The sequence below is a fragment of the Helianthus annuus genome, chromosome 1 (assembly GCF_002127325.2).
Source record: "Helianthus annuus cultivar XRQ/B chromosome 1, HanXRQr2.0-SUNRISE, whole genome shotgun sequence".
In the NCBI taxonomy this organism is placed as follows: domain Eukaryota; kingdom Viridiplantae; phylum Streptophyta; class Magnoliopsida; order Asterales; family Asteraceae; genus Helianthus; species Helianthus annuus.
This window is the reverse complement of record NC_035433.2, coordinates 148,312,885-148,457,063: the sequence shown is the minus strand read 5'-3', so window position 1 is coordinate 148,457,063 and position 144,179 is coordinate 148,312,885. Positions and strand designations below refer to the sequence as shown.

The 144,179-nt window shown below is 40.5% G+C and overlaps 5 protein-coding genes and 2 pseudogenes across 5 annotated transcripts; 1 reads left to right on the top strand and 6 right to left on the bottom strand.

The window, feature by feature from the left end:
- Positions 1–31,792: 31,792 nt before the first annotated feature.
- On the bottom strand, positions 31,793–34,812 carry LOC118481142. Its single transcript, XM_035976313.1, has 5 exons — positions 34,713–34,812; positions 34,032–34,538; positions 33,806–33,943; positions 33,207–33,676; positions 31,793–32,624 (listed from the first exon to the last, which is right to left on the bottom strand). The coding sequence occupies exons 1-5, from the start codon at positions 34,789–34,791 to the stop codon at positions 32,007–32,009; spliced, it is 1,812 nt and encodes a 603-aa protein (XP_035832206.1). The 5' UTR covers positions 34,792–34,812; the 3' UTR covers positions 31,793–32,006.
- Positions 34,813–36,666: 1,854 nt separating this feature from the next.
- On the bottom strand, positions 36,667–39,227 carry LOC110934194 (annotated as a pseudogene).
- A 28,412-nt stretch (positions 39,228–67,639) lies between these two features.
- LOC110934201 lies at positions 67,640–71,230 on the bottom strand. The gene has a single exon (XM_022177386.1). It carries the CDS (start codon positions 71,228–71,230, stop codon positions 67,640–67,642), a length of 3,591 nt encoding a protein of 1,196 aa, XP_022033078.1.
- Positions 71,231–72,165: 935 nt separating this feature from the next.
- Positions 72,166–75,783, bottom strand: LOC110934015 (ankyrin-2-like). Its single transcript, XM_035989790.1, has 4 exons — positions 75,688–75,783; positions 72,908–73,010; positions 72,250–72,735; positions 72,166–72,179 (listed from the first exon to the last, which is right to left on the bottom strand). The coding sequence occupies exons 1-4, from the start codon at positions 75,781–75,783 to the stop codon at positions 72,166–72,168; spliced, it is 699 nt and encodes a 232-aa protein (XP_035845683.1).
- A 294-nt stretch (positions 75,784–76,077) lies between these two features.
- Positions 76,078–82,362, bottom strand: LOC110934025 (annotated as a pseudogene).
- A 1,890-nt stretch (positions 82,363–84,252) lies between these two features.
- Positions 84,253–86,716, top strand: LOC110934032. The gene is made up of 3 exons (XM_022177229.1): positions 84,253–85,248; positions 85,452–85,706; positions 85,793–86,716. The coding sequence occupies exons 1-3, from the start codon at positions 84,253–84,255 to the stop codon at positions 86,714–86,716; spliced, it is 2,175 nt and encodes a 724-aa protein (XP_022032921.1).
- An 18,986-nt stretch (positions 86,717–105,702) lies between these two features.
- LOC110934039 lies at positions 105,703–123,295 on the bottom strand. The gene is made up of 8 exons (XM_022177236.2): positions 123,212–123,295; positions 122,627–123,109; positions 122,539–122,561; positions 119,539–119,637; positions 119,359–119,439; positions 119,050–119,218; positions 106,437–106,582; positions 105,703–106,326 (listed from the first exon to the last, which is right to left on the bottom strand). The coding sequence occupies exons 1-8, from the start codon at positions 123,285–123,287 to the stop codon at positions 105,703–105,705; spliced, it is 1,701 nt and encodes a 566-aa protein (XP_022032928.2). The 5' UTR covers positions 123,288–123,295.
- Positions 123,296–144,179: the final 20,884 nt, after the last annotated feature.

Genomic DNA, 144,179 nt, shown 5'->3' with positions numbered 1-144,179 from the left:
AGATTTGATTCCAATTAATTATTAGAAGTTTCAAAACAGCAAATAGTTCATGGCATAATCATGTACATAACATCATTTACCCTAATAAATTTTTATGCATAAAGCATCACCAATAAATATATATATATATATATATATATATATAAATCTGATCGTAGTGATACATGGTACCTTATCAACATCAATTATCATATAATTATGTACATCAGATCGGTCATGATCTCATCACAATTACCAAGTGCAGTTTATCACATACATTCTTCTAGTATAATCCTATCATGAAACAGGATGTAGTTTACATGTAGAGCAATATGCTTAATTAGTTGATACCTACCCCTAGGTTACCTACATGCCCTAACATCCAGTTTAAGAATTCACAATAACATCGAGCCCCTTGCAAAGCGTAGTACAGACACATGTAAATAGATATCGAACAAGACTTCACACGTGAGCAATATCACACAACCATGAAAATCAACAAGTACGAATTACTAACCAGGAACTCGGTTGATCAGAATGTTATTTAGAACAGGGGGGGTTTCTACTGCCCACGCACTTCCAAGGGAATAAGGTGTTTAGGGTTTGTTGTATTGTGAAATTGTGAGGCATAAGGAAGCTACGTAATATTTAGATATAGTTCTAAAAAAAAGCAAGTGGGCCGGTGATTATTACTTGGTCCAATCAACATCATCTACTTATAATTGCCATCAATTATATCTCGGCCCATTTATTACTAAAGTCAGACAATAACATGATATTGATTGAGTGACCAATGTTGTCGGTTGTGTGAATTGTTTAATAATAATGTGAGGTGTGCTTTGGATCCGGTGAACAGATGGATTGTAAAGCGGCCCATATACATTCATCAGGAGACAAAACCTGATCATATAAGAGTCTTTTGTATATAATGAGATAGTGGAATAAGAAGGTCCAATAATAAGAAGGTCCAATCTACATTCAACAACAACTAATGAAAAGAAAAGTCCAATTGATAAGTGAAAAGTTATCCGATCGGATCTTGGAAATTCGAGTTGTCACATCATCCCCAACTTGAAAGAAATTTTGTCCCGAAATTTGACAAGTAATCCCAAAATGGCAAGATGTTAACTCAGGATGACTGTGGATTTTCCGCGGGTACCACATCATCCCCAACTTGAAAGGGAATTCATCTCGAAATTCGTCAACGACATCCAAGGTTGAAACAACTGTTTGAACAATTGAGGATACTAGAGCTTCGTCCGATCATTGCGTTTCCACGTGAACTCCGGCCCACGTCACGAGTTCCAACGAACAATCACGATTGGAACAATCCTGATCTGTGTTCTCAATGGATTCCTCAACAACTGCAACTTGTCTAATAAAAGTATTACAAATGTTTCACCAGACAAACACTGCCTTAGATTCGAGACATAAATGGTATCATGCACGATACCCAAGACGTCAGGGAACTCGAGTTTGTAGGCGGCGTGACCAATTCTTTCGAGAATTCTGAATAACTCATCGTAACGTAAATTAAGCTTGCCACGGTTCCCAAGCGTACCACACCCTCCCAGGGTGAGATTTTCAACATGATACGACCGCCTACAACGAACTCCCAGTGTTTCCTAAGCTTATCATCTTTCCTGACGGTCACTCGTTGCCGCCAAACGATTTCCCATCCAAGCAATCTTCCCAAGAGTTTCGAGTACAAGTCCTAGACCTGTGATTAGGTTGTCACCCTCTCTAATCCAACAAGGAGATTAACGTTACTGCTCATGCAATGCCTCAAACAGAGCTGTCTGAATACAGGAATGGTAACTGTTGCAGTAAAACTCAACCAAAGGCAGGTGTCCTTCCAATTTTTACTAAGCCCATCACACACATGCTCGCAGCATGTCTTCGAGCGTCAAGGTGGTTCATTTACTCTGACTATTAGTCCTACGGCGATATGTAATGATCTTGTCTAGACGTCAGCCAAGGGTGTTGTGTAATGCCTGTCATAAATCAGGTATAGGTCAAAATCAGAGATAACAGGAATTGGCACCTCGTGCCTAAAAAGCCGCCTCTCTCAAAGGAATATTCACAAGCTTGTGAAGACTCGTCAGTTTCCTTGGTTACAAGAGAGTGTACTGGTTACATGAGACAAGCAACGATCACTCAAGTGATATTGTTTCCGTTTCGAGTTGTAAGTAGACCAGTGACAAAATCCATGGCAGTCGGTTCTCATTTCCATATGGGTATTTCTGATTGCTGATACTCCACCTTGCCTTTCCACAAGTCAAACATCATTCACATACTTAGCTAGGTAGGCCTTCATGCCCGATCACCAGTACAGGATTTAAAAATCCTAATATCTCTTATCCAAACACAGACGACTAGAATATCGAAGCTGGTGTGCTTTGCTCAACACAAGTTCCCTACGATTGTCGTATAGTGGGATCCATATTCGTTCCATGAAGTAGCGAATATCGTCCGAGTTGCCAAAAGTTGCTTTTCCATGCCCCCATGGGCAAATCTGATCGGGTAGGCTAGAGTCGATGGTGGGCTGCAAGCTCATACGCGTTTAGGTACCGTAGTCGAAGTCATTCAAAGGTTCCATCCAGCGATGCCATCACATGTCTAACTCTTTTCGAAACCAGGGCACACGGGAGGCTCCTGTGATCGGTCTAAATGGTGCAATTGGTACCGTCAAAGTAATGCCTCCAACTTAAATCCAAAGACCAAGGCTTCCATCGTAGGTCGTGACTCGTGCAGTTCTTCCTGTAAGTCCATTACGTAAGTCATCACTTTCTCGTGTTGCGTCAGCGTGTAAACATTGCAGAGTTGGGATTTGAAAGCTGAAAAGACGTTCTCCTGTTTTGTCCTTCATGAACACAGCACCCTACTGTGCTAAAGAGATTTAAGCTGTGCGATCTTCGAAAATCCCGTGGTGAATCTGCGATAGAGTCTAGTGTGACCAAGAAATTGCTGCATCCTCGAAGGGATCTTTGGTGCCGAACAATATCTAACAAAATGGGTCTTTAGCGAGATCCACGTGTATTCCCACCTCGTTGATCATATGACCAAAAGGTATCTCTCGAATCCATAAGTTACCTTTAACAAGACTTCGCGCGGAGCGGCTCCTCCCTCAGGAGCCCTAAAACAAGACACAAATGCCGCCCATGATGTTCCTTCCTCCTGGAAATAATCCAGAACGTCATTCATAAATACGGTCGATTCAAATGGTCCGTAAAGCTGCGGGTGTGTTGATTAACTCAATGGTCATGGTGTACAAAGTCGCAATGGCCGTATTGCGTTCGATATGCCGTTTCAGGAACATTCTCCTATTGGTCTTCCGTCAATATATGGTCGAGGCAAACCGTTCTTGATTGTCACCTTGTTGAGTTCTGGATAATCAGTACACATACGAAAAGGCTTTATCTTCCCGAATATAGCTGGGGCTCCCCAAAGCGAACAAAAACTATGTCCACTAAAACTTATGTCAAACAGTTGCTGTAGATAGTCCTTGCAACCCTCCTGGTGCAAGACGGTATGTAGCACAAGTAATCAGGGCTGCCCCCGTCGTGAGATCAAGCTGAGATTCTGCCTAACAGTAGTGGAAGTAAATCTGTAAGCTCATCGGGTGGCACACTGAGAGGAATCACGAACAACTGGTGGATCCTCGATCCTCTTTTCCTTAGCCTCAACTTCAGTAACGGTTGCTAACGTAGCGGGGTGATCCCTCCGTAGATACTTCTAAGCCTTCATAGCTGATATGGCGCTAACCTTCACACCACTTTGTTGCTTTAGAACAAATAACGATTCTCCATACAAAATTTCTCCTCACAAGGTATGTCTGCGCGATTTCTGAATAACCAGTCCACACTAACTACGGCATTGTAACCATCAGGGTAGTAGAAGGAAGGTCGATGTCGAACACATGTCCCCCAAGGTCGAGTTTGCATCCTGGAGAACATATAAGGCTTCAATTGACTTGCATCAGCCGACTCCACAACAGGTTCGGTTTCAAGAAGCATCGGGGTTAAACAGAACAGAGACGAAGCGAATAGCTACCCATCCAAGATATCGTGTTGCTATTACGCCTGGTATAGCCTATGCCATGCTAAATGTCCTTCCATGAGCTTCATTTCCAGTGTTTTTTTTCGTGGCGAGAATTTCCAGTACTGCCGTCGTTCCCTTGGTTGTCGTCACCTTCGTTTCCATACTGTAAGCTACGATCACCAGTACCTTAATGTTGCCGCGACTGATGCTTCTAATATTGTTGTTTGTAACGGTGTCGTGCGTCCTTTCACCAACAAGGTCCATCTTTTCACATTCCGTGCCACGTCCTAAGACACTACTCATGGTGCGGGCGGTTACACAGTCTGCTCTACAGTCAATCGTCATCGATTTTGTCCCTATTGGTTCGTAAGAGTCGACTCCCATGAGTCGCTGGCTGGGGTTAAGGATTCGATTGGAGTCAAATCGCTGTTATTCGTTGCCGGTAACTAGGGTCGTTCAAATGCTGAAGTCGGTAAGGTACTACGTTTACCCTCTTGTCCATCGTTCTTGAAAGTTGACTGAGTAATATACGGTATGTCGCGAGAGTGTTGCAGAAGTAATCACACTTAGGGATCTAAGGCGTCAACATGCTAAGTTCCAGCAAACAAAGATAAGTGAGGAAAGTATAGCCCAATCATTTGACGTGAGCCATCCAACTCAGGGACGTTCGTACTAGCACCTAACATTCTATACAGTTCGCTAGGCGTTCAGATGTGTGATCAGGTGATACTCGATAACATCGAGATTCGTAAGGATTAAAAAAAGGGTGAAAAGATCATGTTCGAGTAGGAGATAATCACTGCTATGACTCCTATAGACTGCTGAGTTCTAACATAACATCAATTAACAGAGCGGAAACCCCTCACACACTCGTTAAGCCCCACTAGGACTCACATGCACCCCACATTGTTATTATGTGTGCACCCATAATAATAAGGCAATTTGCATGCTTATCTCAGTGCCTCTTAACTCGCGCTAAAAGGTTCCCTGAATTCGAGCAATAAGACAGATGACACCACAACATAGATCATGAAAGTTCAAGAAGAGTCGCACACTTAAAACACGTAACATGGGTTGGTAACATAGAAGTTCATACTGCAGTGCTAAGTGTGCATTCATGTCTGATGTTATTCATAAGCAAACACTAGATATACTATGCAATAGTAAACGAGAAACGAACCTTGTAGTCTGGAGCTGAGTGTCATGGTCGATTTTGGATCTGTTCGGTTATAGTCTGGTTTTATAAAAAAACGTTTTAAAACCAAGTTCACTATAACCAGTGGCTCGGATACCAAACTGTCACACCCCCAAAATACCACCTAGGGAAAGTCCCTGTTAAGCGTGTGACGTACCAATAACGAGCCACTAATTACCTTGAACCCATACAAGTTTCAAAATAAAGTCCTTGATTATTAATGAAATACCATCTTCTAGTTTAAATGAAAACCAATATGTTCAGCGGAAGCAAATATTAAACCAAGTTAAACTGTTTCAAAACCAAAGTATAGTATTAAGAAATCAATCACATAAATCCTTCCAGTCGACGATGACCACTCCTGCTACTCCAAACAGCAAGTTCCCAAATCCAAGATACCTAACGACCTGCGAGAATGCAACAAGTGTATCAGACAACGCTGGTGAGTTCATAGTTTTAGGAAAACGTTGTTTACCAAGTATGTAGTTAATCCATTGAAGTTAATTCCAAAAGTAATGTTGATAATACCCCGAATACAAGACGTCTTCTGATTATTTTGCCCTTTCTCCAATGCTCCTATCAAAGCATTGGTCATGACTAGGTCATTAGTTCAACACCCGTCCTCCCAGGTACGGGGTGAGGTTGCCAAACCTAAGTAGCGCTACTAACTAATACCATGTTACCTCCCAGGTAACCAAACAACACGGAGGGATTTTAAAGGTGATAGGAAGAGTATATTATCCAACATTCCCGTTTTTACCCAAAAGACTTATCCCTCCCCGGGATACCCACTGACTGTCCCAACCTCTAAGACGCATGCTCAAGAGAGATGAACTCACCTTGGTTTGCTCGGTAGGATTAGTTATGTGTTCACGATTGGTCAATCAAATCCTAATATCAATTCTAGTGATAGTCAGTTGTATAGCACTTAATCATACGTTCCTTATACACATTTTACATGAAACTCACACATAATATCATACAAATCTTCACAAGAAATCACGCATTACACTATTTACAGTATTCATTGAACAATCAATTTAACCTTCACTTATCTGCTTTCATCACATATACATGTATCATATCAACACTAATCAGAACCATTCATACATTCGACAAATTGTAACACAGGCATTCACTATCTAGTATACTGAATCATTCAACCCTCATACATTAACATATTATAGCATTCCACACGGGCCATTTCTTAACAGCCTACTACACCACTCCTCATGCTGTGCGGCCCAGTTTCTGGCCCATGGCCCAATAGCTTCTTAAATTCTGATTTGTTTGTTTGCAAAGTGTAACACCCCCAAAATACCACATGCGGAAACCCCGCGAGGCGTGTTACACATCAGAGTCTGAGCCACCAATCACATTGAACCAATGATAAATATTTAAATAAAACATGTCATTAATTGCCAAGATTAAATGTCAAACATAATATCGATTCACAAAGAGTTATATAGCGGAAGCATATGATAAGTCGTTTAGCAAATGTTTCATAATAAAACTCAAAACCAATGTATCAATTATAAGTAATCCAATAGCTTCGATCCATGACCACTCCAGCACTTCCAGATAACAAGTCCATGTTCCAAGGTTAACGACCTACAAGCATGTAACAAGTGTGTCAGACTACGCTGGTGAGTTCAAGGTTTCGTTAACGTGTTGTGTTACCAGATATATGTTAATGCGATTCAATGTTGTGTTACGATGTTGCTCATGTTAGATACCCTAGGGAGTGTGCCCATGTGTATCCGGGGAGTGGGTACCCCTTAACGACCGTTTGCTATGTTGCCTTCGTTAGATACCCTAGGGAGAGTGCCCATATGTATCCGAGGAGTGTGCCTCTAACAACCATAGCCATACCCAGATAATTAGTTCACGCCCGTCCTTACGGCCCGGTGTGAGGTCTCCCACCTAATAGCGCTATCAACTAATCACCCCCATTGCCCTCCAGGCAATAACCAAAACCGATTAAGTTATTTACCCAATGTTTCCCTTCCAAATGTTTACCAGTTGTCCCAAACCACCGGGACGCATGCTTGAGAAAATGCAATGAACTCACCTGGGGTTGCTCGGTAAGACTAGATACATTACCCGTTCCCAGTTCGTCTACCAAACCCTATCGTGGTTACCAAGAGTAATCAGTTTCGTAAACATATAGATCACATCTTACACATACAATTAATTCACATACTCATGTTCACATAAGGCATACTCATTCTACATGAAACGCACACCTATAGTTCAAGTCGTGACCTTTAATCCATTCACCTAGTGCCCTCGAATAATAGCATAACTTGTAATAGCTCAATCTCACGTCACACATACATGTAATTGATATTTAGAAATCACTTTGTTCACACTGAGTCATCGAATGTTCACTTCCCTGTAGTGGTTCAAACAACTTTATACACATTCACAATTTCCTACTTATGCTTAAAGTCCACATATTTATCCATTCTACGATACCCAGTCCACTTATATGGTGCAAGTTCAATGCTTATTAAATGAGTGCGTTTCATCATACTCGGCCCATAACTAATTACGTAAATACCAATATATATTCTAGCCCAACAGTTGTATATAACCCGGCCCCCTTCCCAGCATGCAACCAGTTAGACTCGTGGCGCCGATCTAGCGGAGCGGCCCACTTTAAAGTCAATTGTGTGCGTGTCCCGACCCCAATCAAACCAGTCCAACAGTTCTACTAGCCCACTTAACAATTGCCGGTTACACATACGTAATATGAATTCATTAGTTTGTTTCAATCAGCCCACTACCTATGTCACATTTATCGATTTCATCACTCAGTTCCCATCTAACTTTCTGGCCAGGATTGTGCACGCAACCACTTAATCATATCATGCACATAAGTTGATAACATTGCATTTTATTAACTGGCTAATTCATAACACAATTTAATAAGCATGCCCTCGGCCGAATGTGTCGAACATCGACTCATAGTAACAGATATACATTATACACCAATTCAACTAATTTGCATAGGCTCATAGTAACAGATATACATCATACACCTATTTTCATCATTCGGACATTACGGGGTCGGTTTGAATGAATAATAATCCATCTCCGATTAGCTAACCAAGATTTGTTCCTTATGGCCATACTTAAGTCAATCTATATGTAATCATCACAACAGTTTCGATACTCAACATCGATGCGGGTTTAGTCGACATCTACGTATTAACATCAAGCCGCACCAATTCCTATCTAGTTCATGCATGATATTAACATAAGTTAGTCTATCTAAACAATCCGTACATACACCGATCGCACACATTGTGATTACCTTTATCCCATACATACATGTTAACTGAACTAGTCAATTCTATTACAATTTATAATGCCCATCGTACTTTTCCCAATTGATTTACCCAACCTGTTGTCTATCGAACCATTTTTAACAAAAATCACATAAATTTGCTAACCAAGATGTAGAGATTCAATGATGATACTAGCATGCGTTAATAAAAAAAATCAAGAATCATGTCAAGATATCATGCAACGCACATGGCAGCCAACTCACAAGTCAAAGCATTTGAAATCTAATCCAATCACAAGTAACATGATATAATGCAAAGCACATGGCAGCCAAATTCACAAGTCAAAGCATTTGAAATCTAGACCAATCACAAATAAGCTTACCAACCAAGATGTGGAGATTGTGGGTGTGCAGCCGCTGAATTCGAAGGAGGAGCGAGAGAGAGATTAGGTTTTTTTATTTTGTGTAGTGCTTGCTAGATAATGAATATGTGAAACATATTCTTGCGTAAATATGGGCAGGAAACTACCGGGCCATGTTGGGCTTCTTTTTGGGCCGAGAAACATAATTCAATTAATAGAAGTTTTGGCCAAGGGTGCATATCATTGCTAGTGTGGGTACATTAGGCGACTAGAGTGGACGCCCAACTAAGCTAGGCATTTAACACGTTTAAGAATTAACACACGACAACTCCCAATTATGCAGTCGTAGTGATTCGATGGCAATTAAACAAGTTTAACAAGTTTACGCAACAATGACATAGTGACGCCGTTTAGTGGAGTATGAACAGTAGTGATACGAGTCAAATGTCACAAGATTGAACAATGCTAACCTTGGTAATATGGATTGTCACATCATCCCCAACTTGAAAGAAATTTCGTCCCGAAATTTGACAAGTAAGTACGAAAGAGTGAAGTGAGGATTCAAGATTGTTGCGGATTTTGCTCAGGTGTGACATCATCCCCAACTTGAAGGAATTTTCGTCCCGAAAATTGTTCTAAAACGATGGCTTGAAGTGAGTTCCGACGAACTCGATCTATAGGTAACACCCAACGCTTGGGGGGGGGGGGTCTCACCCGGTTTCTCAACGAAGTGATAAAGTTGATTTTATTAACTAACTATTGAAATTAAACCAACATGTTTAAAAGTACTCCTCCAGGAATATTAGTTTGAAACGTGTTCCTTCCCAATCCAAGGATAGTAGTGGTTTCCAATACCCGGTAATATGTACTTTTCTAAGGACGTCGTGTAGCCTCAAGCTAGAGGTATTGTATGTATTTCCAAAACCGGGGAAAATAGTGCGTTGTCCCAGACCATGGACACACGTCTTTAGTAAAAGTTGTTAACTCATTTTAAGGTGCACGCTGTATCAAAAGTCTTGCGTGGACGACTCGAACTGGTATAGTAGGCAAACAATCACCAAAACACTCTTAATAATGGTTGCACGTCCTGAGTGGTAGTACTAGTGGATGGTTGTTTCACATAAGGTTGAGTTCCATCAGTACTGTAAATGAGGTAGGTGTTGTTTCCAATTGTGGACAAAATCGGTAGCACATGCCCGCAGCATGTCTTCAGGAGTTTGTTTGGTTCGACCATTCATTCGTTCCATGAGGTAATGGGTATCGCCCGACCGGTCACAGGTTGCCTCTCCATGCCCCGCATGGGTTCCACTTGAACATCCTCTTCCTTTAGCTCTCCAGTTTGAACAGAGCGAGTCTGATCAGGTAAGTTGATTAGGCAGTTCCTGCAACCTTCCTGGAGTAAGATAATAAGGTGTACTAGTAACAAGGGCTACTTCTGGCATGATATGGATCTTAAATCCCACCTGACGATGTGTAGATAAACTTGTCAGTTCTTCTGGTAACCCTTATGGAGAAATCACGAATGATGGGTGGATCCTCAATCCTTCTTTCCTTAGCCTTGACATCAGTATCGAGTGTTGACATTGCGGGGTAATCCTTCTGTAAACACTCCTAGCCTTTCTTGCTGAATGAAGCTAACCGCCGTGCCACTCTGGCGCGTTAGAACAGATAACAATCCTCCACGAAGGAGAGGGATACGCAGAATCGTCTCCTCACAAGGTACACCTATCAAGAATAACAGAAGAAGGTCGTTGTCGAACACTTGACCCACAAGGTCATGTTTGCATCCCAACAATCAGATGAGGTTTCCATTGTCTAGCCATCGGCCGATTTCACAACAGGTTCAAACCCTTAAGAGCATCAGGGTCAAACGAAACAGAGACGAAATAGATTGTTGCTCGTACTAGCTACCATGTCGTTAAAGTCCCGACGTCGCCCACGCCAATTCTAAGTGCCCTTCCAAGAGCATCATTTCTGGTGTTGCTGGTTTTCGTCGTAAAATTTTCCAAGTACTGTCGTTGTTCCCTTGGTCGCTGACCCCTTAACTTAACTACGGCCAATCCATGATGTAGGCACCTTTATTTCCTTACTGAAAGCTAGGGTTACAAATACCTTGTTGTCGCTGGGACTGCTGCTCCCAAAATGCCGTTCCAGTGTCGTTGCTCAAAACAAAGCCCTACGATTCTTCACCATTATATTCCATCTTTTCACATTTTGAGTCGTGTCCTAAGGTGCTACTCACTGTACTGGCAGTTACGCATACCACACTAAGGTCAATGATTACCACCTATGCCTCGATTGGTTCGTAGGTGTTGACTCCCATGAGTCGCAGACGAGGGTTAAGGATTCGATTGAAGCCAATTCACCGGTGCTCGTTGCCGGTAATCAGGGTCGTCAAAGTACTGAAGTTGGTAATGTGCTACGCTCATCCTCCTAGCCGTCTTCGTTGCAAGTGGCCCAAGTAATTCACGGCCTGTTACGAGAGTGTTGCAGAAGTGATCACACTTCGAGATTGGAGATGTCAATACATGAGTTTCAGCAAACGAGGTGGAGTAAGAAAGGTGTCGATCAATCATTCGACGCTGAGACATCCAACTCAGGGACGTTAGTATAAGCACCTATCATTCTTCACGGTTTGCAAGGTGTTCAGATGGGTGTTCAGGTAACACTCGACATCGTCGGGTTTCAAAAGAATCCAACAATAAATGAGAAGTTCACGTTTGGATTTGAGTAGGGGACAATTACTGCTATGGCCCCTATAGGTTCGTTTGTTACACATTGATCAAATAGCGAGACGGAACCCCCTTTTCACTTGTTAAGCATCACTGGGACTCGCATGCACCCCACATTATTATTATGTGTGCACCCACAATAATACTGTGATTTGCATGCTCATCTCAGCTCCTCTTAACTCATGTCAAATGGTTCCTCAACCCAAGTAGCAACAAAGAGTATCAGGAAGCGTATGTCATGAAGGTTTAGGGTTTTATCACCCTGTCAGTCACGTGACACGTGCAAGTGTACAGGAATTCATATCGTGGTGCTATACGTGCAATCATATGCAATATCGTCTGTAGGTGTTCACTAGTTATGTAGTACAATGAGTATAAGAGAGACGAACCTTGCAGTCTGGAGCTGAGTGTCATGATCGATCTTCGAAGTTGTTTGGTTATAGACTGGTTTTACAAAACGTTTTAAAACCTAGTTCACTATAACCAGTGGCTCTGATACCAAACTGTAACACCCCCAAAATACCACATGCGGAAACCCCGCGAGGCGTGTTACACATCAGAGTCTGAGCCACCAATCACATTGAACCAATGATAAATATTTAAATAAAACATGTCATTAATTGCCAAGATTAAATGTCAAACATAATATCGATTCACAAAGAGTTATATAGCGGAAGCATATGATAAGTCGTTTAGCAAATGTTTCATAATAAAACTCAAAACCAATGTATCAATTATAAGTAATCCAATAGCTTCGATCCATGACCACTCCAGCACTTCCAGATAACAAGTCCATGTTCCAAGGTTAACGACCTACAAGCATGTAACAAGTGTGTCAGACTACGCTGGTGAGTTCAAGGTTTCGTTAACGTGTTGTGTTACCAGATATATGTTAATGCGATTCAATGTTGTGTTACGATGTTGCTCATGTTAGATACCCTAGGGAGTGTGCCCATGTGTATCCGGGGAGTGGGTACCCCTTAACGACCGTTTGCTATGTTGCCTTCGTTAGATACCCTAGGGAGAGTGCCCATATGTATCCGAGGAGTGTGCCTCTAACAACCATAGCCATACCCAGATAATTAGTTCACGCCCGTCCTTACGGCCCGGTGTGAGGTCTCCCACCTAATAGCGCTATCAACTAATCACCCCCATTGCCCTCCAGGCAATAACCAAAACCGATTAAGTTATTTACCCAATGTTTCCCTTCCAAATGTTTACCAGTTGTCCCAAACCACCGGGACGCATGCTTGAGAAAATGCAATGAACTCACCTGGGGTTGCTCGGTAAGACTAGATACATTACCCGTTCCCAGTTCGTCTACCAAACCCTATCGTGGTTACCAAGAGTAATCAGTTTCGTAAACATATAGATCACATCTTACACATACAATTAATTCACATACTCATGTTCACATAAGGCATACTCATTCTACATGAAACGCACACCTATAGTTCAAGTCGTGACCTTTAATCCATTCACCTAGTGCCCTCGAATAATAGCATAACTTGTAATAGCTCAATCTCACGTCACACATAAATGTAATTGATATTTAGAAATCACTTTGTTCACACTGAGTCATCGAATGTTCACTTCCCTGTAGTGGTTCAAACAACTTTATACACATTCACAATTTCCTACTTATGCTTAAAGTCCACATATTTATCCATTCTACGATACCCAGTCCACTTATATGGTGCAAGTTCAATGCTTATTAAATGAGTGCGTTTCATCATACTCGGCCCATAACTAATTACGTAAATACCAATATATATTCTAGCCCAACAGTTGTATATAACCCGGCCCCCTTCCCAGCATGCAACCAGTTAGACTCGTGGCGCCGATCTAGCGGAGCGGCCCACTTTAAAGTCAATTGTGTGCGTGTCCCGACCCCAATCAAACCAGTCCAACAGTTCTACTAGCCCACTTAACAATTGCCGGTTACACATACGTAATATGAATTCATTAGTTTGTTTCAATCAGCCCACTACCTATGTCACATTTATCGATTTCATCACTCAGTTCCCATCTAACTTTCTGGCCAGGATTGTGCACGCAACCACTTAATCATATCATGCACATAAGTTGATAACATTGCATTTTATTAACTGGCTAATTCATAACACAATTTAATAAGCATGCCCTCGGCCGAATGTGTCGAACATCGACTCATAGTAACAGATATACATTATACACCAATTCAACTAATTTGCATAGGCTCATAGTAACAGATATACATCATACACCTATTTTCATCATTCGGACATTACGGGGTCGGTTTGAATGAATAATAATCCATCTCCGATTAGCTAACCAAGATTTGTTCCTTATGGCCATACTTAAGTCAATCTATATGTAATCATCACAACAGTTTCGATACTCAACATCGATGCGGGTTTAGTCGACATCTACGTATTAACATCAAGCCGCACCAATTCCTATCTAGTTCATGCATGATATTAACATAAGTTAGTCTATCTAAACAATCCGTACATACACCGATCGCACACATTGTGATTACCTTTATCCCATACATACATGTTAACTGAACTAGTCAATTCTATTACAATTTATAATGCCCATCGTACTTTTCCCAATTGATTTACCCAACCTGTTGTCTATCGAACCATTTTTAACAAAAATCACATAAATTTGCTAACCAAGATGTAGAGATTCAATGATGATACTAGCATGCGTTAATAAAAAAAATCAAGAATCATGTCAAGATATCATGCAACGCACATGGCAGCCAACTCACAAGTCAAAGCATTTGAAATCTAATCCAATCACAAGTAACATGATATAATGCAAAGCACATGGCAGCCAAATTCACAAGTCAAAGCATTTGAAATCTAGACCAATCACAAATAAGCTTACCAACCAAGATGTGGAGATTGTGGGTGTGCAGCCGCTGAATTCGAAGGAGGAGCGAGAGAGAGATTAGGTTTTTTTATTTTGTGTAGTGCTTGCTAGATAATGAATATGTGAAACATATTCTTGCGTAAATATGGGCAGGAAACTACCGGGCCATGTTGGGCTTCTTTTTGGGCCGAGAAACATAATTCAATTAATAGAAGTTTTGGCCAAGGGTGCATATCATTGCTAGTGTGGGTACATTAGGCGACTAGAGTGGACGCCCAACTAAGCTAGGCATTTAACACGTTTAAGAATTAACACACGACAACTCCCAATTATGCAGTCGTAGTGATTCGATGGCAATTAAACAAGTTTAACAAGTTTACGCAACAATGACATAGTGACGCCGTTTAGTGGAGTATGAACAGTAGTGATACGAGTCAAATGTCACAAGATTGAACAATGCTAACCTTGGTAATATGGATTGTCACACAAAGTGTGTCTCATTCTAATACATATATGTGACCCAATTAAAACTATAAAAAGTGCTATTTCACAATTAAAGTGGTAACAACCCACTTATGTTCGGCCCAATACAAATTCGTATATCCTAAATGATTAACATGCAAATCTACTTAACATGTGAGCCCATATATCCCTTTTTATTATTAGCAATCACTTATTAATATGAACCTACTGTTAATCCTCGACCCAAACCGTTACCCATCCCAACTCTTATTGTTTTCTTGAAGTGCCGCAAGTAACAATCATCAAATCAAGATTTGATTCCAATTAATTATTAGAAGTTTCAAAACAGCAAATAGTTCATGGCATGATCATCTACATAGCATCATTTACCCTAATCAATTTTTATGCATAAAGCATCACCAATCTATATATATATATATATATATATATATATATATATATATATATATATATATATATAGGGAGAAGATCATGCGAGAACCACCTCTTATTGTGAGAACCGCGAGAACCAATGTGAACACACCAAAAATGCCTAAAAATAGCTAAAAATCACACAATTTTTTTAATATTTTTTACATAAAAATCGCTACTTTTCGAAGCAAAAAAAAAAAAAATTAATTTTTAAAAATTTTTTTTCCACTAAAAGTAGCGATTTGAGCATAAAAAATATTTAAAAAAAAATTTAGATTCTTTTTTTTTGATTTTTTTTGATTTTTTTAGATTTTTTTAGGTTTTTTGGGGGTTTAGTTTTTAGCATTTTAGCTTGGGGGGGGGGGGGGTTAGGTTTTTGGGGGGAGGGGGAGGGGGGTTTAGGTTTTTTTTTTTTTTTTTTGGGGGGGGGGTTAGGTTCTTTTAGGTTTTTGTGGGGGTTTTAGTTTTTAGCATTTAGCTTTTTTGGGGGGGGGGGAGGGTTAGCTTGGGGGGGGGGGGTTTAGGTTTTTTGGGGAGGGGGGGGTGGGGGTTAGGTTTTTTTAGGTTTTTTTTAGCTATTTTAGGTTGTGTTCACATTGGTTCTCAAGGTTCTCACAATAAGGGTGGTTCTCGCATGAGCCCCTCCCTATATATATATATATATATATATATATATATATATATATATATATATATAGGGAAAGGATCTATAGAAAACTTATTTGTAGTTAGAAAACCTAGTAAACTCTATGATAACCATTGATCAACATGATCCAATGGTTGAAACTATTAGATACTAGTTTGATTTAAATTTAATACCATTTAAGTGGCTGGAGGGGTATTTTGGTCAAGACATATTACACAAAGTACATAAGAAATAATATTAAATAACATTCTCTTTCCACCTTTTATTTCACCAACATTCTCTCTCCACCTTTTCTCTCACCAACATTCTCTCTCTACCTTTTTCTCTCACCAACATTCTCTCTCTACTTTTTTTCTCTCACCAACATTCTCTCTCTTACTTTATCTACAACTTTATTTTTCATTTAAATTAATTTTAAATTTCATATTAAATAAATTCGTTTCGATTATGACGAGATTTTTTTTGTTCGTCGTTATACTAGTAATTGTTGCATATGTAACTAGTTGATATGTGAGACTGGTATAACAAAATAAAGGGGATGCATGGATTGTATAAAGAGAGACAAATAAGGTAGGGCGTCCAGCCACTTCTCACACCATTTTTTCGGTTTCACATCGTGGTGACTGATTTTCAGATCTGAAGCTATGGTGACAAATTTATAGATCTGGAAACGTCTCGTACCAGCAACCGACTTCTTCCAGCAACCAACAACCACTAACACAACCGTCTTCTTCCTTGTCGGCGGTAAGTAAAACAGGATTCGGCAACACCACCAACAGCCACTAACACAACCGCCTTCTTCCTTACCGACGGTAAGTGAAACCGCTATCGTTAAACGTTGTAGCCATCAATCAGTAAGTGAAACCACCTAGTGTACTTTAAACAAATCGTCTTCTTCCAACAACCACTGTCGTTAAATGTTGCAACGAACAATCGGATGTTGTGATTGTTGAAACCACATTCGATTAGTGGCTAATCGGTTATTTTGTGGGATATGATTTCAATCAGTGGCTAATCGGTTGTTTTGTGGGATATTATTTTTTGGGTCAATGTGGCAAGTGAAAAAAGGATAAGGAACACAATGATGAGAGGAATTGAATGTATTAATTGTCTAGGTGAAAAAAGGCAGGTGAAATTGATATGTTGTATACATTTTAGCATTGTATTTCATATTTTGTATTTTTCGAACGTTTAGCATATATTAGTTTGCTTGTGCAACTTAATTTGATCTCTTTTTAGTTTGTTACATGTGTTACCTGGTTTTCCAGGTAACATGTGTTACAATGCTATATCCTATGCAACTACTTTATGTAACACGTGTAACACATGCTACATCTTGTTTTCTCTATATAAAGGTTACATGTGGTAACATGTGTAACGTGGCTATACAAGTGCTAGCCTCTGGTGTAGAACATGTAACTACTCTATGTAACATGTGTAACACATGTAACATCCTCTGTTATCTAAAAATATGTTACAATCGATGTAACACGTGTTACAAATAAAAGATAACATGTGTAACCTTGCTATGCAAGTGTTGGCCTCTGGTGTAGATCACGTAACTACACTATGCAACATATGTAACTTGGTTGTACATATGTTATCCACTTTGGAGTAACACATGCAAAACATGGAAATTGATAAAAAGATATTATTCAATCAAAACCTTCATGAACATATGAGCCCATACGTAGAAATGTTTGACCTTGATTGGTACGTGGTGGTAATGACAAATCGCCATACTCATCACTCAATTGATCTATAAAAATGGTGGGAGTGATAATTATGCAGGGTAAGGCTAATTGTGACAATTTATACACATTAAAATAATTGTATCATAGAGGAACCCTTGTAGCATATACAACAAATATACTAGTTAAAAATGGTTGAATATGTTGTGACATATGTTAAACCAATATGAAGTGGGTTTTGATATGTTTAAACCTTTGTAAGATGAGGGTGGAACAAAGATCACAATATATAACCATATTGTAACAAATGTTCCAAGCAGTGTTGCATGTATTAGGAGTATAAAGTGGCGTATAATCCAACAATATTACATCATTTATGGAGTAAAAAAACATGAAGGTGTAAGAAGATCAGGATATGTAACTTGTGCCATAATCCCACCGTTTAATAATGTAACTTGTGTTACGAGTTTCAAATGTAACTTGTGTTACATTTAACTTTCTAATATAACACATAAACAGATGGAAAAGGAAAATTTATAAGGGTGCAAACACTTCAAATGTAACTTGTGTTACGTGTAGCTTCCTAATATAACACCATGAGGTTAAAAAACACATTAACACGTGTATACTCAGGTTGTAGGCCAGAGTCTCTAACATAAGGGTGTAATGTGTATATTATGAGTATACATGCGTTACCACTTATGTAAGACATGTAACTCCATGTATGTAAACGTATGTTACATATGTAATTTTACTAATATTACTTGTTTGTTTACTGATATGACATTTTGGATGATGTAATGTTGTTACATATGTAATTTTACTAAGTTTAAATTGACACCAAACGGGGTGACATATGTAACACATGTTTATAACATATGTTACACTATGGGGTAATATATGTAACACGTGTATAACCATCTTACACATGTTACATATAGGTTTTACATGTGTTACAACGTCACTGTTACACATGTTACATATAGTTGTTGCATCAAAAAAAAATTGCCTTCCCAACAACATCCGTATTCATACTAACAAGGAAAATAAAAATGAATTTTATATCAATAGTTGTAATGCTTCTAAAAATGGTCATCACAGCAACATCCATCTTTACAACACATAGCAGCTAACCAAAAAACACACCATCGTCACCACGAAAACCTGATGATGCGTTGTAATGCTTCGGCGGGCTTCGCTTCTTGATAACCATCTTCATCTTGAACTCAAAACATCTTTTCACCTATGAACAAAACAAGTACATCAATATTAATCTTCTACAGTTAAAACTTATTAATCTCCTATGTAACATGTGTAACGTGGCTATACATGTGTTACCTCTCTAGTGTAACACATGTTACAAACATGTATTACATATGTGCAACCCCCCTTTGTGTCTAAAAAAAGGGTTGGGGTAACTATAAGTAACTTGTGTAACGTTGTTACTACATATGTAGCTAATTATCCCACAAAAAACACGACTTTTTATTTGTAAAATAAATGAGATATTCCGAATAAATTATGAAGTTTATACATTTTGTATCATTTTTATATATTACCTTTTAATGATGTTATGGGTAACATTTAATGTTATATTACCCTTTTCTGACATTATAGTTTACGTGTTTCATTGAATGGTTTACAACAACATTTTTATGGTTTACTTTTAATGATGTTATGTGGTACATGTAATGTTATATTACGTTCAACAATACTCCTCTTTACGAGATGTAATACTTCTTCAGATTTTAAGAGAATCTACTTATGTTAACATATGTAACATCTTCAGTTGGTTCCTGGAAGTTGTAATGTAATACATAAGGTAACAAAAGTGGCAAAAGTGTTTTATGTGAACTTAAATATATAAAAATGATCCAAAAACTATTATAAGTTAAAATCTAGCTATGCTTTGCTTCTTTATAGCCATCTTCATTTTGAACACAAAACAACCATTCACCTATGAACAAAACAAGTACATCGGTATTAATCTCCTATATGTTATAATTCGATTAAAATAAGACAGATTTAACACATGTTACTCTAATATGTTTACCTAATAAGACAGGTTTAACACATGTTACCCTAATAAAGACAGGTTTACCTAATATGTTTTTGATAAAAATAATGCAGGTTTAATACATGTTACCTACAGGTTTAACACATGTTACCTAATCTGTTTTTCTGAGTTGAAATTGCACAGTCTCCTACATAGTTTATGGCCATTATTCTCAACATGTTTTCAAACAAAAAAGCAAACAAACCAACAGTTCATCAAACAACCTTTCATCCCCTAGAATATTAAGTCAACATCCTTAGCATATAACAAAACTCGAATTCAACATTATCTCAGCCAAGTGAACATCTCAATCCTAACTTTTATAAAACCAACTCTCTAATAAACCAATTAAGCACATAACAATTGTCATGGGATCTTACTTGAAATCTTATAAAAAATCACAACATCAGTTATGAACAAGAAGACACATATTTCTACTCTCATTCAAAACAACTAACAATTTTGTATCAGATTAAAAGTCGCAAAAACACGAGACATTCGAAGCTAAACACCTACCGATCGACGAGCGATGAGACAGATGGTTGTCTGTTTCGTCAATCATCGGAAAAAAAACCGTAATAACTACATTTCCGGCGACATTTATCGGAAAAACGGAGGAAACTTACTTGGTTCTGCACTTGCTTCTTGATTTCTTCCATTTTCGGTGACATTTACCGGATGATAACAACCGAAAATGTGGCTCTCATATCTAGGGTTTTCCTCCAAACGAAAAGCACCGTCGTTTTTTCTTGTCTCTCCGATGATCGCCGTACAATTTTGTGCTCAAATGATCGTCGGCAATGTTTGGATTTGCAGTGCTTTCTTCTTCTTCTCCGGTGGGTTTTGGGGTTTTGAATGTTGAGAGAGAAACAATTGAGGTAGAAAGAAAATGGAGGTTTAAAATGTGGGGTTGGGTTTTGACTAAAAAGGTGATGGATTGATGCCTGAAAATCAGCCATGAAAGATGTGAGAAAGCAAAGGAATTAGGGTTTTTGAAGAAGAAAGGAATGGGGGATAAAGAAGGAAGAAAGAGATGCTTCTGTATATATTGTTTGGTTTAAAAAAGTGATGAGATGATGGGTAATAAATGACTTGATGGGATGGGGAAGAGGGTGAAATGATGGCTTGAACAAATGACTAATTTGCCCTTTTAACATGTGTTTAAAGATATAATGTGGATCAATCTTGACCACACAATTTAGGTTTGCCAAGTTTTCTAGATTAAATGAGGTTTTCATAGATACTTACATTATATATATATATATATATATATATATATATATATATATATATATATATATATATATATATATATATATAACCTAAAAAAAAAACCTAAACCCCCCCACACCCCCCCACCAAAAAAAACCTTACCCCCCCAAAAAAAAAAAACCTAACCCCCCCCCCCCCCCAAGCTAAATGCTAAAAAAAACCTAACGCCACCCCTCCCCCCCCAAAAAAAACCTAAACCCCCCTCCCCCACCCCCCAAAAACCTAAACCCCCCCTCCCCCCTCAAGCTAAAATGCTAAAAACTAAACCCCCAAAAAACCTAAAAAAATCTAAAAAAAATCTAAAAAAATAAAAAAAAATCTAAATTTTTTTTTTGAATTTTTTAATATTTTTCATGTTAAAATCGCTACTTTTAGAAGCCAAAGAATTTTTTTTTTAAAAAAAAATTTAAAATTTTTTTTTATTGCTTCGAAAAGTAGCGATTTTTTTATAAAAAATATTAAAAAATTCAAAAAAAAATTTTTTGTGTGATTTTTAGCTATTTTTAGGCATTTTTGGTGTGTTCACATTGGTTCTCGCGGTTCTCACAATAATAGGTGGTTCTCGCATGATCTTCTCCCTATATATATATATATATATAGAGAAAGTACAATGTACTTCAAGGCTTAACCTACATTAACATACATGACAAAAAATATAACGTGCGTTATTATCATAGAACGTGCGTGATTATAGTCCCATGCGTGATTATGTGGTCCCATGTGTGATTATGTGGTCCCATGCGTGATTATGTGGTCCCATGCGTGATTATACCCCTAATCCAACGGTTACCATTGTCTCCTACGTGATGTATGATAAGGCTTTTTGTATGTTAACCTTACTATATATATATATATATATATATATATATATATATATATATATATATATATATATATATATATATATATATATATATCTGATCGTAGTGATACATGGTACCTTATCAACATCAATTATCATATAATTATGTACATAAGATCGGTCATCATCTCATCACAATTACCAAGTGCAGTTAATCACATGCATTCTTCTAGTATAATCCTATCATGAAACAGGATGTAGTTTACATGTAGAGCAATATGCTTAATTAGTTGATACCTACCCCTAGGTTACCTACATGCCCTAACATCAAGTTTAAGAATTCACAATAACATCGAGCCCCTTGCAAAGCATAGTACGGACACATGTAAATAGATATCGAACAAGACTTCACACATGAGCAATATCACACAACCATGAAAATCATCAAGTACGAATTACTAACCAGGAACTCGGTTGATCAGAATGTTATTTCGAACAAGGGGGGGGGGGGTTTCTACTGCCCACGCACTTCCAAGGGAATAGGGTGTTTACGGTTTGTTGTATTGTGAAATTGTGAGGCATAAGAAAGCTACGTAATATTTAGATATAGTTCAAAAAAAAAAAACACAAGTGGGCCGGTGATTATTACTTGGTCCAATCAACATCATCTACTTATAATTGCCATCAATTATATCTCGGCCCATTTATTATAAAGTCAGACAATAACATGATATTGATTGAGTGACCAATGTTGTCGGTTGTGTGAATTGTTTAATAATAATGTGAGGTGTGCTTTGGATTCGGTGAACAGAAGGATTGTAAAGCGGCCCATATACATTCATCAGGAGACAAAACCTGATCATATAAAAGTCTTTTGTATATAATGAGATAGTGGAATAAGAAGGTCCAATAATAAGAAGGTCCAATCTACATTCAACAACAATTAATGAAAAGAAAAGTCCAATTGATAAGTGAAAAAGTTATCCGATCGGATCTTGGAAATTCGAGTTGTCACACTAATGGCCTCAAGTCTTGCTACAGAAGCAAAGGTTTCATCATAATCTATGCCCTCTTCTTGTCTAAAGCCTTGAACCACAAGCCTGACTTTGTTTTTTTTACAACAATGCCCCTTTCATCTGTTTTGTTTTTGAAGACCCATTTTGTGCCAATTGGACATACATCCTTTGAAAATGGTACAAGTTCGATATACTTGTTGTCTTTTAAACTGTTGGAGCTCCTCTTGCATGGATTCTACCCAACTGTTGTCTTTCAGTGATTCTTGGTACTTGACTGGTTGGATGAGTGATAGAAAACTAGCAAAAAGACAAATGATTTGGGATTGACTTCTTGTGAGAATCCTTTCATTGATGTTGCCAATAACTTGGTTTGGTGGATGAGATTTAAGGATGATTAGATTTCCCTTGTATGGAACAATGGCATTGAGAGGTGAAGGCTGCAGATGTGTATCATCTGAGCTAACATCTAGTGGCAATTTTGAAGAGCCAACATCTGTTGGAGATGGAGGTGGAGGAATGGGGGTGAAGCTGTGTTGACTTTTATCCATAGATGATGGACTTTTGTCAACAGGGGTTTGACTTGATGAGATGACAGAGGTTTGATCAACAATTGTTGATGCAGCAGTGGCAGAGTTTTGACAGTTGTTTTGAACATCTGTTTGTCTGGTGATGGAAGTGACTTTGTATTGTGGAATCACAACGTCAAATCCATGATCATGATGGGAAGATTGTGGTGTACCTGCAGGGTTAGTCTTTATAGACACATCTTCAAATGTAAATTTATCATAGTCAAACAATTCAGCATGATTTGTTGGGATTTTTAATGAAGAAAGTTTATTAAACTTTACATTCACGGTCTCTTCCACACACCTAGTCCTTGTGTTAAACACTTTGTAGGCCTTGGCAGTAGTTAAGTATCCCAGAAAATAACCACAATCTACTTTGGCTGCAAATTTTGAAATTGAATCTTTTAAATTTAAAATGAAGCATGGGCAGCCAAAGATTTTGAAGTATGAGATCAATCTTGAACAGAGTTTCATAGGCAGTCTTTTGATGTCTTGGGCCGATTAAAGCTTTTTTCTGCACATAGCAAAGAATGTTTACAGCCTCTGCCCAAAAGGTTAAGGGTAAACCTGAATCTGCAAGCATTGTTCTGGCAGCTTCAACCAATGTTCTGTTTTTCATTTTCAGCCACCCCATTTTGTTCTGGTGTTCTTAGAATGTTGTACTGCCTTACAATCCCTTTTGACACACAGAAGTCATCCAACTCATTGTTTCTAAACTCTGTTCCATTGTCACCCCTAAAGACTTTTACTGGCAGATCAAATCATTTTTCAACTTGTTTTACGAAGTCCTGAAAAATTCCTTCAGTCTCATCTTTGGAGTGCAAAAAGTAAGTCCATGTAAAACTTGAAAAATCATCAACAATAACAAGACAATATTTTTCCTTTCTCAGACTCATGATTTTTACAGGGCCAAACAAGTCCATGTGCAACAATTGTAAACACTGGCTTGGACTCATCAATTGATTTGAATGAGCTTTTATGTTGTTTACCTTTTAAACAGGAAACACAATGTTCACTACAGGTGAAAAGTTTTGGTGGAAGGCCTCTTACAAGGCCTTGTTTTGTGAGTATGGTGATAGTTTTAAGATTTGTGTATCTAAGTCTCCTGTGCCATAGTTATGTCTCTTTGGTAGAGGCAGCTGAGAACAAACATGCATCAAACATGGGATTATCCTTCAACATATCAACCATATACACATTGCAACTCAATTGAGCAACAAGTTGTGTTTTGCTCCCAGCTATGATTTGCTCAATCTTTTTAACCACTTTTGGCCCAACAATCTTACAAATTTCCTTAGTGAAGAATGTCCCATAGCCCTTGTCACTCATTTGAGACACACTAAGAAGATTAAATTTAAGATTATCAATAAGATTGACATTTTCGAACTTAAGTTTCCCAGCCTGAACAGTCCCTGACCCCAACACCTTCCCCTTTGAATTGTTACCAAAAGATATATCACCCCTTCATGTTTTATGAAATCTTTGAGTAGGGCTCTACATCCTATCATGTGCCTAGAGCCTCCACTATCTACACACCATAAACTATCTACGCATGCAGAATCTCCCTGCACATCAAGTAACAGATTAGTTTAGGTGAGTTTCCAAATCCAAGATGGCTTTAGATGGGGTCACAGACATGTCAGCATCAAGTCCAGGAGAATGGTCAGTGGTTTGGGCAGATTTTTGAAACATCTGCTGGGGACCATTTCCTGTTAAATGATGGTAACCATAAGGATGCCTGTTCATTTTTGGTTTTTATGGCGTTTTGTAGGCCTCATAACCATGTGGGACCTTTTTGTACAGTGGTTAACCATATCCTCTTGGGAATTGGTTTGATGATGGTGCATCTGTTACTTGAATCTCTCTGGGAGCAGAGGTTGCACTCAGCTGTTTAGTAACAGATGTTTTGACAGGGACAAAGGTTTGTTGAGTTTTGGATGTTGGTTTTTGTGGACTCTCCAAGGTTTTTGACTTATACTGTTTTCTTTTGATTTCAAAAGTTTTGAGATAAACACACTCTTGAGTTTTGTGGTTCTTTCTCCCACAGATTGTGCAATGAGGTGCAGGCATAATCACACTTGTTTTGTTAATGTCATATGCTTTTAGAAGAAAATAATCTTTAGTGACATGATTCTTCTTTTCACAGAGTTCACAAATAGGTTTTTGACCTTCTCTTTATTCTTCCCTTTTTCAGCCTCCTTTTCAACAGATGTTATAACACCCGCTGGAAGGTCTTTTAAGGGAATGATTTTTTACTTTGGGTGTTTTGACACACTCAATTGTGGAAAAGTCCATTGGCTTGAAATTATCAAGAATGCTACACTCATCAGACCAAGTGGGTTTGAATTGGCACTTTTCAATTTCCTCAAAAGTTGAGGATCCCTCATATTTTTCCAAAACAGTTTTCTAACCATTAGGATCACTGACTTTTATTTCTTGACCAACCACATTTGTGGGAATGATTTCAACTAAGCCAGATTCATTTAAAGCAGTGTTTTCAGAAACTTGGTCATGTTTTCTAAAGCCTATGCCAAATTTCACATTGCTTTTGTTTGGCTTTTCAAGCATCAACTCATAACCTTTACAGGATTCAGCCCATTTTTCATAAGTGATTTGGGTAGATTCAAGCTCCTTTTTGCAACTCTGTTATTTTTCTACCATTATTTGGAGTTGATCCTTGGTTATGCTTAATTCATTTTTTAGACTGCTGATCTCATTTTCTTTTTTTTTTCAAACAATTTTGATTTTAACTCTTTAAATTTTTTCTCAAATTGTACTTCATCATTTAAGATCTTGTTTCTAAGGGTTTTATTCACCTCTTTGATGTTAGCAAAAACAATAATGCATATACCTAAACACAAGTCTTTGAGGACTTGAGGTGATACCTTAGCAACAGCCATCATGGCACAATCACATTCTCCATCACATACACTAGAATCCCATGGGTCTGATAGAGGTTCCAACAGCTCTTCACCAACCTTTTCTTCTAAAACAGATGTTTCAACAGTTATTGGTACATCATTACACACCACCTCAGATTTGGACTGCACTTCCTCAACCTCAACCCCTTCTTGTATTGTCTCTAGTGCCATAAAACAAAATTCATCAGGTTTCTTATTAGAATTAGCAACTAGAGCAAAATTTTCATCAGTTAGATCCTAAGGTAAGCTACTCCAATCAACAAAGCCTTGTGTAAAGAAGCTCAGTTGAATGGTCTCTGCTTGGGCAGATGTTTGTGCAGCTTGTGGTGCAGGTTGCACTTGAACTGAGGGACTAGGGTTGAACATGTTGGATTTGAGAAACAGTGGTTTGGATATACTAGACAGGAACAGTGTTTACAGGGTGTGCAAGGTAAGCAGTGCTTTGCATGTGTGGTGCAGGGGTATATTGGGAATAATGGACAGTCTAGGACTTGGGTGTGTAACTATAGGACCACTGGTTTGGCTTCTACATTCTCTTGCAAAATTACCTAGCCTATTACACTTGTAACACTTTATCTTTGATTTATCCAACCCAACTTTTAAATTCCCATACAACCCTGGAAATTTCCTGCCAGTTCCCTTATAAAACTTGCTAGTTCTAACACTTAGCAATGCCAACTGATGTAAAATGTTCATTTCTTCCAGATCTGTGGGGTCAAAATGTTGAAGGTCATTTAATTCAAAGGACAGGTTATTAGAAACGTGGTTTTCCCCAGTTGCTGCAAAAGCATAATTGGGTGAGTAAGAATCAGAGTTGAATGCTGCACCAGATGTTATGTCAATGAAATGATCATAACTCTGATCCTTACTACCACCAGAGGTTTTTTCTTGACCAAAAAGTGTTGTGCCACCAAATGAATACTCATCAGCCACTTTTCTTGACTCTTGTTGCTTCTTTTTCTGGTTAAGCTCTCTCTCATAAGTGAGGAGCTTACCATGAAGCTGAGTCAAACTCATCTCCTTAAAACCAACAGAGTTTCTAGTTACAAAGGCTATAGTGTCCCATTTTTTTGGTAGTGATCTAAGAAATCTACTATTCAAGGTTGAATTAGCATACTCAACATTTACCAGTTTTAACTCACTTATCAGACAACCAAACCTCTCAAATTGTTGGGTTAATGACTTTCCTTTAATATAACAAAACATTTCATACTATTGGTTCAAAACTTCTCTATTGTTTTCAATAACTCCTTAGCACTGTTACATTGTAACAAGCCAGCATAGATATCATTGGGTAGTGCCATAGCAACAATGCTAAATGCTTTGGCATCTAACTCAATTTTCTGAAAATCCTGTTCGGAGTAATTTTAAGGTTTCTTAGGTACTTGGATCTTGGGATCTTCAGCACTCGGCACCATCGGAACATGTGGTCCGAAGATAACCGATTTCTAGAAACTGATGTTTTTTTGTGCAAGTACATGACCCATCCGACGATGCCAGATATTATACCCCGATCTGACAAGCATCGGCGGTTTATACAGGGTACCAGTGTTGTACGGATCTTGTGTATTTTGAGACATTTTGATTGTTTTCACCAACGTTTTTGTTTAAAATACTTTGAACGTGAATAAACTTTTACTATGTTTTTCAATTCCTATGAACAAAAGATATCAGTAGAAGGAGCTGATCTTTTATATCAAATTGGTTGTTAAATCGAATTTGATTAACCAAGCTCTGATACCAATTGTTAGGATCTGAGTTTGAATTGTTGTGAATTATGATGAACAATGAAAGAAGATAACAAATATGGAAATAATGCAGCGGAAGAATAAACTTTAAATCACAACAATGGAAGATTTGCTTTCATCATGATACTTTATTAGAAAGATTGAAAATACAATAGTTCACGTATGCATGAATTACAAACTCCCCCCCAGCCTGATCACTTTGATTTGTTCGTACAAAATGTCAAGAAGAGGTGATAACAGAACATTACATGCATTGTTCTATTTATAATACAGTACAAACATCTGTAGTATCTTGGCTGACGTCACCTAGACAATGACATCTAACAACTTCTAATATCTGCTAATACTAAAACACTATTACATTCAAAATTCTGATATACAACATCTGTTAAGCCTTATCCTTTGTTGAGCTTCAGCAGACCTTGCTTCATCAGACGTTAGTCTTCAACAGTGAAGGGTGATCAGACGTTTGCTAATAGTAGACTTTAGTCTTTTAGCTTGGAAGCATCCCCCCGTAATCTAGTTTTACGCTTAAAACATAGTCCCTTTCTTCTGGGTAAGACGGTGGATCAGTAACAGTGGTTCACATTAGGCAGAGCTTTGTAATCAACAGAATTTGTCTTCAACGGACTTTAGCTTTACCAGACCTTGGGTTGTAGCAGATGTTGATGCCTTTGCCATTGGGAGGAGTATGGTCTTCTAAGCCCTGTTATTATTGGTCAGATGATGTAGATCATTTTGGCTTTCAATCATCTGTTCTTTTGGCAGGGTTCACATGATCCAACAAAGGATGAATGATGTCCAAAATTTAAATAACCCGTTTTTATCTATTTGCTTGATAACTTAAACATTGGGGGTTAATATGACCCCTGAATATCCTCGGCCCACTTAATTGCAAGTGGCCACGACCTAAGCGCGGGGTGTAGGCATACACCCGATAGACGCTAATGCTATTATTTGTTTTTATTGAAAATGTGGTGTGTCGGTTAATCACGTATCAGAGTTTAGTTTCGGGCCCCATATGTATTGACAATCATGTAAAACTGGTAAGAAGAAACATTACTTTGTCCCAAGTTATTTATAAAATGATACACCAAATGGTATAAAAACGATTTTGAAAAGATTTTCAAACGTGTTGGTTAATTGTATTTACCAGTGAAAACTGACGTATTTTCAAAAGACTAAGCTCAGGTTAAATAGAAAATATGGAATAGGCTGGAGTTGCTCGGTCTAGGCGTTTTGGAATTTGCGACTCCACGAAAGACCTATTAGTCTCAAGTTTCCTTTTTATTTCATTCGATTCGCCTGTGGATCTTTTTAGTACGATTTAGTCTGTATAATTATTCTCAACATTTCGGACACTTGTACTTTATAATATTTAATTTATAATCCTAGACTTCCACTATGCATTGCGAATTACTGATATCAATCGTCACACATAAACCCTAAGTCCGGACCCACCAGGAAATCAGGGTGTGACAACAAACTTATATAATTTTTTAATTGTTGTTAGAATTAAGTTCCCGTCATGTATTGTTGACTCCGTTTCAACGCGCAAGTTCCCCACTAGTACTAGTATATGGACATTCTAATGAATAATAACAACTTCTTATTTTACTCTATTCCGTCTTTTATTATAAACTTTCATTTTCACCCTTGTACTTTAATCATTTTATTTATATGCTATTTTCTTCAAATACTTTACTTTTCTACCCCTAAAGTTTAATAAAGTTATCATATAACTCCTAAGCTTTAATAAAGTTGTTGGTATAAATTCAACGTCGTCCACGTGTTAGTTCATGTGAGTCACTTGGTGTTAGTCTTTTTCCTGGTTTTCGTCATTGTTCAGTTAGCACTGTCTTACGCCCCCCCTCCACTGGTTGTATGGCTTTGCACCCTCTGCCCCGCAACGCGGTTGTTATCCTAATTGGGGGGGGGGGGTAAACAGAACAACAACAACAACACATAATATCTTGCAACTCGGTTGTTATCCTAATGCTATAAATGTATATAAAGTGTTGTTGACAATTCCGTTAACCGTGGCATCGGCAGAAAGAAGTTTCTCAAAGAAGTTGTTGAAGTCCTAATTATGTTCTACAATGTAACAAGAAATACTTAACGGATTGGCAATGATAGCTATTAAAAGTGAAATATTAGAAACTAAGGACTATAAGAGTTGGTGGAGAAGTTTGCTTCAAAAAATGCTAGGAGAGCCACACGGTTCTCTTAGTGACATTTTCCCTTTTAGGGGTAATTTTATAGAAATGTAACCAAGTTTGACAATTGTTCTAATTAAGTCACTGGAACTTTTTTTGTCTCTACAATATCACTGAAGTTCCATTTGCTGTTTTAATACTATGTAAGTATTAGGTTACCAGGTTGCCAATGCCATTGATGATGTGTAGGTTCCATTAATATTTTTAAAACTTTAATATGATGTGGAAAGTACATATATGACATGGATTTTCACTTTTAAAAATTAAAAAATCACATTTGATTTTCTAATGGCACCTACTGTATGTTATCAAATTCACCATTTTTTAATCCTCTGTTCTTTTTGTGCATCAATATGCAGATTTTCATCATTCAAACATATCACATCCAACAGCAATACATCATCCTCCTAAAACATCAATTATTCACTTGATCAAACTTTTCTTATGGAACCAGTAAACATGAAACGAAAAAATCATTAATCATCACTTCTTCTTTTCCTAGCCACTACCAACACATTAACTATCTCCGGGAACCAATAAATGTGAAACGCAAAAAGCAGTCCAAAACAGAAAACGAATAATTTAACAAATCCAGAACAAAATCGAAAAGAATAATTGATCAAAATGAAAAAAGCAATCATAAAAACACACAGGTATGAGATCACGAAGAAAGAAACCGTCTTCGGCAAAGGTTGCTGGTCATCGTCCTCGTTGAAGGTCGGTCGTCGAAGAGTCTGAAATAGAGGGTCGGTCAGGAGAGTTTGAAACAAAGGGTCGATTGGTCGTCGGCCCTATGTCGTCGGAGGTCAAGGTTGGGTCGTCGGAGGGGTTCTGAAACATCGTCATTCGTCAGGTTGTTGGTAGGGTTTAATATACATTTTTGAATTTATAAATCTACATAATCTAAATAATATCTGATTAAGCATTAAAAGAAAAAATAACAAATAAAAGAAAAAACATATAACCTGATGACCTGGTAATTGCATAGCATTAAAACACTAAATTAAAGTTTAATTAATTTAAAGGGACAAAAAAAGTTGTATTGAGTTAATTGAAACAGATAACAAACTTGGTTAGACATTTTCCCTTTTAGTTTTTATATATGTAATTGAATAATTGATGAGTTTATATTATATGTCGATTTACGGGTAGGGCCAAAATTTCGCATCTCCTCAAGGGCCAAAATTTTTATATGATTTTAAGAGACGAGGCCAAATTTATTTGATTTTAGGAGACAACTTTGAGAAGAGGTTTACGTAATACGTTGTTTTATTTTGAGTCAATAAATAGAAAAAAGCCGTTGTGAGTAGTTCCTCACACTTTTGATTGTTGCCTGCAGTTTTTTTTCTTTGTTTATCAATTGTTTCCGGAGGCGATAGTGGAAACACAATCATTAGAATGGCCACAAGGCTATGGATGTACCCATCATTTTTGATTTTGTGCCACTTCAGCGTCACATCACTACTCTACTCCATCTTTCACCTCATGAAAACAAGACATCTGAAATTAGTAGATAAATCGAAGAACCAAGATAAAAAATACAAGGAGAATCTGCATTGATAGCACGAGTACCCCAACACATACAAACTTACAAAAGAAATAAAAATAAATAATATTCGCATAAACATCAGTAAATTGGTAACAGATGACCATGAGAATTATCTTCTCATGGAACTTCAAATTCAAATCTAATCTTAACAAAAACATTTAGACCTTTAGATTTTACGGTAGAGCATATGTTTTGCCCTAAAGAGATACCTGCGACTATATATTGCCTTAATCGCGTCCGTGTAAAGAGAGAAGTACACAGGGACGTATAAACACACCAGTATGATAACACTTGGGTAGACTATGAATGGCACTGTGCTTTTATATGCGCTACGATATAGAATGAAAAAGCTGATACCAAAAGCAACGACTATGGCAAGTATAGAGGTCAAAAGTGCTAAGTGACCAATCACCCATTTTTGAAGCATTAATTCGGTGTTCCGTTGGTGACGAGAAAGGACGATGGATAGGAATGTGAGGATCGAACTTGTAGACAAGATAAAGGATATGGCATCCATTACTATAAAAGCAATGAAATGTCTGTCTTGGAGGAGTATAGGTAATCCGTTGTTTTGATCATATCCACCAGGAATTGAAAAAACTACTGTAAATCCTATGGTGCATACAAGCGCAGCTACCACCATGGATTGATTAATTGTTTCATTTATCCACTGCATACCACGGATAACTAGATCCTTGTGGCTCTCTTTGAATAGTTCTTCGGGTGTTTTTCCTTCTGCATTCCTTACTTCTCTACAAGGAGGAGGGACTATTTCCTCTACTTCCTGCAATTAAGACACATAAATAAACGCATATGATTAATGACTATATGAATTTGCAAGCTTCAAGGAATACAAGTACAATCGATAAACAAGAAAACACAATTATTCATTCACTAATTCATCACATGAGCGTCTCAAAGACGATCGCCACAACTGCGCAGATAAACCCCTCTTTCATGGACGCACCATCTTTCCGTCCTTCTATCACAGTAGTTGCCATCTGTGGGCACTCGTCTCCACGGATTTCTTCCTCCCTTTCTCCTCCACATCGGCCGCAACATATACCACCGGTTAAAACCACCGGAGATGCTCTTATACTTTTGCACAAATACGTAAGTACAGAGTATTCAGGGAAGCTCAGTTAGAAAATAATGAAAGGAAACATACAAAAAAAATAAAGAAAAAATATACTATGGAACAATATGGCTAACACTAGCAAACTCTGGTCTAGCGGTATCAAGGTGTATACAAAGTGATGTGGGTTCAAATCCCAACCGCGACTACGAAAAACCAATTACGAGTTTTCCATTAAAAAATTAACATATCAAACAACCTAAGAAGAAAGCTTTGAAAGCTGGTGTATACCTTGTACCATAAGAATTCACTTTGAATCTGAAAAGGAGCAGCCACCCAGTCCTCATAAGCATTTTTCTCCGGATTCTGTCCAACTAAATGAAGGATATTATTGCCTTGATGGTCCGTAATAGGAGTTATCAGATCCTTAATTGAACCAATATCATATAACAGACTGTAGATATTGTGATGGCGATGAGAAACAGAAATATGAAAGATTGTTTGTCCATCATCATTTCTCTTCCATATAAGATCAGGATACTCACGAATCAGCTCAACCAAAAATTTAGTGTTGTTTATTTCTGCAGCAATAAATAGAATTTGAGATGGGTATGTTTCCTTATTATTTTCCACAACCATGGGGCCTCTGAGTATTTCATCAATAACCTTCTTAGACCTTTCCATTATCCTTCCCCAAAGTAATTTCAGTAATGTTGTGGCTTTACTTTCCGGTCTGGTCACCAAACCAATCAACGCCAAAGCTACAAGTAACAATCAAATAAGAAACCAAGTAGATGAACCAAAATCCAATTTACACATAATTACATAATTTTATATATAACAAAAAGTAATCACTAAAAGGAGTTGAATGTTCTTTGAAGGATGCTTACTTGATGTGATCTGACGGATAATAGGCCAACTTCTAACATGAAACGCTGCAGGATTTCGAGCCAATACCTGTAGCACATTCCATGCATGCTTATCTTGAGGAAGTTCTTTATTCTTCTCTAGTATTCTTAGGGCAACATCTAACAGTTCATGAAGAAGAAACTAAAATCAAGAATAGACGTACTTGTGACCCTCTTAATTAACATAAATTTAATAAAGATTGCATACCAAAGATGCCAGCCTGGACACATTTCAACAAAACGTTATCCATGTCATCATTTGTCCAATCCAAGGTACCCATCTGTCTATTGGATATAAAAAGACCATAGAGATAATTCACCATATCATGGTTTCCATGAAAAGCAGCCAGATAGAGTGGTTTCATTTTGTCACTACCACAAATTAAGCGCAGTTCCAGCTTCTTCTTCTCAATCATAATTTTAGCCATGCTAACATTTCCTGAGATAGCTGCTAAACAAAAGGCTGTATTTCCATCTCTGTTCTGCAGTTTAAAGTCATCCACGTCATTCATCATGTTCACAAGATTTCCCACAAACTTGGTGCTATGGCCCGCTGCTGCTGCAACGTGAAGTGGCGTTTCATTATTTTCAGTAATTCTATACTTTACCAATTCTCCATCGCCCTGAAGGATGTCTTTTGCAACTTCCCAGTTTCCTTCTATTGATGCTCTATACAGTGGAACAATGGTATCAAGGTAGCCTTCTCTTCTTCCTCCTACGCAATTCCAGTATTATTCATGTCAATGTTCTATACTTCAAAAGTTAGTTAAGTGCGAAAATCAATCATTCTAAAGTTCTAAAATCTAAGCATTGATAAATGTTATGCAGTAATTATGGAAAATTTAAGGAAAAGAAAGGCATGCATGACTCCTTGTACGACTGCACTTACTATATAATAGATTTACACATGGATGATTGTCTGTTGACGCTTGTGGCAGTTGCACGGTAACGGTTGTGTGGGTTGCCATCTCCTCAGACGTAAGCTTGTTTACCTGCACATTCATATCAATAATAACTATAAAGTACTGTGTAGCATGACAGCACAAGGAGACTTTTGAACATACCTGAAATTGTATGACTAGCTAGTTCTCTAAGTTGAATGTCTTCGTGGGAAATAAATCTTTCTTTCTCACTTTTATATTGTGCCTCATGAATGTGGAGCTAGACGTGAACTTATATAGAGTTGGATTTTTAACCCAATATAATCCACTTGCTTTTTTTTCTACAATATATTAACATAGACTTATAAAGCTAAAAATAGGACAACTATATCTGTTTGGTATGGGGTAATGGAATAGAAGAGGAAATGGAATGGACAAGATAATGGAATGGACGAGGGAATGCAATGGATCATTACCATTCCATTTCTAGTTTGGTTACCATGTGTAAATGGAATGAATTATTATTGTATTTTGTAATGTTTTGTACGTGGCAAGAAAAACGAAGGAATAAAATTAGCGGTGAGTGGTGGTGGTGATCGGTGGTAGTGATTGTGGGTGGTTATAGGTGGCGGTGGCGACGATGGTTGTTGGTGGTGGCGGCGAGTGGTGGTGCGGCGGCGGCGGCCGTTGGTGGTGGGTGGCGGCGGAGGTGGCGGCGGAGGTGGCGGCGGAGGTGGCGGCGGAGGTGGCGGCAGCGGCGGTGGAATCGACAATGGTGGTGGGTGGCGGCAGCGAATGGCATTGGCGGTTAGTGGTAACGGTGGCGGGTGTGTGGCGGCGGCTATCGGGGTGGCGGGTTGCGGGTGGCAGCGATGGCATCGGTGGTGGTGGTTGGTTGTGGCGACGGTGGTGGGTTGTGGTGTTGATGATGAATGGTGCAAAAGGGGATGAAATGAAAAAAAAACATGAGGGTGGACGAAATGATTTTGAGGGAATGGAATGCGTTTTGGAATTGGTGATTCCATTCCATTGACCAACCAAACTCCCTTTTCTCCATTCTCTTGCAATCATCCATTTCATTCCGTCTCTCATTCCTGCGTGCGTGAAGTCCGGGGTGTCGGGCGAACTTGGATATAATGTTGACTCCCCTACTCTGCATTTTCGCAAAAGAACTGGTTAGAGTAGGGAAAACATGTTACATAAATAGAAACACTTGTGAAGGTATTGGATGGTAAGTAAGGCTTGGTTATTTTACAATATGTACATTAACGGAGGATAAGGTTTTGCTAAAATGTTTATACAAAAAAAAAAAAAAAAAAAAGTCCATCCGAATTTCATTGAAGGTGCTCTGACTTTCGATTTTAATATTGCAAAAAAGTAAAATAAAAAATAGCTAGAATTAGTAAAAGCTTTTCTATTAGAATTCCATTGAAGATGCTCTCACCTTCAATTTTTATATCATACTATTTTTATCGAACTGCATCCCCATCTTCTATTGTCTTTCACCTAACAAACGCGTTTAGCAAGTCAAGCTGGCATGCCATTTATAAACAACAAAATGTAAACAATTAATATTTTATTACAAAGGAAACCGTACACGAATTGAATGGATCCAAGTTAACGACTGAATCATATAACATCATCCACTAGTTTATTAGATAGGGCTTTGATTTGATTTTTCAAGTAAAAGATTAAGCGAATGGCTCTCAGTAATGTAACTCACAAAATTTTATATATTCAGACTCTAAGATATTAATTTGACAATAGATATGTAAAAAATATTACTACAAACCATTGAATCGGTAGTCACTCTCTAATCAACCATCTACCTCAGCTCAGAACCATCATCACATAAATATCATATATATTAATAAAATGGCCTTAAACATCATTAGAAGTTGAAAAACCATCATAAAAATAATATGTTTAAAACAACTAGAAGCAGAGTTTTAAATTTGCCATTCATACTGTTGTTGTTGGTGTTGTTTCTGTGTCTGCAACACCACTCAATGAACTCTCCTGCACAACAGCTTTCTTCCATGGATTTGCTGCAGAGGAAGAAGCCCATGCATTACCAGACGATGATAATGATAATGATGTTGTGCCAGTGTTTACAACAGTGGCTCCATAGTAGACAGACCCATGAGCCAACTGCCTCATAGCAGTTGCAGCTCTAGCTGGATCACTGAACACCGCCAATGCGTTTTTTTCATTCAACCACACGAGTTCGCATTCCCCGCCAAACCTCAATACCAAAGCATTTACATCTGCATCACTTGGCTGATCAAACAAAGCCACTACTAGCTTCGGATCCATGTCTACCAAAGGATCAAAACTCAGTGTTAGCGTATGTAACCCTTTCGCACTAATAACCTGACCGGGTGCCTTAGATTTTGGAGTAACATGAACAACAATGAACCCTTTCGGCTCCCTTCCAGCAGCGCTTATAGACAGATTCCATCTCTCGGCAATTACCCTCACTGCGTCTCTCTTCTCTTTCCACATTGGACAGAACACATGCACCTTCACACCACCTCTACCCCTACCAACCACCAACGTCTTGCATCTCTCTTCCACTGCCCAAACCCACTTTGGATCGCGTCTGAACAAGTCCCCCAACACATCAGGATTCTCCGCAAAATTTAAGTTAATCACACCAAAAGCGTCTGCAAGAACTTTTTTACGCTCAGTTTTTACACATTCATCATCACACATACATGAGCTTCCTCTGTCCAAGTGGGATCTTTGTGCCTTTTTCTTCAACTCGTTGAAGTGGCAATTTCAAGATTGCATATACGTCAAGAACATAGTCAGCATCGTAACCGCTAGTGTTGCCGCCAGCATCACAAGGAACAGTTGTAGTTATTCTACCACAACCACATGTTATTTTGACAGGAAACTGACACGTTACATCTGGACATGTGCCATCAGGGTGACAAGGCGATGTACATGTGTGCCTACAGTCTCTACGTGGTGCACGACATGTTTGACCACATGAAGCCTTAACAGCACCGATGGTAGAATCACATGGAGCCGAGTGGCAAGTCCTCAAACAAGCATGCATTCCACACTTTCTTGTTTTTCCACATGGTTTATTACATGTGATATCCTTACATCTGATATCTTTTGAAAAGCACGGTATGTTTCTGAGAACACCATGTCCCCCGATGCATTCCTTTGGTATAGGAGCCAAACAAGGCGGACAATCCCCAAAATGACAGCTGTGAGATGACACATGACCACATGGTTTAGGAATTGAGCAAGGGTGTTGACAAGAAGGAGGCGGCGTACCACAAGCTAGTGGTGGGGGAAGTGAAGATCTTCCACAAGCACATGTCAGGTCAGTGAAAATTATCTCGGGGCAAGGGGGACAGTGGCCGCTGTGACACAATAATCTACAGTCATGCTGCCCACATCTTAGCTTCTTCTCACAAGGTTTGGAACAGAAGTGTGGGTGAGCAGCAGCATTGTTTGAATCTGAAAAAGAGCAGCACTTTTCACTGCAACGATGTCTACCACAGTTCTTCTTGTGCCCACAAAGTTTGTCACATGTGAACGTGTCTATTTCCATGGTCGTATTGAAACATTCCACAGAGCGAGAGGTTGAACCACAACGACATTTTTGAGTAACCAGTACCTGGCATGGTGGACATGGCCCTGGATGACATGTCACTTTACAACCATGTAACCCACACCGGAGGGGTTTGTCACAAATCTGCGGACAGGTCGGTATTGGATCCAAACAACTGCGCCGTTCCTCCTGTAAGGACGAGGTTTTACCACAAGAGCATGTTTTAACCCTTGCTGGCAACAAATCACATTCCCAACAAACACCAGGATGACATGCTTCTTTACAGACATGGTTTCCACAAGCAAGGGGCTTTCCACAGGGCAAATTGCATGAAAAGATACCGTCTTCCCCTATATTTACTTCTCCTTTCACCATCATCTCACCACAAACAACAGCCGTCTCTGTGTTTTTCTTACAGAAACATGACGCATCACTGAGGAGGACCTCGCAAGAATCACAAGTACCCACATGACATATCTTGTCACAATAATGGCGTAGACACTCAAGAGGTTTACCACAACGCTGCCCACAAGAAACAGAATTCTGATCAGAGCATCTTAAAGTGAGGACCTTTTTGCCGCAGGGACATACTCTTGGTGGAGCAAACGCTTTACAAGGTGGGCAAGGTCCAGGGTGGCATTGAAGAACACAACGATGAGGACAACTAGAACTAGAATCAATCTCCTTCTCACAAGGTTCCCCACAAGAATGTGGCGTGAGATACGGATCCCGAGGAGGATCCGGCCTCTTTCCACAAAAACAAAGATAACGGATATCCTTAGAGGACATAAGCTGCTCCGATCGACACCCAGGGCATCCCCAGTTACACCCTTCAGCAGATAGTGCCCCAGCCCACTTTCTAATACAATGCAGATGAAAAATCGAAAAGCAGCAGGAGCATGACCAAATCCGGGCTGATTGCTTCACCATGTCATAGCATATCATACACTCAACCGTCCCCTTAATAAGTTTCTCTTTAATTTCTACAACACGCTGAGGTAAACAACCTGTATTGCTTAAAGTATTTGAATTTCCTATAACACCATTGTCTGAATAACCCGATCCTTGAGGAACGTGAGAGCTCATGTCCACCTACAGAAATACAACTTGCTACGATTAAAACCCGATCCTTGGTAAACAAATGAATGAAGAAATCAACTGAAAACAAAATAACTACCGTATCCCGACTGAAAACACTAGTTTCAACATACAAGAAAAACTGAAATAAGATGATATGTACCACTTGGATTGAGATAAACAGAATGATGATTCCAGTAGACCAAAATAATTAGAGAACGAGATCAAGACAATGTTTCATAGACAATTTATAACTAAAACAAGAACATACCCTTTTATATGTCGCATTACCTGTCACCAAAATAGTAAACCCAATACTCACAAATTACCCACTACTGAAATTAACGTAAGACTAACATAGTGAACCAAGTGCTAAATTAATGAAAATAAACAATACAACATGCATGATGGCCATGAAACGTCGTACCATTAGAAGATGACGTTTACCTGATGTGAATAATAAATGATGAATCAGAAATCGAGGGAAGTGGAATGAGGGTGTTGTTTGGAAAGAAAGAAGGTGAAACCGTTGGGAAGGAAAACTTAGGCACAAACTAGAATACAGATACGGAAACATATCTTTTATTTATGGAATAAATAATGTATACATTAATACCAGCGATCCTATTGATTTGCGTTTATTCACGGAAACAAATCTTTTGATTATGATCAGAGTATTTTATTATTTCTACTTCTTTTTTCGGTTTCAGTAAGTTTACTCATCCGTAGTAGAGACTGGCATATCGGCTTTTTTTTTTTTTTTTTTTTTTTTTTTTTTTAAATACCCGGAAGCGGTTCCTAATCGTATCCGGTTCTTGTATGAGTGTTGGTAGTTCCTACCCGGTTTTAGACCATAATTACTGGAACCGATACTAACCGTTAGTATATCACGAGCCATGGTGGCTAGAATCGGGAATTCCGATTCTTTGACTTCCACCATGACAAAATATCAAACTTTTTATATTCCTCGGCGGTCATAGTACGCGAATAATTTGTTTCTTTATATCTACCGAGTTCACTTGATGGGGCGTTATCCCTCTGTTGTTTAGTCGTTTCATCCCTAACGACATTCAACATTGTTATGATTGGGTCTCCAATCGTAGTCGTACTACTAGAGGCGGACGACCGAGACTCAAACAAATTAGTAGTATGTTTTCCCCATTTTTTTTTCGTTTTGTCCCTACCTTTTCAAAATAGCAAGGTTGCTCCCTGTGGTTTAACAAATTGTTACTCGGGTAGTCTTCTCAATCATGGTTGCAAAAGTCGCTAGGCGCTCCCTAGTCGGTCGACCGGGTAGTTGAGAGTACTCGGCATAGGCGGAGAGTACTCGGGGAGTACTCGGACATGTTAAATTACAAAAAAATAATTTTTGGAAATTAAATATATGTCTAATAACATAAATTTACTACTATTTATAATAAAATAAGTGAAAATGATATTCATTATTTAATATGATAGTCATATAAATTATGTTTGATTATTTTTAAGTCAAACTCGGTCCGAATTGACCTACTCGATCCAATTTTGGCCGAGTTTGATCGTGTTTGATCAATTCCGAGTAATTAGGCGGAGTTAGAGAAAGTCGCCTCGGCAGCCTACCTTGTAGCGATTACTCGGGGAGTACTCGGTCTTGGAAACCTTGTTTTACAACCATGCTCTCAATGGATGAAGGTTAGTTTTCCAGTTAAGTTTATGTGAAATGACTTAACTACCCTCATTTTTATTATTAATAAAGAAAACAAATAAAAACTAATAGGTCATTAAAAAGCAAGTGGGCCCCACAATTGTTCTTCACCATCAACCATCAGTCCCTTTTCTCTTTCTCCTACCTCCTCTACCCTTTCCGGCCATCGGAGGTCGGACAATATTGCCGGAATTGAATAACATATCATCGACAATTATCGCAGACGTGCTATCAACCACCATACACCCCTTGAAACTACCTATATCCAACTGAAACCACTTTAATCTCCGTCTGTCGACACCCCAAATCACCAGAAAGCCACCGTTGATCAGCCTGAAATCATCATCATCTAACGCCACTGTAGGTCACTTACATCCGGAACCTTTGAAAAGTCATCACTAGTACTGTATCATGGGGAAAACCTTTGAAAAGTTTAGATAATGTTGATTCAAATGTAAGGAAGTTGACTTCAGATGGTGAGGATAAAAGGTTTCAACCCAAAAAAAAAAGGTAGAAACAAACCGTCTTTTGGCTCAAAGGAAGGTGATGCCCAAAAATTAGACATGACTACGACTATTGAAACGTGAAAGGAACACGCAAAGTGAAAAGATTAAAAGCAATGAGTGATTTTGATGAGGTCTATACACAACTATTGCAAGATAACATGTTGTTGTCAAAAGAAGAAAAGATTGCTAATTGGAGGGTTCCTGTGGAGGCTGCAAAAATAATCAAACATATGCTGAGGTGGATGGAACCTGGAAAGAGTTTAGGTCACATATGTGGTGTATAGATTGGCGGTAAGTTCAAATTCAGGTCACAACTTAAGATGATCGGTCTTCACTACCAACTTTAGTCTGGTATTGATTATACCAATATAGAAGGAAAGAATTTGCCTATAAGCGTAGTTGACTCTCATCGTTACTCAAATGAAAACAGATCTAGTGATATGCTAATATATAGTGGTCACGGTTGGCGTGGATTCAGTGGTGGTTTGGAGGTAGAGATGGATGGTGGTTGTGATGGTTTGGGGGTGGTAAATGGATGGTTGTAGTCATTTGGTGGTGGTGGTAAATGAGTGAAGAAGATGGGTTGGGGTGTGGTGGGGTGGGGGTAGGAAATGGGTTAAATATTATATTTAAATAAAAAGGTTGGTGTCACACCCCAACCGATGGCGGAATCATCGGGGCATGGCACTGAGCGAAACAGATTGTTCAAAGAAATTCCATAACAACTATTATTACCGAATAGTTTAAATATCACGTCCCATACCGTGACCCATAATTTAGTTATTACAGACATAGATATCCACCAAACAAAACATGTTTCGACAACTCAGATTTAAATACATAAATATAAATTGTCTTGGTTTCTAGACTCTTTCCTAGCCTCGATTTCACAGCAGGAAGAGCAAGTAAGCATTCTAAACACCTGTCACATACGTTAAAATAAAGTCAATACATAAAATGTAAAGGTGAGCATACAAGTTTGATATAGCATATAGAGTTTCAATAGTTTACGCGTAACCAGCACGTACACAGAGGAAAACGAAGCATGTTAATTATCGACATGGACCTATCGATACCAATGACTACGGGTTGAGCGTCCGAGACGGTTCGCAATACATGATTATCACCGTAATTCATGCAAGTAATTGTCCTTAACAACCCCCGTGTGAACGGGTGCTGAGTCCAAACTATAGTACTACGTCGTTAAGGCAGGTAGACAGCATTCCACGTGTAAACACAATCAACAAGCATTCATTAAGTCACGTAATACATGCATATTGGTTAGCGTTCAAATAGTTTGAGTAGTGTGATCGTTTGTGTTTTGATATAAGCAACGTATGTAACACCCAAAAGTGCTAAAAGCAAAAAGGGATCGAGTATACTCACAGTGATTGATTATGGATTGAAGGGAGCGCTGAGAGTAGGGTTAGCCTGAATAGTTCGATAGCACAACAATGAGTAACGTGGAAATGTAAACAAATGTGGATGGATCGAATAGACTGGTCGATCGAACGGCGGGTTCAATCGGACGGGCTGTTCGATCGGCTGGTAGGTCCGTTGAATAGTCCTGGTCGATCGGCCGGTAGGCTCGATCGGCTGGGCCATTCGAGTGGATTGTTTCTTCCTCTGATGTGTTTGTGTATGATGGTTTGAACTTTTGAAGTTTTCGTTGTAGTATATGAGAAAACTAAAATGTCCTTACCTTTCAGGTCGATCGACCGAACGGTCCGTTCGATCGGCCGGCTTAACCGATCGGCTGGGAACTTTAGAAGTGAGTCTCAACAGGATGTCGCTCGATCAAACAGACTGTTCGATCGGCTGGCATTCCCTACTACGAACGAGTTGTAAAATCAATTGAGTGTTGAAGCATAGTATCTCATGATTCGAAGAGTAATGTTTACCAATCGAGTAGCATACACGATCGAACATCACTTCGTCAATAGCATACTTCGTAAAGTTTGAAAAGTGTGAGACCATGTGCTAGCCGATCGGCTGGCCCGGTCGATCGGCTGGTATGTCCGATCGGCTGGGCTGTTTGGAACAGCCTAGCCGTTCGGCCAGCATTTCTGACCTGGTCGGCCTTTCGTCTAACACTTGGCTGTTTGATTATTCGGCGTGCTTTTAAGGTAACTTGAAGGCGAGTTAAACTGTAGAACATGGGTTCTTACTTGTTGCACCGATTCGGACAGGAATCACCCAAATCCGGCCGGTGAACTGCTCGGAACGGTAAATCGACGTTTAACCCGAAATCGGCGAACCTTGTATATAGAATCCGAATCTTGAACCTCTTAACTGTTAGGATGATTAGTTAGCCGGTTCAAGCTCTGTTTCTACCGGTTTTAAGGTTTTGAGTGTAAAAGGTTGAAGAAAATTGGAAATTATTCATAAAAATGTTAAGATTCTTACAAATCTTAGTTTATTTATGTGGAAACCGGTCAGATCTAAACTATTCATGGTTGAATGAGGCCAAAGTTTGGTGTTCTTCAAGAACACCATGATGACATCACCCAAGAACACTTAGATCTTGGTGATTTCATGGTTAGAAATCAAGTTTTGAAAGATAGAAAGGTGTAGAATCATGCAATGATCAAAATCGTACAAGAATTAGAGTGAAAACTTACCGGAGTTGAGAGAAATCTGAGAAAAGGTGAAGAAGAAGGCTGGTTCGGTCAGAGCTTTCCAAAAATAGAAAGTGTGACAATGACAGCCCTATTTATAGGCTCCAAAAGAGGAAAGTGGCAGCCGATCGGCCAGGAGCTCCGATCGAATGGGCTGCTCGATCGGCTAGGAAGATGCTAGCCGGTCGGCTGGCCTGTTCGATCAGGATGCCTCCTGTTCGATCCGCGACCCACTTTGAGTATTTCGTGACGATTTTCGATGTTTCGATTTCGATGGGCGATGATACGAATACGATAGAGTTCCTAGTCAAATTACTTTCAGTCCCAATCACTATATCTACATACAAGCATCTACATTTCACGTTTCCATGTCGGTTTCGATTGAGTTCGATTGCTTTTCGAGTTTCGATTCGATTTTTGATTGATTCGCTTGAATTCCACACCAAACATATAAGTAAACACGCACAAGTAACACATAAGGCACACACACACGTATAATAACACCAGAGTTCGCATAATTCGAGTCTCGAGTTTGATTGATGAATCGATTAACTTGATTATTGATTGATTAACTTTATCGCGTTGTTACTTCCTACTATTCACAGTCGTAAATCGGTCGCATTGATTAAACATTCGATCATTTCATTTAGACAACACTTACTCCACATAATACAAAAAGTAAAAAGAAACATTAACAGTCAAAGAAGTCAATGTTGACTTGGACTTTGACTTTAACTTTGACATTCGAAAACACGGGGTGTTACAGCCTCCCCTTGTTTAGGGAATTTCGTCCTGAAATTAGGCTCGAAGCTGCACATCACCGTGAGTCGTTTACCAATTTGACGTTTCAGATCTTTATTCAAACAGTCGTGGGTACTTGGCCTTCATGTCGCTTTCGAGTTCCGAAGTGAACTCTGCGCCTCGTTTCCCTTCCCATCGGACCTTCACGATAGGGATGCGTGAGCGCCTGAGTTGCTTGGTTTGGCGATCCATGATTTCGACAGGCTTTTCCACGAAGTGTAAGGTTTCGTTGACCTGAAGATCGTCGAGTGGTACGATTAGGTCATGATCAGCAAGGCATTTTCGGAGGTTAGAGATGTGGAAAGTCGGGTGGACGTTACTGAGTTCCTCCGGTAGTTTGAGTCTGTAGGCGACTTTTCCGATCCTTTCCAGAATCCTAAAAGGTCCAACATATCGAGGCGCCAGTTTCCCTTTCTTGCCGAATCTGACTACACCCTTCCAAGGGGATACCTTTAGGAGTACGTAGTCGCCAACGTCAAATTCAAGGGGCTTGCGTCTCCTATCGGCGTAACTTTTCTGTCTGTTCCGAGCTTTCACCAAGTTGTCTCGAATCTGGTGGATTTTGTCAGTCGTTTCTTGTAGAATCTCGGGACCGGTTAGTTGCGAGTGACCGATCTCGTGCCACACAATAGGCGATCGACATCTTCTACCATACAAAGCCTCGAAAGGTGCCATTTGGATACTGGCATGATAGCTGTTATTGTACGAGAATTCCACCAATGGCAGGTGTTTGTTCCAACCACCACCAAAATCTATGACACACGCTCGGAGCATGTCTTCAAGAGTATGGATCATTCTTTCAGTCTGTCCGTCGGTTTGAGGATGGAATGCAGTACTTAGATTAAGTGACGTACCAAGGGCCGCTTGAAACGTTTCCCACAATCGCGAAGTGAACCGAGCGTCACGGTCTGAAATGATGTCACGAGGCGTACCATGATTACAAATGATCTCGTCGGTGTAGATTTGGGCTATTCGCTCCACATTGTAGTCTTCTCGTATCGGCAAAAAGTGGGCTTATTTCGTTAGACGATCGACTATAACCCAAATACTGTCGTGACCTGATGGCGTGGGCGGGAGTTTTGTTATGAAATCCATAGCTATACTCTCCCACTTCCATATAGGTATCGGCGGTTGTTCGAGTAAGCCTGAAGGTCTTTGATGTTCAGCCTTGACTCTTGCGCAAGTTAGACAACTTCCAACGTAGAGGGCAATATCTCGTTTCATGCCCGGCCACCAGTACTTATAGCGAAGGTCCTGGTACATCTTATCTGCACCGGGATGAATAGAATACCGGGTTTTGTGGGCTTCATTCATGATAATCTTTCGCAATTCGGTCCGCTTAGGGATCCAAATTCGGTCCAGATAATAGAATATCCCATCGGATTTGCTTACCAACTGAGCTCCATCGTGATAGATCCTCTCTTTCTTCAATGTATGCTCGTTAAAGCAAGCATGTTGAGCTTCACGGATAAGGGTTTCGAGATTGTGCTCGGCTTGGATGTTTCGGGTACTGAGCACATAACTCTTTCTGCTGAGCGCGTCGACAACCACATTCGCCTTGCCTGGGTGATAACGAATCTCACAGTTGTAATCGTTGAGGAGTTCTACCCATCGGCGTTGACGCATATTAAGCTCTCTCTGATTAAAGATGTGTTGTAAACTCCTGTGATCAGTGTAGATTGTACACCTAGTGCCATACAGGTAGTGTCGCCAAATCTTCAATGCAAAGACAACCGCGCCTAGCTCGAGGTCATGGGTTGTATAGTTCTTCTCGTGGATCTTGAGCTGACGAGATGCGTAGGCTATAACCTTGTCTCGCTGCATGAGGACACAGCCGAGACCAAGGTTAGAAGCATCACAGTAGACAATGAAATTGTCGCTTCCGTCGGCCAGCGTAAGAATCGGAGCGTTGCACAGCATGTGCTTGAGGGTTTGAAAAGCGGTCTCTTGTGCGTTTCCCCACACAAAAGGCTTGTCTTTATGAGTAAGAGCGGTAAGTGGCACAGCGATCTTGGAGAATCCTTCAATGAATCGTTGATAATAGCCCGCTAGTCCAAGAAAAGAACTTACTTCTGACGGGTTCTTAGGCGTAATCCAGCTTTTGACAGCTTCAATCTTCGCGGGATCGACATGGATACCCTGACTATTCACGATATGACCCAGAAACTGAACCTCTTCTAACCAGAATTCACACTTGGAGAACTTGGCATATAGTTGGTTCCCCTGGAGTAACTCGAGAACCAAACGTAGATGTTGCGCGTGTTCGGCTTTCGTTTTGGAATAAATCAAGACATCGTCGATGAACACGATGACGAAACGGTCAAGATAAGGCTTACACACGCGATTCATTAGGTCCATAAAAACCGCGGGTGCGTTGGTTAGAACAAAGGGCATAACAACAAATTCGTAATGGCCATAACGGGTTCGAAAAGTGGTTTTGGGGATGTCTTCCTCTTGAATCCGCAATTGATGGTAGCCTGAACGTAAGTCGATCTTCGAGAAACATGATGCGCCTTGTAGCTGATCAAACAAATCGTCGATTCGGGGCAAGGGGTATCAGTTCTTGATGGTTAGCTTATTCAATTCCCGATAGTCGATGCACATCCGGAACGATCCGTCCTTCTTTTTGACGAAAAGGACTGGCGCGCCCCAAGGAGAGGTGCTTGGGCGAATAAAGCCTTTTTCGAGTAATTCCTGGAGTTGGTTCGAGAGTTCCCTCATTTCGGATGGTGCGAGTCGGTAAGGGGCTTTGGCAACGGGGTTAGCTCCAGGAATGAGGTCGATGCGGAAGTCGATATCACGACTTGGTGGTAATCCGGGAAGATCGTCAGGGAACACCTGAGGAAATTCACGAACCACTGGAACGTCTTTGACTTCAACTTTCTTTTTCTTTTCCTTCTCCGCTACTACAATGGTAGCCAAGAAAGCTCCGTATTTCTTGCGGAGATACTTGTTAGCTTGGACGCATGACATAAGCTTGAGACCTTTCGACGCTGTTTCACCGTACACACACATTAGATCACCATTCGCGAGCGAGAATCGAATCATCTTTTCGAAGCACACAACTTCAGCATGGTTTTCGCGAAGAAAGTCCATGCCTATTATGACATCAAAGCTTCCGAGTTGCATTGGAATAAGGTCAATTGGAAAGATGTGATTGTTGAGTTCGAGAGTACAATCACGGACTACAGAATTAACGACAATAGTCCTTCCCGTAGCGACCTCGACTTTGAATGACGAGGACAGATAAGAGCGCTTACGACTAAGGAGCTTCTCGAATTCAAACGACACAAAGTAGTTATCGGCTCCAGTATCAAACAAACATGATGCATAAATACCATTCACAAGGAACGTACCATTAACCACGTTGTTATCCGCCTGAGCCTGACGGGCATTGATGTTGAAGGTTCGGGCATGGGCTGCTTGCTCCTGTTGCTGAGGCTGCTGTTGGTGCTGCTGGGGCTCTTGCTTGACCACCTTGTTCGGGTACCTATTTGCAAAGTGGTTAGGGTCACCACATGCAAAGCAGACTCGAGCATTGGCTGCTGGTGCTTGAGCTGCTGAGGGGCAGGGAGTAGGGCTTGGTTGACAGTGGCTTGAACTGGGGCTTGACGGGGACCATAACGACAGTTCGCAGTGAAATGACCGTAAAGGTTGCAGTGAGCGCAAAAGCGACAGGCTAGACCCACCGGGTGATGATACGAACACGTTGGGTAGAGTGGGTGAGGGCCTGTGTATGCACGCTTCGCTGGCGGTGCATTGACCACTGGAGCTGAGCGGTGTTGTTGCTGCTGTTGAGCTGGTACAGCTTGTAGAGGAGCAGCAGCGGTTGTCACAGCACAGTTCTTGTTGCTGGAGTTGTTGTTGTTGTGCTTCTTCTTTCTTCTCGATGACTTGGAGGATTGAGCAGATGAGTCGGTGGGTGTTGCGGTGGCTTGGTGCAGAGACTTGGTTTGCTTATCCCAAAAACCAGACTTTACTCGCTTGTCATTGATCTCAGCGGCGAGTAGTTAGGTTTCTTCGATCGTTGCTGGCTTGGCGGCGTGAACAAAGTCGGCTACACAGTCGGGCAGGGCTCGAATGTACTTCTTGATAGCTTGATCTGAGGTCTTGACTTGATCGGGACATATGATACTAAGCTGCTTGAAGCGAGCAGTGAGAGAAGCGTTGTCTCCATCCTTCTGCTTGATGGTCCAAAACTCGTCCTCCAGCTTTTGGCGCTCATGAGGAGGGCAGAATTCATCGATCTTAATTGCCTTCAACTCCTCCCATGTTAGCTCGTAAGCTGCATCATTTCCGCGCTTGTTTCGTTCGGCCGTCCACCAGTCTAGAGCACGGGACTGGAAGACGCCTGTAGCATTGAGAGTGCGGAGATATTTAGGACATCCGCTCTGGCGCAGAGTGACTTCGACTGAGTCGAACCAGTGAAACATGGCTGTAGGACCATCTTCGCCAGTAAACTCTTTTGGTCCACATGCTTTGAACTGCTTGAAGCTGAAAGCAGCCTTGCTTGAATCCTTAGGGTTTTCAGCTCGGGATTCTTCAGACGTTTTGCTGGCATTTTCATACACCTCACTCATGGCTTTCGCCACTTGCGTGGAGATGATAGCAGCGAGGCGTCGGTCTCTCTTTTCTTGGCGAGTCAGACGGTGTCGGGATCCAGACGACGACATGGTCTGCATTAGACATCGTCACGAGACTCAACACAACAAAATCGAATCTCACCTCACACGTCTATTACTATCCAAAGCTTAGAATCACGTCGAATTACGTACATATAAGCACAGGATCACAGATACGCATAATCATGGAGCACAGAAGCACCTAGAGCACATAGGTCACAAAAGCACACAAGCACGTAGAGCACAAAACACAGAAGCACATAAGTACCTAGGTATTTAATCACGGAAGCAGTCAGAAAACAGAAACCTATCCTTCAAAGCTCGTGTGTCGTTCGGATAGTATATCGTATAGCATAGCCTAACTTAATCGTATAGCATAACGTAGTGTGGTATCGTCTAGGTTTGCGATAACTGGATGTCGATTTGAGATAGAACAGTAAATACGGGTCGTGTGTGTTGATCGAAATGACAGCAAAATCGAATAATGCCCCAAATATAAACACGTAAACAGACAAAGCACACAAAAACACATAAAATCAACGAGTCATCAGAGTACGCGGCTGCGGTTCTCAGAATCGAAACACATAAAAAAATCGAGAGGTAGATTGTCTGCGGCTACTAGACATCGACTACCCAAAGCGATTCGACTATTCGCAACGGACTTGTTGTCACTTTCAACGTTCGGGCTTGTGTCCTTGCCTCGATTCTTGGGCATTGAACATGTATTCCCTAGGTCATACTTTGTGAGTTCAGGTCGTTGGAGTCCATCGAGGCCTTGGTGAGATAAATAAAGTCCAGAACAAACTGCCAAGGTTAGGGTTTCACCCCTTGGCTTAGCAATTTCTTCCTTGTTTTAAGAAAACCTAAGGAGGATTTTCATCAAAATGGGGATTTCACTCCTGATTTGGTATAATTCTCCTCGTATGTTATTGAAGTGTCAGGATAAGCATGAGTAAATGGATAAAATCATCATAAGTCAGTCAATTTAGTCAGGATTTTGCGGTTTTCACACCTATTCCTGACTGAATCGCCTGACTTTAATTGAAAATTCGAGTGCAGTGATAGTGAAGAATTGCAGAATAAGGCACAAGAACTGGGTCTGTTGGTTCCTAACTATAGTCTAGGTCTCTAAGACAGCGACCCAGACTAGGTCGTGTCTAACCTAATTCCCTATAGTTATGGCTCTGATACCAACCTGTCATACCCCAACCGATGGCGGAATCATCGGGGCACGGCACTGAGCGAAACAGATTGTTCAAAGAAATTTCATAACAACTATTATTACCGAATAGTTTAAATATCACGTCCCATACCGTGACCCATAAGATAAATTTAGTTATTACAGACATAGATATCCTCCAAACAAAACATGTTTCGACAACTCAGATTTAAATACATAAATACAAATTGTCTTGGTTTCTAGACTCTTTCCTAGCCTCGATTTCACAGCAGGAAGAGCAAGTAAGCATTCTAAACACCTGTCACATACGTTAAAATAAAGTCAATACATAAAATGTAAAGGTGAGCATACAAGTTTGATATAGCATATAGAGTTTGAATAGTTTATGCGTAACCAACACGTACACAGAGGAAAACGAAGCATGTTAATTATCGACATGGACCTATCGATACCAATGACTGCGGGTTGACCGTCTGAGACGGTTCGCAATACATGATTATCACCGTAATTCATGCAAGTAATTGTCCTTAACAACCCCCGTGTGAACGGGTGCTGAGTCCAAACTATAGTACTACGTCGTTAAGGCAGGTAGACAGCATTCCACGTGTAAACACAATCAACAAGCATTCATTAAGTCACGTAATACATGCATATTGGTTAGCGTTCAAATAGTATGAGTAGTGTGATCGTTTGTGTTTTGATATAAGCAACGTATGTAACACCCAAAAGTGCTAAAAGCAAAAAGGGATCGAGTATACTCACAGTGATTGATTATGGATTGAAGGGAGCGCTGAGAGTAGGGTTAGCCTGAATAGTTCGATAGCACAACAATGAATAACGTGGAAATGTAAACAAATGTGGATGGATCGAATAGACTGGTCGATCGAACGGCAGGTTCGATCGGACGGGCTGTTCGATCGGCTGGTAGGTCCGTTGAACAGTCATGTTCGATCGGCCGGTAGGCTCGATCGGCTGGGCCATTCGAGTGGATTTTTTCTTCCTCTGATGTGTTTGTGTATGATGGTTTGAACTTTTGAAGTTTTTGTTCTAGTATGTGAGAACACTAAAATGTCCTTACCTTTCAGGTCGATCGATCGAACGGTCTGTTCGATCGGCCGGCTTAACCAATTTGGCTGGGAACTTTAGAAGTGATTCTCAACAGGATGTCGCTCGATCGAACAGACTGTTCGATCGGCTGGCATTCCCTACTACGAACGAGTTGTAAAATCAATTGAGTGTTGAAGCATAGTATCTCATGATCCGAAGAGTAATATTTACCAATCGAGTAGCATACTCAATCGAACATCACTTCGTCAATAGCATACTTCGTAAAGTTTGAAAAGTGTGAGACCATGTGCTAGCCGATCGACTGGCCCGGTCGATCGGATGGTATGTCTGATCGGCTGGGCTGTTTGGAACAGCCTAGCCGTTCGGCCAGCATTTCTGACCTGGTCGGCCTTTCGTCTAACACTTGGCTGTTTGATTATTCGGCGTGCTTTTAAGGTAACTTGACGGCGAGTTAAACTGTAGAACATGGGTTCTTACTTGTTGCACCGGTTCGGACAGGAATCACCCAAATCCGGCCGGTGAACTGCTCGGAACGGTAAGTCGACGTTTAACCCGAAATCGGCGAACCTTGTATATAGAATCCGAATCTTGAACCTCTTAACTGTTAGGATGATTAGTTAGCCGGTTCAAGCTCCGTTTCTACCGGTTTTAAGGTTTTGAGTGTAAAAGGTTGAAGAAAATTGGAAATTATTCATAAAAATGTTAAGATTCTTACAAATCTTAGTTTGTTTACGTGGAAACCAGTCAGGTCTAAACTATTCATGGTTGAATGAGGCCAAAGTTTGGTGTTCTTCAAGAACACCATGATGACATCACCCAAGAACACTTAGATCTTGGTGATTTCATGGTTAGAAATCAAGTTTTGAAAGATAGAAAGGTGTAGAATCATGCAATGATCAAAATCGTACAAGAATTAGAGTGAAAACTTACCGGAGTTGAGAGAAATCTAAGAAAAGGTGAAGAAGAAGGCTGGTTCGGTCAGAGCTTTCCAAAAATAGAAAGTGTGACAATGACAGCCCTATTTATAGGCTCCAAAAGAGGAAAGTGGCAGCCGATCGGCCAGGAGCTCCGATCGAATGGGCTGCTCGATCGGCTAGGAAGATGCTAGCCGGTCGGCTGGCCTGTTCGATCAGGATGCCTCCTGTTCGATCCGCGACCAAAATTGAGTATTTCACGACGATTTTCGATGTTTCGATTTCGATGGGTGATGATACGAATACGATAGAGTTCCTAGTCAAATTACTTTCAGTCCCAATCACTATATCTACATACAAGCATCTACATTTCACGTTTCGATGTCGGTTTCGATTGAGTTCGATTGCTTTTCGAGTTTCGATTCGATTTTTGATTGATTCGCTTGAATTCCACACCAAACATATAAGTAAACACGCACAAGTAACACATAAGGCACACACACACGTATAATAACACCAGAGTTCGCATAATTCGAGTCTCGAGTTTGATTGATGAATCGATTAACTTGATTATTGATTGATTAACTTTATCGCATTGTTACTTCCTATTATTCACAGTCATAAATCGGTCGCATTGATTAAACATTCGATCATTTCATTTAGACAACACTTACTCCACATAATACAAAAAGTAAAAAGAAACATTAACAGTCAAAGAAGTCAAAGTTGACTTGTACTTTGACTTTGACATTCGAAAACACGGGGTGTTACAGCTGGGGCCTACTTAATATATATTTCTTTTTATTTAATGTTTAATTATAGTTTGATTAAGGTAAGGGTATTTTTGTCATTTTACACACACTTAACTGAATAATTTAATGGCCATCCAGTGTAGGGACCATCCGAGTAACAATTTGTTAAACCACAGGGAGCAAACATGCTATTTTGAAAAGGTGGGGACTAAACGTGAAAAAAGTGGCAAACCACAGGGACCATCCGAGCAATTAACTCTTTAAATAATGATCATAAACTTTAGATAAACAAGTGTTGAATTTTTTTTATTTTATCTTTTAATCTTGGATTCTCCTCATGGATATCCAACTTATCATATATTTTCTCAATTAGAACTTCAAAACCCGGGATATTTAAAATTGGATTTAAAGCGGCGACACATAGAAAAACGGGTGGTAAATCCAAAAAATATTGAACCGGGTTTTCTGAAATTAAAACTTCAAAAACCCGGGACATTTTATAAAATGTGGAACCGCATAAGAACCTAAGGGTTTTCTGAACCCGGGACCAGTTCTTCAATAAAGCGGGTAGGAACTTGAGCTGGTTCCAAGTCGGGTCTACCGGGTCGGGTTTGGAACCGGTTATTATGCTTATCTCTAATCTATTGGCATCCTCATTCTAATTTGGGTGTAACGCCAACAACTCAACCCAACCCAACCATCTATATTGTTAAAAATAATATATAATTGTTTTCAGCGGATATAGAGCTGTCTCCGAAAATAACAAAAAAAATTTGGCCCTGTTCGAGATAAAAAATTTGGGCCGGCCCTATTCACAAATCTTCATATAATATATACTCATCAATCATTCAATCGAATATATATATATACTAAAAACCCATAATACTACGATAATTGTTATGAAATAGATAAAACAAATTAACAAAAATAGTGTAGTAAAAATGATCAAAGTATCGAACATACTTGTGTATTCGGTTTTGTTTTACTTCGTCCGCCTTTCTTTTCTCTTCCTCTAGTTTCCTCTTCTTACGTTTTTGATGGCCGTATAGGTGTTTGTATTTAGGAACGGGTGGCATAATTTCTAAAAATTAATCAAAAACATTCATTTAGAAATTCATCAATCAGAATCACACAGAAATCAAACATCAAACAAAGTTTTATAGTATATGATTCATCAATCAGAATCACACAGAAATCAAGCAGAAATTCAGAATCACTATAGCATATTATACTTTGATGTTTACTCAATCAGAATCACACAATAAAACATATGAAATCAGAATCACATTCATATGAAATCAATCAGAAATTCAGAAATTCAGTTATTCAGAACCATACAATGCCTGTAACCTACTGTTCTGCTACGAGTTGCGACGATGATGATGTTGATCCCCTGCTATTCTGCTGCAACGAACATATGAAATCAGAATCACATTCAAATGAAATCAATCAGAAATTCAGTTATTCAGAATCACACAATACATGTAACCTGCTGTTCTGTTGTAAGTTGCGACGATGATGATGGTAATCCCCTACTGGTCTGCTGCGTTAACGATGATTGATGTCTTGATGAATCCCCAAATCATCTGATGTCTGATGATGTGAGACTTGAGATGATGATGAACGAACCGAACGTCGAAGGCTCAGTCACATTTTGTAGAGGTTGAGCCACCATAGCATTGTTTGTCGAAGGTGTAAGATTTTCAGAACCACTTGGACGAGCACTTGAGTTTGAAGTAGTTGACGCATTTTTGTGAGGTCTTGAATTGTTTCCTTGAGAGTTGCTTTCTCTGTCAGATCTTTCCATCTTCGGCTTCCGACAATCACGTGCGAAATGCCCGTAGATGCCGCAGTTGTAACATTTCACCTTTGACATGTCGACTCCCATTCGAGTCTTTGTCTGACCTCCTATGAATTTCCTACCCGTTCTCAACAGAAATTTCTTCGCTCTACGGACTAAGAGTGCCATATTGAGTTGTAGATCAAGTTCTTCCATTTCGTCTTGGTCTATCTGGTCAAAGTCCTCATCGAGACTTGACGGTTCAACGAGCTTTCCAAGACAGAAGTTCTCGTAGGCAGTCATGAAGGACGCCAAAAGGCTCATGTTTTCTTCTATCAACTTTAAGCAGCTTGCATCTAACTTTGGAATGTTCAAGTTTGTTGCTTGAGATTTCTGAGCTCCACTAGAAGAGTACATTCCTTGATTGGAATTTGTTGTTCCACTTGAACTGACATTGTTGCTTATAAAGGCGTGTTCACTTGCCGGAACTTCATTCTCTGAATATAGGGAAACATCGGTTACTCCATTACTACCCTTATCCGTCGGTTTTGAAGCTTTATATAACTAAGGATCTTGGATCTTCTCGAAATCTGATGCTTGATCTTCCATATTCCAAGCATAACCCTTTAGTTTTTGTACAGCTTCTTCCAATGAGAGCTCCTCGTAGAGAACACCTTCTCTAATCAATGCGATGTACATATTCCATTCTCTAGGAAGGCAATTTAGAAACTTCTCAACTTTCTCAAATTCAGTGTAGATACCCTCTTGACTACGATCAAGTTCGCTCACCAGATGATAAAATCAGTTCACTGTGTCATCGAATGATTCATTCCTTAAAGCTTTAAACACAACGAATTGAGTCTTCAATCGTTCGAGACGTCGTTTCTTGTACATTGCATTTCCCTCATAGCGCTCGATCATGCTATCCCACAACTCCTTCGAGTTACTTCTCTTACGGAAAGTATGAAGTATAGATTGCGTCATAGCCATCGTAATCATTGACATGGCTTTCTCTTCACAATCATAAAACTTTCTTTGGTCATCGGTGAGTGCCAAATAAGTATCAATCATTAACGTTCTTACTGGAGTAGCTCCACATCCTTTAACGATGCACAACCAGATCTTGATGTCTTTTGCTCTTACATACTGTTCGAAACGCTCCTTCCACTCAGGAAAATCAAGCTCGTTTATCAACAAAGGAGGTTTGTCGTTACTCCCTACCTCAGCATTGTGCTTGAGGTTCTGCACCATTGCAGTCAGATTGTTGTTTGCCATTTCGAAATAGTTGTGAAAGAAACAGTGAGTTTAAACAGAAAGTTAACAGTAGGTTTCCAAGCAAAAATAGTCACTGGGAGAGTTTTCTAAGTCCAAAACCCGGAGAGAAAACACGGAGTGCAATGTCTGAGAAATTATCAGACCCGAATCACCACCTGAAATGGAACACAAACAAAAAAAACTCGGACACTACACTTTTAGGAATTAAGCTTGGACTCTCTTTAAAGAAAAACAAAACTGGGACTAAGAACTTTAAACTGGGACCTATTAAAAACAAATACTAAACTCGGCAAGTATACTGAAGATTTAAAACTCGGACTAAATAAAGTATTGGTAAAACTTGGACTTAAACCTTGGAAGTTAAACCTTGGACTTAAACCTTGGAAGTTAAACCTTGGACTTAAACCTTGGAACTTAAACCTTGGACTTAAACCTTGGAACTTAAACCTTGGACTTAAACCTTGGAACTTAAACCTTGGAACTTAAACCTTGGACTTAAACCTTGGAAACCTTTATAAGAAACTCGGACTAAAGCTATAGAGGTAAACTAGGACCAATTATACCAAAAAAGGAAAATATGGACCAAGTTTGAAACTCGGACATGCTTAGAACCAGCTTCCGGATTATCTCCCTGGTGTGACTTCACACTAGTTCGCCAATACCCCGGAAACACAAACACAGAATTAAAACACGGACAAGATTTTTGAAGATCAAACAAGGAATCTTTCAAAAATCTCCAAAACACACAGTATGAATGCTATGAAAACTCTGTAAAAGACCCAGATGAAGATCAACACTAAAATCACTAAACTACTCAAAATCCATCACCAAATCACTAGAAATGACTAAGGAATCAAGAATAAAACACAAAAACTCAATAAACACTCACTAAACCTTATCAAAGTTTGAACTTTTCTCACAAAAACCTTCAAACTAAGAAACACCTACAGTAGTATGAGCACACCGCTCTGATACCACTTGTAAGGCCTCCTAATCCAAGATCTCACTCAGCTAATGCAACCAACAGGTGTGCGGAATCCACCTGATGATCAACCACTGTAGATGAAACACTAGAATGCAAAGATCTGTGAGAAAAATCAAGAATACACAGAGTATTCTTGATGAGGAAGATGAATGACGTCACACAGAGTAGCTGCCAGACAAAACACACACACAATAATTAGGGTTAGAAAGGTGCACAGAATTTCACAAAGAATCCCCGTCTTGTCAATTCCACATAAAGGTATATATACAAGACAAACTCCGGACAACACATTGTCCGGAGACAAGGGCCCAAAGCCCATACAAGACAAACCACGGACTCCATGACACACTAGAAGTCCGGACAAAACAAACTATCAAAAACCCTGACTTTTGCCTAAACACAAACCCCTGACAAAAGTCTAGACAAAAACTTGGACAAATTGTCCAAGGATAAACCTTGGACTAAGTTTCAAGACATGTACAATAAAGTCCCTAACAATTGGAAGGCATGCACTTATCACCCAAAGTGCATTAACATCATCCTTTAAACATATCACATCCAACAGCAATACATCATCCTCCTAAAACATCAATTATTCACTTGATCAAACTTTTCTTATGGAACCAGTAAACATGAAAAGAAAAAATCATTAATCATCACTTCTTCTTTTCCTAGCCACCACCAACACATTAACTATCTCCGGGAACCGATAAACGCGAAACGGAAAAAAGCAGTCCAAAACAGAAAACGAATAAATTAACAAATCCAGAACCAAAACGAAAAGAACAATTGATCAAAATGAAAAAAGCAATCATAAAAACACACATGTATGAGATCACGAAGAAAGAAACCCTCTTCGGCAAAGGTTGCTGGTCATCGTCCTCGTTGAAGGTCGGTTGTCGAAGAGTCTGAAATAGAGGGTCGGTCAGGAGAGTTTGAAACAAAGGGTCGATTGGTCGTCGGCCCTATGTCGTCAGAGGTCAAGGTTGGGTCGTCGGAGGGGTTCTGAAACATCGCCAGGTTGTTGGTAGGGTATACATTTTTGAATTTATAAATCTACATAATCTAAATAATATTTGATTAAGCATTAAAAGAAAAAAATAACAAATAAAAGAAAAAAAATGTAACCTGATAACCTGGTAATTACATAGCATTAAAACACTAAATTAAAATTTAATTATTTTAAAGGGACAAAAAAAGTTGCAGTGAGTTAATTGAAACAGATAACAAACTTGGTTAGACATTTTCCCTTTTAGTTTTTATATATGTAATTGAATAATTGATGAGTTTATATTATGTGTCGATTTGCGGGTAGGGCCAAAATTCGCATCTCCTCAAGGGCCAAAAATTTTTATATGATTTTAGGAGACGAGGCCAAATTTGTTTGATTTTAGGAGACAACCTTGAGAAGAGGTTTATGTAACACATATGTTTTATTTTGAGTCTATAAATAGAAAAAAGCCGTCGTGAGTAGTTCCTCACACTTTTGATTGTTGCCTGTAGTTTTTTTCTTTGTTTATCAATTGTTTCCGGAGGCAATAGTGGAAACACAATCATTAGAATGGCCACAAGGCTACGGATGTACTCATCATTTATGATTTTGTGCCATTTCAGCATCACATCACTACTCTACTCCATCTTTCACCTCATGAAAACAAGACACCTGAAATTAGTAGATAAATCGAAGAACCAAGATAAAAAAGGCAACGAGAATCTGCATTGATAGCACGAGTACCCTAACACATACAAACTTACAAAAGAAATAAAAATATATAATATTCGCATAAACATCAGTAAATTGGTAACAGATGACCATGAGAATTATCTTCTCATGGAACTCCAGATTCAAATCTAATCTTAACAAAAACATTTAGACCTTTAGATTTTACAGTAGAGCATATGTTTTGCCCTAAAGAGATACCTGCGACTATATATTGCCTTAATCGCGTCCGTGTAAAGAGAGAAGTACACAGGGACGTATAAACACACCAGTATGATAACACTTGGGTAGACTATGAATGGCACCGTGCTTTTATATGCGCTACGATATAGAATGAAAAAGCTGATACCAAAAGCAACGACTATGGCAAGTATAGAGGTCAAAAGTGCTAAGTGACCAATCACCCATTTTTGAAGCATTAATTCGGTGTTCCTTTGGTGACGAGAAAGGATGATGGATAGGAATGTGAGGATCGAACTTGTAGACAAGATAAAGGATATGGCATCCATTACTATAAAAGCAATGAAATGTCTGTCTTGGAGGAGTATAGGTAATCCGTTGTTTTGATCATATCCACCAGGAAACCCTATGGTGCATACAAGCGCAGCTACCACCATGGATTGATTAATTGTTTCACTTATCCACTGCATACCACGGATAACTAGATCCTTGTGGCTCTCTTTGAATAGTTCTTCGGGTGTTTTTCCTTCTGCATTCCTTACTTCTCTACAAGGAGGAGGGACTATTTCTTCTAGTTCCTGCAATTAAGACACATAAATAAAAGCATATGATTAATGACTATATGAATTTGCAAGCTTCAAGGAATACAAGTACGATCGATAAACAAGAAAACACAATTATTCATTCACTAATTCATCACATGAGCATCTCAAAGAGGATCGCCACAACTGCGCAGATAAACCCCTCTCTCATGGACGCACCATCTTTTCCGTCCTTCTAGTAGTTGCCATCTGTGGGCACTCGTCTCCACGGATTTCTTCCTCCCTTTCTCCTCCACATCGGCCGCAACATATACCACGGGTTAAAACCACTGGAGATGCTCTTATACTTAATGGTGTAAATGCACAAATACGTAAGTACACAGTATTCAGGGAAGCTCAGTTAGAAAATAATGAAAGGAAACATACAAACAAAATAAAGAAAAAATATACTATGGAACAATATGGCTAACACTAGCAAACTCTGGTCTAGCGGTATCAAGGTGTATACAAAGTGATGTGGGTTCAAATCCCAACCGCAACTACGAAAAACCAATTACGAGTTTTCCATTGAAAAATTAACATATCAAACAACCTTTGAAGAAAGCTTTGAAAGCTGGTGTATACCTTGTACCATAAGAATTCACTTTGAATCTGAAAAGGAGCAGCCACCCAGTCCTCATAAGCATTTTTCTCCGGATTCTGTCCAACTAAATGAAGGATATTATTGCCTTGATGGTCCGTAATAGGAGTTATCAGATCCTTAATTGTACCAATCTCATATAACAGACTGTAGATATTGTGATGGCGATGAGAAACAGAAATATGAAAGATTGTTTGTCCATCATCATTTCTCTTCCATATAAGATCAGGATACTCACGAATCAGCTCAACCAAAAATCTAGTGTTGTTTATTTCTGCAGCAATAAATAGAATTTGAGATGGGTATGTGAAGAAACACTGACCTTAACAACACCAACAGCTTCAATGATTAGTGACTTGAACGAGTGGCTGCAAAACAGAAACACCGTTAGGACTCGTTACAGGAATGGGGTTATTCCTGTAGCCACCCTCCGGCGTGAGAATAAGTATTTGTTCTTGGGAGAAGTATGTGGGAAGAAGATGTAGGGGAATTAGATAATCATACCTTACGCATTTGTCTCTATTTATAGGTTTTCCATTAGGGTTTCCTTTATTTCGGGATACGTTCCGATAAACTGGAGATTTACACGATCTTCCCAAAAAGTGGGAGATTTAGTTGTGCACCTTCCATGTAGATATGGAAGATTCTAGAATAAATCTTTGTATTTATATTAATGTAAAAGGTTGTAACCGGGTCGGGTAACCGATGCGGGTCACACCTCGTCATGTCCCCCCAGTCCGAGCTCATGGAGGGAGTCCATTAGGTCGGACTAAGAGAGAAAGAAAAAGGTGAACTCATGATGATTGTTACAACGACCTTTGGAAAATACGGCGAAAATACAGGATGTGACAGTTGGGTCACCATGTTAGTGACAGCTGTCTTTTCCCTTGGTTGACACGTGTGTCGGTTCGTACACATTTTTGAATTTGAAAAGTTTCCGTAGCTTATAAAGGACAATACCTTATGTGGGGGTTCAAGAAATCTTCCCCAAATCACTCCATCGTCATCCTCTCTATTCCATGGCTTCGAAAACGAACGAATCGTCTTCCGCTACTGCCGCCTCTACGGACGTACTACTTTGCAAGTGGGGTGTAACATCCTTCAACAATCTTGTTCATGATTACGGTATTAGGGCTGAGTGGAATCCTGTGTTGCCGTCGAAAACCGATACTGCCTTCCCCCTGAAGGTGGGTAAAATCATTTATTCAGTGATTTTTTCAAATTTTGCAATTTCCGACTACCCATCACCAAATTTTTGAAATTGGTGCTTGATTTCTACCGTATCCACATTTCTCAAGTGCATCCCCTTGGCCTTGTAAAACTTCGACAATTCGAGTATGCCTGCGTAGCTCTGGGCCATATCCCGGAACTAGTTGTTTTTAGGGCTTTTTTCGTACTTGTGTGGAAATCCCCTTTCTTTACGTTTGATCGGAGGGATACAGATGTATCATGCCTAAGGGAGATTCCCACTAGTTCTAGGGACAAAGATTGGAAGAAAAAGTTCTTCTATCTGGACGCCGTTGCCATCCCTGGGGAGATGCATTGGCAAGAGAAAGGACCGAAGGATAAAGTGAAGGATGATGCTCCTCCTGAGGATTTGTACACGTCGAACGCGCTATATGTGAAGTTATGTGGCCGCCCCTTCGAGTGCACCATCATTCCAGAAGGTGCACTGGTGATGGCCGGCATGAGTCTGTTATGGCCGGATATAAAGCGTTATCCCTCATTTCAACGGGAAGATGGAGGTATGCTGTCATCATCGTGTCTGGTTAACTTTTATGGTGTGTTTTTTGCGTATTCATTATTATTATTTTTAATCACCTATTTCGCGCAGGGGAGTGGGGGATGTTTGACTTTATCGATCCACCACGTCATCTCGCGTTGAAATCCGCCGATCGGATGCTGAACGAAGGGGAGCCTGATGTGCTGAAAGTGCATTTGGAGCAATTTCTTCTACCCGCTGTGCCAGCGGACCCCTTGGCGTATATTGCTCCCCTATCGGGCATGGCGATCGCTGTCGTGGCGTCGTCAGAGAAAAAACCTGCCCGAATAAAATCGTCTGGCAAAAAACACATAGCAACTCACGGGAGTGTGCCCACAATGGAGGAAACGCCCAATACGGGGCGTGATGTTCCCTTGGTCTCCGACCTGACCAGTCCTGGTCGTGTCTCGAAGAAAAGGAAAATCTTCGTAGCACCTACTCTGAGCGCGTTTCAAGCGGTGCAAGCCACGTGTGCTTTTTCACCAGGTATCTATTGCTAATTATCCTTATGGCGTATTGGCGCTCATATTGATAACGTCCTTCTGGGCTTATGGTGCAGGTACCTTCGTGGAAGTGTCATCCGGAGTTGTGACATCCACTATTGTGTCGACCATAGCGGCGTCATGCCCTGGTAGTAATGTCAGCATGTCTATGGGCCCACAATCTTTATCTTCCGTTGGTCCCGCTGTGAGCTGTGTCATGCCACTCCCTGGTCCTGCGGCGTCGGTGGCTGTATCTGTTGAGCCGCTTCGATCGGGCGGTCTTGACACAGTCTTACTTGACTCGCCCAAAGACATTTTTGCCGGTGTTGAGACTAGTGCTGCTGCCACGCTGACCGCGCATGAGGCGACTAGCATGGGTGGAGGTGACAATCGCGCGTCAAGCAGCGGTATTGCTGACGATGGTGCTCGTTTGATTGACGACCTGTTTATACCCACCGTTTGCTGGGATCCTCATGCTCAGGATAAACGTTACCAGCCTCAATGGAAAATTGCTGAATCCTCCCGACTGATCTTTCCTCTAGTGGTTCAACATTGGATCGAGGGGGCGTATCCACCTGCCGAAGCGGCGTATGTGGAGGGGTTAAATAATGAAGATTTGATGAATTCGTCCATATCAGACTCTGTGACCCTACCTCGCAGGTTGGTAGAAATTCGGCGCCGGTGGGTGCGTGATAACGCCCAACTTCATGAGGCCCGGGCGACTATCCAAGAACTGAGGGATGACAAGCATCGCCTCGAAAGTCAACTGCAAACTGCGGGTATGAAAGAGGCCCGGTTTTTGTCAGAGAAAAATAAGGCCGAAGAAGATTTGCGAAGGGTGACCAATCATCTTGCTGAGGAAAGGATCTTATGGGCCCGTGATATGGCGGAAAAAGATCGGGTTTTGGCTCAGGCGAAAAATGTGCAAGAGGAGTTAGAACGTAAGGCTGTAGCGGAGGCTCAGAAGGTGAGACACGAGTTATCAGCCCAATTGGAAAAATTTCGTGTTGACACTGACTTTGTGTCCCAGGTTCAGGAGCGATACCAGGATTTGACAGCTGAAGTAGAGGCTTGCCATACCAAGGTCCGACTGATGCAAGGAGAGCTGGAGGAGCGTGAAGCAAAATTCAAGGAGATGCAGGATCATTGTGACTCCCTTGTCACCCAGAACAACAAGCTTGCTGCATCGTCGTCTTCAAAGTTAAAGGAGGTGGAGAACGCGCTGGTACAATCCCATGCAGAGATCGATGATTTGACCAGCCAGCTAGCGGCTATGCGGGGAGACAGGAATTGGTTGATAACTAATGGGCTAGTGGGGGCGTTCGAATATCTGCGTGAGTCGTCCCATTTTACTAGCCTGATTGACCGTCTTTCCACCGCTGCCTACCAATCCGGGCATCATGACGGTGTACTTAAAGGTTACATGGATTGCCAGCAAGTGGAAAGAGTGCCGCCGGATTTCCAAACTATCAAGAATAAGTTACAGGCTGATATGGCGAGTGCTCTTGAAGCGGCGTATACCGAGCCTTTACCGTGTTATGGCGATCTGATGGATAAAGTTAATGAGGATGGAATAGAATCTCTGCGTCTGATGCTGGACCCCGCGGACGAATCTGAAGAAGACTAACTACTCCGTTATGCATTTTGTTGCTTGTGGTGTACTCTTGTTGACACTGTTTGAATTGGGTTTAGTGCCCATTTTCTGTTTTGATTTGACAGTTAAATTAATGCAGATGTCATGATTTCTGACACCGCCGGCTTGTAAAATATGGCTCTGTGACTTGTGATGATTACTTTTAATTAATATATCTGATGTCACCACTGTCAAAACTTTTTAACTATTGCTATAAATTTACCCTTCGTTTCCATTTTTGGTTATGTTTGTGCAATGGAAAGAAAGCGATACAGGCAAAGACTTTCCGAAATCTTTCGGGTGCTTGATGCTGCTGATGGCCTGTTGATGTTACAGCATCCGGTAACAAGATCGATGCTTAGGGGCAGGCGACCCATTCCAAATGCTGCTCCGGTTCGTGCCAACCGAGCTTGTCAAAGCCTTGTTATTTTGGATCCTCAACCGGAGGATCCCGGAGTGCAGCTATCGGCTGATGTGCTGACTGGTTTAATTCCGGTGGACCCTGAATGGCGATATCGTCTGACATACCAACGTCAGTCCGGTGGTCGGACGAGGAGGCAGCAGATGGATGGCTCTGGCTCGGTATCCCAAATGGTTGGTGGCTCAGCTGGTCATTTGGCCGTCAACTCTGTGGTGGGGGTGGAGGAAGACGATGGTGATGAGGTGGGGGTGCCTACCCCTGCAGTGGTGATGGCACCCAGCCTTCCTCAATAGGTGTTTATGAACATGTTCTGTATTTTGGTTCCCTTATGTTTGGTTTTTTAAAAACAGGGACAAGTACTTGGTTTTTAATTTTTTGAGATAGGTTATGTATATGTGACGATGCCTATCTATTTTTGGGGCGGTTTATGTATCTATTACCAAGATACCCGCCGTAAGCGCTTGTTGTGGTTACCCTATGACTTATAATGAAAGATATTTCGTGTTTAAGGGTTTTATTTTTACCGGTTAATGCATTCATTGTGCGATGGTAACTTTTGTAGTAGATGAATTTAAATCTTTATTAAACTTGCATTAAGCAAAAAAGGAAAACAGAGAAAAGTCCCGTCACGGGTTACAAGTGTAAGCTGGAGGAGGTGATTAACTCTTGCTGTTAGGAGCAAGGCATTACAAATAGCATTTCTTCAACTGGGCGATGTTCCAACTGCGCGGGACCGGCGTGCCATCTAGTCGGGACAGGCGATAGGCCCCTTTGCCCAGGTCTTCTTGTATGACATAGGGGCCTTCCCAGTTAGGGCCCAGTTTTCCCGCCGGTTCCATTCGACTTGCTTCATTATCGCGCATGACGTAATCGCCTACCTTGAAACTTAGTTTGGCCACCCGTTTGTTGTAATATTTTTCCAGAGCTTTTTTGTATCGCGCCTCGCTGATAGCGGCCGCCTCGCGCCTCTCTTCCAACAAATCCAGGCTCTCTCTCATCGATTGATCATTGTTGTTGTTTACCTTGAGGCGGCGTAACGACGGCAACCCTACTTCAGCAGGTATCATCGCCTCCATTCCATAGGTAAGGCTGAATGGGGTTTCGTTGTTGCTAGTCTTGGGCATTGTTCGATGCGCCCAAAGGACATGTGGCAACTCCTCCACCCACGAGCTTCCCTCGTGTCCTAGCCGCATTTTGATACCCTCTAGCAAGCTCCTGTTCGTCCGCTCCACCTGCCCGTTACCCTGTGGGTGTGCTACCGACGTGAAGATCTGCTGAATGTGGAGGTCGGCGCACCATTCCTGGAAAATTCTATCCGTGAACTGCGTCCCATTGTCACTCACCAGGTAGAGTGGTAAGCCAAACCTGCATACAATGTGTTCCCAGAGAAACTTTTTGGCGTTTTCCGCCGTTATCTTAGCCAAAGGTTTCGCTTCCACCCATTTGGTGAAGTAATCAACCGCCACGATTAAATATCTTAATTTCCCGGGAGCTGGTGGGAAAGGTCCCACGATATCTACAGCCCATTTCTGAAAGGGCCATGCTGATGTCACTGGTACCAGACTATTTTTGGGCCGAATTGTTTGAGGGGCGAACTTCTGACAGCTGAGGCATCGTCGCAATTCTCTGACAGCGTCTTCGTGCATCCCGGGCCAGTAGTACCCCGCACTATGAATTTTGGCGACCACTGCTCGAGGCCCGGCGTGTATACCGCATATACCCTCATGTATTTCGCTGACGAGGTATTTCGCTTCTACCGGGGAAACACATCGCAGCAGCGGACCCAAGTAAGATTTTCGATACAGGACACCATCGTTGACTTCATATTGCAGCGCTTTCGTTTGTACCTTTCGTGCTTCGCCCTTGGCGGGGGGTAGCTCGCCTGTTTTAAGAAAAAGTAGGATCGGGGTATACCAACAGGGTTCTTCTATTGTGACAGCGGAAACGCTCCGTGGTTCGATTGAGGGTGTCTGTAATGTTTCAACTTTGACTTCCCTCTCCATGCCGGAGGTGGCGAGTTTGCTTAAGGCGTCCGCTATCTGATTCTTCCCTCTGTGCACGTGGTTAAGTGTGACTTTGTCGAAAGAATTCATGAGCTCTTTGGTTTTTGCCAGGTATTTTGCCATTGCCTCGTCTTTTGCTTCATATGTTTCGTTGACTTGATTGTTGACCAGCAGCGAGTCGACGTACGCGTCTACCCTAGCTGCCCCCATGGATTTTGCCATTCGCAACCCTGCTAGTAACGCCTCGTACTCCGCCTCGTTGTTAGAGCACTCGAAGTCAAAACGTAAGGCGTACATTAGCCTGATTTGGTCCGGACTTATCAGCATCAGACCTGCCCCGGATCCCTTTCCACTGGATGATCCATCTGTGTACAACTTCCAAGTCTGCCTCGCTGTGCTGGTCTCTGGTATATCTTGGATGACCGGGTCCGTAACTATCTCTCCTTCCGGTATTTCGGCTAAGAAATCAGCAATTACTTGCCCCTTAACCGCCGTTCGTTTCTAATATTCGATATCTAGGGCTCCCAGCTCGATAGCCCACTTGGCCAACCTACCCGAGACCTCCGGTTTGTGCAGGACCTGCTGTAGCGGATAGTTAGTTAAGATCTGTACACGGTGTGCCTGAAAGTACCTTCTTAATCGCCTCGTGGCGTGTACCAATGCTAAAACCAGCTTTTCCAGCGTAGGGTAGCGCGTTTCAGGCCCTGCTAATACCCGGCTTATGTAGTATATTGGCGTTTGTTTTCCTTCCCGTTCAACCATGAGCACGCGCTTACTGCTGTGTGGGCCGCCGCTAGATACATTTTTAGCACTTCACCGTGTCTAGGTGCGGTTAGCGTGGGTAGCCTTTCTATGAAGCGTTTCATCTCTTGCAGGGCTCGCTCCGCTTCGCCGGTCCATTTGAAATTCTTTTTGTCGAGGCAATCTTTTAGCGTTTTTATGAATGGCAATGATTTTTCAGCATGCCTTGCTAGGAACCTGTTGATTGCTACCAGTCGTCCATTTAGGGCTTGAGCTTCCTTCAGCGTTCGGGGGGAAGGCATTCGCGATATGGCGGTTATTTTTTCTGGGTTAGCTTTAAAGCCGTCGCGGGTGACTACTACCCCCAGAAATTTCCCCTCTTCCACCCCAAAAGAACACTTTTTTGGGTTCAACTTTATGTTGTATTCTCTGAGCCGCTGGAAAGTTTCCTCTATATCTGCCAACATTTGTTTTTCTTCACTGCTCTTTATTACCAAGTCGTCTACATAGACTTCCAAGTTTCGCCCGATCTGTGTTTCGAACACTTTGTCCATGAGCCTCTGGTAGGTAGCTCCTGCATTCCGTAGCCCAAAAGGCATTTTGGTGTAACAAAAGATGCCAACGTCAGTGTGGAAGGCTGTTTTCTCTTCATCTTCTTTGGACATTTTGATCTGGTGGTACCCTTTATACGCATCCAAAAAACACTTGTATCGATACGGCACCAGGGAGTCAACCTTTAAATCAATCTCGGGCAACGGGTATGCGTCTTTTGGACACGCCTTGTTTAGATCTTTGAAGTCGATACACATCCGCCATGTGCCGTCGGGTTTCTTAACCATGACCGGGTTAGACACCCAAGTATGGTACTGTGTTTCCCTGAGGATTCCAGCTTCCACTAACTTGCGTACTTCCTTAACGACCGCTGCCCGGCGATCCGGGGCCATGCTGCGTTTACCCTGGGCGACTGGCTTAATGCCTGGGAGCGTGGCGAGTTTATGTTCCGCTTTATCGCGAGGGACTCCCGTCATATCAGCGTGCTCGAAAGCGAAGATGTCTGCGTTTCTTTTTAGCAATTGTTTCAAATCGCTTTTTACTTCTGGGGACAGAGTGTCGCCGATGGTGACCATTTGGTCCGGGTGGCGTGTGCTCAATACCCACCTTTCTGGTCCTGTGGCCCCCGCGGGCCCTTGGCGACATCGTTTGGTATCCAATATTTCTCCAATTCTGTCGCGGAATACGGTAGCAATACCTTGCGGTGTTGGAAACTTCATAAAACCTCTCGCCGTGGAGACTATGGCATCTAACTTTCCCAAGGTGAACCTTCCGATAATCACATTTTGGTATGACTCGGCGCGGACCACGAGGAAAGTTAGTAGTATTGTTCTTTCTTTGGGTGCTTGCCCGAAAGTTACCGGGAAGGTGATTTGACCAATAGGATCCACCTTTTCTCCTGTGAAACCCTTGATAGGAGCATGTACTGATTCGAGCAGCTTTTTATCCTCTGGTTGCATTCTATCGAAGCAATGCTCGTAGATGATATCTTCCGAGCTTCCGGTGTCGACCAGGATTCGCCTCATACGGTAATCTCCTACCGCCGTAGAAATGATCAGGGCGTCCGTGGTGAGATGTAAATCTTCCATTCGCGGTTCGATAGTCATTGTTGCCAACATCCAAGGTTCGAGCGTGGAGAAACTCCGCTTCGCCCCTCTTCTTATACCGGCATGAACCATGTTCAACTCGCGCGGCCTTTTTCCTGCCGCCTTATCATTCTCCTCCTTGACCACGGGCGGGCCCTGCTTGATATCTCGCACTAGGTGTGCTAATTTTCCTGACTTCACGAAATATTCGATCTGTTTCTTAAGCTGGAAACAATCGTTAGTGTCGTGTCCGCTCCCCTTGTGATATTCGCAGTATTTGCTCGTATCTTTGTTCGGGTTGTCTTTTAGTGGTTTTGGTGGATTGAGCCTGAGGTTTTCTGAGGCAAGAATTTCTGTCGGGGTCTTACTTAAATTGGGATATTCAGACCGAGGTTTTGACGTCTCATTCCTTGAGTAGGAGCTCCGGTGTCTATCATACCGCGCGTCTTTGTCGTTTCGCTGATATCGGTCTCCCCTGTGCTTACTCTTGGTCCCCCGGTTATCTTTTTCCTCCTGGTTCTTCAGGGCTTCTTTCTTTCTGTTAGCCGCGTGGCTGGCCGCTACCGCTTTTTCCTGTATAACGTATACTTTGGCTATCCGCAGTATCTCGTCTATGGTCGGGGGTACCCCGTCCCTTCCGTGCAACGTTCTCAGTAACTCGTCATCATTAACCCCTTGGAGGAAAGCTTCACATGCCAAATCGTTGGTGACGCCTGGTATCGCCAGGCTTTCTTTGTTGAATCTGATGATGAAATTTTCCACCGTCTCATTGTCTCGACGACGGATATGGAGTAGTTCGTTCCTATCTTTTGTGTGTCGGCGCTGTTGACTGAACTGTAGGATGAACTTTGATTCCAAATCTTCAAAACTATCTATTTCACCCGTGGGAAGGCTGTCCCACCATACTCGCGCCGCTCCCACTAAAGTTTGTACGAACATCTTGCACCATAGGGGCATGGGCCAGCAAGCCACTTCCCCCGCGCTCTTAAATAAATTAAGATGATCGTCCGGGTCAGTGAGGCCATCGTACTTGCCGACTGTTTGGGGCATCTTCGGTTTTTCTTTGATAGGGGCTTCAGCGATCCTACGCGTGAATTTGGATCGGAATGTTGCATCTACTGGTTTGTACGGCTTGGTTAACTCGTCATCTTCTACATTCACTGGCTGTGTAGGCGGGATGTTCACACCCGGGGCGGGACCTGTTCCTAGACCGGAGTTTTCCAAAGGAGTCAACCGGGGTCTGACCGCATTTTCTCTGTTGTGCACAGGTTCAGTTGGCGCTTGGGTATACATTGGCTGTGGCGTCGGAAAGTTCCACCACGGCGGCATGTAGGCCGCGTATGGCGATTGAGAGCTTCCTTGCGCTGTTCCCTGAGGCGGATAAGCTGTTCCCCCGTATGAGGGTAGATACCCAAAAGGGGGCGCGTAGCAATACCCCGGGAAATACATTTGGTTTCCTGGTGTAACAGGGGCATTCATTACTCCGGTTGGCATGATGACCGGCTGATGAGGTGGGGTAGATAACGCCGCCGTAAGTGCGGCTGAATACAGCGGTGGCATTGGATTGGAGACCAACGGTTGGTAGTATTGGGGAGTATTGGTTTCAGATACTAAGATACTGGGACTCGCCGAGGTGATGACTGGAGTGGAGTAAGTGCGCGAAGTCTGTGAGAAGACAGCAGTCCCTGGGGCAGAGGTGCTACCGCCTGTCCCTTCCATCCTCCCAGGTGGTGTTTGTGAGGGAATATAGAGGAAAGGGTTTGTAACCACGGCCTGGGAAGAGACGGTGGTGATATTATCAAACCCCGGTGGCGGCCCTTCTGCCTCGAACTCTGGATCTAACGATCTGGTAACGGCCGGGGACGATAGTGGGGTGGTTCCGCTTCCCGCCCCCAGCGCCAAGTTATTATTTGTCAACCTTTGACCAGCCATGTTCTGATCACTTGCCATAAAGTTCTTTGTTGCTCTTATGGTCCCACGGATGGCGCCAATGAAGAAACACTGACCTTAACAACACCAACAGCTTCAATGATTAGTGACTTGAACGAGTGGCTGCAAAACAGAAACACCGTTAGGACTCGTTACAGGAATGGGGTTATTCCTGTAGCCACCCTCCGGCGTGAGAATAAGTATTTGTTCTTGGGAGAAGTATGTGGGAAGAAGATGTAGGGGAATTAGATAATCATACCTTACGCATTTGTCTCTATTTATAGGTTTTCCATTAGGGTTTCCTTTATTTCGGGATACGTTCCGATAAACTGGAGATTTACACGATCTTCCCAAAAAGTGGGAGATTTAGTTGTGCACCTTCCATGTAGATATGGAAGATTCTAGAATAAATCTTTGTATTTATATTAATGTAAAAGGTTGTAACCGGGTCGGGTAACCGATGCGGGTCACACCTCGTCAGTATGTTTCCTTATTATTTTCCACAACCATGGGGCCTCCGAGTATTTTATCAATAACATATTTAGGCCTTTCCATTATCCTTCCCCAAAGTAATTTCAGTAATGTTGTGGCTTTACTTTCCGGTCTGGTCACCAAACCAATCAACGCCAAAGCTACAAGTAACAATCAAATAAGAAACCAAGTAGATGAACCAAAATCCAATTTACACATAATTACATAATTTTATATATAACAAAAAGTAATCACTAAAAGGAGTTGAATGTTCTTTGAAGGATGCTTACTTGATGTGATCTGACGGATAATAGGCCAACTTCTAACATGAAACGCCGCAGGATTTCGAGCCAATACCTGTAGCACATTCCATGCATGCTTATCTTGAGGAAGTCCATCATTCTCCTCTAGTATTCTTATGGCAACATCTACAAAGGTTTGGCAAATGCTAGAGTGAGTTGAACAGTTCATGAAGAAGAAACTAAAATTAAGAATAGACGTAATTGTGACCCTCTTAATTAACATAAATTTAATAAAGAACCCTTGCATACCAAAGATGCCAGCCTGGACACATTTCAACAAAAGGTTATCCATGTCATCATTTGTCCAACCCATCTGTCTATTGGATATAAAAAGACCATAGAGATAATTCACCATATCATGGTTTCCATGAAAAGCAGCCAGATAGAGTGGTTTCATTTTGTCACTACCACAAATTGAGGGCAGTGCCAGCTTCTTATCCTCAATCATAATTTTAGCCATGCTAACATTTCCTGAGATAGCTGCTAAACAAAAGGCTGTATTTCCATCTCTGTTCTGCAGTTTAAAGTCATCCATGTCATTCATCATGTTCACAAGATTTCCCACAAACTTGGTGCTATGGCCCGCTGCTGCTGCAACGTGAAGTGGCGTTTCATTATTTTCAGTAATTCTATACTTTACTAATTCTCCATCGCCCTGAAGGATGTCTTTTGCAACTTCCCAGTTTCCTTCTATTGATGCTCTATACAGTCGAACAATGGTATCTCTTCTTCCTCCTACGCAATTCCAGTATTATTCATGTCAATGTTCTATACTTCAAAAGGTAGTTAAGTGCTAAAATCAATCATTCTAAAGTTCTAAAATCTAAGCACTGATAAATGTTATGCAGTTATTATGGAAAATTTAAGGAAAAGAAAGGCATGCATGACCTTGTACGACCGCACTTACCATATAATTGATCTACACAAGGATTATTGCCTGTTGACGCTTGTGGCTGTTGCACGGTAACGGTTGTGTGGGTTGCCATCTCCTCAGACGTAAGCTTGTTTACCTGCACATTCATATCAATAATAACTACAAAGTACTGTGTAGCATGACAGCACAAGGAGACTTTTGAACATACCTGAAATTGTATGACTAGCTAGTTCTCTAAGTTGAATGTCTTCGTTTCACCAAGAAATAATTCTTTCTTTCTCACTTATATATTGTGCCTCATGAATGTGGAGGTAGACGTGAACTTATATAGAGTTGGATTTTTAACCCAATATAATCCACATGCTTTTTTTTTCTAGAATAAATTAACATAGACTTATAAAGGTAAAATAGGACAACTATATCTGTTTGGTATGGGGTAATGGAATAGACGAGAAAATGGAATGGACGAGGTCATGGAATGGACGAGGGAATGCAATGGATCATTACCATTCCATTTATAGCTTGGTTACCATGTGCGAATGGAATTAATTATTATCGTATATTGTTTTGTGGCAAGAAAAACGAAGGAATAAAATTAGCGGTGAGTGGTGGTGGGGGTCGGTGGTAGTGATTGTGGGTGGTTATAGGTGGCGGTGGTGGGTGGCGGCGGCGATGGGTGGTGGTGGTGGCGGCGATGACGAGTGGCAGTGGGTGGCAGCAGCGGCGGTGGTTGGTGGCGGCAGCGGTGGCATTGACAATGGTGGTGGGTAGCGGTAGCGAATGGCATTGGCGGTTGGTGGTAACGGTGGCGGTTGAGTGGCGGCGGATATCGGGTGGCGGGTTGCGGGTGGCAGCGATGGCGTCGGTGGTGGTGGTTGGTTGTGGCGAAGGTGGTGGGTTGTTGTGTTGATGATGAAGTGCAAGAGGGGATGGAATGAAAAAAAAACATGGGGGTGGACGGAATGATTTTGAGGGAATGGAATGCGTTTTGGAATAGGTGATTCCATTCCATTGACCAACCAAACTCCTTTTTCTTCATTCTCTTGTAATCATCAATTTCATTCCGTCTCTCATTCCTGCGTGCGTGAAGTCCGGGGTGTCGGGCGAACTTGGATATAACGTAGACTCCCTTACCCTGCATTTTCGCAAAAGAACTGGTTAGAGTAAACATGTTACATAAATAGAAACACTTGTGAAGGTATTGGATGGTAAGTAATGCTTGGTTATTTTACAATATGTAGATTAACGGAGGATAAGGTTTTGCTAAACTGTTTATACAAAAAAAAAAAAAAAAAATCCATCCGAATTTCATTGAAGGTGCTCTGACTTCGATTTTAATATTGCAAAAAAATAAAATAAAAAATAGCTAGAATTCTATTAGAATTCCATTGAAGATGCTCTGACCTTCAATTTTTATATCATACTATTTTTATCGAACTGCATCCCCATCTTCTATTGTCTTTCACCTAACAAACGCGTTTAGTAAGTAAAGCTGGCATGCCATTTATAGACAACAAAATGTAAACAATTAATATTTTATTAAAAAGGAATATTACCGTACACGAATTAAATGGATCCAAGTTAACGACTGATTCATATAACATCATCCACTAGTGTATTAGATACGGCTTTTAGCTATTAAAAGCAGTCTTGTTCAGATTACGCCAAAGAACCAATAACACGGTATCGATTACCACATCATTTTTGCGTGTTTTCTTAAAGTAAATTGAGTTGTATTTAACTGAACACTCAAAGATGAGCAACAGCAATGTGAAAGATAGTTCGCCCATCATCATATCTCATTATCTCGTACATATATATAGTATCAGACTATCAGGATATTCATGAATCAGCTTAACCCGAAACCTGTGTGTTCATTTTTGCAGCAATAAATAGAACTTGAGAAGAAGGGTATGTTTGCATATTATAGACTGGAGCACTCTCAGCATCTTATCATTTATCAATAACATCCGTAGGCTTTTTGACGTGGGCCCAAGTGTGGAGGAGCGGGCCATCTTATATTTGGATGCACAAGATCGCGTAACAAAAGGGGGCTTCACTAAAATGGCTCTAACTTGGGCTACGGGGGTCCGTTTTGGGCGTGTGACTAGGCGAAACGAACGTGAGAACGAGCTCCATCTTGCTGCAAACCGCCTACGGTCATCGTCTGGGCAAAAAACGCTTATTTCTATTAGTTATTTTCATTTTTATGTTTTTTGAGGTATTTTAGGCGTTTTGTTTTTGGGCTTGTGTTTGGCCCGTTATCTTTTTTAGGCCCATTTTGAATTTCTGTTCTTATTTATATGTCCCTCTAGTCATTTGAACAATCAGACTTGAATTTTGAAACTACTGAATTTTTCACTTCAAATTCCATGCCCTTTGGGTTGGATTTTGGGTTGGGAAAAGACCTACATCACTTTGTTATCGCTTCACGCACTACATCACTTTTCCATTATCAAATCCTACAGTCCCTCCAGTTTGCTAATTAAATTTACCATGTGTACAAAATACATAGAAATTACCATACATCTCCCTAGGGCCGGCAAACATAACCCGAAACATCATTTACGGGTAGGTTTGGGTCATTTTTTTCAACATCCGGGTTCCTTTGTGTTTGGCAAAAGTAAAAGACGGGTCAAGGTGGATATCTAACAAATTCTTAATCTAGATGAGTGGGTCAGAATGGGTTGGGGCATCTAACATAATGGGTTAGAACGGGTCAAGCAACTAACACAACGGGTTCTTCATTATTCATATTGAAGATTAAAGAGAAACATGTTGTAGCTAGTGTACATTAAGCCTCCTTCAGCTACCGCCTTGGTCGTCAGCCCACCGTCTTCGTCTACCGCCGTTGGCCACCGCCTTCGTCTACCGCCGTCGGCCACAGCCTTCGTCCCGTCGTCGGCCATCGCCCTCTCCCACGTCCACCGCCTTCGTCTTGAGAGTCAATACAGTCACAAAATCGATTCTCACATATTTTGAAACAATCGCCAACAAAAATTTACACAACTCTTTTTGTTCTTCACAATTTGTACGTGTGAGAGAGAAAGAGAGAGGGGTGAGAAGACTAAATAGAAAAGTGTTAAGTGTAAGATTATGGGGAAATCTCGAAACTAGCCAAGAATTGGTCAACTTTTCGAAACTAGCCAAAGGAAACGTCTTGTAGAGACGCTACCACGTTGCTGAAACGTCTTGACAATGGACTAATCACTGGTTGCCACGTGTCCGACAACGCTGAAACGTCTCAGAAGTCTTAGCTGAGACGTCTTAACATGGCTTGAGACGTTTCCACACGGATTCATATGGCTTGAGACGTTTCCACATGGCTTAAGACTTTTCCACATGGCTTCAGACGTTTCCACATGGCTTAAGACTTTTCCACATGGCTTGAGACCTTTCCACATGGCTTGAGACCTTTCCAAATGACTTGAGACCTTTCCACATGACTTGAGACCTTTCGACATGGCTTGAGCCATTTCCACATGGCTTGGGCCCTAAAATGACATTTAACTCTTTTTAAAATTAACCTTAAGTTACGTTAAATATATATAAAATTAAATAAAATAGTTGGTTGTTAGGTTTTTTCATATTTTTTTAAAGTTTTTACTTTTTCTTAAGTTTTAAAGTCTTTTAGAGTTCTTATACACACATACATACACACCATGTTGTAATACATATGAGAATTTCAAAAGAATAATTTTTCACAATCTTATAAGTTTTAGTAATTAAAAGTTTTGTAACATAATACGATTATTTAAAACATATTTTCAATTTTTAAACTAATCTTCTTCACGATTTTTAAACATATTTTATGGTGTAATTTTTAAGCAAAAAAGAAACGTAAACGTAGAAAAAAGATATAAGAGTTTAAAAATCGTGAGGAAGATTAGTTTAAAAATTGAAAATATGTTTTAAGTAATCGTATTATGTTACAAAACTTTTAATTACTAAAACTTTTAAGATTATGAAAAATTATTCTTTGGAAATTCTCATATGTGTTACAACATGGTGTGTATGTATGTGTGTATAAGAACTCTAAAAGACTTTAAAACTTAAGAAAAGTAAAAAAACTTTAAAAATATGAAAAATCCTAACAACCAACTATTTTATTTAATTTTATATATATTTAACGTAATTTAAGGTTAATTTTTTAAAGAGTTAAATGTCATTTTATGGCTCAAGCCATGTGGAAAAGTCTCAAGCCATGAAGCCTTGTGGAAACATGTCAAGCCATGTTAAGACGTCTTAGCTAAGACTTCTGAGACGTTTCAGCGTTGTCGGACACGTGGTGGCCAGTGATTGGTCTATTGTCAAGACGTTTCAGCAACGTGGTAGCGTCTCTACAAGACGTTTCCTTTGGCTAGTTTCGAAATGTTGACCACTTCTTGGCTAGTTTCGAGATTTCCCGTAAAAATATACTGTGGGTACAATACATTGGGACCATACAATTTGCTTATTTTTATCAATTTTTTATTCAATATGTTTTTGCAGCTTTTTGACTTTTATGTTGAATAATCAAACATTATACAAACAGAGTTACAACTCACACACATGTATATTAATTTTCTTACCTTTCAGAAAAAATACATGTATATTAATTTTCTTACCTTTCAGAAAAAAAACATGTATATTAATTTTCTAAAAAAAAACAATTTTTTAACCAACCTGACCTGACCTGACTCGAAACCCGTTCTGACCCGAACCCGTTCCGACCAGAACCCGTTTCAACCCGAACTCGTTTTGACCCGAACCCGTTTCGACCCGAACCAAAACAACCCTTTTTTTAATTGACCCGTTTTGACACGAACCCGTTTCGACCCGGACCGGTTTTGACCCATGACCCGACCCGTTTGCCAGGTCTACATCTCCCTTGAATCATTCATCTTTGTTTATTAACTTCAAAGGTGAATCATCTTTGATCTGCATTATTCATATATGTCAAATGACCAACCCGTCAACAATCATTCACCCCCCATATTTATGCATTATACGGAATTATTTATTGATTTGATTTTTCAAGTTAAAAGATTGAGCGAATGGCTCTCAGTAATGTAACTCACAAAATTTTATATATTCAGACTCTAAGATATTAATTTGACAATAAATATGTAAAAACCATTACTACAAACCATTGAATCGGTAGTCACCCTCTAATCAACCATCCACCTCAGAACCATCACCACATAAATATCATATATATTAATAAAATGGCCTTACACATCATTAGAAGTTGAAAATCATCATAAAGATAATAAGTTTAAAACAACTAGAAGCAGAGTTTTAAATCATCATAAATATCATATATATTAATAAAATGGCCTTAAACAGCTTTCTTCCATGGATTTGCTGCAGAGGAAGCCCATGCATTACCAGATGATGATGATAATAATGGTGTTATGCCACTGTTTACAACAGTGGCTCCATAGTAGACAGACCCATGAGCCAACTGCCTCATAGCAGTTGCAGCTCTAGCCGGATCACTGAACACCGCCAATGCGTTTTTATCATTCAACCACACGAGTTCGCATTCCCCGCCAAACCTCAATACCAAAGCATTTACATCTGCATCACTTGGCTGATCAAACAAAGCCACAACTAGCCTCGGATCCATGTCTACCAAAGGATCAAAGCTCAGTGTTAGCGTATGTAACCCTTTCGCACTAATCACCCGACTGGGTGCCTTAGATTTTGGAGTAACATGAACAACAACGAACCCTTTCGGCTCCCTTCCAGCAGCGCTTATAGACAGATTCCATCTCTCGGCAATTACCCTCACTGCGTCTCTCTTCTCTTTCCACGTTGGACAGAACACATGCACCTTCACACCACCTCTACCCCTACCAACCACCAACGTCTTGCATCTCTCTTCCACTGCCCAAACCCACTTTGGATCGCGTCTGAACAAGTCCCCTAACACATCAGGATTCTCCCCAAAATTTAAGTTAACCTCACCAAAAGCATCTGCAAGAACTTTTTACGCTCAATTTTTACACATTCATCATCACACATGAGCTTCCTCTGTCCAAGTGGGATCTTCTTGCCTTTTTCTTCAACTCGTTGAAGTGGCAATTTCAAGATTGCATATACGTCAAGAACATAGTCAGCATTGTAACCACTAGTGTCGCCGCCAGCATCACAAGGAACAGTTGTAGTTATTCTACCACAACCACATGTTATTTTGACAGGAAACTCACACGTTACATCTGGACATGTGCCTTCAGGGTGACAAAGCGATGTACATGTGTGCCTACAGTCTCTACGTGGTGCACGACATGTTTGACCACATGAAGCCTTAACAGCACCGGTTGTAGAATCACATGGAGCCGGGTGGCAAGTCCTCAAACAAGCATGCATTCCACACTTTCTTGTTTTTCCACATGGTTTATTACATGTGATATCCTTACATCGGATATCTTTTGAAAAACACGGTATGTTTCTGAGAACACCATGTCCCCCGATGCATTCCTTTGGTATAGGAGCCAAACAAGGCGGACAATCCCCAAAATGACAGCTGTGAGATGACACGTGACCACATGGTTTAGGAATTGAGCAAGGGTGTTGACAAGAAGGAGGCGGCGTACCACAAGCTAGTGGTGGTGGGATGGAAGATCTTCCACAAGCACATGTCAGGTCAGTGAAAATTATCTCGGGGCAAGGGGGGCAGTGCCCGCTGTGACACAGTAATCCACAGTCATGCTGCCCACATCTTAGCTTCTTCTCACAAGGTTTGGAACACAAGTGTGGGTGAGTAGCAGCATTGTTTGAATCTGAAAAAGAGCAGCACTTATCACTGCAACGATGTCTACCACAGTTCTTCTTGTGCCCACAAGGTTTGTCACATTTGAACGTGTCTATTTCCATGGTCGTATTGAAACATTCCACAGAGCGAGAGGTTGAACCACAACGACATTTTTGGGTAACCATCACCTGGCATGGTGGACACGGTCCTGGATGACATGTGACTTTACAACCATGTAACCCACACGGGAGGGGTTTGTCACAAATCTGTGGACAGGTCGGTATTGGATCCAAACAACTGCGCCGTTCCTCCTGTAAAGACGAGGTTTTACCACAAGAGCATGTGTTAACCCTTGCTGGCAACAAATCACATTCCCTACAAACACCAGGATGACATGATTCTTTGCAGACATGGTTTCCACAAGCAAGGGGCTTTCCACAGGGCAAACTGCATGAAAAGACACCATTTTCCTCTATATTTACTTCTCCTTTCACCATCATCTCACCACAAACAACAGCCGTCTCTGTGTTTTTCTTACAGAAACATGACGCATCACTGAGGAGGATCTCACAAGAATCACAAGGACACTCATGGCATATCTTGTCACAAAAATGACGCAGACATTCAAGAGGTTTACCGCAACCCTGCCCACAAGAAACAGAATTCTGATCAGAGCATCTTAAAGTGAGGACCTTTTTGCCGCAGGGACATACTCTTGGTGGAGCAAAAGCTTTACAAGGTGGGCAAGGTCCAGGGTGGCATTGAAGAACACAACGATGAGGACAGCTAGAACCAGAATCTATCTCCTTCTCACAAGGTTCCCCACACGAATGTGGCGTGAGATACGGATCCCAAGGAGGATCCGGCCTCTTTCCACAAAAACAAAGATAACGGATATCCTTAGAGGACATAAGCTGCTCCGATCGACACCCAGGGCATCCCCAATTACACCCTTCAGCAGATAGTGCCCCAGCCCACTTTCTAATACAATGCAGATGAAAAACCGAAAAGCAGCAAGAGCATGACCAAATCCGGGCTGATTGCTTCACCATATCATAGCATATCATACACTCAACCGTCCCCTTGATAAGTTTCTCTTTAATTTCTTCAACACGCTGAGGTAAACAACCTGTATTGCTTAAAGTATTTGAATTTCCTATAACACCATTGTCTGAATAACCCGATCCTTGAGGAACGTGAGAGCTCATGTCCACCTACAGAAATACAACTCCTTGGTAAACAAATGAATGAAGAAATCAACTGCAAACAAAATAACTACCGTATCCCGACTGAAAACACTAGTTTCAACATGCAAGAGAAACTGAAATAAGATGATATGTACCACTTGGATTGAGATAAACAGAATGATGATTCCAGTAGACCAAAATAATTAGAGAATGTGATCAAGACAATGTTTCATAGACAATTTATAACTAAGACAAGAACATACCCTTTATATGTTGCGTTACCTGTCACCAAAATAGTAAACCCAATACTCACAAATTACCCGCTAGTGAAATTAACCGTAAGACTAACATAGTGAACCAAGTGCTAAATTAATGGAAATAAACAAGACAACATGCATGATGGCCATGAAACATCGTATCATTAGAAGATGATGTTTACCTGATGTGAATGATAAATGATGAATCAGAAATCGAGGGAAGTGGAATGGGGGTGTTGTTTGGACAGAAAGAAGGTGAAACCGTTGGGAAGGAAAACTTAGGCACAAACTAGAATACAGATACGGAAACGTATCTTTTATTTATGGAATTAATAATGTATACATTAATACCGGTGATCCTATTGATTTGTGTTTCTTCACGGAAACAAATCTTTTGATTATTATCAGAGTATTTTATTATTTCTACTTCTTTTTTCGGTTTCATTAAGTTTAGTCATCCGTAGTAGAGATTGGCATATCGGGTTTTTTTTATACCCGGAAGCGGTTTCTAATCATATCCGGTTCTTGTATAAGTGTTGGTGGAACTGGATATGAACCGCTTTACCCGGTTTTAGACCATAATTACTGGAACCGATCCGGTTCCGGGTAGGGTTGTAATCGGTTCCTCGGAAGAACCGGTTTCATCGGGTAATTCAATAAAAACGCTGCAAACAGTTACTGTAAGAATCGGTTATTAAAAAAAACTTAAATTGATCAAAACTTAATATAATAAAAAAAATACAATCACTAATACTTTGAATAAAAAATTACATATTAAAAAAAAAAATACAAACATATTGCATTGTAACCGGTTTATTTCATCGACCATTTACGTGTTGAGGGTGCGGCCCTTTGACTTGCGGCTCGCTTTGGTGGGGCCACTTCGGTACAATCGTCTTCGGCATTAGTCCCTACTTCGTCTTCCTCCTCTTCATCAACAATCTTGTTCTCTAATTCCACTTCGTCCTACGGTCCACGACATCCAATTGATCCTTTACGCAAATTGCCATCTCTAATGATTTTGGTGTTCTTGTTCTTCGTATGGACAATACCCTGCCACTAAGAGAAAACACACTTTCCGAAGCTACGTTAAAAGCTTGGACCATTAGTATATCACGAGCCATGGTGGCTAGAATCGGGAATTCCGATTCTTTGACTTCCACCCCATCACAAAATATCAAACTTTTTATATTCCTCGGCGATCATAGTACGCGAATAATTTGTTTCTTTATATCCACCGAGTTCACTTGATGGGGCGTCACCCCTCTGTTGTTTAGCCATTTCATCTCTAACGACATTCAACATTGTTATGATTGGGTCTCCAATCGTAGTCGTAGCACTAGAGGCCGACGACCGAGACTCAAACAAACTAGTAGTATGTTTTTCCCCATGACATGTACATATATTTTAGGTTCATCCCTCATTTCCATACCTCCATCCTCTTTGCCCATCCTCACACCCGATCTACGTGGCGCCTACGTGACGGACCATCCTTCAAGAGAGGACCATCACCACACCGTGTATCCTAACTGATAAAATACCAGTTCAGCTTGGTTTGGGACTGATGCGGGCCCAAGTGTGGAGGAGCGGGTCATCTTGTATTTGGATGCCCAAGATCGCGTAACAAAAGGGGCTTCACTAAAATCGCTCTAACTTGGGCTACGGGGGTCCGTTTTGGGCGTGCGACCAGGCGAAACGAACGTGAGAAGAAGCTCCATCTTGCTGCAAACCGCCTTGGGTCATCGTCCGAGCCAAAAAAACGCTTATTTCCATTAGTTATTTGCATTTTTATGTTTTTTTTAAGTATTTTGGGCATTTTGTTTTTTGGCTTGTGTTTGGCCCGTTATCTTTTTTAGGCCCATTTCGAGTTGCTGTTCTTATTTATATGTCCCTCTAGTCATTTAAACAATCAGAATTGAATTTTGAAACTACTGAATTTTCATTTCAAATTCCATGGCCTTTGGGTTGCAATTTGGGGGTTGGGGAAGAACTACACGGGTATACGTAGAATCAACGTGCGGGGGGGGGGGGTTATTGCACGGACCTCCCGGCCGCTGGAGTGATCCCACTCCACAAGCTAGTACCGTCCCAATACTGCCTGGCGGTGAATACCCTTGGCCCTGAGTTGATTCCGTTTCCTCTGGGAAGAGGTGTGTGGCTTGTGACCATCACTGGAGTCGAACCCGGGTCTCTTGGAAGAGAAAGGGTGGGACTGGCCAACTGGACTACCCCAGTTGGTTTACGTAGAATCAACGTGTTGATCTTCATTTTCCGTAACACGCGCTACATCAGGGACTTTTTTGGATCGGGTTTCAGTCATACACGGTCCCACCAGTGATCTCCACACCCCTACTTGTAAAATGTCGCCATTCACTACATGGTGTTGATCCAGCTACTCGTGATATATGATGCCATAAATGCAAGTTGGCTAATTAATATTTAATGTAGTCAACTAAAAAGAATAAAAAATGATAGCTTAGCTCATACAAGGCACCCGATGAAAAAAACAAGAGAAAATTACCATTTTAGCCAAGAAAATAGTCAACTTACCATTTCAGCCAAGTCATGAGTCTTTGGAAAGACCATCTCTATTCCCAATGCGGCTGATGCCTCTTTTTCTTGCTTTTTTCTGTCAGCCAATCATCTATCGACACGTGTAACAGTAATGATTACTTCCAGAGTGACTCAGCCAGACTCATCCAAAGCCTCTAACTAGAGGCAAGCCGGATGGCTTGCGTCTGGCTCAAGAGGTAACACATTATTTTATGCGTCCGTCCCAGACCCGTCGGATGAGTTTGTAACGCAACAAAAAGTCAGGTCCGAGACGCATCACTTGAGTCGGCCGACGCAAGGCAGGCGTTTGGGTCAGAGCAATCACATCAGTCACATCACAGTCGCTGTCAAAAATGTTGTGGAGGATCTTGAGTGATTTGCGACGCTTGCCATGCGTCGCAAACGCATCAGCTTAACTACTTGCGACGGACTCATACCTCCTCACATCCTGTCGCTGTCATACAATCATTAAGTATTTGCGACGCTTACTGTGTCGCTAACGCATATCACATCAGTTTATTAAATACAGGTTTTATTAAATACCGGTTCATTAAATACCGGTTTATCTTAAAGTTTTACTCATCTTAAAGTTTTACTACTGAGTGAATTTTACTCTACTTTGAACTGTTACTTTCGTGTATTATGGCGGTTAGATTTGTGGTTTACACCGGTGGCAAGTGGGAATTCGTTGACGGTAGGCGTGAGTACGTAATGCAAGCTGATTCTCTTATACGTGGGTTTGAAACTAATTTTGCCAAAATTTCGTATGATAACTTTTTTAAAAATGTGTGCGACTTTTGTGGTTTTCGAAATATCACACGGTTATCCTACAAGATGTCTGATTATTCTGAACCTATAGATATTATAGATGATTCAGATCTTTTATTTTTTTTCAAACTGTGGGAAAATAATCCTACAGAACTTTTTAAACTATACGTGGTGCAAGAAGTTGGTGTGGGTTCTTCTTCTTGTTCTCCTACGTTTGAATATAAATGCCCCGATTTAAATGATTGTGTTTTTTCAAAGGATGATTTTAAGGCCAACGATAAACTAGAATTTATTGATAATAAAGATAAATGTCGATTTTATGAAGGCTACACCTTTCGTAACAAGCAGGAAATGAAAATCGAACTAGGAAAGATGTGCTTATCCGAATCTTTTTCTTATAAAGTAGACAGGTCATCAAAGACTCGTTATGAAGTATCATGTGTTGTTGAAAATTGTGAGTGGAGTTTCAAATCCGCTAGTCGGCAATCTTGTGATGTTTTCTACGTTAAATCTTTTAACAACAAACATACGTGTTCTAAGACGCAGACACATCCACACATGCGTCAGGCTAACCCAATGGTTGTTGGTAGCATGTTAAAAGAACAATTTCAAAATTCTGGTCGAATTTACCGTTGCCCAGAAATAGTCAAAGATCTTAGAATTAAAGAAGGAGTCAATATAACTTATATGCAAGCGTGGCGAGGAAAAAACAATGCATTACAACTTTTGCATGGAAATTCAGCAAGTTCTTTTGCTGAACTTCCAATTTACTGCTACAATTTGGAGAAGGCTAATCCAGGAACAGTGACGCACATATTGACTGATTCGGAGGATCGTTTTGAAATGGTATTTGTCGCCCTAGGTGCCGCGGTAAGTGACGCCTTAAATTTTCTAGTAATAACCGAACTAAAATGTTAATTTATTCTATGTTACAAAACTGTTAACGTTAATAAAATGTTAATTTTCATCTATCTAACAATTTGTTAATGTTAATATTTATTCATGTTTATTTTCATCTATCTAAAAAAACGTTAATTTTTATCTATCTAACAAATTGTTAATGTTAATGTTAGATTCGTGCCTTTGTAAGAACCTTAAGACCGGTCATTATCATAGACGCGGCCCATTTGAAAGGCGAGTTTAAAGGAACATTGTTTTTGGCTGTGGGCATGGACGGAAACAATCAGATTTTGCCTGTTGGTTACGGGATTGGTAAATCTGAAGACGGTAATTCGTGGACTTGGTTCCTTTCAAAACTTAAAGATTGTATTGGCGATCATCCAGAGTTGGCAATCATTTCTGACCGAGCACCTTCTATACAATTAGCCGTAAGGGCCGTGTTTCCACAAGCGTTTCACGGGTTGTGTTGTCGTCATTTAATGGTTAACCTTAAATTACCCAAAAAAAAAAAAAGGAAAACGAGTCTCTATGGTGGCAGACTTGCAAATCTTACCGGCTTTCCGATTTTGAGGAATCTTTCAACGCGTTATGTGCCGCAGTTCCGAGACTAAGGAACACTCTTACGACAATTGGGTTTGAGAAGTGGTCAAGAGCACATTGTCCTGTTAAAAGATACCATTATATGACTTCTAATAGTGCCGAGTCGATGAACGCTCTATCAAAACATTCCCGAAAATTGCCGGTGACGCAACTTATTGAATTTTTCCGGCAATCTGTTCAAAAATGGTTTTATGATCGTCGCAACCAGGGAATCCATGGTGAACACTTACTAACAGAGTGGGCTGTAAATAAGATCCAACACAAAATTGAAAACTCTAGGACTTGGACGGTCACCGGCGTTCGTGTTAACAGTTTTGAAGTTGAAGATGGTAAAAAAAGAGGGTTCGTTGATTTAGCTAACGGCACATGCACTTGTCGGGTATGGCAATTATCTGGTTTGCCATGTGGTCACGTTATTGCTGTATCAAGATTTTTAGGTGAAAGCGACTGTGGTCATTATTCTATGTCATGTTACAGTAACGAAGTTTATAAAGCAACGTATGCAGAAGAGATAAATCCTATCCCGCATAAATCTGAGTGGGAAAAACCGGACGGTTTATTAAATCTGCAACCACCGAATATTACCAAACGTCAATCCGGTCGGCCAAAGGAAAACAAGCGAATCCTGTCACGAGGGGAGGAACCCACTCCCATATTCTGTGGCCGGTGCCGAAGTCACGGCCATCACCGGGAAAGTTGTAGACACCCCACATATTCCCAGAGTACCTCCCGGGGCATCTCAACGACGCATGTACGAAGCGTAGAAGTCGAACCAGAGGATTTCAGGGATTACGTATCGCAACATACAATCCCCACGTACAATTTAGGAGAGGATTAAAACCCCGTAAATGTTATAGCCTATCAGGTTATTAGTTTTAGGGAGTTTTATGTGAAACCGTCTTTATGTGAAATGCACTATTACTGTTATCGTTTTATATTTTTATGTGAAATGCGTTTTATATTTTTATGTCCATATTATTAACAAAAACAAATTAAACATTTAAAGGATGCATTTAGTTTCTAAAACTAAATTAAACAGTTAAAGTATATTTTTAAAGGATGCATATTTTATCAATTCTATTACTGTTTAAAAAAAAAGGCATAACAATCTAATTTTAAAGATACTAAATTACAAGGACTAACAGTTAAAAGATACTAGTTCCATCCGATCAGAGATTAACCAAGCATGGTAGTAAAAAAAAAGGCCTAACAATCTACTTCCAATGAGCATCATCACAAGACCATTCTGAGTCGGAAGAATGCTCCCCCGGGTAGAAATCATGGCACACATCATCACAAGACCAATCTGGTTGATGGAGGTCATTCCAAAAAGATTCCAACACCTCTGGGTCGTAGTCCAACTCTGGATCTGGAAGAGACGCCTCAAACTCTTGTTTCAACACTTCAATCACCGCGTCATGGTCATCAAACCAATCCTGCACCAGATACCGCACTATGTCTAACTCATTGTCTGCCACTTCCTCAACAAATTGGTTTTTCTACACATCGGACATCATGAAAGATTAATATAAACTAGAGATAGCTTCTTCAAAGTAAAATTTAATTTAAAATTAAAATTCATTATCAAATTTTATTTAAAAATACATATAAACTACAACAATCATCAACCAACTAAACAATAAACACATCTTTAAAAACATTGCCTCCTTAGCTTTCTTAATCGCGAAATCATCCTTGCTTTCCATGCTTCTTAGAAGTACCGGTATTACCTTGTCACAACCGTTGCACGAGGACGAAGGTGCAGATGAAGAGGAAGGTGTATCGGCCCACCTAATAAAACCACATTCTTGCTTCTGTTAAAAAAAAAGAGCCATTATGAAATACCCATAAAATCCGGCATAAGAACATATAAAATCCGGCATAAGAGCCATTACAAAAGTAACTTACACAGCATAAGAACTTTCGATTTGGATTAGCCTCCGTCCTTGAAAGCTTGTAGCAGGTTGCCGCTCCACACGAACATATGAAATTAGAAGGTTCCACGAACTGAGTAGATTTGTTGGATGAGGAAGAAGCTGATTTTTGAGACATTTATTCGGTTGGTTTAAACAGTTTTGGGAAAGAAGCTCGGTTGGTGGTAGCAGGTTTTGGGAGGAATGCATACATATATAGGTGATGACAAAATACATGACCTGTTTCACAAAACAAGGTACCGGCCCACAAACAAGGTACCGGCCCACAAACAAAGTACCTGTTTCATTAAAACAAAATACCTGTTTCATTAAAACATGGTACCGGCCCACAAACAAAATACATGACCGGCCCACCATCAAAATACTTGACCAGCCCACAAACAAATACATTAACCGGCCCACCAACAAAATTCTAAAAAAAAAAAACAAAGTAGCATACATATTCCACAAATACATTAACCGGCCCTTTCTACCTTTAACATGACCTGTTCCATAACCCAAAAAATCATCAACATTAACCCTCATGATCCGAGTCGTTTTGCATTTTGTTGCTAGTGGACACGATATCAAAATTTTCTGGTAAGAGACTTTCGTAGAATAACACCGTTAGCCTTTGCCTCATTTGCTTCGCAACCACAGCCGTGTCTTCGTCTTCTTGAAATATTGGTTGTTTCTTGATTAACCTTTCTTGGAAAATGCAAACCCAAATCCCGCAATCTCCGAGACCGCCTGATTGTTGGGGCACTTTGTCTGGGTAGATCGTTTTGAACGGGAGAGACATCTTCAATGGCTTGTCCGCGTAGTAGCCGTTGATGCGTAGCCATACGTCGAAGGCAACATTCATTTTACAGACAACCTCTGTTCTTCTCATGGCCATACTTGCACACTCCGAAAGACTGCACAAGTTACAATTTTTTTATAGAATTATAAAGCCTGTTGAACTATTGCACAAGTACAAATAAGAGAACTGCTTATTCAAAAACATGTCCAATTACCTGTCATATATCGTAAAGGTTTCATCTCGAAGGTTGAATACCCCTAAAAACCAATGCAATCTTGGAATATTCAACGGTACATAAACCTGTTTCATTCACAAACATAGCGAGACATAAAACATAGCATTAATACGCTTGGATGATTACAATAACAACATAACACTTACCTCGTCGACATCGGCGATTGGAGGCACAGGCTCCAAGGAGCCATCGAAGTAACACCTCGCCTTCCGTTTCGACTCACATTCAAATAAGGTCATTTGAAAGTAAGGCGGTAGAATGCTCCACCGGTCGGTTGGTTTCCTCGTCTCATACATCGTAATCATCCAAGCGTATAAATGCTGTTTTTTATGATGATTAAATACTAAGTTTTTTTTTTTAAACATAAATAACATAAGAAACAAAACATTATCATTCTTACATCATCGGATAACCAACCGTTTCCTTTGTCGCCCATCAAAGACATCCAAAAATCAGGACCAACTTCACCGCCCATCAACGTCCCAAGCCGCCGCAATCTTAAATCTGTTTTGCAAACTTTAGCAAATTCACTTTCATACCAACTCTTGATTTTTTCAAGAGTACTTTCGTTTGCATCTCTTTCGTTTGCATCGGCACTATCTTCCGTTTCCATCTCTTTCTTCGTTTTCTTTTTTTTCTTTGACACCCTCTTCATAACAACATAAGGTGATAGCGTACATGCAGACGGTTTCCATAACCTTTCCGACCGCCGCAATAATGCAATCTCGACGGCATCATCCTAACAAAATAAATTTTTTAAAAAAAATCACATTCCGTTGGCTTCATCAGCCCAACTTTACCAAAACAATAACATCTTGCTAATTAACAAACAAGTTGGCTTACAGGAGGATTAGACGGTTGCATTTTGTCTGTTGGCACATGATAAACAGGAGCATCGTTGTCGTTTTCGAACAGGTCGTCTTCCACCTGAATACATAAACTGTAATTAACTATATGATAATTAGCATTAAACCACAACATTACCTTTTCATCGGCATGACCAGAACGGTTTTCACCCTTCATGCTAGTGAGCTGTATAAGATGAAATTCATTATTGACATATATAAACATCAAAAAAACATAAAACAGTTGTAATTGAACCCCTACCAATGATTAATGAACAAATGGGTATCATAACTAGGATTAAACCACAACATTACCTTTTCATCGTCATCACCAGAACGGTTTTCACCCTTCTGGCTAGTGAGCTGTATAAGATGAAAGTCCTTATTGACATATATAAACATCAAAAAAACATAAAACAGTTGTAATTGAACCCCTACCAATGATTAATGAACAAATGGGTATCATAACTAGCAGTAAACCACAACATTACCTTTTCATCGTCATCACCAGTACGGTTTTCACCCTTCTGACTAGTGAGCTGCATAAGATGAAAGTCATTATTGACATATATAAACATCAAAAAAAACATAAAACAGTTGTAATTGAACACCTACATCGGACTTTATTAGCTGACTAAGCCTCGGGTTATTTGCATGAAGCCGATTGTCCAGAATTGATTTAAATTCTTCCACCAAGAATGTCTGTATTTCATCAGGAATTGAATATTGTAATCCCGAAATAGTCACAGATCTTCTTTTCTTTGATTCTTTGGCATCTTTCATGTTGAAAGACGATCCAAAACACTGAAACCCATCACCAAAACAATCTTTTGGTTTTTGATTACCAATAGTGTGTATTGTCTGGAAACTGGGCTGCCTGGTAATCACCGGTTGATTCAATATGCCAACAGCACGTAAATACTGTTCACTATCTCTGTACCATTCACACTGCCTTTCATCGCTAGTGGCGCTTACATCTAGTATTGGACGGTATAAATCATTCTGCAAGTATAAATCAGATAGTATTAATCAAAAGAATATACACCTCAAAAATAGTACAAATATATCGTAATACCGTCTTTGCTGTTTCCAAAATTCGCTCGACAGTTGTAATCGTAAGCCGTGTCCCCGGGCCCCAACTTAGAAATCTAGGAATTCTGGGTGATTTATAAAATTTTTCCATCTGTTTAAATTCTGGGAAAATTTCTAAAATCCACATCTGCACATATAAACGATAATCATTAACCAGTAAGAAAGATAGGATTGTTTATCCAACACAGAAATCATTACCTTGAATGGCCAAACGCATCCAGGCAAATTGAAACCTGCGTTACCGGGTACGTGACGTCGAGTCATATCGTAGACATGTGAATAGGTGCTCTCCCAAAGATAACTGCCCCATGGGAAATGGTTCCATGCTTCTAAGTCATCAACAAGATTCATCAACTTCATATCTATGGTTTCGTGACTTTGAGTGCCTTTAAAAGCTAACCCTACTATCATCAAAAGGCAGATACGGAGACAATCATCCTCCGAAAAGTTTGACCAGTCTGAAGTGAAAATCTCGTTCAAGTCGCGTTGTTTAACCACCCTTTTCCCTGGAAATATCCTAGATTTGAAAGAATTGGCTGACTCGTTGAATATGACATTTGGGTACTCCCCAAATCTTAACCCGGTGATAACACAAAACTGTAAGGGGGTAAACAAGACTGAATCATTGCCGAACATGTAACATATTCCATGACTAGGGTTTTCAGTGAAAGCCTGATGTCGGGCAACACAGAACAACAATGGGCTTTCACAAATCACAGACTCAATATCCAAATAGTGCCCGAAGACACTATCCCTCAACCTAAGTTGTATCCTTGCAGTGACTGTTTTCTTGATCCTATCGATGATTGTCCAAACAGCTCTAACTCTAATTCTAGGATTCTTAACCTAAACAATCATAATGAAATGCAGAAAAAACATAAAGGCAAGATTATAACCAAAATAATAATAAATCTATAAGAACACATGGTTTGCTTACCGGTTTGGCGGAAGGAGCGGCATTGTCCACGAATGCAGTGGCAGAATGCATGAGGTCATCTGCATTGTTGATGGGTGGTAAAGGGAAATCATCCCAACAATTCCAGTCCATTGTGGTCCCCGAGAGAGAAACGATGGCGGTTTGACGGGTCGGGTCGGATCGTCTTCAACAAACTTACATCGGTTCGGGTCACACCTCTTCGGGTCAGAATCCCTAATCGTGTAGATGAGCACTAAATGGAACCAGGGTATGACGGATCAGAGTAAGAAAGGTGGGATCTTCTTCAAAAGAATGACTGATCTGAATATGAACGGCCGGATCTCCGACACACCACCGCCGGATAGAACTTGAAGGGTCGGATCTCCGTCAAGAGGTGGGAACCAGTAACCCGATTGTGATGCGTCCACGTGAGCACTGAACGTTGACTTTGAATATTTAAGAGTTTGCACGTGTTTTGATGAGTTTGGGACGCATCGAATGAGTTTGCACATGGTTTGATGAGTTTGAAACCTATCTAATGAGTTTGGAACCTATCTAATGAGTTTGCCACAAGTTGTCGTTCCCAAGCTTACAAAAATTGCGGTATATCTAGGAGCAGTATTGGTTGACATGCAATACTGGAAAAAATCAGGAAAACAGGAAAAAATAATGTCATTTGAGATGAATGACGACTACGTCGTGTCTCGCAGCTCCCTGTTTGGTAACGAAGCAGTTTATCTATGTATGATAATGGAACATCTGCTCACGGATAAACCGATCAGTCTCACTAGTGATATGAAGGAAAAATTTATGACATATAGAAGGTTTATGGCAGATAAATTGTATTTTTGGCGTTGCTTACCGCGTCCAAATATTGTTTAATGTGAAATTTGTTTCGACGAACGTTTGTTTAACTATAAATCTAAGTACTTTTTAATGTTGTTTTGTTTTATTTCGCCGAACGTTTATTATCAACGTTTATTATCAACGTTTATTATCAACGTTTATTATCAAGGTGACCGTTCAAAGTAAAGTTAGTAAAACTTTAAGATAAACCGGCATATTTAAAAAAAAAAAATTAACTTGCATTCGTTAGCGACGGATGGATAGTCGCAAAAAAATTAACTTGCATTCAAGATCTTATATTTGTGACAGCAAAGCTGATGCGTTTGCGACGCATGGCAAGCGTCGCAAATCACTAAAGATCCTCCACGAAATTTTTGACAGCGACTGTGATGTGACTGATGTGATTGCTCTGACCCAAACGCCTGCCTTGCGTCGGCCGACTCAAGTGATGCGTCTCGGAACCTGACTTTTTGTTGCGTTACAAACTCATCCGACGGGTCTGGAACGGACGCATAAAATAATGTGTTACCTCTTGAGCCAGACGCAAGCCATCCGGCTTGCCTCTAGTTAGAGGCTTTGGATGAGTCTGGCTGAGTCACTCTGGAAGTAATCATTACTGTTACACGTGTCGATGGATGATTGGCTGACAGAAAAAAGCAAGAAAAAGAGGCATCAGCCGCATTGGGAATAGAGATGGTCTTTCCAAAGACTCATGACTTGGCTGAAATGGTAAATTGACTATTTTCTTGGCTAAAATGGTAATTTTCTCAAAAAACAATGCATGTAGACTTTGTTTTATGGATGATGATGATCAATGGCTAATTTAAAATTTTTAGATGTATCGTTTTTTCTTTTTATTTTAATAAGAATCAACTATTTTATTTATTCCGGCCTTTTTACTTTAATAAGAATCAACTATTTTATTTATTCCTGTCTGCGTTTAAAGTTTGTTTATAGATATTTTGCAGCACAGGAAAACAAGGAGTAAACTTTCCATTTTTTTGTTTTTCTTATTTTTTTCGTATCATCTATATATGAACACGATCCCACATGCGCTAGTCATATCTACGGGTCACCCAACACCAGAACCGGCCCGCTTGTTGAAAAGCCTATTTGAAAAACAACTCTAAAATCCCCCTCTTTGCAGCCCAACCCAACAAAGCTCAATGAAGTTAATGATAATCACTAACGAGCAAGGATGTAAGTCGTGTGCGCTTGATAGTTGCGTAAAAAAATCAACAGAAAATTGTTCCTTGTTCGCGGTCTATTTCGGGACATGCTTTTTGATCATTATTTGCGAATATGAATAACATCTAATGACTTAGTTACAACTTAAAATTACCATCAACCAGATATTTTAGTTATGAAACCGTCCACAACATCAGATGTCTATGATGGGCCATCGCACGTGAGGATATCTTGCCCTAGTTTATTGCAAAAATATATAAAGCTGAATTCCTTTTTAATCCTCGTTAAGAGTATAAGCAGTGGAATCAGACCCCCTGTTGGTGCACTTGTGTCTGTACTTTGTCTGTATTCGGTCTGATATAAACGATGTCCTGATTTGTGTTGTAAGTTGACCAAGTCAACCATCCTCCGGTTTGACTTGGACAACAGTTGAAAGAGGTTCTGATCGAAGGATAGCCTCGAAGGATACACCTGATCCTTCGAGGTGATCGAAAGATATGGTTCGACCATGGTTCGACCATTAGACCTCGAAGGATGATCCTTCGAGGTCCATGCTGATCTTTCGTGTAACATGTGGTCGACAGATGATCCTTCGGACCATCTGTCGAATCCTTCGAGCAGACCTGCTGAGCTGGGTATATATACCCATGCATGTGTTGAGTGTGAGTTAGTTCTGCCATTTGCACCGAGAGATAGAGAGTTTCTTTGAGAGCATTCTGTCGGAACTCACACACACACACTTGAGAGTTTACATGTTAGATTTGTAAACATTGAGCTTGTAACCGAACCCTCATTGCATCAATACAAGTTGTGTTAATCGGTGAACTTGTGTGTTTGTTTCTCTACTTGCTACTAACTCGGTTTGCTTGCTAGCTTGGATTCCGCACTCGCTAGTAGGTTTGTATAACAAGGTTTAGGTTCGTTATCCTCCGCGGAAAGGGACCTACAAGTGGTATCAGAGCTTGGCTCTTAACCTTGTTTAAAACCGGGTTTGTTCAAGTGTTTGGTGTGCTTGAACACTTGGTTTAGCACCCGTTTTTGGTGGTTTTCTTGCTTGTTTAAACTGAAAAACGTTTTCTAAACCTTCGGGAGTGTTCAAGGTTGGGTTGGGTAACTTGAAAAATTGTTTTTAAGTAACTTGATATTTCCGGTCAAGTTCCGATCAAGGTTTCCGGTGACTAGTGTGAAGATAAGGTTTTCCTTTTTGGGCAATCTTTTCAAAGTTGGTGGGAAAGTACGTCTGACCATACCTTTTGCCGAAAGTTGACCTTACCAACCTGTCACCTTTTCACCAACCTTTCACATCAGATCAGATTGTGTCAGAGCTCTCGAAAGATATCTTTCGACATCGAAAGATCATCCTTCGATATCTTTCGATCAAGGAGGGCTCGAAAGATTAATATCCTTCGACCCATCCTTCGAAGTCTGAAACATATCCTTCGAGAAAGGAATCATTTCGAAAGATTAGTGTCCGAAAGATTAGGATCCTTCGTATTGGTGAATCTTTCGAGATCTGTTATTCGAAAGATAAAGAGTTAACTCGAAAGATAAGGATCTTTCAAAAGGGAATCCTTCGAGCTCTTGAATCTTTCGAAATCATTGTTCGAGAGTCAACAGTAATCTTTCGAATACTGTTGATCCTTCGAACAATAAATCGATCTTTCGACTGTGGTCAGTTTATTGCTAACAAGTTTCTGTGATTTCAGATCTTTCGACCAGGATCTTTCGGTTGTGTTATCTTTCGGATCATTCCTACTTAGCATTTATTTTGCTTATCTATCATGAATCCGAGTTGGTGGGGAAGTCCGGCTCCAGACAGTGGAAAATACATGAATACTAGTCAATCTCCATCATGGGCCGAATCTCCGGTATCTACATCCTCACAAACAAATGCCACTCCAGCTGGTCAATGGGCGTTTGTTTCAAATCAAACTCCGAGTATTCAAAGTCTTCTACTAAGCGAAAGTGAAACCGGAAGTTTGAACAGGCCTCCAAAGTTGATGCATCTTCATGAATATCCAGGATGGGTTGATCGTTTTCATACATACATTCTTGGTCAAAATACAGAGTTGTGGTTGCGGTTCATTACGGAATTCGATCAAACAATCGAGGTTGCTGCTTCTTCGACAGCTACATTTGCCGATCTTCCTGATGATCAAAAGAAGACGTATGACTTAGAAAAGAAAGCATACGCTATTCTCACTCAAGCACTGAGCAAGGATATTTATCATCAGTTCGTCAGTTTCAAGACTACGAAGAAGCTGTGGGATGCATTGAAGACGAGAGGAGTAGGTAATGAAGCCACACGTCAACTACGACGAGATCTACTGAAGAAAGAATTCGATGGCTTCACATGTATGGATAAGGAGTCCTTGGGAGATATGACAAGCCGTTTCTATCATCTACTTACTGAGCTGACGAACTTTGAAGTCACAACGACTCCAACAGAGGTGGTAAAGAAGTTTGCCGATGCATTGCCTCCTCAATGGAATAACTTCCTGGAGATCTTGAAGTACAACGGAACGTTGAGAACTACAAATATCAACGATTTCGTGCAGCTTCTGGAGAACAAGGATCAGGAAGAAACTTTGAAGGCAAAGAGAGTTGCAGTGCCACAGAATCCAGAGATGTATTATGGCACCTCCACTACTTCATCTGCAAAAGGCGGTTCACATGCTCCACTTCAAACGGCGTTTGTCACAAGCACGGATATGTATGGCAATCCAGTGCAAGTTCCTGTAAAGTCGCCTCCAACCACAGATCTGTATGGAAATCCAATACAACCACCTCCTCCTCCTCCTGCTCAACAACCACAATATGCGTGTTATGGAGGAACATCATCTGCTGCAGGTCAACAATCAAAGTCAAGTACAGTACAGCTCGACACGTCAAGCTTTTCTAAAATCAGTGTAGAAGTAGCTAAGGAACACATGGAGCTGCTTAACACTGTAGTGAGCGCTTACTGTGGGTTGATAGAAGGTCAGATTGGAAACATTAATCTGACACAAGAAGATTACAGGCAGATTGATAAGGAAGAGATGGACTTGATGGACATCAAGTGGGCCTTTGCGAGTGCTGTGAGAAGAGCAAAGGATTGGATGGAAAGTACTGGCAGAACCAGCTTGGAAAGTAAGCGAGACACCAAGTATGGGTTTGATAAGCAAGCTGTTAAGTGCTTCAACTGTGGTGAACGGGGCCACTTTAAACGGGAATGCACTAAGCCAGCCCAGCACGGGAATCAAAACCCCTTCAGAAACCAAGGCAACCAGCAGAACAGAAACAATGATCGTACATTGGTGCCTGTCAACAACCAAACCAACCGAGCACTTGCAGTTCAGGTGGATGAAGGTTGTGACTGGTCAATCCAGTTGGGTGGTGATGCTCCTGATGGAACAGCATGTTTTGCTCAGATTGTGAAGGAGCTAGTTCACACCAATGGTGGAGAATCTTCTGCCAGTGGTGATGAATCGTCTGAAGATGAAGACTCCTCTGGATACAGTAGGAGCGTTGATGAAGAATCATCCAATTCTAGTGATGATCATGTGGGTGAGACATCTAATGTTTCGGATGATATCGACATTGATGAACTCTTGGGGGAAGCTGTAGCAGAAACTCAACGAAGATCTATTCTGGTGGATCAGGCTGCTTACTCTTCGTCTTCTCTCCATTCAGCTTTTATGGCTAATGTCGACGGTTCATCAAGTCAGGTACGTGTCGATGAACCCACTGCTATTAACTGTGATGAATGTGATAGATTGCATGCTAGGTGTGCTGATTTGGAAGGAAACATGTCTGAGTTGCAAGCCAAACATGATGCTTTACAAGCTAGTTTGTTTGACTTGCAAGACAAACATAGTTCCTTGAGTGCTGATTGGTGTGACTTGCAAAGCAAGCATGAAGCTTTGCAAGAGAAATATGATGTGACATTCATCCACAATCAGAAGTTGACTGTGGACCTCTCTAAATGCACAGAAGCCAACATGTTTTATGAAAACCATGAAAAAGAATTTAAGTCAGTAATTGAAACATTAAAGAAGGATAAAACAGAACTGACTAAAATGGTTTCAAGAAAACAAACTGATATTAATTTGTATATATCTCGCCTTGAGAGTATGCAAAAAGAGATGGCTTGTGTGAAAACCGAAAGTGATGCGATCAAACTCAAGCTAGACAGTTATTTGAGTTCTAGCTATGTGTTAGATCACATCATTGACGTTCAGAAGGAAAAGAGAGATGTCACATGCATAGGCTATAAGAAGTGTCCACCACCAGTGAGACATAATTATGATGCCATGCCTGATGAAGAGGACAGGGTTTTCTTTGAACCTTCTGTGCCTCTAGATGTTAAGGAGTTTGCTGCAGGACTCGGATACCAAAAGGAAGTATCCTCAGATTCAGATGTGTCAGCAGATACATTTGTGAGTGCTGAACAGAATCAAGATCCTCCAGTTGTAATTGAGGATGCTGATTCGTCTGATGATGAATCTGATGATATTGTCCCAGCAAAGTCTGATGCGGTAGTCAAAAATGAGGACATACCTCTTGAGAATCACATTCTATGTGATCCCCCTGTACAACCCGCTAAGACTATTGCAACTGAGTCCTCATCTGCAGGAGAGTCGGAGAGTGTGAATTTGCTGTACACTCTAGTTGGTGATGATAAAATTTACTCAGACAAAGATTTTCCCATTAAGAATGTTAATCAATCCTTAATCTGCAAAGTCTTTGAGAATTCGACAAGTAAGTTCTTGGGAAAGGCAGGACCTAAAGTTACAGTTACACAGTGTCCTCCTATTCCAAAGGCTGAAATTCGAAAACAATTTGGCAACAAGAAATTACCAACAGTGCCAACACAGCAAAATCACACCAAACCCAAAGGTAAAGCACCGGCTCAAACTAACAAGAAGCCGAACCAAAAGAAGAAGAAAAATGTTAACTTTGTGAAATCGACGGGAACAGACAAAATTGAAAAGTTTGAAAATCAATCTAACTTAGATTTTGTCAAGAAAGCTATTGTCGAGAAAAGAAATGAACCAAGCAGTTCAAAACCTAGTACCTCGGGTTCACAAAGTTCAACATCATCGGCTAGACGATCACATGATTCTTCGGGGTTTGTAGAACGAAGATCATGTTTTGAGTGTGGAACCATTGGGCACATTATTAGAAACTGCCCATATCTTCATAAACAAAAGGAAAAGGTTGATGATCCCCGTGGCAAAGCTGACCGTAAGCAAACTGTTTCCACAAAACAAGATCCCCGCCTTGTAAAAGAAAGGGAAAAGAAACAGAAACGCCAACAGGTCAAAAAGATAGAAAAAGCGATTAAAACCGATACGGTTCAAAAACAATCTGTTGTTGTAAAACCAGAAAATTCTAAAACTTCAAATCATCAAGAAGTTAAAATTTTAAAGAAAAACACTGGTGAAACCAAACAGACTTGGAAACCAAAAACGGTTACTGAATCAGGGGGACCATCACAATTCACCAACCATCAAAGACAAGAAGTTATTGTCATTGATGAAAATGGAAGACCCAAGACCACAATGGCTTGGGTCCCCATCTCCAACTAATTTATTTGAGTTCATGTGCAGGGTGCTTCAGGAGGAACTATCAGTAGTCATTGGATTGTTGATAGTGGGGCATCCAGGCACATGACGGGCGACATGAAGCTTCTCTACGACGTTAAATCTATTAGAGGAGGTTATGTTGCCTTTGCTGGAGATAAAGGTGGATACATTACAGGTGAAGGAATGATATCTAACGGGATTGTCAGCTTTGACAAGATCAATTTTGTGCAACAACTTGATCACAATCTTCTTAGTGTTTCTCAAATTTGTGACAAGAAATTTTCAGTACACTTTGATGCTAATGGATGTTATGTGCTGAAACCCGGCTTCAAAATTCCAAAAGAATGGATTCTCTTGTCGGCTCCAAGGATAAATGATCTGTACGTCCTTGACATGAGCCAGGCTATTACTACGTCTGCACAAGCAACTTGTTTCGTTTCAAAAGCCACAGAAAAAGACACTATCTCTTGGCACAGACGAATGGGTCACATTCACTTACGCAAAATGAATCATTTGGTTTCAAATGAATTGGTGAATGGTGTTCCCCTCAAAAATTTCCATCTTCAAGACATCTGTGTTTCGTGCCAGAAAGGAAAGCAAACAAAGAAAAAGCACCCTACAAAGAAGATCAACACAGTGGCAATTCCTCTTGAACGTTTGCACATGGATTTGTTCGGTCCTGTCAAGCACAAGAGTATTCGGGGTGATCAATACTGCCTCGTGGTTACTGATGATTATTCAAGATTTTCTTGGGTTGCGTTCATGGCACACAAGAGTGAAACCTTTGGCATCATCAAAAACTTGATCATTCAGATTGAGAATTTGTATAAGTTGAAGGTTAGGCGGATACGTAGCGACAATGGTACTGAATTTAAAAATCATTCCATGACGGAGTTCTGCACTTCAAAGGGTATTCTTCATGAGTTTAGTGCAGCTTATACTCCTCAACAGAATGGTGTCGCTGAACGTAAGAACCGCACATTGATCGAGACTGCTAGGACAATGTTGGTAGAGTCGCAGCTACCCATTCCATTCTGGACTGAAGCTGTGGCCTCTGCATGTTACACATTGAACAGAGTCCTTACAGTCAAAAGACACAACAAGACCTGCTTCGAGCTTCTTCAAAAACGGAAACCAGATTTGTCTTATCTAGAACCGTTTGGAGCTCCATGCACAATCATCGATCCTAATGGAAAGTTTGGGGCAAGAGCCATTGATGGATACTTTCTTGGGTATGCCACCCCTAACTTACGAGTCTGGAATCTAGAGACTAAAAGGGTCGAGGAATGGTCTGAGGTCAGAGTACAAAGGCATACCTTGCCAGTCAAAAATCCGGGTCAACCTTGGATGTTTGAGTATGATGACTTCTTCAATTCGATCAATGTTGAAGCCGCTGAAGAAAATGCTGCGGCTAGGATGTTTTTCGAGAGTGTCAATGCAACAGTTTCACCGGTGGTTCGTCCGATTCTTGTGAATCAAGAACCATCTTCTTCGGTGAACAATAATACTCTCAACAATGAGGATTTTCATGATGCAAACGAATTGAATGAATCTTCAGAGGATGATGAATTTCTAGATGCAGATCAAGAAGCTCCTACAACAGCAGTTCATGGTACTTCAGAGGGTACTCCTCCAGTGGATACACATAGAACAGCTGAGACTACTGCATCATCCTCTTCGTCAATTCCGGGTCTTGAATTGGTTGTTGATCTTAATCTTAACAACCTGGGTATAAATGTTCCAGTTCCAGATAATCCAGAAACAAGGATTCATAATACCCATCCTCAACAAAACATCATTGGAAATGTGCAAAGTGGCGTACAAACAAGAAACATGTTGCGGAACAACAACAATGCAGGCTTGTATGCAGCTATTCGAGAATCCGGGCAACAAAACGACTGGTCCTTCGCGTGTTATGTCTCACAAGAAGAACCAAGAACGTGGAAAGAAGCCTTGAAAGATAATGCTTGGGTTGAAGCAATGCAGGAAGAACTGCAACAATTCCAGAAGCTGGGTGTCTGGAAACTCGTAGAGAAACCTGCTGGATACAAGAAGATTGGTACCCGTTGGGTTTTCAAATGCAAAAAGGATGACCGCGGAGTTGTTATCCGAAACAAAGCACGTTTAGTCGTTCAGGGTTTTCGTCAGATTGAAGGGATCGACTACAACGAAGTCTATGCACCAGTGGCACGTCTCGAAGCAATTCGAATCTTTCTAGCCTATGCGTCCTTCAAAGGATTCAAGGTCTATCAGATGGACGTGAAAAGTGCATTTTTACATGGTGTGGTTGAAGAAGAGGTGTACGTCGAACAGCCTCCAGGTTTTGAAGATCCTATCCATCCCGATCGGGTTTGGTTGCTCAACAAAGCTCTTTATGGTCTTCATCAAGCACCGCGAGCTTGGTATGCAACCTTATCTCACTATCTGCTGGAGAACGGTTTTCGTAGAGGTCTTATCGACTGTACTCTTTTCATCAAAGAACAAGATGGAGATCTTCTTCTGGTACAGGTATACGTTGATGATATTATTTTTGGTTCTACTAATGATGTCTTGTGTAGGGAATTCGAGCGCATTATGCAGGATAAATTCGAGATGAGTGCTATGGGGGAAATGACTTTCTTCTTGGGCCTACAAGTACAACAAACGGAGTCTGGGATATTCATCCATCAGACTAAATATGTTGGTGACATCTTGAGCCGGTTCCAGATGTCTGATGCAACGCCCATTGGTACCCCATTGCCAACTAATCACGGAATTACTCCAGACTTAAAGGGAGAAGTTGTTAGCCCTTCAATCTATCGCGCTATGATCGGATCTCTTATGTACCTCACAGCATCAAGGCCAGACATAATGTACCCGACGTGCCTGCTTGCCAGATATCAAGTTAACCCGAAGGCCTCACATCTTGGTGCTGTTAAAAGGATTTTTCGTTATTTGAAGGCGTACCCTGACACCGGTCTGTGGTACCCTAGGGATAATAACTTTGAATTGGTAGCTTTCAGTGATTCTGATTTTGGCGGATGCAAAATCGACGGCAAATCCACAACGGCTGGATGTCAGTTTTTAGGAAATCGCCTAGTCACATGGCAGTGCAAGAAGCAGACGTGTGTAGCTACATCAACATGCGAAGCTGAATACATTGCTGCCTCAAGTTGTTGCTCCCAAGTTCTTTGGATTCAACAACAAATGCGGGACTACGGTTTTGAATTCCTAACTACTCCTATTTACGTTGATAATTCTGCTGCTTTAGATATCACTAGAAATCCTGTGCAGCATTCAAAGACCAAACACATCGAAATCAAATATCACTTCATACGTGATTGCTTTGAGAAAAGGCTAATCGATGTTGTTAAGGTCCACACCGATGACCAACGTGCCGACTTATTTACCAAAGCTTTTGACAAATCAAGATTTGACTTTTTATTACTGGTAAACGGCATTAAGGTCAAGCAAGAGTAAAACCAGCATCGGAAAATCATTTTTGTAAATATCTTTGTGTGTTTTTAAATTTATCTTAGTTTATTGATTTTAGGGGGAGTAAATCCAAAAATCTGAAAATCCAAAAACATCGAAAAATTTCAAAAACACAAAAACAATAGAAAAACAAAAATGAGTTTCCTGGAGAGCAAAAGAGAAAATGATAGTACATCAGTGGTCTATCCAAACCTCTTTAAACCTTTAATGAAAAACGATAAGCAGCTCTATATAAGATGTATCGGTAGGCTCACAATCATTTTAAAGTGTGCAGGGTGATATAAATCTTAATCGACTGAAGATCAGGTGGGAACCATTCATTGGCATATGGTCTTAGTACCGAAATTTCGTTTGATAGATTGCCGAGGTTCTGAGATATTCGGTCTTTATGCTGCTTATCATCTGGGTATCATGGTTGTATCTTTTACCGAAAAATAACGGGGACGCAAGTCTAGATCTTCCATGATACTATACATACGTGTACATATTGCATACTACATTCGACCTCAATAAGTGATAAACAATCACATGTCCAAAACAAATAAGTGATAAAATATCAAATTCTTCCGGGTGTCAAGTTCGTCTCTCTGCTGTACGGAAGTACTGACCTGTTCACGGACTTGCACCTGTGCCCTCATGCATACGAAAATCAAGTTCCTCATCAATAAGTGATTATATCACATAGGGCTTGTTTTCAATTCAAAATAAGTGAGTATCTCACAATTTATACGGTCAAACAGATGATAATCGGTATACTCACCGGTAAGATGAACTCTCGTGCATACCTTGATACGGGAATGTGTCGTGATGTGGATGAACACCGGTCGGTAAGTATAAATCATACATTAACGTATCCTCTAAACATGATTACATCTGATAAGTTGAGCTTAAGTGGACAACAATACCGATAATTGTTATAGGATGCTTATCTTAATGTTAACTAACTGAACAACAAGAGTGTTTTGGCATGACCGTACACTGATATGATTCTCTTACCCTCGAAACTCGCAAAAAGAATGTCTGTATATATTTATTTACTGCTTAACTTTTATTATTTCTTTTAAACAGTTTCGTCGTTTGGTGCATATCAGCACGACATTAGCGGTGATGTCGTTTGATAACACTCAAAGGATTTTAAATTGTTGTATTTTAATTTCAAAAATACCAAAAAGATTTTAGGCTTGTTTTAATATAAACTTTATAAAAGCCAAAAAGATTTTATTTCTGCCTTATTTTCGATCGTACGATGTTGGAGCTCAAGTCTTCGTTGCCTGAAACCTGAACGAAAACCGAATTGACTAAATCTTCATAAACGGTCAAAAATTTGCATGTTTGAAAGTTAAAACTAAAATTGACAAATTTAAACTTTCAAACTGTCGGACGGTGTTTGATTATGACATGGTCATTCGTGTGTCATGTGTTTATGTTAACTATATTCCAAGCAGTTGTTCTCATTATGCGTTTAGATTTCTTGCATGTGCAGATTCTAAAGGCTGGGAGAACATGGTTGATGACGAGCTTTGGAATGAAGACACGACGAGAAGGCGCTCAATGAATGAAGATGATCGAGTTGCCGTTGGCCATCATCAACACCACAAGGATCTTACTCCATAAAGTTAAAGTATTTCACGAGCATAACTCAAGGAGGAGCTTATGTTAAGGGGGAGTTTGTCAACACACTTCCTACATGATACGGGTAGTTTGTTGATACACTCTCTGCTTTCAAGACGTGAAGACTTTGAAGATCCTCCGACTTTGAAGACCTGGAAGGACATCAGAGTTTTGAGAACTCGAAGACCAAAGACCGTCGAAGTTCAAGACGAGTCTACATTTATTGGAAGACAAAGACAAAGCTACAGCCAAGGGGGAGTTTGTTGGTGCACTTGTGTCTGTACTTTGTCTGTATTCGGTCTGATATAAACGATGTCCTGATTTGTGTTGTAAGTTGACCAAGTCAACCATCCTCCGGTTTGACTTGGACAACAGTTGAAAGAGGTTCTGATCGAAGGATAGCCTCGAAGGATACACCTGATCCTTCGAGGTGATCGAAAGATATGGTTCGACCATGGTTCGACCATTAGACCTCGAAGGATGATCCTTCGAGGTCCATGCTGATCTTTCGTGTAACATGTGGTCGACAGATGATCCTTCGGACCATCTGTCGAATCCTTCGAGCAGACCTGCTGAGCTGGGTATATATACCCATGCATGTGTTGAGTGTGAGTTAGTTCTGCCATTTGCACCGAGAGATAGAGAGTTTCTTTGAGAGCATTCTGTCGGAACTCACACACACACACTTGAGAGTTTACATGTTAGATTTGTAAACATTGAGCTTGTAACCGAACCCTCATTGCATCAATACAAGTTGTGTTAATCGGTGAACTTGTGTGTTTGTTTCTCTACTTGCTACTAACTCGGTTTGCTTGCTAGCTTGGATTCCGCACTCGCTAGTAGGTTTGTATAACAAGGTTTAGGTTCGTTATCCTCCGCGGAAAGGGACCTACACCCCCACTCCACATGAGGTGGTTCCGTTGGCCGCTGTTGCACGGGTTTGCCTGTCCCCTTAACGCCCCTAGGGGTGATGTGGTCAAGGGCTATGACTATTGATCTAACCCTGTGCCCATTTTAATTTTGAATGAACATATGTATTTATATAACGGCTATGACTATTGATCTTGATTTTTAAATGGTGGTAATCAACCACCCAAAACACCTAACGATAAATCGCCATACTCCAAAACATAAAACTCATCCCTATAGACAACTCAATAAGCTACAACTATAAGTACTTATGTCAAACTCTTTTATGCTCATCTAACAAATTAATGAATTATACCCATAAGCTTCAAAAGTAAAATAACACATAATCCTTCACATAGACAACATGGATGTTTTAGTGATATTAATCAAATGCAAATTCATATTCAATACATACCATAACAACTTCTAAAACCTTGGGTTCTGATAGTGAAGCACATGCCTCAAATTTGGATGAAAGTGATGCCATGGTTTGTACAAGCGAGACACTTTTGCGGCTACATGATATTGTTGCTTAGAGAGCAACATGGCTGGTATAGTAGCTAGTAAGGCAATAACAATTGACAAACTACTATGGTACAGAACAAAAAAGCTTGCAATAAAAGCTATCATAGTCGTAAATATCGAGAGAATAAGTGTTGCTTGACCCAATAATAAATTTTGTGGTAGTGTTTCCACAAAATCATTTTGACCATAACTAGTAACCATGATGGTTAAGAACGTGATGATTGAAAATGAAGATAAGAGAAAAGAAATGGCATCCAGTATGATAAATAGCGTGAAGACTTTGTTTTGGAGGAATATAGGAAAACCGTTGTTTTGGTTATATCCACCTGGAATTGTAAAAACAACTGAAAATCCAATCGTGGATATAAGTGTAGCAGCCACCATGGATTGGCCAATTGTACCTTTTATCAGTGCCTCACCTTCTAAAGCTAGAGCTTTGTGGTTATTAGTGAACAGTTCTGATGGTGTGAGGCCCTGTGCATTCTTCATTTCTTTGGATTGAGGTGGAACCATTAAAGATACTTCCTGCACAAAACATATGAGATTGTTAAGTATCGGCTATTACAAAATTTCATAATTACTACCACCAGAAGACCACTTTTGGTGCCATCTTTAGCCTTGGAAGAAATATGTACCTTAAACCATAGTAATTCATGCCGCATTTGATATGCAGCTCCCCACGCGTTATCCTGTGGGTTTTTCCCTGAATTCATTGCAACTGAATGCAATATATTATTACCCTCTTTGTCTCTGATTTGAGTTACGGTATCCTTCATTGATCCTATCTCATATAATAAACTGTAGATACTTTCATGGTGTAGGTCCCTTTTCGCGGAGGATTACGAACCTAAACCTTGTTATACAAACCTACTAGCGAGTGCGGAATCCAAGCTAGCAAGCAAACCGAGTTAGTAGCAAGTAGAGAAACAAACACACAAGTTCACCGATTAACACAACTTGTATTAATGCAATGAGGGTTCGGTTACAAGCTCAATGTTTACAGAAATGTTCTATAAACTCTCAAAGTGTGTGTGTGAGTTCTGGACAGAATGCTCTCAAATCTTTCTATCTCTCGGATGTGCAAATGGCAGAACTAACTCACACATACACTGCATGGGTATATATATACCCAGCCCATGATGCCAGATCGAAGGATCCGATAGATGGTCCGAAGGATCATCTATCGATCACAACATGTTCGAAAGATGAGCATTGACCTCGAAGGATCATCCTTCGAGGTCTAATCAGTCGAACCATATCTTTTGTGCACCTCGAAGGATTAACACCATCCTTCGAGGAGCTATCCTTCGATCAGAACATCTTTCAACATACAATCTGTTGTCCAAGTCAAACCGGAGGATGGTTGACTTGGTCAACTTACAACACAAATCAGGACATCGTTACATACAGACCGAATACAGACAAAGTACAGACACAAGTGCACCAACAAACTCCCCCTTGGCTGTAGCTTTGTCTTTATCTGCTATGGTTGTAGACTCGTCTCGAACTTCGACGGTCTTGGGTCTTCGAGTTCTCAAAACTCTGATGTCCTTTCAAGTCTTCAATGTCGGAGGATCTTCAAAGTCTTCACGTCTTGAAAGCAGAGAGTGTATCAACAAACTACCCGTATCATGTAGGAAGTGTGTTGACAAACTCCCCCTTAACATAAGCTCCCCCTAGAGTTATGCTCGTGAAAAGACTTTATCTTTATGAAGTGAGATCCTTGTGGTGTTGACGATGGCCAGCGGCAACTCGATCATCTTCATCACTTGAGCGCCTTCTCGTCGTGTCTTCATTCCAATGCTTGTCATCGACCATGTTCTCCTAGCCTTTAGAATCTGCACATGCAAGAAATCTAAACGCATAATGAGAACAACTGCTTGGAATATAGTATAAACAAATGACACACGAATGACCATGTCACAATCAAACACCGTCCGACAGTCTGAAAGTTTAAAATTTGTCAATTTTAGTTTTTAACTTTCAAACATGCAAATTTTTGACCGTTTATGAAGATTTAGTCAGTTCGGTTTTCAGTCAGGTTTCAGGTAACGAAGACTTGAGCTCCAACATCGTACGATCGAAAATAAAGCAGAAATAAAATCTTTTTGGCTTTTATAAAGTTTATATTAAAACACTCTTAAAATCTTTTTGGTATTTTTGAAAGTAAAAGACAACAATTTAAAATCCTTTGAGTGTTATCAAACGACATCACCGCTAATGTCGTGCTGATATGCACCAAACGACGAAACTGTTTAAAAGAAATAATAAAAGTTAAGCAGTAAATAAATAAATATATACAAACATTCTTTTTGCGAGTTTCGAGGGTAAGAGAATCATATCAGTGTACGGTCATGCCAAAACACTCTTGTTGTTCAGTTAGTTAACATTAAGATAAGCATCCTATAACAATTATCGGTATTGTTGTCCACTTAAGCTCAACTTATCAGATGTAATCATGTTTAGAGGATACGTTAAGGTATGATTTATACTTACCAACCGGTGTTCATCCACATCATGACACATTCCCGTATCAAGGTATGCACGAGAGTTCATCTTACCGGTGAGTATACCGATTATCATCTGTTTGACCGTATAAATTGTGAGATACTCACTTATTTTGATTTGAAAACAAGCCCTATGTGATATAATCACTTATTGATGAGGAACTTGATTTTCGTATGCATGAGGGCACAGGTGCAAGTCCGTGAACAGGTCAGTACTTCCGTACAGCAGAGAGACGGACTTGACACCCGGATAAATGTGATATTTTATCACTTATTTGATTGGACATGTGATTGTTTATCACTTATTGAGGTCGAATGCAGTATGTATATATGTACACGTATGTATAGTATCATGGAAGATCTAGACTTGCGTCCCCGTTATTTTTCGGTAAAAGATACAACCATGATACCCAGATGATAAGCAGCATAAAGACCGAATATCTCAGAACCTCGGCAATCTATCAAACGAAATTTCGGTACTAAGACCATATGCCAATGAATGGTTCCCACCTGGTCTTCAGTCGATTAAGATTTATATCACCCTGCACACTTTAAAATGATTGTGAGCCTACCGATACATCTTATATAGAGCTGCTTATCGTTTTTCATTTAAGGTTTAAAGAGGTTTGGATAGACCACTGATGTACTATCATTTTCTCTTTTGCTCGCCAGGAAACTCATTTTTGTTTTTCTATTGTTTTTGTGTTTTTGAAATTTTTCGATGTTTTTGGATTTTCAGATTTTTGGATTTACTCCCCCTAAAATCAATAAACTAAGATAAATTTAAAAACACACAAAGATATTTACAAAAATGATTTTCCGATGTTGGTTTTACTCTTGCTTGACCTTAATGCCGTTTACCAATAATAAAAAGTCAAATCTTGATTTGTCAAAAGCTTTGGTAAATAAGTCGGCACGTTGGTCATCGGTGTGGACCTTAACAACATCGATTAGCCTTTTCTCAAAGCAATCACGTATGAAGTGATATTTGATTTCGATGTGTTTGGTCTTTGAATGCTGCACAGGATTTCTACTGATATCTAAAGCAGCAGAATTATCAACGTAAATAGGAGTAGTTAGGAATTCAAAACCGTAGTCCCGCATCTGTTGTTGGATCCAAAGAACTTGGGAGCAACAACTTGAGGCAGCAATGTATTCAGCTTCGCATGTTGATGTAGCTACACACGTCTGCTTCTTGCACTGCCATGTGACTAGGCGATTTCCTAAGAACTGACATCCAGCCGTTGTGGATTTGCCGTCGATTTTGCATCCGCCAAAATCAGAATCACTGAAAGCTACCAATTCAAAGTTATTATCCCTAGGGTACCACAGACCGGTGTCAGGGTACGCCTTCAAATAACGAAAAATCCTTTTAACAGCAGCAAGATGTGAGGCCTTCGGATTAACTTGATATCTAGCAAGCAGGCACGTTGGGTACATTATGTCTGGCCTTGATGCTGTGAGGTACATAAGAGATCCAATCATTGCGCGATAGATTGAAGGGCTAACAGCTTCTCCCTTCAAGTCTGGAGTAATTCCGTGATTAGTTGGCAATGGGGTACCAATGGGCGTTGCATCAGACATCTGGAACCGGCTCAAGATGTCACCAACATATTTAGTCTGATGGATGAATATCCCAGACTCCGTTTGTTGTACTTGTAGGCCCAAGAAGAAGGTCATTTCCCCCATAGCACTCATCTCGAATTTATCCTGCATGATGCGCTCGAATTCCCTACACAAGACATCATTAGTAGAACCAAAAATAATATCATCAACGTATACCTGTACCAGAAGAAGATCTCCATCTTGTTCTTTGATGAAAAGAGTACAGTCGATAAGACCTCTGCGAAAACCGTTCTCCAGCAGATAGTGAGATAAGGTTGCATACCAAGCTCGTGGTGCTTGATGAAGACCATAAAGAGCTTTGTTGAGCAACCAAACCCGATCGGGATGGATAGGATCTTCAAAACCTGGAGGCTGCTCGACGTACACCTCTTCTTCAACCACACCGTGTAAAAATGCACTTTTCACGTCCATCTGATAGACCTTGAATCCTTTGAAGGACGCATAGGCTAGAAAGATTCGAATTGCTTCGAGACGTGCCACTGGTGCATAGACTTCGTTGTAGTCGATCCCTTCAATCTGACGAAAACCTTGAACGACTAAACGAGCTTTGTTTCGGATAACAACTCCGCGGTCATCCTTTTTGCATTTGAAAACCCAACGGGTACCAATCTTCTTGTATCCAGCAGGTTTCTCTACTAGTTTCCAGACACCCAGCTTCTGGAATTGTTGCAGTTCTTCCTGCATTGCTTCAACCCAAGCATTATCTTTCAAGGCTTCTTTCCACGTTCTTGGTTCTTCTTGTGAGACATAACACGCGAAGGACCAGTCGTTTTGTTGCCCGGATTCTCGAATAGCTGCATACAAGCCTGCATTGTTGTTGTTTCGCAACATGTTTCTTGTTTGTACGCCACTTTGCACATTTCCAATGATGTTTTGTTGAGGATGGGTATTATGAATCCTTGTTTCTGGATTATCTGGAACTGGAACATTTATACCCAGATTGTTGAGGTTAAGATCAACAACCAATTCAAGGCCCGGAATTGACGAAGAGGATGATGCAGTAGTCTCAGCTGTTCTATGTGTATCCACTGGAGGAGTACCCTCTGAAGTACCATGAACTGCTGTTGTAGGAGCTTCTTGATCTGCATCTAGAAATTCATCATCCTCTGAAGATTCGTTCAATTCGTTTGCATCATGAAAATCCTCATTGTTGAGAGTATTGTTGTTCACCGAAGAAGATGGTTCTTGATTAACAAGAATTGGACGAACCACCGGTGAAACTGTTGCATTGTCACTCTCGAAAAACATCCTAGCCGCAGCATTTTCTTCAACGGCTTCAACATTGATCGAATTGAAAAAAGTCATCGTACTCAAACATCCAAGGTTGACCCGGATTTTTGACTGGCAAGGTGTGCCTTTGTACTCTGACCTCAGACCATTCCTCAACCCTTTTAGTCTCTAGATTCCAGACTCGTAAGTTAGGGGTGGCATACCCAAGAAAGTATCCATCAATTGCTCTTGCCCCAAACTTTCCATTAGGATCGATGATCGTGCATGGAGCTCCAAACGGTTCTAGATAAGACAAATCTGGTTTCCGTTTTTGAAGAAGCTCAAAGCAGGTCTTGTTGTGTCTTTTGACTGTAAGGACTCTGTTCAATGTGTAACATGCAGAGGCCACAGCTTCAGTCCAGAATGGAATGGGCAACTGTGACTCTACCAACATTGTCCTAGCAGTCTCGATCAATGTGCGGTTCTTACGTTCAGCGACACCATTCTGTTGAGGAGTATAAGCTGCACTAAACTCATGAAGAATACCCTTTGAAGTGCAGAACTCCGCCATGGAATGATTCTTAAATTCAGTACCATTGTCGCTACGTATCCGCCTAACCTTCAACTTATACAAATTCTCAATCTGAATGATCAAGTTTTTGATAATACCAAAGGTTTCACTCTTGTGTGCCATGAACGCAACCCAAGAAAATCTTGAATAATCATCAGTAACCACGAGGCAGTATTGGTCACCCCGAATACTCTTGTGCTTGACAGGACCGAACAAATCCATGTGCAAGCGTTCAAGAGGAACTGCCACCGTGTTGATCTTCTTTGTAGGGTGCTTCTTCTTTGTTTGTTTTCCTTTCTGGCACGAAACACAGACGTCTTGAAGATGGAATTTTTTGAGGGGAACACCATTCACCAATTCATTTGAAACCAAATGATTCATTTTGCGTAAGTGAATGTGACCCATTCGTCTGTGCCAAGAGATAGTGTCTTTTTCTGTGGCTTTAGAAACGAAACAAGTTGCTTGTGCAGACGTTGTAATAGCTTGGCTCATGTCAAGGACGTACAGATCATTTATCCTTGGAGCCGACAAGAGAATCCATTCTTTTGGAATTTTGAAGCCGGGTTTCAGCACATAACATCCATTAGCATCAAAGTGTACTGAAAATTTCTTGTCACAAATTTGAGAAACACTAAGAAGATTGTGATCAAGTTGTTGCACAAAATTGATCTTGTCAAAGCTGACAATCCCGTTAGATATCATTCCTTCACCTGTAATGTATCCACCTTTATCTCCAGCAAAAGCAACATAACCTCCTCTAATAGATTTAACGTCGTAGAGAAGCTTCATGTCGCCCGTCATGTGCCTGGATGCCCCACTATCAACAATCCAATGACTACTGATAGTTCCTCCTGAAGCACCCTGCACATGAACTCAAATGAATTAGTTGGAGATGGGGACCCAAGCCATTGTGGTCTTGGGTCTTCCATTTTCATCAATGACAATAACTTCTTGTCTTTGATGGTTGGTGAATTGTGATGGTCCCCCTGATTCAGTAACCGATTTAGGTTTCCAAGTCTGTTTGGTTTCACCAGTGTTTTTCTTTAAAATTTTAACTTCTTGATGATTTGAAGTTTTAGAATTTTCTGGTTTTACAACAACAGATTGTTTTTGAACCACATCAGTTTTAATTGCTTTTTCAATTTTCTTGACCTGTTGCCTTTTCTGTTTCTTTTCCCTTTCTTTTACAAGTCGGGGATCTTGTTTTGTGGAAACTGTTGGCTTACGGTCAGTTTTGCCACGGGGATCATCAACCTTTCCTTTTTGTTTATGAAGATATGGGCAGTTTCTAATAATATGCCCAATGGTTCCACACTCAAAACATGATCTTCGTTCTACAAACCCCGAAGAATCATGTGATCGTCTAGCCGATGATGTTGAACTTTGTGAACCCGAGGTACTAGGTTTTGAACTACTTGGTTCATTTCTTTTCTCGACAATAGCTTTCTTGACAAAATCTAAGTTAGATTGATTTTCAAACTTTTCAATTTTGTCCGTTCCCGTCGATTTCACAAAGTTAACCTTTTTCTTCTTCTTTTGGTTCGGCTTCTTGTTAGCTTGAGCCGGTGTTTTACCTTTGGGTTTGGTGTGATTCTGCTGTGTTGGCACTGTTGGTAATTTCTTGTTACCAAATTGTTTTCGAATTTCAGCTTTTGGAATAGCAGGACACTGTGTAACTGTAACTTTAGGTCCTGCCTTTCCCAAGAACTTACTCGTCGAATTCTCAAAGACTTTGCAGATTAAGGATTGATTAACATTCTTAATGGGAAAATCTTTGTCTGAGTAAATTTTATCATCACCAACTAGAGTGTACAGCAAATTCACACTCTCCGGCTCTTCTGCAGACGAGGACTCAGTTGCAACAGTCTTAGCGGGTTTGACAGGGGGATCACATAGAATGTGATTCTCAAGAGGTATGTCCTCATTTTTGACTACCGCATCAGACTTTGCTGGGACAGTATCGTCAGATTCATCATCAGACGAATCAGCATCCTCAATCACAACTGGAGGATCTTGATTCTGTTCAGCACTCACAAATGTATCTGCTGACACATCTGAATCTGAGGATACTTCCTTTTGGTATCCGAGTCCTGCAGCAAACTCCTTAACATCTAGAGGCACAGAAGGTTCAAAGAAAACTCTGTCCTCTTCATCAGGCATGGCGTCATAATTATGTCTCACTGGTGGTGGACACTTCTTGTAGCCTATGCATGTGACATCTCTCTTTTCCTTCTGAACGTCAATGATGTGATCTAACACATAGCTAGAACTCAAATAACTGTCTAGCTTGAGTTGGATCGCATCACTTTCGGTTTTCACACAAGCCATCTCTTTTTGCATACTCTCAAGGCGAGATATATACAAATTAATATCAGTTTGTTTTCTTGAAACCATTTTAGTCAGTTCAGTTTTATCTTTCTTTAATGTTTCAATTACTGACTTAAATTCCTTTTCATGGTTTTCATAAAACATGTTGGCTTCTGTGCATTTAGAGAGATCCACAGTCAACTTCTGATTGTGGATGAATGTCACATCATATTTCTCTTGCAAAGCCTCATGCTTGCTTTGCAAGTCACACCAATCAGCACTCAAGGAACTATGTTTGTCTTGCAAGTCAAACAAACTAGCTTGTAAAGCATCATGTTTGGCTTGCAACTCAGACATGTTTCCTTCCAAATCAGCACACCTAGCATGCAATCTATCACATTCATCACAGTTAATAGCAGTGGGTTCATCGACACATACCTGACTTGATGAACCGTCGACATTAGCCATAAAGGCTGAATGGAGAGAAGACGAAGAGTAAGCAGCCTGATCCACCAGAATAGATCTTCTTTGAGTTTCTGCTACAGCTTCCCCCAAGAGTTCATCAATGTCAATATCATCCGAAACATTAGATGTCTCACCCACATGATCATCACCAGAATTGGATGATTCTTCATCAACGCTCCTACTGTATCCAGAGGAGTCTTCATCTTCAGACGATTCATCACCACTGGCAGAAGATTCTCCACCACTGGTGTGAACTAGCTCTTTCACAATCTGAGCAAAACATGCTGTTCCATCAGGAGCATCACCACCCAACTGGATTGACCAGTCACAACCTTCATCCACCTGAACTGCAAGTGCTCGGTTGGTTTGGTTATTTGCAGGCACCAATGAACGCTCAGTGTTTCTGTTCTGATTCTGCTGGTTGCCTCGGTTTCTGAAGGGATTTTGATTCCCGTGCTGTGCTGGCTTTGTACATTCCCTTTTAAAGTGACCCCGTTCACCACAGTTGAAGCACTTAACAGCTTGCTTATCGAACCCATACTTGGTGTCTCGCTTGCTTTCCAAGCTGGTTCTGCCAGTACTTTCCATCCAATCCTTTGCTCTTCTCACTGCACTCGCAAAGGCCCACTTGATGTCCATCAAGTCCATCTCTTCCTTATCAATCTGCCTGTAATCTTCTTGTGTCAGATTAATGTTTCCAATCTGACCTTCTATCAACCCACAGTACGCGCTCACTACAGTGTTGAGCAGCTCCATGTGTTCCTTAGCTACTTCTACACTGATTTTAGAGAAGCTTGACGTGTCGAGCTGTACTGTACTTGACTTTGATTGTTGACCTGCAGCAGATGATGTTCCTCCATAACACGCATATTGTGGTTGTTGAGCAGGAGGAGGAGGAGGTGGTTGTATTGGATTTCCATACAGATCTGTGGTTGGAGGCGGCTTTACAGGAACTTGCACTGGATTGCCATACATATCCGTGCTTGTGACAAACGCCGTTTGAAGTGGAGCATGTGAACCGGCTTTTGCAGATGAAGAAATGGAGGTGCCATAATACATCTCTGGATTCTGTGGCACTGCAACTCTCTTTGCCTTCAACGTTTCTTCCTGATCCTTGTTCTCCAGAAGCTGCACGAAATCGTTGATATTTGTGGTTTTCAACGTTCCGTTGTACTTCAAGATTTCCAGGAAGTTATTCCATTGAGGAGGCAATGCATCGGCAAACTTCTTTACCACCTCTGTTGGAGTCGTTGTGACTTCAAAGTTGGTCAGCTCAGTAAGTAGATGATAGAAGCGGCTTGTCATATCTCCCAAGGACTCCTTATCCATACATGTGAAGCCATCGAATTCTTTCTTCAGTAGATCTCGTCGTAGTTGACGTGTGGCTTCATTACCTACTCCTCTTGTCTTCAATGCATCCCACAGCTTCTTCGTAGTCTTGAAACTAACGAACTGATGATAAATATCCTTGCTCAGTGCTTGAGTGAGAATAGCGTAGGCTTTCATTTCTAAGTCATACGTCTTCTTTTGATCATCAGGAAGATCAGCAAATGTAGCTGTAGAAGAAGCAGCAACCTCGATAGTTTGATCGAATTCCGTAGTGAACCGCAACCACAACTCTGTATTTTGACCAAGAATGTATGTATGGAAACGATCTACCCATCCCGGATATTCATTAAGATGCATCAACTTTGGAGGCCTGTTCAAACTTCCGGTTTCACTTTCGCTTAGTAGAAGACTTTGAATACTCGGAGTTTGATTTGAAACAAACGCCCATTGACCAGCTGGAGTGGCATTTGTTTGTGAGGATGTAGATACCGGAGATTCTGCCCATGATGGAGATTGACTGGTATTTATGTATTTTCCACTGTCTGGAGCCGGATTTCCCCACCAACTCGGATTCATCTTTAACAAGAAAAATAAATTCTATGTCCAAGTCTCGAAGGATGATGAGCACCCGAAAGATCACTCCCAGTCGAAGGACCCTGGTCGAAGGATCCGAAATCACAGAAACTTGTTAACAACAAACAGACCACAATCGAAAGATATAACCTTGTTCGAAGGATCAACAGTATTCGAAAGATTACTGTTGACTCTCGAACAATGATTTCGAAAGATTCAAGAACTCGAAGGATTCTCCTTTGAAAGATCCTTATCTTTCGAGTTAAATATCCTTATCTTTCGTATAGCTCACTTTCGAAAAATCACACTTGTTCGAATGATCAACAGTGTTCGAAGGACCACTGTTGACTTTCGAGCACTGGCTTCGAAAGATTCAAAATCTCGAAAGATTCACACTTGAAAGATCCTTATCTTTCGAGATAAATCCCTATCTTTCGGACACTTATCTTTCGAAAAGATTCCTTTCTCGAAGGATATGATTCAGACTTCGAAGGATGGGTCGAAGGATAGCAATCTTTCGAGCCTTCCTTGATCGACAGATGTCGAAGGATAGTCTTTCGATGTCGAAAGATATCTTTCGAGACCTCTGACACAGACTGATCTGATGTGAAAGGTTGGTGAAAAGGTGATTGGTTGGTAAGTCAACTTTCGGCAAAAGGGTATGGCAGGCTGACAACAATCTTACCAACCAAGATTTGAAATAAACTATGCCAAAAATGGATAACCTTATCTTCAAACCAGTCACCGGAAGTTTAACCGGAGCTTTCGCCGGAAAACACAAAGTTACTCAAAAACAAGTTTTCAAGTTACCCAACCCTACTTTAAACACTCCCGGTTAGTTTAGACACGTTTTTACTCAAAGAAAATGCAAGAAACTAAGTAAAAACAGGTGCAAAACCAAGTGTTTCAACACACCAAAACTTGTAAAAACCCGGTTTTAAACAAGGTAAAGAGCGAGGCTCTGATACCACTTGTAGGTCCCTTTTCGCGGAGGATTACGAACCTAAACCTTGTTATACAAACCTACTAGCGAGTGCGGAATCCAAGCTAGCAAGCAAACCGAGTTAGTAGCAAGTAGAGAAACAAACACACAAGTTCACCGATTAACACAACTTGTATTAATGCAATGAGGGTTCGGTTACAAGCTCAATGTTTACAGAAATGTTCTATAAACTCTCAAAGTGTGTGTGTGAGTTCTGGACAGAATGCTCTCAAATCTTTCTATCTCTCGGATGTGCAAATGGCAGAACTAACTCACACATACACTGCATGGGTATATATATACCCAGCCCATGATGCCAGATCGAAGGATCCGATAGATGGTCCGAAGGATCATCTATCGATCACAACATGTTCGAAAGATGAGCATTGACCTCGAAGGATCATCCTTCGAGGTCTAATCAGTCGAACCATATCTTTTGTGCACCTCGAAGGATTAACACCATCCTTCGAGGAGCTATCCTTCGATCAGAACATCTTTCAACATACAATCTGTTGTCCAAGTCAAACCGGAGGATGGTTGACTTGGTCAACTTACAACACAAATCAGGACATCGTTACATACAGACCGAATACAGACAAAGTACAGACACAAGTGCACCAACACATGGCGATGAAAAGCAGCAATATGAAAGATAGTTTGTCCATCATCGTTTCTCTTCCATATAAGATCAGGATATTCATCAATCAACTGAACTAAGAATTTAGTGTTGCCCATTTCTGCAGCAACAAAAAGTATTTGAGAAGGATGCCGATCAGTTTCAGCTATTTTAAACACGGGCCCTTGGAGTATTACATCAATTTCATCCTTAGGCTTTAACACTACTTTTTCCAAAGTTTTCTTAGTAAATGTGAGGCATCACGTTCCTTCGCAGAAAAAGGCTCCTCCTTGGAATGAAAGACTTCAAAAACTGAAAGAACAATCGGATAAGAAACCAATAATACAAGCGTACGCCATTTAGTGATAGCTGGGAAATGTATTAGTAGTGACACGCAAATAGCTGTCGTCTAGGTCACTTTTTAAAAGAATACACATATTTATTAACATGTATACTTAGGAGATATAAATTATATCTCCTAATATTTAAGTTTTCTTTATATGATAAAACTTAAGGTCAATTTATTACCTATACTGTAATTTTTGTGTTACTATAGGATTTTACTTACGGGAGTACTTTTTACTAGATTCTTTTATGTGTATGGGGACTGGGGGCGGTGCCATTTTCTCCGTGATGGGGCAATAATCACGTGTGGATGTTTGAAGTTTTCCAGCGCCACCAACATATTCAACGAGTGATGGAAGGTTTGGCGTGATAAAATCAACGAGTGATGAGCTGTGAGTGATAAATGGATGTGAAGGGGTGTGAGGATTTATTGTTGGGTGTTGTGAGTGATGACCATTGCAACTAAAAAAGGTTGTGAGTGATGGAATAATGGTTGATGACATGGCGGAACTTGATTGGATGTTGTGAGCGATGGAATTTTTGCAAGTGATGACCACCCCCTCCCCCTAAGTAGAAGCATCTTGACACATTTAGTATTTTTGACTTGTATGCATTTCTCTTGGAGTTATTTGTATATGTTGAAAGATAATTTATAACACGCTATTAACATAATTAAAAGTACTCGTGTGATGAATGTGCAATATTGAAGGACACTTACTTGAATTGATGACTCTGTGGACAACAGGTTGTGTTATTTCATAAAATGCATATGGCTTTCTAGCCAATACGTACAACACGTTCCATATACTCTCTTCATGAAGGAGGACTATTTCCTCATGGTCGGCCAATATACGTAGTGCAACATCTACAAAAGATTTTATAATCCGCTGATGAGGATTAGTTTCAAGAGAAAGCAAAAAATATAAATAAGACTCTTTAATCACTTATCAAAAACCTTTTACAAATAATACATTAGGACAATCCATGCATTCATTTTTTTTTTTCATACAGGTCACTTATAAGTAACATTAGATCCAAGATTCAATGTAAGAAAACTAGCTGGCGTTTGTGTAATCTTATAATATCCGGGTGTGTTGTTTGTTCGGATCTGGTAAAAACAAAACCACAAAAATACCTAGATGATCTTTAATTTAAATGTAAATATATGCGTGATTGGGTGATTAACTTGATGGAAACTGTTGATTACTTGACTAATCTCCACATTCATATAATCAATATCAAGATCATTTATAAACGAAATTGATGGCCCATACTTTTCAATTATAGCTAACTTGGCGACTAAGTCCTGATTAGCAATTGTAAAAAAGGAAGAACAAATTGAAAGGAAAAGAAAAATGTGTTGATGCAGATTTTGTGTCCGATGCTTGTCGAATAGATTAGTTTTATTTTATGCTGAATTTGTAATAGTTAGTGAAACGGTCAAACGAACGTGTATAGACCCGCTCGTTTGAAGTGGTCAAACGAGAGGGTTGTTGGTTTGACTGTGTGTGTGTGTTGCTAGACAAAGTTGCTGTGTTGTTATTGGTGTCGAAGGATAAGGCATCGAAGGATTATGAATATCCTTCGATGAGCTCGAAAGATACCCATCGAAGGATGGACCTCGAAGGATATCATTCGAGGTATGTGTGTATCTTTCGAAGACTGTCTGATCGAAGGATGATGTTTCGACCAGTCAGTCTGATCCTTCGACCTGCAGCCTGTGTTTTGGTATAAATACCAACACTTTGTCATTTGCAACACAAGAGTGAGAGCACAAGTGTGTGCTAGAGAGTGAATGGAGGTCTGAGACCTCACCGGGAGAAATCACCACTTGGTTTCTCCCCGGATGTATACTTCTTTGGTATTAGTTCGGTTGTCATGTAACCGGGCCGACTTGTAATGTTTACTACCGGATTAATACAAAGTTTGTTTGTTATCATCTCTCTTATCTCTTCCATCTTTGAACATAAACATAAAATCACAGTTTCGGTCCCGAAACTTGGACCTACAATTGGTATCAGAGCCATGGTGCCCGATTTAGTAAAACTAACCGTTTACTAAGTCACATGTGCTCTAGATCTGTGATTTTTGTGGGTTTTTGTTCAAGATGTAAAAAGGTGAAAATGAGAAAAACCCAGATCTGGACCCGGAAATCCAGATCTGTGCTAAACCGGGTGTTGGGTTTTATGTTTTTCTCCTAAATCTTCAAGTTTCCATCATCAAAAACTGTATACAAAGTGTTTTCGTCAGATCTGCAGATGAACAGTCCTCCGTGTTCTTGATGTTCTTGACAGCTTCAAATTTCGAAAGATGCTGTTTGTCCATCGAAAGATTGAGCAGCTTTCGAAGGATCAAACAAAATTCAAATTTCAAATTTTCATGCTTCGAAATTTGCGAAAGTTGGTCACCTACCACATCAACTTTTCAACAACCTGTCGTACTTTCTGTCCTTGTGTCAGAACCATCGAAAGATAACTTTCGATCTCGAAAGATCATCCTTCGATCAAGTAGATTCGAAAGATGAACAGGAGTGCTCGAAAGATCATCAGTTCTTCGAAGGATCAAAAAGACTTCGAAGGATCAACTCTGAAGTGTACGAAGGATCAGCCATGTCCAACTTCGAAAGGTGTTCGAAAGATCTGTGACATGTGCTCGAAAGATGCTCGAAAGATCTGTGACATGTGCTCGAAAGATGCTCGAAAGATATGTGACATGCGATCGAAAGACTTACGAAAGATCATCTTTCGAAGCTGTCTTGGTCTTTATCTTTCATTTGATGCAGATGTTTCGAAGGATCCAGATGTTGTGGAATTTTATGAGCTCAGACAGTGTGTTGGGGTTAATCATTTAATTCACTTGGAGTCGGGTCGGGTGTTCGCAAGGATTATTCAAACCGGGCTTCAAAGTTTCAACATCAAAATTCGTACGGGCTTTGGGAACACGCGGGGTGATGCAGCATGATGAACACAAGAGATGATGAAAACTTGATGTTTGAAAAATTGTGGGGTAGTCACGGTTACCAATGCAATGGGAAAAATGGTAACGTGACTATTATGGGCCAAACACAACAGTTCCGCTTGGTGGAGGGAATTGGTGAATATTTGACGACAGTTTCTTTGAAGTGGAAAGAATCTGTTAAGGTTTAGAGATTTTGCCAAAGAAATGGGGGGATAAAAATTTTCATTTGTTGAATTTCTTCGGTAAAATTCTAAACGCAATCACAGGTGGTAGAGTTTGTGTTTTTCTGGTGTTACAAACGGTTCTGCGTGGAATGTTTTGCACAGACGCTTGAAGATCAAGACTTGATGCAGTTGTTTATGAATGGAACCTTTATCATATGCCGGTTGGAGTATTGGAAGATCAGCGGAAGATCGGTCAATTGATCCTTTTGAGGAAATTGCACAACACTCAACACGGATACGCGTACTTTGAGGGGGAAATCTTATACAATGAGCATCAGGATACTACTTACCTGGATCATCGGTCAAGGGGGAATTTGTCTACACAGAGAAGATGAATACTTGGCTGAAGATTGATTGCAATTGCATTTTCAGCATTCGACAGCAACGGACAAGGGGGAATTTGTTGATGCAGATTTTGTGTCCGATGCTTGTCGAATAGATTAGTTTTATTTTATGCTGAATTTGTAATAGTTAGTGAAACGGTCAAACGAACGTGTATAGACCCGCTCGTTTGAAGTGGTCAAACGAGAGGGTTGTTGGTTTGACTGTGTGTGTGTGTTGCTAGACAAAGTTGCTGTGTTGTTATTGGTGTCGAAGGATAAGGCATCGAAGGATTATGAATATCCTTCGATGAGCTCGAAAGATACCCATCGAAGGATGGACCTCGAAGGATATTATTCGAGGTATGTGTGTATCTTTCGAAGACTGTCTGATCGAAGGATGATGTTTCGACCAGTCAGTCTGATCCTTCGACCTGCAGCCTGTGTTTTGGTATAAATACCAACACTTTGTCATTTGCAACACAAGAGTAAGAGCACAAGTGTGTGCTAGAGAGTGAATGGAGGTCTGAGACCTCACCGGGAGAAATCACCACTTGGTTTCTCCCCGGATGTATACTTCTTTGGTATTAGTTCGGTTGTCATGTAACCGGGCCGACTTGTAATGTTTACTACCGGATTAATACAAAGTTTGTTTGTTATCATCTCTCTTATCTCTTCCATCTTTGAACATAAACATAAAATCACAGCTTCGGTCCCGAAACCTGGACCTACAAAATGAACATATATATGATGAAACAATAAACATGTAACATCATTCTATTGAAGCACATACCAAAAAGTTCACACTCGGCGCATTTTAAGAAAACCTTGTTCCAATCATCATCTGTCAAGCCATCAGTTGCCATTGGTTCACAGTAGAGATATTTCACCATTTCATGGCAATTATTAGAAGCAGCAAGATAGAGTGGCATCATGTTCCCAGTACCACGGATCGTGAGCACTTCCGGATTCTTCTCAACCATGATCTTAGCTATTCTAACGTCTCCAGCTGTGGCCGCCAAACAGAAAGCAGTGTTCCCATCTTCATTCTGCAGTTTCAAGTCTTCTGTTTCCATCATGTCCAAAAGATTTCTAACAAAGACATGGCTTCTGGCCCTTGCAGCAAGGTGAAGTGGTGTTTCCTTAATTTCAGTGATACTAAACCGTACCAGATTTTCACATCCCTTAATGATGATGCTTGCAGCCTCCCAATCTCCTTTGATGGATGCTTTATATAGAGGAACACAAATACCAATGTACTCTCTTCTTCTTTCCCCTACATATTTCCAAAATTAGTTAACATATATTCATCCCACAATAAGTACTAGCAAGATTCTTTTAAGTAAAAAAAAAAAAACAAAAAAAACATTGAACTTACGTTCAAGTAGATCTCCACAAGGATAATTGTATGTTGCTGCTTGTGGCTGTTGCTGGGGGAGGATTGTTGAGATCATCTCTTCAGCCGGTTGTCAAAATGGGAGTCGATTAATAACTAAAAGTCATAACATGCCACCGTCAGGAGACATTTGAGAATACATGAGTGCAAGTAATATGTATATCATGAAAAAGGGACTAGACAAAAACCTGTATAGACTTTGATTCTTAACAAGATTTAAATTTACTATGTGTGTGTGTATATATTTGTACTGTTGTACTAAAACGAGTTAAACCATGAGAGATAAATGCGTGGAACTAAAAACAGGAAAAAAAAAAAATCATCCTGCAAGGCAGACGCTAGACGCACCATGTAAATGGATCATGATACACTGTTTTGCACACCGCTAATCAGCATTCTAAAGAAGTATTTGTAATGAAAAAAAGAAAAGAAATATAGCAATACTATATATATACTTGAGTTAAAATAGCTTTTCTATAAAAATATAAGTTAGATCTAATCGTACACCTAATGCTTTGTGACAAACCAAGTCAGCTCTCTATTTAGCCACTACCGTTAAGGTTTGTTATAAGTAAGAATATTAGCATGTTCTAAACATAAAAATAAAATAGTCTTTTGTGTTTCTTCTGCAGGCTGCAGCGCTTTAGTTTCCAGAGTTTATATGCTATTCAATTCGTCTAGCTGTCTATTTTTCTTTCATACAAGTTTTAAATGATGTAACAGAATCCAACTCACCCAGCACAAGTGCATATATATTATTAAGTATATATGAAGGCTGGTTGCTTTGTTTTTCGGTTGATATTCCTTTATATTAATGTATTCTTTAATGTCAACTAGGTTAGAACCCCGTGTATTACACGGGTTGAATAAATATAATTTTATATACTAAGTAATAAAATAGTTACATCTTTTAAAAACTCGTGTATTGCACAATTTGAATAAACACATGTCTTACACGAATAATGTAATCGTTAACACATTTAGTCATCAAGATGTGTTTTCTAACGAAATGAACTTTGAGGTACTATTTACTTATTGTAACATCTCACTTTATTTTTTATTAGGTTAGAGAGTTGTGTATTACATGGTTTATAACATCTTACTTTGTTTTTTTATTTATTATTAGGTTAGAAACTTACGTATTACCTAAAGTTGGATAATTAGCAGAGAAAAAAATAAAAGAAATATTTTAGCAAAAAATATTAAATATACAAGTGATGATAAAGCTGGATATTAGGATTTAATATTATTATTTCATTGGAGTGTAAAACATGATAATGAGATCCTTTATTAGAAGTATGATTCTAAATATACCACATGTATAAAAAATATATATGTTCTAGATGTATTGAACAAATCCTTTTAACGAAACAGTTGATTAAAATAAAGATTTTCATTTTAATATGTGATTATCAGTTATCCTTGTTCTTATCATCAAAATATAAAAATAATTACAACTACCAAGAGTAAATTGTCATTTTAGTCCCTGAGGTTTGTTTCAAATTGCCATTTTAGTCCAAATAGTTTTTTTTCTCCTCCGGGTCCCTGACTTTTCCATTTTCTTGCCATTTTGATCGCATTGTCTAACTCAGTCTAAAAATCTGGTTATAACCAGGGGTATTTTTGGCATAACTGTTGTGTAGTGATAACCAGGGGTAGTTTACAACATAATTTATAAACCTCATAATAGTTTAATGTCAAAAATACCCTTGATTATAACCTGATTTCTAGACTAAGTTAGACAATGTGATCAAAATGACCAAAAAAAAAGGAAAAGTCAGGGACCCAGAGGAGAAAAAAAACTATTTGGATTAAAATGACAATTTATACAAAAACTCAGGGACTAAAATGACAATTTACTCAAACTACCAATTAAATAAAATCTTTATCTTTATAAATAATTAAAACACTATTATATTTTTTAGATTTTAATAACTAATATATGATTATAATAATGAATATATTATTATCAGTTATCTTTGTTTTTATCATTAAAATCTCTTCTATAAATTTTAAATTTAATATTATCAATAATTGAATTTCCATAATAAATATTTAGAACAATAATTAAGAACGCCTCATAGAGCGCCATGTGTCCCAAATATGGTTTCTTTTATTATATAGTATAGATTAATGATTACTATACTTTTTATTGTTGTAAATATATTATTTTTGTTTTTTTTTTCGATTAAAACAACTCTATTGTCCTTAAAGAAATATTAACCTTTTAAATTATTAAATAAGAAATGACTAAACAAACCTTATGACATATGAATCTAATTATTATTATTATTATGCATTATAATATTTATGTAAATATGAAATATAAATATATATTATTAGTGATTTGAAAAGAAAATGTCATGTGGCATTAATAGAATTTTTGAATGAGAAAATGCCATGTGCCATTAATATGAGTCTTTTTTATTATTATTATAAATATATATTATTAGTGAATTGAATAAAAAAATGACATGTGGCATTAATAGAATTTTTTGAATGAGAAAATGCCATGTGGCATTAATATGAGTCTTTTATTAGAATTAGATTTGTGTTATTTTTATTCACATAGGATACTGTAATTACCTAAAACTTGCATGTTCAAATTTCATAAACATTGATTGGTTCGGCTGCTCGTGATATATGATGCCATAAAAGCTAGTTCGCTAAGTGTTGGTGCACTTGTGTCTGTACTTTGTCTGTATTCGGTCTGTATGTAAACGATGTCCTAAGTTAGTCTGTAAGTTGACCAAGTCAACTATCCTCCTAGTTTGACTTGGCCAATAAGTTGTAATATGTTTGTCTGCATCGAAGGATAGCCTCGAAGGATACTGTTGATCCTTCGAGGTGATCGAAAGATAGGCTTCGAACGATAGACCTCGAAAGGTGATCTTTCGAGGTCCTTGCTGATCCTTCGAAAGCATCATATCCGAAAGATGATCCTTCGGACCATCTATCGGATCCTTCGACCAGACATCATGGGCTGGGTATATATATACCCATGCAGTGTAGTGTGAAAGATAGATGCACACAGCCAGAAAGTTAGAGAGTTGAGAGCATTCTGTCCGAAACTCACACACACACGCTTTGAGAGTTTGCAAACTGTTTGTAAACATTGTGCTTGTAACCGGAACCTTCATACGTATTAATACAGTGGTGTTAATCGGTGAACTCTTGTGTGTTTGTTTCTCTACTTGCTTCATCCCGGTTTGCTCGCTAGCTTGGATTCCGCACTCGCTAGTGGGTTTGTATAACAAGGTTTAGGTTTGTTCTCGATCCTCCGCGAAAAGGGACCTACAAGTGGTATCAGAGCTTTGGCTCTTTACCTTGTTTAAAACCGGGTTTTGTTCAAGTTCTTGGTGTGTTTGGACACTAGGTTTAGCACCCGTTTTGGTGGTTTTTCTCACATCTTAAAACTGAAAAACGAGCTCTAAACCATCGGGAGTGTTCAAGGTTGGGTTGGGTAACTTGAAAACTTGTTTTTAAGTGACTTTGATTTTTCCGGTCATATTCCGATTATCATTCCGGTGAACTGGTTGAGGATAAGGTTGCCTATTTTTAGTAAACTTTTTGAAAGTCAAAAAGTTTGGTGAAAAGTTGTTGGCAGACCATATCCTTTCTGCCGAAAGTTGGTACACCAACCTGTCACTTTTCTCACCAACCCATCAGTACCTTTGTCAGTGTGTCAGACCGTCGAAAGATAACTTTCGAGCTCGAAGGATCATCCTTCGATCAAGGAGATTCGAAAGATAACCATCCTTCGAACATCTTTCGAAGTCAGTGTGTTATTCTTCGAGTCAAGGAATCTTTTCGATAGATACATCCTTCGAGTTACTGTTCATTACGAAAGATAAGGATCCTTCGTGTTGGGTGAATCTTTCAAGGTTATCTTTCGAAGTTATTGTTCGAGCCATCAACAGTGATCCTTCGAACACTGTTGATTCTTCGAACAAGTGTCATCTTTCGAGACCTGTGTTCGAAACATAAGGAGAATCTTTCGAAATCATCTTTCGAAAGATAAGGATCCTTCGTATAGTCAATCTTTCGAAGTCAATCCTTCGAAGTCTTTGTTCGAAACTCAACAAGGATCTTTCGAACCTTGTTGATCATTCGAACAAATATTGATCTTTCGAACAGGTTGCATCTTTCGATTCATATCTGTTTTTGCACTTAATAGTTTGTGGTGTGTAGGTTTGGTACTTATATTTGATCAAAATGAGTTGTACTAGTCCGTGGGATTGGAGTTTGGACTCACGATCCAATCAAGAGCTAGTCACTGCTGCAGATTGGGCAAAGAGTATGTTACCGCCTACAACAATCAGTCCAAGTCAATGGGCTTTGGTATCCAATCAAAGTCAAAGTCTTCAGAACCTTCTGATTAGTGAAAGTGAAACTGGCAGCAACAATCGTCCACCTAAGTTGAACCATATGAACGATTTTCCATCATGGAAAAACCGTTTTCACACATATGTTCAAGGGCAAAGCACTGATCTTTGGACGTGTTTCATCAATGCGTTCAATACTAATCTTGAAACTGCTGCGTCAACTTCAGAGGGTTATGCCAATATGCTTGAAAATGACAAGAAGGCTTATGAATTGGAGAAAAAGGCCTTTGCCACACTTACTCAAGCACTCAACAAAGACATCTACCATCAGTTCTCATATTGCAAGACCACGAAAGCATTGTGGGATGCCTTAGTTGCTAGAGGAGAAGGCAATGCAGCTGCTCGAAAATCTCGGCATGATTTGTTGAAGAAAGAGTTTGAATCCTTTCAGTTTTTGGAAAACGAGACTCTGAATGATATGATCACACGTTTCTATCATTTGATTAGTGAGATGTGTGCTTATGGAGTTGTCTCTACTCAACAAGACATGGTGAGTAGATTTGCTGACGCCTTACCTCCAAAGTGGAGTTCTTTCATTGAACTGTTGAAGCATACTGGAACTCTAGATCAAGTCAACATCTATGAGTTCATTCAAAAGCTGGAACATAAAAATGATGAAGAAATTAGGAAAGCAAGGCGTGCTCCAGCTCCTCAGAATACAGAAATGTATCTTCCAGGATTCGATGCTTTGGCAAGATCCGCTGCAGCTCAGCAACAGCAACCTAAGCTGCAGACTGCATTTGTGTCCAATACAAGTTCAAGTTCCTTTCCATTTCCTCAATCAACAGCTGCTCCACCACAACCTCAATTCGATCCGAGGTCTTACATTCCTGTTCCAACACAGCCACAACCACAACCTCAACAACAACAACAACATCAAGCTCACTATACAAGCAATCCTCAACCTCAACCCCAAAGTCATCACACAATCCGAGTCGACAACTCAAATCTTTCACACCTTAGCATTGAAGTTGCTAAGGAACATATGGAGATTATCAACACCATGGTCAGTGCATACTGTGGTTTGGTAGCAGGTCAGCTTGGAAACATCAACATGACCAATGAAGATTATGATCAGATCGACAAGGAAGAAATGGAGTTGATGGATATTAAATGGGCTTTTGCTAGTGCGGTTAGAAGGGCAAAAGATTTCATGGCACGAACTGGAAGAACTTCGTTGGAAGGAAAGAAAAACACGAAGTATGGGTTTGATATTAATGCCGTCACGTGCTTTAACTGTGGCGAGAAAGGGCACTTTAAACGTGAGTGCACTCGACCAACAAAACACGGCAATCACAACCCTTTCAGAAACCAGACGAATGTGAATGCCCAACAAGAAAACCGTGAACGGAGAATGGTGGCAGTGAACAACAATCAGGGACAGCCTGGAACTGCAAATCACAATCGGGCTTTGGCTGTTCAAGCTGATGAAGGATGTGACTGGTCAGTTCAGTTTGGTGAAGGTGATCAAGGAAGTGGAACTGCTCTGTAAGCTAAGGTCATCGAGCATGTTCATAAAGAAGAATCTTCTGGAAGTGATGACAGTTCTGGTTATTCTGGAAGTTCGGATGAAGAAGGCTCTGTTTCTGGGGATAATCACTCAGAGCCTGATGAGAAGGAGGAAGAAGGTGAAGATATTCAGGATCTTCTGAATGAAGCTGATGAGCTTAAATGTCAGAAATCAATTCTGATTAGAAAGGCGGATACTGCATCAAAGGAAATGGAAAAGCTATTCTCTGAAGATGGAGCTTTTTCTTTTCAAACTGCCTTTATGGCAAACGGCTCAGCCTCTACTAGTCAGGTAACTTCTGAACCTCCTGCTCCTAGTATTTGTAAATCATGTGCAGAGATGAAGCTTGAATCAGAAAAGCTTCATAGTCATAACCAGAATTTGGTTATTGAACTGTCGAAATGCAAAGAGGCAAACATGGCTTTAACCCGGAATGAAAAAGAATTTAAATCTGTAATAGAAACTTTAAAGAAAAATGTGTCCGAGGTTAACAAAGTAGTTTACCACAAGCAAGTGAGTATAAATGAATATATTAACATTGTGGAAGAAACTAAAAAGCAATTAGCCATTGCCCAATGCGAACATGATGCGATCAAACAGAAATTGGATAGTTATTCTAACTCCCAATTTGTGCTTGATCACATCATCGATGTTCAACAACTAAAGGGAAATCAGAAAGGCATAGGGTATAATAAATGTTCGCCCCCCTTGATGAACAATTATACCAAGATGCCTGATGAGGAAGAAATGCCTCGGTATGAACCCAGTGTGCCTCTTGATGTTGAGGAGTTTGCTACTGGCCTTGGGTTCAAACCGGACAATTCTTCAAACACAGCCTCTAAGGAACAAGAAACTTCATCATCCATGAAGCAAAGTCCTCCAATTATCGAGGACTATGAGACATCGGATGATGAATCAGAAGTGGCTGTAAGAGATCAGGATAAATCACTTAGCAAGATGAAAGGAGTAGAGATTCCACGAGAGAATCACATCCTTTGTGATCCTGATACTCCTGAGGTTCCATCTGACAAGAGGCAAGTGATTGATCCTGTCAAAGTTGATAAGACAGGTGTGTCTACTGTTAAAAGCAGTAATGTGTTGTACACTTTGGTTGGAGATAATAAAATCTACTCAGATCATGTTTTTCCAATTAAAAATGTAAATAAATCTTTGATTGACAAAGTCTTTGAAGACAATACAAACAAATTTTTGGGAAAAACACTTCCGGGAATTGTGGTAACACAATGTGATCCAATTCCTAAGGCTGAGATTAGAAAACAGTTTGGTAATCAAAAATCTCCAACCACTCAACAACCGACTGCTTCTAAGGGTAAACAACAACAACGAGCTCCAAAGCCAAAGGCTAAGGTTGAATCAAAAGGAGCTCGTTACATGAAGAAAGGAAAAGATGTTAAATTTGTAGCATCAAAAGGTACGGATAAAATTGAGACTTTTGAAAACAAATCAAACACTGATTTTGTACAACAAGTCAAGATTTTGAAACGTAACAGTGATAACAATTACACCCAACACACAAACGGGTGTGATGAAAGAGCAAGTACCTCAGGTTCTACAGGTTCAACATCTGGAAGTCGATCAAGTTCTCCTAAGTATGTTGAAAGGAGAACTTGTTTCAAATGTGGAGAAATTGGGCACATTATCAGAAACTGCCCAAATGTTCCAAAGAAGAAATTGGTTGAAAAAGCTCCACCTGAAACAGTTCACCCTCAACGTCGGTCAGTTTCACCTAAACATGATAAACGAACAATGAAAGAACAAGAAACTAAACAACGACGTAAGAACATAAAAACTGTTGAAAAGGCTTTAAAACCTGAAGTTCAAACAGTTAAAAGGAAACCAAGTGTATCACAACCTGTAAAACCAGAAACTTCAAAAATTGTTTATAAAAATAAATCTGGCAGGCCGAATCAAACTTGGTTACCTAAGTCGGGTGACAATTCAGGGGGAGCAGTTGTTCTTGAAAATCATCAAGAGATCGAGCTCACGTTTCATGATGCTAAGGGACGACCCAAGACCACTAAGGCTTGGGTCCCCATTCTCAACTGATGTTTTTATGACATGTGCAGGATGTTCTAGGAGGAACTATTAATAGTCATTGGATTGTTGATAGTGGGGCATCCAGGCACATGACTGGCGACTTACGGCTCCTATACGACGTGAGAAATATTAGAGGAGGGTATGTTGCTTTTGCGGGTGATAAAGGTGGGTACATCACTGGAGAAGGAAGTATCTCCAATGGTATCGTGTGCTTTGATAAGATCAATTATGTGAAGCAAATTGATCACAATCTTCTGAGTGTGTCGCAAATCTGCGATAAAAAGTTCTCAGTGATTTTTGATGACGCTGGCTGCTATGTGCTGAAACCTGGATTCAAAATTCCACAAGAATGGATTCTCTTATCGGCTCCGAGAGTTAATGATCTTTATATTCTCGATATGAGCCAGGCGATTACTACATCTGCACAAGTCACTTGCTTTGTCTCAAAAGCCACAGAAAAGGAGTCTATATCTTGGCACAGAAGAATGGGACACATTCACTTGAGAAAGATGAACCATTTGGTGAAAAATAATCTTGTGAATGGTGTGCCTGTAAGAAGTTTTCATTTGCAAGATATCTGTGTCTCGTGCCAAAAGGGGAAGCAAACAAAGAAGTCTCACCCTTTGAAGAAAATCAACACTGTCAGCATGCCTCTCGAACGTCTTCATATGGACCTTTTTGGACCTATGAAGCACAAGACAACGTTTGGTGATGCTTATTGTTTAGTAGTTACTGATGACTACTCTAGATTTTCTTGGGTATCTTTTATGGCACACAAGAGTGAGACTCCTGGCATCCTCAAGGATCTTCTTACAATGTTAGAGAATCTCTATTCGTTGAAAGTAAAAAGGATCCGAAGCGACAATGGAACAGAATTCAAGAATCAAGTTATGGATGAGTTTTGTACTTCTAAAGGCATTCTTCATGAGTACAGTTCTCGTTATACTCCACAACAAAATGGTGTCGCTGAGAGGAAGAATCGGACGATTATAGAAACTGCAAGAACAATGTTAGTAGAGTCGGAACTCCCTATTCAATTCTGGGGAGAGGCTGTATCGGCTGCTTGCTACACGTTGAACAGAGTTCTTACAGTTAAGAGACATGGCAAGACTTGCTTCGAACTCCTTCAGAAAAGGAAACCGGATCTTTCTTACCTTGAACCGTTTGGTGCTCCTTGTACTATGATTGAGCCGGATGGAAAGTTTGGTGCAAGAGCTATCGAGGGTTTCTTCCTTGGATATGCTACTCCGAATTTTCGTGTTTGGAATCTAGCTACCAAAAAGATAGAGCTATGGAGTGAAGTTAGGGTTCAAAGGTACACGAGTCCTGTTAGGGCTCCGGGTGATCCGTGGATGTTCGATTATGATGGGCTATTTGACTCCTTCAATCTGCCAACCTTTGACGAAGAATCAGCAGCAGCTAGAATGTTGTTGGAAAGTGACAACGCTGCTGTCTCGCCTTTGGTTAGACCTATTGTTGTTGATCCTCAAGCTTCTTCGTCTGTCAACAATATGGTTCAAAATGAGGTTTATGAAGATGCTGCTGATTATAATGACTCTTCTGAAGATGATGAATATCATGATGCAGCCGAAGGATCTTCAGCTCCAGCTGCTCCTGTTCAAGGTGCCTCTGGTGATACACCTCATACGCAGAATATAGATACTGCTGAAGGGAATGCATCCACCTCTACCCACATTCCTGGTGTGGAGTTGGTTGTTGATCTTAATCTTACCAACTTGGGTATCAATGCTCGTGTGCCAGATAATCCTGAAATGAGGATTCACGATACCCATCCCCAGCAGAATATCATAGGAGATGTCCATCGCGGTGTGCAGACGCGTAATCAGCTGAGAAACAACCGGAATGCTGGTTTGTATTCAGCTATAAGAGAATCTGGTCAACAAAATGACTGGTCCTTCGCGTGTTACGTGTCACAAGAAGAACCAAAGTCGTGGAAAGAAGCATTAAAAGACAGTGCTTGGGTTGAAGCCATGCAGGAAGAATTACAGCAATTTCACAAGCTTGGTGTTTGGAAGCTTGTTGAAAAGCCTGAGAACTACAAGAAGATTGGCACTCGATGGGTCTTCAAATGCAAGAAAGACGACCGTGGAGTGGTTATTCGGAACAAAGCTCGTTTAGTCGTTCAAGGTTTTCGACAGATAGAAGGGATCGACTACAACGAAGTCTATGCACCTGTTGCACGTCTGGAAGCTATTCGGATCTTTCTGGCTTATGCCTCATTCAAAGGATTCAAGGTTTACCAGATGGACGTCAAAAGTGCATTTCTACATGGTGTGGTTGAAGAAGAGGTATATGTCGAACAGCCTCCAGGTTTTGAAGATCCTGTCCATCCCGATCGGGTTTGGTTGCTCAACAAAGCTCTCTATGGTCTTCATCAAGCGCCACGAGCTTGGTATGCAACCTTATCTACATATCTGCTGGAGAACGGTTTTCGAAGAGGTCTTATCGATTGTACTCTCTTCATCAAAGAACAAGATGGAGATCTTCTTCTGGTACAGGTATATGTTGATGATATTATTTTTGGTTCTACTAATGATGTTTTGTGTAGGAATTTCGAGCGCATCATGCAGGATAAGTTCGAGATGAGTGCTATGGGGGAAATGAATTTCTTCTTGGGCCTACAAGTGCAACAAACGGAGTCTGGGATATTCATCCATCAGACTAAATATGTTGGTGACATCTTGAGCCGGTTCCAGATGTCCGATGCAACGCCCATTGGTACCCCATTGCCAACTAATCACGGAATAACTCCTGACTTGAAGGGTGAACCTGTTAGCCCTTCATACTATCGCGCGATGATCGGATCCCTTATGTACCTCACAGCATCAAGGCCAGATATAATGTACCCAACGTGCCTGCTTGCCAGATATCAAGTCAACCCGAAGGCCTCACATCTTGCAGCTGTCAAAAGGATTTTTCGTTATTTGAAGGCTTACCCCGACACCGGTCTGTGGTATCCTAGGGATAATAACTTTGACTTGGTCGCATTCAGTGATTCTGATTTTGGCGGATGTAAAATCGACGGCAAATCCACAACGGCTGGATGTCAGTTTTTAGGAAATCGCCTAAAAACTGACATCCAGCCGTTGTGGATTTGCCGTCGATTTTACATCCGCCAAAATCAGAATCACTGAATGCGACCAAGTCAAAGTTATTATCCCTAGGATACCACAGACCGGTGTCGGGGTAAGCCTTCAAATAACGAAAAATCCTTTTGACAGATATCAAGTCAACCCTACATATCTTCAGCTCCAGCTGCTCCTGTTCAAGGTGCCTCTGGTGATACACCTCATACGCAGAATATAGATACTGCTGAAGGGAATGCATCCACCTCTACCCACATTCCTGGTGTGGAGTTGGTTGTTGATCTTAATCTTACCAACTTGGGTATCAATGCTCGTGTGCCAGATAATCCTGAAATGAGGATTCACGATACCCATCCCCAGCAGAATATCATAGGAGATGTCCATCGCGGTGTGCAGACGCGTAATCAGCTGAGAAACAACCGGAATGCTGGTTTGTATTCAGCTATAAGAGAATCTGGTCAACAAAATGACTGGTCCTTCGCGTGTTACGTGTCACAAGAAGAACCAAAGTCGTGGAAAGAAGCATTGAAAGACAGTGCTTGGGTTGAAGCCATGCAGGAAGAATTACAGCAATTTCACAAGCTTGGTGTTTGGAAGCTTGTTGAAAAGCCTGAGAACTACAAGAAGATTGGCACTCGATGGGTCTTCAAATGCAAGAAAGACGACCGTGGAGTGGTTATTCGGAACAAAGCTCGTTTAGTCGTTCAAGGTTTTCGACAGATAGAAGGGATCGACTACAACGAAGTCTATGCACCTGTTGCACGTCTGGAAGCTATTCGGATCTTTCTGGCTTATGCCTCATTCAAAGGATTCAAGGTTTACCAGATGGACGTCAAAAGTGCATTTCTACATGGTGTGGTTGAAGAAGAGGTATATGTCGAACAGCCTCCAGGTTTTGAAGATCCTGTCCATCCCGATCGGGTTTGGTTGCTCAACAAAGCTCTCTATGGTCTTCATCAAGCGCCACGAGCTTGGTATGCAACCTTATCTACATATCTGCTGGAGAACGGTTTTCGAAGAGGTCTTATCGATTGTACTCTCTTCATCAAAGAACAAGATGGAGATCTTCTTCTGGTACAGGTATATGTTGATGATATTATTTTTGGTTCTACTAATGATGTTTTGTGTAGGAATTTCGAGCGCATCATGCAGGATAAGTTCGAGATGAGTGCTATGGGGGAAATGAATTTCTTCTTGGGCCTACAAGTGCAACAAACGGAGTCTGGGATATTCATCCATCAGACTAAATATGTTGGTGACATCTTGAGCCGGTTCCAGATGTCCGATGCAACGCCCATTGGTACCCCATTGCCAACTAATCACGGAATAACTCCTGACTTGAAGGGTGAACCTGTTAGCCCTTCATACTATCGCGCGATGATCGGATCCCTTATGTACCTCACAGCATCAAGGCCAGATATAATGTACCCAACGTGCCTGCTTGCCAGATATCAAGTCAACCCGAAGGCCTCACATCTTGCAGCTGTCAAAAGGATTTTTCGTTATTTGAAGGCTTACCCCGACACCGGTCTGTGTTATCCTAGGGATAATAACTTTGACTTGGTCGCATTCAGTGATTCTGATTTTGGCGGATGTAAAATCGACGGCAAATCCACAACGGCTGGATGTCAGTTTTTAGGAAATCGCCTAGTCACATGGCAGTGCAAGAAGCAGACGTGTGTCGCTACATCAACATGCGAAGCTGAATACATTGCTGCCTCAAGTTGTGGCTCACAAGTTCTTTGGATCCAACAACAATTGCGGGACTACGGTTTTGAATTCCTAACTACTCCTATTTACGTTGATAATTCTGCTGCTTTAGATATCACTAAAAATCCTGTGCAGCATTCAAAGACCAAACACATCGAAATCAAATATCACTTCATACGTGATTGCTTTGAGAAAAGGCTAATCGATGTTGTTAAGGTCCACACCGATGACCAACGTGCCGACTTATTTACCAAAGCTTTTGACAAATCTAGATTTGACTTCTTATTATTGGTAAATGGCATTAAGGTCAAGCAAGAGTAAACCAACATCGGAAAATCATTTTTGTAAATATCTTTGTGTGTTTTTAAATTTATCTTAGTTTATTGATTTTAGGGGGAGTAAATCCAAAAATCTGAAAATCCAAAAACATCGAAAAATTTCAAAAACACAAAAACAATAGAAAATCAAAAATGAGTTTCCTGGAGAGCAAAAGAGAAAATGATAGTACATCAGTGGTCTATCCAAACCTCTTTAAACCTTAAATGAAAAACGATAAGCAGCTCTATATAAGATGTATCGGTAGGCTCACAATCATTTTAAAGTGTGTAGGGTGATATAAATCTTAATCGACTGAAGACCAGGTGGGAACCATTCATTGGCATATGGTCTTAGTACCGAAATTTCGTTTGATAGATTGCCGAGGTTCTGAGATATTCGGTCTTTATGCTGCTTATCATCTGGGTATCATGGTTGTATCTTTTACCGAAAAATAACGGGGACGCAAGTCTAGATCTTCCATGATACTATACATACGTGTACATTTTACATACTGCATTCGACCTCAATAAGTGATAAACAATCACATGTCCAAAACAAATAAGTGATAAAAATATCACATTTATCCGGGTGTCAAGTTCGTCTCTCTGCTGTACGGAAGTACTGACCTGTTCACGGACTTGCACCTGTGCCCTCATGCATATGAAAATCAAGTTCCTCATCAATAAGTGATTATATCACATAGGGCTTGTTTTCAAATCAAAATAAGTGAGTATCTCACAATTTATACGGTCAAACAGATGATAATCGGTATACTCACCGGTAAGATGAACTCTCGTGCATACCTTGATACGGGAATGTGTCGTGATGTGGATGAACACCGGTCGGTAAGTATAAATCATACCTTAACGTATCCCCTCGCCATGATTACATCTGATAAGTTGAGCTTAAGTGGACAACAATACCGATAATTGTTATAGGATGCTTATCTTAATGTTAAATAACTGAACAACAAGAGTGTTTTGGCATGACCGTACACTGATATGATTCTCTTACCCTCGAAACTCGCAAAAAGAATGTTTGTATATATTTATTTACTGATTAACTTTTATTGTTTTCTTTTAAACAGTTTCGTCGTTTGGTGCATATCAGCACGACATTAGCGGTGATGTCGTTTGATAACACGCAAAGGATTTTAAATTGTTGTCTATTAAATTCAAAAATACCAAAAAGATTTTAGGCGTGTTTTAATATAAACTTTTTAAAAGCCAAAAATATTTTCTTTCTACTTTATTTTCGATCGTACGATGTTGGAGCTCGAGTCTTCGTTGCCTGAAACCTGACCGAAAACCGAATTGACTAAATCTTCATAAACGGTCAAAATTTGCATGTATGAAAGTTAAAGACTAAAACTTGACAAATTTATTAAACTTTCAAACTGTCGGACGGTGTTTGATTGTGACATGGTCATTCGTGTGTCATTTGTTTATACTATATTCCAAGCAGTTGTTCTCATTATGCGTTTAGATTTCTTGCATGTGCAGATTCTAAAGGCTAGGAGAACATGGTCGATGACAAGCTTCGGGATGAAGACACAACGTGAAGGCACTCAACTGATGAAGATGATCGAGTTGCCGCTGGCCATCATCAACACCACCAGGATCTCACTTCATAAAGTTAAAGTATTTCACGGGCACAGCTCAAGGGGGAGCTTATGTTAAGGGGGAGTTTGTCAACACACTTCCTACATGATACGGGTAGTTTGTTGATACACTCTCTGCTTTCAAGACGTGAAGACTTTGAAGATCCTCCGACAATGAAGACTTGAAAGGACATCAGAGTTTTGGTAACTCAAAGACCAAAGACCGTCGAAGTTCGAGACGAGTCTACAACTTTAGAAGATAAAGACAAAGCTACAGCCAAGGGGGAGTTTGTTGGTGCACTTGTGTCTGTACTTTGTCTGTATTCGGTCTGTATGTAAACGATGTCCTAAGTTAGTCTGTAAGTTGACCAAGTCAACTATCCTCCTAGTTTGACTTGGCCAATAAGTTGTAATATGTTTGTCTGCATCGAAGGATAGCCTCGAAGGATACTGTTGATCCTTCGAGGTGATCGAAAGATAGGCTTCGAACGATAGACCTCGAAAGGTGATCTTTCGAGGTCCTTGCTGATCCTTCGAAAGCATCATATCCGAAAGATGATCCTTCGGACCATCTATCGGATCCTTCGACCAGACATCATGGGCTGGGTATATATATACCCATGCAGTGTAGTGTGAAAGATAGATGCACACAGACAGAAAGTTAGAGAGTTGAGAGCATTCTGTCCGAAACTCACACACACACGCTTTGAGAGTTTGCAAACTGTTTGTAAACATTGTGCTTGTAACCGGAACCTTCATACGTATTAATACAGTGGTGTTAATCGGTGAACTCTTGTGTGTTTGTTTCTCTACTTGCTTCATCCCGGTTTGCTCGCTAGCTTGGATTCCGCACTCGCTAGTGGGTTTGTATAACAAGGTTTAGGTTTGTTCTCGATCCTCCGCGAAAAGGGACCTACACTAAGAGGTCTTTAATAAAATTAACACTAAATAAGAAAATTAACAATGACAAGGTTGAGTCTTCGCCCGACGGTTTGTAAATTCAACAACTTGTGTTAGCATGACTAACCCCCTTCCCTGAAGGAAGGGTTATCCAATTGGTGCTCAAGTTCAAAGCAACAACGGAGTCGTGATGGTCACCTAGGATGTAAATTAGGTCTAATCAAAGATATTTTAGTCTGCTCTTTTTACTCAAGTAGCTAACAACTTAAACTATTTCGTGTGTATACGAAATCAATCTAACACTAAATGCATTATACCTTTTGATGCAGTTTCTCACGCAATCACGCTGGAATCCAAACTCACGAATAAAGCTGGAACTTATTGTATTCAAAACTCAAAAGAAATCGTCCCTTAACAATGAAAATAACCAACGTATTTAAAGGCAAACCCTAAAATTAAATAAAAGGAAACACAATCATAAATGCAAACACTCAATAAAATAAAGACTAAAATTAAATGTTCCAGCTTGATCTGCACGTCACCAGCTCCCGCCTCAACCTGGGCCCTCCTCCTCTAGCTGCTGCTCATATTCCATGCGTACTGGGCTTCGGCCTGTTGAAACGGTCCGGCACAATGGGCTAACATGAACAGGGATTGGGCCACCGGTTGCATCATTCTCCCCCTCTTCGAAGAGACTCGTCCTCGAGTCGAATGGATCATCCAGTTCAGGCACATAAGGAGACAAATCAGCTACATTGAAGGTAGCAGAAACATTATAATGACCCGGTAAATCGATTTTGTATGCGTTGTCGTTGATCTTTGCCAATACCTTGAATGGACCATCTGCGCGTGGTTGTAACTTACTCGCGCGCCCACCGGGACTAAGATGTATCCAGACAAGATCGCCCTCCTTAAACACAACCTTTCTCCGCTTTAAATTTGCCCGACGCTGATACACGATATTGTTATTGGCAATTTGTTCACGAACCTGCTGGTGTATAAACTTGATTCGCGCGGCGCGATCGTCGCCTTCCGCACTGAAGTGTTCTGTTGCGGGTAATGGGGCAAGGTCTAACGGAGTAAACGGGTTACGCCCATATACGATTAGGAAAGAACTCATACCCGTAGACCTGTGAGTAGATCGATAAGCAAACTCGGCTTGCGGAAGAACTAAATCCCATTGTTTTGGATTAGACCCAACAAGGCTGCGCAATAAGTTTCCCAAACTGCGATTTGTGACCTCCGTCTGCCCATCACTCTGCGGATGGTGGGCGCTACTAAAGTTCAGACGCGAACCCAACCGTTTCCACAACGTCCTCCAGAAGTGTCCCACAAACTTGACATCCCGGTCCGAGGTGATTGTTTTAGGAACACCATGCAATCGTACAATTTCAGAAAAATATAATCGGGCCACCTGACTTGCATCATAAGTTTTAGCACAGGGAACAAAGTGTGCCATTTTAGAGAATCTATCAACAACAACCATTACCGAGTCCTTTTGGCGTTGAGTGCGGGGTAAACCAACAACAAAATCCAGACTGACATCTTCCCACGGGCCGTCAGAAACGGGCAAGGGCGTGTAAAGACCCGCATTAGAGTGATGCATCTTGGCAATGTGACATATCCGGCAACGATCAATTATCCGGGTGACATCGGCACTCATCTTTGGCCAAAAAAAAACGTTCTTTGAGCAACTTAAGCATTTTGTCACGGCCAAAATGTCCTGCCAACGCCCCTTGATGCCCCTCTATGACAATGGCATCCCCCAACGAACATTTAGGAATACACAATCGCACCCCTTTAAATAAAAACCCATCCTGTAACGAGTACTCCTCCTTAGGCGCTAGTCGGCAGGAAGCCCAAATTGCCGACAACTCAGGATCATCGGAATAAAGGGTACTAAAAGTATCAAAAGCTTCAACTCGAACTTGCAGAGAAGTAAGCAGGCCGCGTCGCCTACTTAGAGCGTCAGCTACGTTATTTGTAACACCCGATTTGTGCCGAATCACAAACGGGAACTCTTGCAAAAATTCAACCCATTTAGCATGACGTGGGTTAAGCTTATGTTGCCCTTGAATAAACTTCAGTGCCTGATGGTCAGAAAATAAAATAAACTCGTTAGGTAATAAATAATGGCGCCAATACTCCAAACTCCGGATGATGGCATAGAACTCTTTATCGTATGTGCTGTACTTTTGTTTCGCTTCGCTCAACTTTTCACTAAAAAACGCTATGGGTCGGGTATTTTGACTCAAAACACCCCAATTCCAAACCCGGAAGCATCACATTCAACATGGAAGGTGATTTGGAAGTCGGGTAAAGCGAGTACAGGTGCTTGAGTCACTCGTAATTTCAATTCTTCAAAAGCCGCGGAGGCCGCGGGAGTCCACTTGAAGTGGCTCCCTTTGAGGCAGTCCGTTATAGGGGCCACAATCTAGCTGAAATTTCGTATGAAACAGCGATAGAATGATGCCAATCCATGAAAGCTCCGAACATCGTGGATAATAGAGGGTGTTGGCCACGAAGTGATAGCCTCGACCTTCGACTCATCCATCCGAATCCCATTCCCCGAAATGAGATACCCTAAAAAAAGGACTTCATCTGACAAAAAGTGACACTTACTTCCAATGGCGTAGAGTTTTTGTTCCTGAAGAATAGAAAAAACCTATTGCAGATGTTGTAGATGTTGTTAGATATTTTCACTAAACACAAGGATATCGTCGAAATAAACGACGACACATCGCCCGATTAGGTTTTTAAACACATGATTCATAAGGCGCATAAAAGTACTTGGGGCATTCGAAAGACCAAATGGCATCACCATCCATTCGTATAATCCGTCACGCGTTTTGAAAGCCGTTTTCCACTCGTCCTCGGGTCGCATTCGGATTTGATGATACCCGCTTCGCAAGTCTATTTTGGAAAATACCTTAGCGCCACACAACTGATCGAGGAGATCCTCGAACCTCGGGATAGGAAACCGGTATTTGACTGTGATCTTGTTCACGGCGCGACTGTCAATGCACATGCGGTACGCGCCACTGGTTTTTGGTACTAACAACGCCGGGACTGCACAAGGACTCGTGCTTTCACGGATAAGACCTTTATCAAGGAGTTATGTCACCTGCCTATGTAGCTCCTCGAATTCTTTTGGATTCATTCGATAAGCCGGTTTGTTTGGGATTACCGCCCCTGGCACGAAATCAATGCAATGTTGTATCTCACGCATAAGGGGCAGCCCTGCCGGTATATCAGTCGGGAAAACATCACTGAATTCAGTCATAAGAGGTTGTAAGTCGGCTAGAATCTCGGTCACCACGGGGTTGCTTTCAACGATCACCATAGCAAATATAACAGGTGGTTTCGAGTAACGCGTGAAATCCAAGAAGGCCGACTTAGTCAAAACAAGTGCTTTTGTTCCTGCTTTGCGTGTGTCAAGTGGTGCCAATGTGACGTTAACTCTATCTTTTTTAAATGAATAGGTATTGTTGAACCCGTCATGACGTGTTTTCCTATCATATTGCCATGGCCTCCCTAACAGAATGTGACACGCATCCATCGGGATGACTTCACACCAAATCTCATCCGAGTAACGTTCGCCAATAGTAAACTGAACAAGACATCGCTGATTGACTTTTACCACATTACCTTTTTTTAACCACGTCAATTGATAAGGGTCGGGATGCGGTTCAACAGGTAATCCTAACTTCTCCACCATACTAGTAGAAACCATGTTTTCACAACTGCCTCCATCAATAATAACGGTACAAACTTTGCCTTTCGACGTGCACTTAGTCCTAAAAATATTGTTGCGAAGCCACAACGTATCGTCAACTGCTCGGGTCGGGACGGTGCTTAGGATCCGCTGTGTGATTAGAGACTCCCCTCTATCAGGATAAATTACCTCGGTCTGGTTGTCTTCTGGTTGTTCATTATCGGTGTCATACACGGGTTCGGTATCTTCTGTGAGAGTGACGAGTTGTTTATTCGGGCATTCTCGGGCAAAGTGACCAATACCCTGGCAACGGTAACATCTGTTTAACTTGGTCGTGGAAGATGGGGTGTTAACGGATGGTGTCGTCACGGTGGAACTTTCAGGTTTGCTTGACATGGTTTTAAAGCCCGACGCAGAGCTAGTGACCCCGGTTCCCCTCACGGGATCGGCCCGGGTTGGACCAAACCTCCCTGCCGCTTGCCTTTTGCTTTTAACTGTTTTTCTACCTTCAACGCAAGTTGACACACGTCATTATACGACCAATATGGTTGTAGCTGAACCACATCGGCGATGTCGGAACGTAACACCCCTAGAAACCAGGCAATAACTTGTTCTTCCTCCTCGTCGGCTCCACAACGCATACGTAACCTGTCAAATTCAGCAATTAACTCCTCAACGGTGGAAGTCCACTGGGAAAGGTTATGATAATCCAAGAATGCTTCTTGGCGATAGTTAAGCGGTAAAATTTTTTCACGGAGTAGCTTCCGCATCTTGTCCCATGTCTCAATTTTCAACCGCCCCTCTTGAGTCCATTTTTTCTTTACATGTTCCCACCACAATGATGCATATTTTCGTAATTTAATGGCGACGAGTTTTACCTTGTAGTTATCGAGAATGTCGTGTAACTCGAACACACATTCAACCGTGTGTAGCCAATCAATAAATTCGTCCGGTTGAGCTCTTCCATTAAATTCGGGTACTTCTATCTTCACCCCAAAACTTCGCAGGGGATCAGACATCTCCACATCATGTGGACGTTCTCGTCGATCAAACGGATTCCACCGCTCGGGTCGCGCAAACGGGTTTTGGTAGCCGGCCCTTTCATCCCCGATAAAAGAGTCGGTTTCGGTCTCCTCGAATCGATCTTCATACTGCCACTCCAAATCCCGGATCCGTTGTTGCAGCCTAGCGATCTCTTCTACATCACGTGGGTCCCGTCGATGGTCCTCGTTGCCTCGGTCGGCGTTTCTACGGGGATGTCTCTGAAATCGGTCACCTCGTGCATCCATGGCTCTGATACGAACTGATGCAGTTTCTCACGCAATCACGCTGGAATCCAAACTCACGAATAAAGCTGGAACTTATTGTATTCAAAACTCAAAAGAAATCGTCCCTTAACAATGAAAATAACAAACGTATTTAAAGGCAAACCCTAAAATTAAATAAAAGGAAACACAATCATAAATGCAAACACTCAATAAAATAAAGACTAAAATTAAATGTTCCAGCTTGATCTGCACGTTGTTGGTTCAGGCCTTGGCTAATATAAACTCACACACAATACTCACGATACTCTTTGTATGTGAAAGAATGAAAAACTGCACTTTATTCACTAAACAAATAAAACTATTTATAGGCTACATGTAC

What these genes read in the sequence shown, in the direction of transcription:
- LOC118481142 (XM_035976313.1), bottom strand. Translation starts at nt 34,791, where the DNA reads ATGGCAACCCACACAACCGTTACCGTGCAACTGCCACAAGCGTCAACA. An exon ending in ATGTGTAAATCTATTATATA is followed by an intron (nt 34,539 to 34,712) that starts GTAAGTGCAGTC and finishes GGAATTGCGTAG; the next exon opens with GAGGAAGAAGAGAAGGCTAC. An exon ending in GTGAATTCTTATGGTACAAG is followed by an intron (nt 32,625 to 33,206) that starts GTATACACCAGC and finishes TCTTAATTGCAG; the next exon opens with GAAGTAGAGGAAATAGTCCC.
- LOC110934201 (XM_022177386.1), bottom strand. Translation starts at nt 71,230, where the DNA reads ATGGCTGGTCAAAGGTTGACAAATAATAACTTGGCGCTGGGGGCGGGA.
- LOC110934015 (XM_035989790.1), bottom strand. Translation starts at nt 75,783, where the DNA reads ATGGCCGACGACGGGACGAAGGCTGTGGCCGACGGCGGTAGACGAAGG. An exon ending in GTGGGCTGACGACCAAGGCG is followed by an intron (nt 73,011 to 75,687) that starts GTAGCTGAAGGA and finishes ATGAATGTGCAG; the next exon opens with GTAAACAAGCTTACGTCTGA. An exon ending in TTGTGTAGATCAATTATATG is followed by an intron (nt 72,736 to 72,907) that starts GTAAGTGCGGTC and finishes GGAATTGCGTAG; the next exon opens with GAGGAAGAAGAGATACCATT.
- LOC110934032 (XM_022177229.1), top strand. Translation starts at nt 84,253, where the DNA reads ATGGCGGTTAGATTTGTGGTTTACACCGGTGGCAAGTGGGAATTCGTT. An exon ending in TTGTCGCCCTAGGTGCCGCG is followed by an intron (nt 85,249 to 85,451) that starts GTAAGTGACGCC and finishes TGTTAATGTTAG; the next exon opens with ATTCGTGCCTTTGTAAGAAC. An exon ending in CACCTTCTATACAATTAGCC is followed by an intron (nt 85,707 to 85,792) that starts GTAAGGGCCGTG and finishes AAAAAAAAAAAG; the next exon opens with GAAAACGAGTCTCTATGGTG.
- LOC110934039 (XM_022177236.2), bottom strand. Translation starts at nt 123,287, where the DNA reads ATGATCTCAACAATCCTCCCCCAGCAACAGCCACAAGCAGCAACATAC. An exon ending in TTGTGGAGATCTACTTGAAC is followed by an intron (nt 123,110 to 123,211) that starts GTAAGTTCAATG and finishes GGAAATATGTAG; the next exon opens with GGGAAAGAAGAAGAGAGTAC. An exon ending in CATTGAATCTTGGATCTAAT is followed by an intron (nt 119,219 to 119,358) that starts GTTACTTATAAG and finishes AATCCTCATCAG; the next exon opens with CGGATTATAAAATCTTTTGT.